Here is a 144179-nt window from a genome sequence, read left to right as displayed (position 1 = left end):
TGATGCTGACTTTGTTAAATGTCAAACAGGTCCTATAAACCAATACTGAATGCTGTAATTTTTAAAATAACCTCATACAATTATGTATTGTCAGTCCAGAAATGCCGGAATTAAGGCACTTCCAGGAACAGGTTTTACATAGCAGGCCACAAGTTTATTAAACTAATGCCAAAAGAGGGGTGGGGAGGGGGCCTCTTTAAATACGGGAAGTTCTGTGGGGCTGATGGAGTATGAGTATGAATATGACTATCCAATATAACCAAGAAGGAAAGGAGATGACACTCAGTTTTATCCTAAATAGCCCTCAGCCAAAGATTCAGTCCATGCTGGAATCCCTTATGCCCTTCCATTGTGCAGGGAATGACACTCACTCATTCTGCACAAAAAGTTACTCTCTTCATCCCACAAACATTCAGGATTGGTGCCAATGCTGTTCTGGGTCCTGTGCTTAGTTTTACCACAGGATCTGGTCACTCGTATTCCAACTATAGCACTGGACAGCAGCCGCAAGTTGTCAAAAAGTGTTTTTAAAAGGTTGTCCTCCCCACACCTCTTTTAACTCCCATAAGTAACTGATCAGACCTCCAGGCTGATGTGAAAATGGCAAAAAAAATAAACCCCAACCAAAACAACCCAATGTGGGTCCAGTCTTCTTGGAGGGGGAAATCCCTTCCAACCCACTGAAAAGGTGGTCTGCCTAGGTCCATAGCATACCCAGAGATCTAGCTAGGCAACTACATGTGGTAAGGGTGGGATGAGTGGGAGCAATTCTGTGGGCCTTTATTCCCAGAGAGGTCGATGCAGGAACTTCCAGGCTCTTCCACCCCACACACATTTTATCCATGTGCCCAGAGGAGGGCAGGAGAAGGGGTAGGCAGGAGCATTTGCTAGATGCTGTTAGGTTGTTATATCTGATTATATTGCTTCTTTACCTAGTTATTTGATGAAGTGTTTAAAAATACCCCATATTTCCAGTTTTCTGTTTTAAAGAAAAAATGTTAAATAATAAAAATATTTTTGCTCGACACAATTTTTCTTTGTTTTTACTGGCTGTGTTACATGATGGCTTATGGAGTTTTGGTTTGGAGATGTATACCCAATAGCACAGCTGCTAATTGGAATAACTTTGATCTGGTAATTTGGCTGCAAATGGTGAGAGATCCAGCTCTTTCAAGAGTTTTGATGAAAGTTTCAGTTGGACTGGTTCAAGAGTGTGCTTACTTTATTTAAAATGGTTTGTTCATTGCTAATAATTTCAAAACGACTTCCTTGCCACAGTTTCAAATGGAGATTCAAGGAAGCTGAATTTTTTGTTTAATCGTGTTTTTTTTTTTTTTTTTTTTAATGAGGAACATTAGAGTTTGGAGCAAGATAACTTTCTATTACTGGCATCCTTGGTAGAAACATTCAAACATCACACTTGAAAAAAGGAGCTGCAAAAGTAAATTGTGTAAAATGTGAGGGTTAGTTTCATTATACTATTTTAAACTTTAGTTACTTGTCTTGTATCTCAGCTCATTATAACAAATGATAGTTGTTGGCTTAGCAGAAGCCATTAGAGATGGATCCAGTGAACTATCTGCTTCATTTGTTATCCACCAACTAGCAAGACTTTCTGGGGAAAAATCTATATTTGCTCTCTGAATCACAGACAGAATATTTAGAAAACCGATGGATAGTGTGCCAAATCCTGCTTGCCATTTGTAATGCTTGTCTGAGTACAGTGAAGAGAAAGTGGCCTGTTACTTGGGAACTAGATGTGGACCATATTGTTTTATGACAACATTAATTTCACTGTTCCCCTTCTGTGAAGTGGGACTCCCGGATAGGGTTGCCAACTTTCTAATTGCACAAAACCAAATACCCTTGTCCTGACCTACACCCAGCCCCTTCCTCAAGGCCCCACCCCACCTCACTCCATTCCCTCTCCCACCATCACTCACTTTCACCAGGCTGGGGCAGGGGGTTGGGGTGTGGCAGGGGATGAGGGCTCCGGCTGGGGGTGCGGGCTCTGGGGTGGGGCCAGGGATGAGAGTTTGGGGTACAGGAGGGGGCTCAGGGCTGGGGATGAGGGGTTCGGGGTACTGAAGGGGGCTCAGGGCTGGGGCAGGGGGTTGGGGTGTGGGAGGGAGTGGGGTGTGGGTTCTGGGATGCAGTTTGGGTGTGGGAGGGGGTTCCAAGCTGGCTCAGGGGGTTGGTGTGTGGCAGGGGGTTCAGGGTGCAGGCTCCAGCTAGGCGGTGCTTACCTCAGGCTGCTCCTGGAAGTGACTGGCATGTCCGGTTCTTAGGTGAAGGGGCCAGGGGGCTTGGCACCACCACCGCAGTTCCCATTGGCCATGGTTCCCAGGCAATGGGAGCTGCGGAACCGGCACTCAGGGTGGGAGCAGCGCACGGAGCCTCCCTGGCTCCTGCGCCTCTAAGTCGGATATGTCGGCCGCTTCTGGGAGCTGCGCAGAGCCAGGGCAGGTAGGGAGCCTGCCTTAGCCCCACTGCACCACTGACTGGACTTTTAACTGGATGCCTGGCAACCCTACTAGACATTTTGGCTCGGGCTGCAGCCTGAGCTCTGGAACCCTCCCACTTTTCAGGGTCCTAGAGCCTGAGCTCCAGCCTGACTCTGTCTGACTGAGCTGCATTGCTATAAAGGCAGGGGAGAATCAGGAGACTTCTGAAAGCAGCATGCAGATGACCGTGTCTAGTGCCTTAAGATCTGTAGGGATCTGCTGATTTATGGAACTGAGTACACACTCAGAGTTTCTGGTCTTCTGTGCAAATACCTCATAAAAGGGACAACATAGTGCAGTGACTTTCTACTTGAGTTATGTAGTGCATGGATGTTCTGTATATAACGTAGCAGCATACAGAGTAGAGCTGAGTATGAAATGTAGCTTAAGCATTCAGCATCTAAAGGAAAGAATGTTGCCTTAGATCTGTTGCTCAAAATTCTTTGTGAGGAACAAATGTATTTTGCCTTTAAGGCTTTGAAAATTTTATTGATTTATTCCAAGACTTGCATAAAGTCATTTTATTTTCTCTTATACAAATACATACAAATGAAGTTAAAGCATTTTTACAATTTGTTGTGCATTTTCCTATGGAAGCAAAAACCGAATACTCTCGGACATGGGAGAAATAAATTACTTACTGCATTTTGCTGGAATGTATATGATAAATGCAAAGAAACAAAAGTGCTATCTCATGCATCCCTAATAGTTGGTAACTTGCTGTCTACAAACATTTAAAGAAATAGATGACTGATGCTCAGTCTAGACCAATCAATTTGTGTTTGTGTTAAAACTGCTGCAAGTATCTTGGGTGAAATCCTGGCCCCTGGGAAGTCAAAGGCAAATGTCCCATTGACTCTAAAGGGGCCAGGATTTCACCCCCTTGTGTTCATAAATCCAGGAAAATAATTATATTAAATATAAAGGCTGAGATTTTATTATGTTATATTGTATCTGAGAAATAATATGTGGTCACATAGTATGTGAGCCGATCGGTTTTGGCATTTAATTTCCTAGGTTCATCCTTTAAGAAAGTTGTCCTCTAACGGGTGGCACCAGTCAGAAAAGGCCAATTATTGCCTATTATCATTATCATGATTATTGACTATCTGTGAGTGCTTCTGCATTGTGTCAGGGTTGGGCATTTCCCCCCCACCCAACATTCAATTTTTGAGCCCCAAACAACTAATAGTGAAGTCAAAAAAGTAAAGAAGATATATACAAATGTATTTGGGGTTGATGGAACTGAGTGATACTGGAAAACAGCTGAGTTATATAGCAACAGAAATAAACTTCTGGTCTATTTTGCACAATTGTTCCTTTAATCTCTCCCACAGGATAACAAATTTTGACACAGACTGTACGGGGAGACTTTGGCAAACCAGTAAAGTGCCTAAAACCACTATGGCTTATTGTTAAAAAGCAACCTAGTCAGCAAGCTGTAAATTGGCCATTCAGCAATCTCAGCTTGACCAAGGCAGGAGGGGAGGGGGTTTTGGGTGCCACGGAAAGGGCAGCTTGACCCCACATCCTTCCTGATAAGAATTGTGTTGAAGTTGCTGATACATGAATTTTAAAAGAGCAGGAATGTCTATTGGGGTCTCAGAGCTGCAGATTCCGGAAAACCCACACCTGGTTAATCAATAATCAGAAGGAACCTCTTGCTGGAAACTGCTTACTTAACAAGGTTTCTTTAAGGGACATGTATAAATAAGGGGAAAAAGCTTGAGATAGTTGGACTCGTTTGGGGACTCTTTTGGACTCTCCCTCTGGATACATCTTGCGGTCCCCACCGGCAGATGGAAGATTTGGCCACCAGAAGCCTGCCACTGTGTCACTCGAAAGCCACACTCAGCTTTGGTAATTATCAAGGGTTGGGGGTGTTTTACTAATCTTGTTGTGGACGTGTGTAAGTGCTTGAGACTAGTAAAGTTTAGCTTTAAGTGAAAGCACTCTTGTGTTGTCCTGTTTGTGCCAGCCATCTATCGGTCGGACGGCCATGTCTCCCCTGATTTATTTCCTGACACCTCCTCGCACAAAGTAAAGTTACCAAGAGCTTTGGGTTGAAAGAACCCTGGGTAACAAGACAGCCAATGAAACACCAGGTTAGAATCATGATACGATCAGGTCAAACTCTCACTGGTTGGCTCTACCATGTGAGCATTACACTAGCAGCTTCTGAAAATGGCCTTTTCCAAATGAACCCATTTACGGGTGTCTAACATCACTGCGATTGCTTTTTCATATACAACACCGAGTTCTCCTATTGACTGCAAGAAGTGTACCTGCTTGAGATAGTAAAGTACCTTAGCATTTTTTTCATTTTTTATGCAGTTAAGGCAGGAATTTCATTTGATTACTTCTACACAAAATAAAGCTGCCTATAATAAGTTAACTGTACAAACTTGCCATTTCAACTTCCCACACATCCTTTCTGTGAGTCTGTTTGCTAGCTGGTTGAATCTCAACTCTCTTGATCAGTGTCGCAGGCTAATAGTTACAACCAAACTTGGTCAAAATGTGACAAACATAATAAAACAGAGGCAGTCATAAGAGAGTCTTTCACATCTGTGTAGGGTTTTATGTTGCATGACCAAAATTGAGTAGGAACTGCAATCTTCCCTCTCTGCTGTAGTTTTTTGTTGCTCTGGCTAGTGTCACTGCATTACTGATCATTGAAGAAAAACCTCTTAATGAACAGCATAATGTCAGCGCTGGCTGCCAAACTAAGGAAACAGTTGGTTGCAAACACCAGTGATGACACAGGCAGTCATAGTCTCCCTTCAAACTTCATCCATCTCTGAATAAACTGATGAAAGCTGCAATATATTGTGTGGCAGCAGTGCCACCAGCTGACTAGTGCTCCTGAATGTCCCCCAAATGATCCCAGACATTGCATTTAAGGGAGCACTAGAAAAGGTAAATTGGGGCCAGGTGGGCTGTGTAAAAATGGAGATTTAAAAGTAGAAGGAAAAACTAAGTAGTGGCTTGTCTCCCATATAGTCTGGTGTGCAACTTTTCCTCATCTTTTCACAGCACAGAAACAGGGTGAGGAAAGGATGCAGTGCCATTCATATGAGTTCCAGATCCTTTTCCTGATCACTGTCCTGAATTTTGAGATTCCTTGGGTATAATTCTTGTCATTGTTTGTTTGGTTCCCCTCATTATCTTTCAAAAGGATGGAATTCCTTACCACAGTCCCAAAGTTGCATGGTGGACAGGACTTATGTCATCCCCTCTTGAATCCCCATTCCTAGTTTCTAACCTAAGAGCTAAATTCTTTCCCCGCCTCTCCCTCCCAAACCATCCCTCTCCACAAAAACCCCCAACAACTACCAGGTTATGGCTTCGCAACAGCACAGAAGCTGAGGATTCATGCAGACATTAAGTCCCAGCCCTCAGGGCATATGCTAAGAGAGGTTTCCTCTCCCTGGTCTAACACCACCCTTGGCAGCATAGCTCCCTAAGGCCCCAGTCCAGCAACCAGCTAAGCATGGGTGTAATTTTATTCCCTGAGCACCCTTATTGAAGCCAATGGGATTACTCCCCTGAATAAGGGTAGGCATATGCTCAAGTGTTTGCAGAATCAGGGCTTCTATGGATATGTATACACTGCAAATTTAAGTATATGCCTATCCATGCTAGCTTTCTAGTGCAGGTAACCATAGTAGTGAAGACCTGGCAGCACGGGCTTCAGTGCAGGCTAGCTGCCCTAGTACAAGCTCGCCAAGGACCCTTGGTGGCCATTAAGTTCCTGGCATGTTTTGTGGTCTATGCCACCAAGTTTTCACTGCTATTTACCTGCTTTAACTTTAATCTAGCTAGCACAGGTATGTCTATCCATGCTACAACTACACCGTCATTTGTGGTGTAAATATACTGTGTAACTGGAAACCTCCCAAGAACAGCTTAGAGTCATGAGACTTCTGCTACTTTCTACTTCTGGTGGTATCCAAAGCATGAGCAACAACTCTTCTTGCAAGGGTCTGAGTGACAGGAAAATGAAGTGTTTCATTTTCCCCCTTTCAATCTGTATGCTTGAATTGTAAAAACACATCATAGGCAGTGCACTACAATTACTGTCTGAAGAACACTGTGTGTGAGTCTTCTTTGATCTTCCCCTCACTGCTCTCCAGCAGCACCTGCTTACTGAGTAAACAACTCCATTGTGGGCTAGCCAAGAGTTTGGTAAAACATGCTTGTCAGAAAATCCCCTCATCCAGAAGATCAGTATTCCTAACCTAACTGAAACAAGTCATTAGGTCAGCTATGGAGTTGCATTTAAAAAAAATACCTGAACAAAGAAAACTCACTATTATTAAATATGCAGTTGAAAATTGCACATGCATAATGGGTGTCTAGTTAGAAATGTAAAATGATACAACTAGGGGGAGGCAAACTGGACTTTAGTGATAGCTCAAATTGTAGCAATCTTCTTTAAATCTAAAATGATGCATTCATAGCAGAGTGACAGATCAGTTTTCATCTCTGGAACAACCTACTGTTTGTTGGTTTTGATCTCTAATACAAAGGAAGTAGAAATATTTTCTGTATATAGTCAAACTAGGTTGTAAATAATGTAATTACCACCATTCCTTCTCTCCCTCCAGCCCCAAGCCAGTGGGAAAAAGTTTCCTTGGCCTCCCTCTTAATTGAGAAGACTTAAATACTCAACAGTGCTGCCAAACATTCAGGTTTTGGACTCATGATTATTTTCCTTTTGTTTCGGGTGCCCCAGTAATCTAAGAGCAGCATTAGCACGGGGGAGGGAAAGGCTGGAATAAGTTAGTCATAGAGCACTGTGGCATAATCATGGACAGGGTTGCTGAGCCAGCAGCCAATGCAAGTTCTGAAAGATTTTACACTGCTAAAAGAGCAGAGGGCTATCAGCTGGTCAACTGTTTTCAGACTTGTATTTTCAGTCCTACAATAGTGAATATATCAGAACATCATAGGTCTCAGCCTGAGTCATTTGCAATGCTGGTCACTTGAAATCTATACACATGCTCAGCGTTCTCGCAGATGTCAAGAAATAATATGAGAGAGAACTGAATAGAATGTTGAGAAATCAAATATTTCTGTTGAATTAATGAAGGTGGTGTATGGTTGCACAGTATTTTTTGGTGTGTAGAAGCCTTGTCTCAGTATCACATTTCTGAACAGTGCTGTTACCACTAACTAACATTTTGAAGGTAAAATGATTTTGTGATAGGCCCTCTGTTTTATTTGTAAGTGTAAGATATGCTAGCAGAAAATATTCAAAGCAGAGAGAGGAGGAATAGCATTTTAGTGACAGTTCATACGCATAAGATTGCCATTCCACCGATATTGAATCTGCATCTAGATAATGCACTATTAGTTGGCAAACTAGAGCCCTGTGGCATAAAAGTATTTAGCGCTCCGTGATGTAGAACAGCAAGATACATTCTCTGAAGATCCAGTTTGTAAGAGCAACTTCTCTCTTTGTTGACAGCACTAATGTTTGTTCCACTGGTGTAAGACCAAAAATAATTTATTTTCTTAAATAACACAGACACACTGCCTAGAACTTTGTATTTGTGTCACAGAAATGATGTGACTTACAATTTGTCTTACATAGGCTAATGCTATTTTCCCTTATTACTTGCCTGAGTCTGTTGCTGTTTCACGTATTTGCACTGTGCTGGATTGCAAAGCATATTTTGTATTTGCTCATCATGCTAGTAAGGTAGTTCTAAAGGAAAAACTTTGACACAGGCCTCCACCTTGCTCCAAATTCATGTATCCAATTTTGTGGGTCCACTGACTTACAGTTGGGTACAAATATGACATCTGTGCACACAAATCAGAAAGCTTGATGGCTAATCTCCCTGCCTGTCAGTTTACACAGGAAAATATTTTTGTGCATACACTCTACAAAATATCTGGAGTACTTATATTGTTCCCTTGGTGAAAGTTTGCTGCTTCCAAAAGCCTTGGAAAGCAGGAAGCTAGTACTTTTTCAATTGCTAATATAATCTGGCAGAAGTGGTATTTCCACCACCTCATAGGATGTCCAAGAACAATGTTCCCATAGGATTAGTATGCTAAGTAATGGGACCCAAAGAGAAAATAACAAGTTGACTATTGCAGATATGGTCATTGGCTCATCTCAATTTAGGGCTTAGGTATTTTCAAACAATTCTGCTTTTACTTTCTACAATAAACTTCCTTCATTAGTTAAAAGTTGAACCATTATTATCTGATGGCAAACTACTTTCCAGTAGTATCTGGTCTACAGGGCTGAGACTCTTCAATGTTTGGGCATGGTAGAAAACCTTTCCAAGGTATATTAAACCCAGCCTCGCAGAAGGACTTCACCTGAAGATGATAGTAAATGACAGGAACTTGAGAAACGCTAATAGATTTGGAGAAAGAAAAGGTAGAGGACTCCAAACTCAGCAAGAGTGAGGCTTAAACTATCATGGGGAGAGAGAGCGAGAGCTTCAGGATCAAGTATCATCTATCATTAGTTTTATAATATAACTAAAGGCCAATATTAATCTGTACATAATGGTTATAGGCTGATTCTGCCAGGAGTTTCTGTGGGGTCACCACTTCACACCCCCTTTAGCAAAGACTTCAGAGGTACAGAATGCAGGGTGAGACAGTCACAGTGCAATTTACATTAAGGACTTGTTTGTGTATGCGCTGCAATCTCCCAATTTGCATTAAAGCCATCCCCTGTGCAGAGTAAAATTTCACCAGTCGAAAAGGTTTGTAATTAAGAGAATATTTCATACATGGACATATTTTGTTTACTTTATGCTGATAACACTAATCTCTGTCATAATTTCATTTTTTCTACAATGACCTCTTATTTTGATATTTATAGATATTCTTTAACACTCAGTGTATCACCCAAGCAGCTTGTACTATTTGGGTGGCATAAAGATAGCTAAGATTGTACAATGGCAACATCAAACTCTTTGAGACAATCCCACATGTTCATTAATTTCTTCAGCTTTCTGTCTATTTGGTTTATTGTCTGCAGAAATAGGCTGAAATCACGTGGACAGAAAATGTCCTGCTATGTGTAAACAATTGTTCAAACTAAGGGCCAAATTATGGTTGTCTCTGCACAGGTGCTCTAGTAAAGACAGGGGAAGAGAAAGATGAATACTTTGTTTAGGAAAAGCAAGACACGTCTTTCCCCAGTGTCCCAGCCATAATTCTCCCTTTCATCATTGCTTGGCTATACAGCTGTTGGTGATGCCAACCTCATTCCCACTGGTTCTCATGACTATTGATAAATACATGAATAAAAGTATGAAGGCAAGAAAACCACCACCACAAAAATCATTCAAGGTGTTCCGTTTCTTGTAGATAGTCTACCAAATGCTTTGGTAAATATGAACGAATTTTGCAATTTTCAAATATTATTGCATGGTGACATAGCTTTAACAAATATATTCTTGAAAAAGCTACTGTACCACATCATAATGTTCTCAGACTATAGAACTTTCTCTTCCATAGTTACTAACCTAAATACTTTGTACTTACAAAGCAAACTACTGTGTTTACTTATACTGGTGCTGAGTATAGTTTGCTGTATTTTTGGAAGTTGGTACTCCAAATAGAAGATTGCATTCCATTGTGTTACATAATATTATCTCATGTAATATGATATGATCAAAGTAAGCCAGTAAACCATGAAACTGAAGTATGTTAAATCACTGATTCAGAAAAGGAAACTGAAAATAATATATTGTTTTTTTGGCCTTTTTAGACTGCTTTAAAGAAATTACTGGTAGGAATTTGCTCATTTATGAAAAAAATGGACCAATTCCTTCACAAGTCAAATGATTAGAATGAAAAATGAAGTGGCCTTGATAGAAGATAAAACTCGAGAGACTACAGGAATTGGAAAAATAAAATATTAAATTAATATTTGGGCTACTTGGAGAATAAAAAAAATAGAAAATGTGGAGGATAGTATGATAGGTTGTAACTTAAGAATATGCCTTTTGCTAAAGGGGATGCAAAGGGATGGTTGCAACAGTAATATAATGCCATTGCTATGTAGAGTACTGGAAAGGGAATTTGAATCCCTGCTTTTCTATTTAGAAGGCTGGGGAGCTCAGGAACCCAAATCTGCTTTATGTGTAGAATCTGAACTTTTGATTAAATGTTTCATTTGTTTCTGACTGAGATAAAGTCCTGGATGTTGCCACATCTAAGGAAATGCTTCAGGACAAGTAAAGAATTTTATATTTTTCCAGCTTTAATTTGAGCTGTGTAGGTTAGACAATGAAATGTGATTTTTGAAACTTGAATGTATTAAAATTAAAGATCTGAAAATATTTTATGGATAAACAGAAAAAAGTGACAGATGAACCTAGTAAATTTGTCAATTTTGTGATAGATTTATGTTGCTAATTTGCCTGGGGCTTCAGGTGATTAGGCTGAGGCCGCAGGATTTTTAGGGGAGGAGATGAAGGAGCACACTAAGTAACTCGTTTTAAACCTTCATTAACCAAACAACAGCGGTGAGTGCTGGGTGCTTTCCACGTTCCTTCTAAGGGATAGACATTTTGGGTAGAAGATATGGGTAATCTCTTTATGAAAGAGCTGAGTTGAAAGGTCAAGGAATGCCATACTACGTGCTACCTTTTTTTTTTTTTTTTTTTTTTAAAACATTTCCTTTATTTGTTAGTGGTTTGTAAAGCACTATGTACTAGAGTTGGAAAATGTGGCCTCAATTTGTGTGCATGCACCTTTGTACATGCAAACACTTCTTCATGAATTTTGAGCACATGCATTTTTGAGTGCAATCTCTTGCTCATGCAGCTAATGGAATTCAATCACCTGCATCTATAAGGAAAGCCCTCAAAAATGTATGCAAATTCGTTTGGGTGATCAAATGCACACAAATGGAGACCAGACTGAGACCCTTTGAAAATGTGGCCTTTTAATGAGATTAGTATGGTCCAAATACAAGCGTACATCAAATCCAACTATCCAACTCAATCCTATTGATTCTGGGATATAATTGTCTCTCCTGCACTCTGGCAAGTTCTGACGTTCTTTTCCTAAAGACTAGAAACACTGACAAAGGTTTGATATTCTCTCCTACTTTTCAAAATCACTGGGGAAAAAAATCTAACAAAAGGTTTTCAATTTGATAGTTACTAGTAAATGTCCACTGGTCAATAAAAGGGTGGGGCAAACATACCAGTCAAAGGAAGTGGCTTTTGGAAGGTGGGCCTTTTTTAATTGATAATGGCCACTGTGATGACTTCAAGCAGAGATTACTAAAAGCAGTGATCACTGAAACCAAATTCTTCTGTACTACCATTCAACCATCAAAACTCTTTACAAAGGTTTTCACAGAGCAAAAGCAGCTTTTGAAGCATAAACTCCCATTAATTTTTTAGTCTGTGGCAAACTAAATGTTGTTTATAGACTATCTCCTATGGAAGTCAATGAAAGATTTGCCTACTGTAGGAGTGCAGAACATGGATCAGAATATAATATTTGCATGCAAATTTACAATTTAAACCAAATTTTGATAGGCCTTCAATGTAATGTACTGGTCCAACTCAAATCAGAATCTGACTTGGGTTTCTAGTCTAGCTTAGCACTAAGGAATACATTTATAATACACCAAGAGGTTACAGTAATGGGACCCAAAGTAAGTAGTTAAGGTAAAATTCTCTTCTCAGATGTGCATGGCAGATCTTACCTAGAATATTCTGCTCTCTGTTCATGCACAGAAACATCAATTAGATCTCAGCATATGTAGGAACAATTTTGTTATGCACGAGGGAATTCTGAGATTTAGTCCTTATTTGGTTCTCGTAAATTAGTTCTTGTATATTTATCTGAAGTTCTAGCCGTGTTTTTGGGGTATTCTTAAACCATGTCTACACTATAGGGACTATAGCAACATTGCTATGGAACAGTAGCTATGGCAGTTTAGCCCTGTAGTGTAGGTGAATCCTACAGAGATGGAAGGGGTTTTTCTGATACTGTAGGAACACTACCTCCCTGAGCAATGGTAGCTAGGTTGACAGAAACATTATTCTGCTAACTTGGCTGCATTTCCTCTGGGGGTTAGGTCAGCATAGCTATAGCATGCAGGGTGTACAGCTCTTTCAACCCCTGCGTGCTGTCAGCTATGTTGACCTACACTTTTTAAGTGTAGACCGAGCGTTAGAATAGAGCTCCCCAAGGAGAGGTAACATTTTTTCTTCTATTGGCTAGCTGTTTTTTCAGATGGGAAAGAAATGTTTCCATGTGTCTGCTCATTTTGTTATTGAGAGATTCAAAAAGAAACTAAAAAATTAAAATAAAAGTAGTGGGATTTTTTGGTGAAAATATAATTCACTCCTGTCAAACACATCAGAATCCGACAGCCTTCTTCAGTAACACTTATTGTACTTCAGAATTCAAAAGAATAATTTGATTGGACATCCAGCTAGCAATATTTTTGGGGGAATTACGTCAGATCAGTGATTCCTCTCTCTTCTTTCTTTCTGTGTCTGTTAATTGCTCCTTGAGGATGTTTTGTTCATGATATTTCATGTCATCATTAAACTCTTCTTAAAGGCACTAGATACATAAGGAATAACTTCTGTGGTGTGGCTAAAGTAAAACCTTTTGCATATACACAACATTGAAATAAATCTGGACAGTAAGATGAGTTTATATTTTCCTATAAACTGGCATTATAACAAACATTTTTATTCTAGACAATAACAATAAATTACACTCAGTTTTCTTTTGGCATGAAATCTGTCTTTAACCTTTCAGCGCAGCTGCAAGAGACCAAACAAAATCACTTTAATGTCCAGGTACAGCAGAGAAATTCAGTTTGGGGAACACTTAATTGAATTACTTAATTATCTTCCATGACCATGTCATTAAATATTCCTATTAACATTATCCTTGAATTATCCTATGAAATGCAAAAAAACAAAAAAGAAAGAAAGAAAAGGGGGGGGAAAGAAAAAAAAACTTTCAACAGTTCTGTCTCTAGTAAAATTTAACAACTAAGGGCTTGACTTTACAAGGTGCTCAGCACTATGACACTGATGCAGTGAAGTACTTTCAAGAATCTGAGTAATGTTGTGGTGGATTGAGGCTAGAATGCTTAGAACCTTGCAGAATCAAACCCTTAAATTGCCAAGAGTTTTGAAGTTTAGTGAAAAGCTAGCTGAAATGGATTCCATGGCAGTTTATAATCAAAGCATTCTACAGTATGTATTATAATAGACAAAGTTTTAATGCCATATCTAGTGGTTTGACGGCCGCTGGGGGCACATAAATAATCTGCGAATGTAAAAAAAAATGTACACAGTTTCTTTCTATGTGCACATCTGAAACTGCACTAAAGGAACAAAGCTCTTACTGTCATTTGCTCCTTCACATCTTTTTCTTTAAGATGAAATGCTATAACATTTCTAAGATGGACTAATGTTCTTCTTGCTAGGCTGAAATTTTGTTAGTTACATTAATAAGCAGGCAGAAGCACTTGCTGAAATAATTTAAAAAAACTGCTTCTACATTATTTTTTTAAATTATGGTTTAAACAACATTGCTCCTGATTTTGTTGTTGAAATGCAGAAATATAAAAACAGAACATCTGTTAGTTGAGTTGTTTTCACTAATGAAACAGTCTGCTGCAACCTATTCAGTTGATCAAGAACGGAATTACATCTATTGCATCACATGATTAGAAATATATATAATTAACTCAGAGTTTTTGAGTAGGTTTCAACAAACCCTGTTCCTCTGTTCATAAACTACAAACTATTTTCAGTGTTCTTAGTAATGTACAAAGAATAGGGCCTTATTTACTTCTCCTTACTCCAGCAAAACCCTCATGGAAATTATCACCATCACTCAGTCTTTTGGTAGTTTTGCCTGAGTATGGAGTTCATGATTGTGTCCTTAGATTGAAATGTCCAGAGCATTCATCATTATAGGCACTATGTCTAAACATATGGCTAATGAGCTCAGAAACTTTAGGTACATCAGATCCTGAGAGTCTATGGACTCATTGGTTGGGTAGATACTGTCAACCTAATGGAGAAGTTAGAAATATTTTGTACTGACAGTAAAGAATTGCAAATTATGGCTTTCATTGAATGAGCTTGTGTGAAGATAATTACGCTTCATCAATTGTACTGTAGTTTCGCAAGGTGCAGTGGTCAGTAATTTGTCAAAATATATTAAGGAAAGAGATCTTTTGACTTTGCATAATTCGTAAATTGATGGCAAATTACAAAGTATCATGAAATGGGGAGAACGTTGTACAGCAGAACTTTTGGCTGAAATGTTCAGTTTTTCGGAGAATTCGTAAATGAAAACCCAGGAGTTGTGTAATTTACTGGAGAATTTGAACAGTGCCAGTAACACCAATGGTACTGTGGTTGGTCCTCTATAGAGTCTAGAGGCAAGCTAGAGAAAGGAAAACATTGCTCTCAATATTTCAGGTTTTTTTTCTATTTTAAACTTTCTCCAGCTTTGGCTAACTAATGGGAGGCATATTTGAAACAAAGCAAGAGAAATAACAATAATGGCAATGATAGAAATAAGACACCATGCTTCATCTTCAGTAATGGGACACTGGCGTAGCAATGTGGTTGAGTCATTGCAGTGTCTAGAGGCAAACTACGAAAAGGAAAACATTGTACTTAATCTTTATCTAATCTTTTTCTTATTGTTGCAGAAGACAGAATATCTGAAAAAAGAATTGAGCTGTGCTTAAGAAGCTGTACCCAAATTTTAAAACATTGGGCAGTGAAATCAATTGAATTACTATATACATTTGTTTTTGTTGCTAGTTTGGCCCTTACAAATGGTCTTTTTTAGCAATAAGTACTAATTAAGGAGGATACAGGCATTGTTTGCTATTTTCTTTGTGACTGAAGTGCTCTTTCTATCTAAAACCTACATGACTCATCTAATGCTACGTTCCTTGTGCAACATAAACTCCCATTAAAGTTGATTGGAGTTTTGTATGTGCAAGGAATCCAGAACTGAGCCTAATTCTGCCTCCTTTAAATACATTGTGCCAGATTCTCAGCTGGTATCAATTGTCATAGCTCATTGACCTAAAAGTGGTTCCTCTGTACTCATGGGAATTAAGTGCTAGGGTGAGTCGGAACTATTCAGGGTAGCGGGTGCAGAGATCAGAAAAGAACAAGGATGTGATATGATAGTAACCCTCTTTATTACATCATCAATATTTTGAACCAATATATATTTTTTTAATTACCATCTGAAGCACCCTACTAATGCCACCATCTAGCTATATACTTTGTTTATTATTTCAAAGTTTTATTGTTTTCAGTTTAGCTTCTTTTGTGTTTGTTTCCAGTTTTTGCTAGTGGTAAGGTGAGCAAAACGCACATCTCTTCTTCCAGTCTTTGATGGAATAAATAAATATATTATTAAATCTGAATTCTATACATCTGTGCTACTTTATATTTTATTTTATATTGTTTCCAGTGAACTTGGAGAACGGAGAACTTCAGTCCCCATTTTCATCCTCCCTGCACTCAAAAGTGATTTTTACATTCATTGGTTTACAATAAGCACACACCCACACACCTGGTCTTTCATTTATTCTCTGATATCCTGTACTGCTTTCACTGATATGAATGTCTCTTTAGTGTTTAAATCTAAAGTCTTCACGAGGTTGTGCTATAGATTTGTGTCAGTACTTCCATTTAAAACCTTTATTTTCAGAGTTGCTGTCCAAATTGGCCCTTAAATTCACACATTTCCATATCTTAACAAGTTTGGATTTCTTTTCACATAAGCTTGTCTCTACACGTATAATGCTTGGCTCTGAGATAATTGCAACATTCCTGTAATATATTTACCTTAAGTTACTGATATGTACTCTCAACCTTAACGCCATCTTAACCTTGTTTTGGTCTGGCAATTTCCTTGGTCTGTTTTTTTGTTCTTTCATAAACATTTTTATACATAAACACTAGACAAAGTAAATGTTACTATATGATATTTCTATATGAAGATGTAAAATATCAAATGTCTATTTCTCTTTTTATTGTATGGCCAAATTTACCCAGTGCACTCTGATTGCCTATTGCAATTCTGGAGAAGTGCAATGCAGTCAGTCTACTGACCATTTAAACTGGGTTTACAGCAGCACAGTGATGCCTGAATATGTATCTGTTTCTCCTTCCTCCTGTCCTCCACCTCTCCCTGCACACTCACTCCCTAGTTTCCACCTCCCTATTCTCTAGTTTTCACTCCCTACCCTCTGAAGCTTGGTGCACAGGTCCCATTAGAAAAGAAATATTGAAGGGGTTTCTTTGACATTATGCTTCGGAACTGAACATTGATCCCTCCGCAGAGTTTAATAATCTCTTTCAGAGAAACTCACCAAGAATTTCCTTCTTTCCAAAACATCTATTGTTGAAGGCACTGAGGCCCTCAGTTAAGGTATCCTCTTTCAAAATGGTCACTACGTCCCAGACATTCCAGTGAGAGCAAAGCCAGAAGCCATCTTAGGGGGGAGCCTGTTGCCTCAGTCAGACTGGGAAGTAGAAACCCATCTCAATGGTAACTTAATTGGCAAACTAATTCCCATTGAGAAAAATGGGAAATGCCAGCCATTATGAAAGAGGAAGATTCTATGTGGAGTTGTTGTTTCTAAAAGTCTCACGATTTTAAGCCAATCATATGATTTCCACCCACCCCCCTCCTTCCTGGTAAATTCATGATTTTTGAAGATAAGAACGGCCATACTGGGTCAGTCCAATGGTCCATATAGCCCAGTATGCTGTTTTCCAACATTGGCCAATGCCAGGTGCTAGAGAGGGAATGAACAGAACAGGTAATCATCAGCAGTTGGCTTTAGCAAGCTTCAGACTTCCCATGTAGTTAAAACTCCAGCATTGGCAAGACCAAGCATTCGAAATTAATGAGATTTCCCTAAAAATAACCACGTACTAACCCTCCTCACCCCCACATACTTGTTCACATAAAAAAAGTTCTGTTCTTCTTTTTCTCACATGCTACCTATTAAATCTCTTCTTCATTGTTTTTAATTTCTCTTTTCTCTCTCTCTCCCTGACTTTCTCCTCCTCCATATGTCTTCATGGCCATGAGACTGTGCACTAGGCTCTCTGCTATCACTCCAGCGAAGAGCTGAGTCTCTTGTGGAAGGACAGGCCAGGCTTCATCTGCCATAGGTATTGCTGACTTCACAGTCCTGGATATGGTGACAGCACAGCATAGAGCTCAGTTGCTGTGTCCCTCCTTACTCCCAGAGTTGGGTGGTATTTTATTCTCTCGCTGTTCAGTGGGAAAGTCTTTTACTAACAGATAATACAAGAAAGTCGTTTCAATGATCCCTGCTGTCTTTAACAGGGAAGCAGAAAATGTCTCTCGGTTTTAATTTCTCCTCTGTCACTTTAGTTGCACAGTCCTTCCTCTCTGTGTTTCCATTGTGTTTTGTCTCCCCCATTTTCTTGTCCCAGATTGTGATCACCGAGTCTCTCTATTGTATTTTTGGCTCGACTTCCTTTTCCATATCTCACTGTGGAGAAAATCTATTTGTGGGTGGTTCTGGTTAGGAACTTGTGGTGATGCTGCTTCCTTCAGTTTTGATCTCTTCCCCAATGGTTAGTTTATGGTCCTGTTAGACCTGAGATGAGCATTTTAAACAATGTTTATTTCTGAGGCCAGTGATGTTATGACCTGGAAGTGCTGCAGAATCCATCCTATCCCAGCAGCCTTCTCTGTGTCTGTCACACCCTGTCCCAGCATCAGTCCCACCATGAGCAATGGGACAAGTCCTCACAGCCTCATCGATTTAGGGATTTCTTCAGTCTCTGAGACTCCTACATCAGTTTCACAGCACAGGAAAGGGCATTTCCTGTATCTCTTCCTGGGGACTCATCTGGGTACCTCTTCTTTTCTTTCCATGTGGCCTTGTAAATCTATTTTTAATTTTTTCCCCTCCTCTTCACTTTCCCATGTGCGCCTGCAGCCATGAGACTGTATTAGCTGCTCTTTTGCTAATGGGAACACTTAGTAGCTACTTCTGGAAAGATGGTAGGCATTGGCTCCTACTCAAGCCCAGTGCTCTTCTCAGCTCCAGCTGGTGTGTGTTGATAGGGTGACATGGCAGTGAAGAGCTGAGATGCTCCCTCTCCTGTCTCATTCCTTTCTCTCAGATGAAGCCAACAGTTTTGTGTATAGGAAACAACTAAGTGTTCTCAGAGTCTCCTTTTCCTGTCTGCTTTGTGCAGTTATTTCCTATACATGGAATTGGAATACTGCTACTAGCTTTTTGTATATGGGAATTTTTCTTGTTGTTTAAAAATGGTATACATGATCATTAAAGAAGGAATGCCAAAAGAATTCTACTATGCAATATTTTGAGTGACTTGAAGATACATGCTGTTAACTGTAAATCATTTTTAAAAATGTAACTTTCCAGTGCAGATTCAGCCAGAACTCATTGGCCAGTTAAGCCAGAGCAGTGCTGATCAGCCAAAGTGTATACCAGTAAATCTGGCCTTCAGTTTGCAATTAGCTTATTGGTTTAGAGGGCTGTGTTAGTGAGACCAGTGATATGTGAGTGGGGCTAGGGGGACCTGAATAATCTTGATGCCTATGGGTTTAAGAGTTCCCCCTGTTCTCTTGCCTCAGTTAATCTGACAGTGCTACCTTGTTGGGCAGAGGAGCCAGCTCAGAAGTGACATGGGGAACTGTAACCAGGTGCGGACTCACCCCTGCGGCGCCTCCTGCTGGTCGTCTCGGGAATTAGCTCACCAGTCGTCGGAGCGCCCTCTGCAGGCCAGGTGTCCCGCCTGTCATTGGCCCCATGTCCCTCCCGGACCCCGGTGCCCTTGGCTTGGGTGCTGCCCCCCTGGCAGTACCCCACTCTATCTCTGGGTCTCCCCACCCAGGGTAACCCCCACCCCCTATCCCCACGTCACTTTAGTCATGGCTACTGCCAGTCACCATCTAGCCCCCGTGCCCTGGGGCAGACTGCAGTCTATCAGCCAATCATCACAGGCAACAAAGGGTTTGGACTGGCTGCCTTTACCCACCCTCAGGCTGCCCCTCTGGAACCCCAATACCTATGTGGGCCTAGGACCAGGCCCTGCAGCCTGGGGAGTTGCTGGCCTAGGGCTTCCCTGCCCCCAAGGCCTTTCTCCAGCCCTGCCTCACTCTAGGCTCCCGCTGAGTTCCCCAGCAGCCAGGCCTGCCTGCCTGCCTGCCTGCCTGCCTGCCTGTCTGTCTGTCTGTCTGTCTGTCTGTCTGTCTGTCTGTCTCTCTCTCTCTCTCTCTCTCTCCAGTCAGAGTGAGAGACTCCTCAGCTTCTGGCTGCCCTGGCCTTCTTATAAGGCCTAGTTGCTCAGTTTGGGGTGTGGCTCCAGCTGCAGCCACTTCCCCCAATCAGCCGGGGTTTTGCTCCTTTCCCCAGCCCCAGCCCTCTGCAGTGCTTTTCCAAACCCTTCAGGGCTGGAGCGGGTGTTCACCCCGCTACAGGAACCTTTTCAAACTCTGATGCTTAAGCTGGTATGTAGTCCTGGACCCTTTAAAGAGCAGCGAGAGTTCGGCCAAGTAATCTATCACTGAGAACTCTTGACATATGGCCAGTCTCCCTCATACCACAGAGTTACTACAACGGAATAAGTTGCCCACAAATTAGCTGTCGAGTAAAACTGATTGATTGAGTTACAATATACAAAATACAAATCTGATGTTGCAATAGCTACACTTAAGTTACTTGAGCTGTTAACATGACCCTCTATGTAGCCAATATAATCATAATATACAATGGTCACTAATTATTTTGCTTAATTACAACCTAATTTTTTCAAATATAGTCTCTGCACAACTTTTCAATTAATTTTAATTATCTCAAACTTTGAAGAGTCTGAGATATTTTGTTAAGATAATTCAGACAGAGAAAACTAACACAGATCCTAAATTTCCTAAAGGACCCTGTTTTTTAATTAATTTTACTTCCTCTATATCTAGAAGAGAAACACTATTTTGGTATACCACTGACTGGTAACCATAGGTAAATGAAGACTTTTTAAGGGTGACCACTGATATGAATCTCTTGGCTATCTCACACATACTCTATAGATTACAAAGCTTATATTTGCTAGATCTGAAACGGGGGGAAAGAAGCATTCAGATCTCTTGATCAGATATATAATTTTAAAAAAATGTAAATACATATTTAACTGATCAACACAGCGCAGAATTTACAAGTTTTAAGCCTTATGTGAGAAATGAAAATGGCTTGTTTACTCATGCCACTGCACCTCTTTAACAGTTAAGTACAATGTGTCATCTGTAACTTTGTATATGCTGTAACTTTGTATATTTTCAGATTAATTTTCTGTTTTGACTGGCTAGTAATTCCAACCCTTGGTTAGTGTTATGTACAGATATAAATACAGGACTAGGATATATTTCCTTGGCAGGCCAATTTTGGTGAAATATTTTCAACTCTTGTACAAATGTACCAGACTGTAACATTTGGAGGGTGATTGTCATGATATAAGTGCATACGTGACAGGCCCTGAAAGTTTATAGTTCCTCTAAAAGAACATAGCTTTTTTTTTAAACTTAATTTTCAATAACCTGTTCTCTGGCTTTGCCCTGTCTTATATCATTAGTTGAATGTGGTTATTGTTATTATATTAATAAAAAGTGTCTCTCTCCCTATACCTATATCTCTATATGTGTATGTGTCTTTCATTACAACATTTCCCATACAGCTTCACAATCTTGCAGCAATATATAATAAAAACTAGTCTATTCAGGAATCACTGCATTCATCTCTGAAATGAAGCCAAATCCTAGGGAAAATATACCAACTGTTGAATGTATTCATTAGATAGAATATTTGAAGGCAGACAGCAAATAAGAATGTTGTATCCAACTGAAACTGCAGGGAATAATTAGGTAAAGAGATGCTAATTGAAGGGATACTAAGATATTGGAGATAACACCCCACTCTTGCAGAAAGTTCCATGTGATCTTTAAAGATCAGAAGTTAGGAAAACCTCACTTTCACACTGAAAGGCACCTACAACAGCACAATACCCCACAGCAACATGCTTAATTATCTTTGAATATTCACTCAGAGGGAAGGGCGCCTCCTACAGAATCATCAGTGCTACTTTCTGCAGCATTAGGTCAAGTATCGGGGGTAGCCGTGTTAGTCTGTATCTACAAAAACAACAAGGAGTCTGGTGGCACCTTAAAGACTAACAGATTAGGGTTTCCCTTAGAGGTTTCTCACTGAAGAACTGACTAAGCCCAACCCAGTATATGCTTTGGGCAGATATGTTCCCAAATTAGTATGTCAGATTCAAACAACTTGGAAATTGGGGAAGGAGGGTCAGATTCAAGATTCAAACACATCTCCATAGTTTTAATTTTGAGCCACATCCAAAATTGGATGTTGCCTATTTTCTCATTTTGGTTCAGATGCTTTCAGAAACTTGCATGAATAGTTCTCTCAACTTTTAGCCTAAGATGGCTGAAATCACACAAGCAGTTGTTTTCACTAGATCTTTATCTTCAATCTCTTGATAACAGCAAATTGGATTTTGTTGCTGTCAAATCTAACCCTGATCGAAAGCCCGGATTCTGCCTTACACCTGAGCTCTAGTTTAAACCTAATCCAGATCCAAACTCTCTTGTAAGCCCATCTTTACTCGTGAGTAGTGCAAGATTACATCCAGAAGAGCGAGGCTAGAAGGCTAGATAAGATGTTGTAGTCACACTGTATTCTCACTTAGACCCCTTTTTTAAAATTAGCGGATTTCTTTTCCTAAGGGTTTCTACCTACTTACTTCCAAACCTCTGAATTATCCTGGGTTCATGAGGCACATGGGGGGCGGGGGAGTAAGGATAGGGGTGGATTTTCTTCCAAATCACAATACCAAGCCAACCCCCTTGGAATAAAAACATTTTTTTACTACATAAATGGGTTAAAATATAGCAGTAGATATACTCTAATTTTCATTTCACAAAATGTTCCAGAAAACTAAAATGCTATTACACAATGAGTTTTAAAAGCACCGCTGCTGAGAATTCTGGTGAATTATTACTACTTAAGAAATTAATACTGACATATGATTTTCTAGCATGCAGGAGCCTGGCCAATCCACTATTGAAATGTCTTACCTGAAGCCATTAATAGCAAGAATTGTCAACTGAAATACTTCAGAGCCACAGAAGAAAATGAGATTGTTTTAAAACTTAGTGCATGTGGTTTGCTGTCATCCTAACTGCTGTGAGGATTTGGCTACCACTCAATCTACTCTACTCTCTTCTGCTTTAGTATTTCTAATTAATAGTGGGTAGATTTCATTCTTCCATCATAAGGAAGGTTGGTTCAAGGACTGCAGGGGAGGGGCAAGGTGGCTTTTATACCACCTCCCATGCTTCTTCCACCCTGTCCCGGGCCACGCAGTGCCAGAAGCTGGCCCCAGTGAAGGTTAGAGCAGCCTGAGGACTGCTTTAATTTGAACCCAGCTGCAAGTCAAGAGTAGCTGGAGTGCAGCAATGCTTCAGCCATGTCCCACCACACCTAGAAACAACTCTGGTATGTCCTTCCACCAGGGGCTCATATGGAGAGTACAATAAAGCCACTTATGCTGGCTCTGCATCAGTTGGAGAGCTCCCATCCATCCAAATATTCCCCCAGCCTTCTGCCAGCGTTACAGCCCTTTTATACCAATGGATCTGACATAAAGGCACTGTTGCATAGGGATGGATTGGATCCAGAATCACCATGGCGCTATACTATGTTTTATTTGTTTGTCTTTTGCCATCATTAAGGGCTCAGTTTTACTTCCACTGAAGCAAGTGGAAAAAACTTCTATTGACTTCGTTGGGAGGCAGAATTGGTCTCAGTGTAGGATGTTTCTGGAATTTTGGTTCATGTAAAGGAACAGAAACACCAGTTCTTAATAACTTACAGCATGTACTCTTCCTCCCCCCACCCCGGCACAGATTCACCTTAGTTTCTATCATCCAGGAACTATTTATAATGTACAGTAATTTCTGAGCTGCTAGTTGATTAAGTCTAAACACAGAATTTATAGAGCTGCATATATTAGGTCATAAAATTTAAAATAAATGACAGGTGAGTTGTTCAGAAACACAGTTTTAAACTAAGAAACTAAATTATGTTCTGAATTCTGAGAAAACCCAACACCGCCTTTTATACTAATTACTTTAGTGTAATTAATCAGGACTTGATGTTAAAGTTCTGTTTATTACATGCTTTTGAAAAATTAGGAAAATTAATGTTTTATCTTGTCTTTACTAAAATCGTCTGCACAGCTTCATGTTTTTATGGCCCCTTGGATTTTCCAAAACCTTCCCCTTTTGAATCTTATGCAGACCCTAGTTTGGATCAGTCAGCCAGGTCTCTAACACAGGTAGGCAGAATACACCTTCCTCTGGATCTCAGCAGTGCCAGTCCTAGGTGAGTTGCAGTGGATTGGTCAAACAACATGACCTACTTCCTCTTCCTTGGTGGCTGAGTGCAGAGCTCCAAGCACTTACTGCCAAGGGGGAGGAGCATAGGTGCTGGAACTAGGGCTGCCGCACCCCCTGGCTTGAAGTGGTTTCCATCATATAAAGGGTTTACAGTTTGGTTCAATGGCTCTCAGCACCCCCACTATACAAATTGTTCCAGCACTCCTGAGGAAAAAGGATGGTCTTGTGGTTAAAGCTGAAGACTGGGACATTGGAAACCTGAATTTAATTCCTGTTTCTCAGTTCCCCATCTGCAAAATGGGGATAGTGGTAATTCCCTCTGTCTCAGGGGTGTTGTGAGGATAAAATCCTTCAATGACTGTGAGAAGCTCCGATACTATGGTGATGAGCTATATAAGTACTTAAGATTGATGGGTAAATAGATAGAATGGAGCAAGGGTCAAGTCTGTGACCTAACCCCAGGGCCACATTATTTCACCAATTTTAACAGTAAAGAGAAGACCCACTGTTGGGATTTACCCCCATTCCCCACAGGTTGTGGGTTGCATTAATTTTTTCTGCAGTCTCACTCTTCACTAAGGAAACCCTGTTTTAAAGAGTGGGGTATGGGGCAGCAGCTGGGCTAGTCCTAATTTCTCCAGCTCTAATCCCCTTCAAGATTCTACATCATTGTTCCAAGTAGAAGGACTAGACAGGGTTGTCACCTCTGAGGTATTAAAAAGTGGGATGGATAGTCTGGATTTGTGGCGGGATGTGGAGTTTGGTGTCTCTCTCTCTCTCTCTCTCAATCTGCATCCTGCATGTTCCATCATTTAAAATGGTAATGTGCTGATGTGAGAGTCCACATACCTGGGCCTGGCCCCACTTTCCCCTGCTAAGCCATTGATTGGCTCTGAAATCTCCCTTGCCCAGGCCTCAGAAGAATGCTTGGGTCTGCTCGGCCCTGGCCTCCACCAAATCAAGACAGGCCATGCTGCTTCTTACCTCCTGGACACAGACTTAGCATTGTACCAAACCAAGAGCAGCCCCTTGTATGGAGGGGAAACCAGAGGCAAAGGCAGGCCCAAGGGGTGGGGAATGGGAGGTACCCACAACTGGGACTTTTAATATCTTAGAAAGAAGATACAGATTTCCTGGGGCAGCTACTCAAAAAAGGAATGATCCTGGGAAAACCTGACAGCGGCAACCCTAGGACCAGAGGGCCTCTCTCTTGGAGCAGTGTTGAGTGAGTCTCTCTTTCCAGAACTTCCAGTCATAGTAGCATCAGAGACACCAATGAAGTTGGGCATGATATTGGGATCTGGGGCCATTTTTGAGTGCTTCTTACTGTAAGCAGAGTCAGGATAAGCTCTACCCTGACATCTGGTGGTGAATTATGGTGAGGGTTGAAAAGAACTTCAGGGGCTGACCTTGTTTGCATAGGCACACCTACCCGCCTAGCCTGGGACAACAACAACTGAAAGTGGTTACTTTGGCTGGTGTGGGATCCCCAGTTTCTCTGTTGTTGGGGCAGGAAGAATAAAGTGTTGTTACCCTGATTCGGTGAAGCAAGGCCAGTGGAACTGTTGTATGACAGAGAGACTCAGCAGTAATTAAGTAGCACTTGATAGACAAGGGGATGGGTTACAAAACCCAGTGAATGGAGAGAGGATGGGGACAGGTATTTGTACCTGATGGTATGGGCCCCTCTTTGAGGGCTTGAAACACCAATTGCACCATCTCCTCTCTCCACTGTTGAATGTCAGAGCTAACTTTGATTCCATTAGGAGTCTAGTTACAGGCTGCTGAGCTGAATTCACTTTGGGCCAATGGTGCACCAGCACTGGGGCTTCCCTACTACGAGCTGAAATTGCTAAGAGCTGAAATCCCAAAAGTGCTAAAGTTATTAAGAGCTGAGATCACTGAGTGCTGTGTTAAGTAGTGGGGGAGCCTGAAGCTATATTGCTAAGCGGCTGGCGGAGCAGTGAGCGGTGCGGAGCCTGCCGGGGACGGTTGGAGCGGCCCAAGGAATGGTGAGCGGAGCTGTTTGCGGGGACGGCTGGAGTGGCTCACAGGTTGGTGAGCGGAGCGGAGCAGCTCGTGGGACGGCAGAAAGTGGACTGGCTCGTGGTGAAGGCTGCGGCGGAACCCCATGGAGAGACGGCCGGCCGGCCTCGGATCACGTAAGGTGCCCCTTAACACCCTGCGTGCCCCCCTTTTACTCTGGGGCTGCACTGACCAGGGACAGAGCCTTTGGGGGTTGTTGGACTTTTGGGACTTTGGGGGGTTGCTGGACCCAAGAGACTTTGAGGGTCTTGGACTTTGGGGACTCTGGGTGATTTTTGGGTTGCTGGATTCAAGAACCAAAGGGAAAGGACACAGCCCAATTTGCTGGGGTGGGTTTTTTTGCTCCTGGTTTGTGTTATGAATCCTGTTTGTGGTGTTTTTCCAATTTAATGCTGATGTCGTTTACCTCATGTTATTAAACATTTTCTGCTACACTCAGACTCCGTGCTTGCGAGAGGGGAAGTATTGCCTCTTAGAGGCACCCAGGGGGTGGTATGTAATTGTCCCAGGTCACTGGGTGGGGGCTCAAGCCGGTTTTGCATTGCGTTATTGAAACGGAACCCCTAGATACAGAACCCGGCCCTTGTTGCTGCCAACTTAGATGGGCAGAAGGGTTACATTACCATTACGTGGGACACTGGATGCATATCAGGAATTTGTCTGCAGTTATGCCACTGTCCCCTAGAGACTACTGTTGTGCTGGCAGCATCCTGTAGTTCCTGTGTGTCCCACTCTGTAGAGAGCGGGGGCCTTGCACAGGAGGAGAAAGCACCAGGGAACTGGCTCAGCTCAGCCCAGCCCACTCAGCACTCCTGTCCCATGATGCTGCACTAAGAATCTGGACCCCCCAACCTCTGGTAGGAGCATAGGAGAGGAGGGGGAGCTGAGGAAAGGGAGAACTGCAGGATTTCATCCTTTGTCACAGACACACTAGCAGAGCAGACAGCAAACAAAAAACAGTCTCCTATGCAAGTGTCTGGGGCAGAAAATCTAAGAGGCAGTGTTGGAGCCTGCCACGGAGAAGAAGCAGGAGGTGGGGGAAGGGGGTAAGAAGGCAGAAGAGTTGGGGGCCTGAGGTTTGAATAGTTCTTTGGTGGAGAGGCCAGAGGAACAGAGGGATAAAATATCCCACTAAGAGTTAAACAGGGAAAGGAGAGGGATGTGTCCCACTTACGTGTGCATGTTTTGTTTTCTTTGTTGATCAAAAACACACTCAGAAACAGGGCATTCTCTACTATGGCCCTGGTTCTCTGCTTCACTGAGTAGAAGCACAGCACATCACAAGTGGGCATGGAGTCTGGCTTCCTGATTCTCTGGGTGAATCTGTGCTGCCATAAGCTCTAGCATAACTTAGAGCAGCGTGGAGGCTGCTCTTATTTAAACTATCTAGCTGTGGTCCCTAAGGGACTATTTGCCACTTGAGTATAGCTGGAGTGCAGCATGGTTGGACCCTGCCCCAAATCTGTTATGTTCCCTGTGCTGGGGCTGTTTGGGAAGGTAGCACAGGAGCCAGAGCTCCCATATGTGCTGCATGAGGGGGCTTAGACACAACAGAAAATCTGGCACTATGTGTTTACAAATGGAAGTTAGATTCAAAATGCATGTTGTTGGGTTTTCTTTGTTTTTTATTGAAGACATTCTCAATACTTTGTTGGGAAGATGTATATCCCATAATTTTTGAACTCTTGGGATTGGTGAGGCTGTCTGAGGATGTTTTATGGCAGTGTCGATTGCTTCTGAAAGGATACTTTATATGAAGGCTTTTATATCTAGTAATTCTAGTTGCTTGTAAAATTACTGTCACAGATATATGCAAGAAAGTTAAAAATCGCCACCTCAGCAAAACTGGTGAAAAGACATGTTTCTATCAGATTTGCTATAGCAAAAAATGGCTTTTGAAGAAAAAAAAATTGACTTAGTGCTTTCTTCCTTTCCTGACTGACAAACTAACCAAAATGAAAATGGAAATGATTGTGTTGTTACAAAGAGAGGATTATAACTTTGGTGTGGTTAAATGACCCATCCAACTCAGAGCTTTAAATCCCGCAACATCTAATAATTGTTGCTGCATTAGAACAACCTCTGCTAATGCTATATTCAGAACAAAAGAGAAGACACGAGAGCATAGCAATGAATCTCACAACTGGTTTTTCCTTGGATTATTTCATGGGGGGTTTTTTAGGTGATTTTTTTTCTGAAGTTCAGAGTTACAAGAGTTATAACAAATGTTTTTATAAATTAACATGTGGATGACTTTGTAATGAGATGACTTGGGAAATGCCATCCCAGCCAAAATTAAAACAAAACAAAAATCAAAACTCCTTTCTAGAGCTGTGTGGGGTTTTTCCCTCTCCATCCCCTTCACAAAATGCTTGTGGTTCATTTTTCTTCTACTGCTCACCCAACAATAAATGACAGAACCCACCAGACTATAGAAGAGTGATTGCCTAACACTTCCAGCGGTGTTCAGAATTTAACAGAAAATACAAGGAAAGTGAATACAGTGCAGCAGGAAACCTGAATACTTGCTGAAAAAGCAGCAACAGAGCTGGTCAATTTCCAGGATGAGGTGGGGACTCTGTAACAAACTTTTCAACCACTTTGGATTGATTTTTTTCACTCTCTTTTTGTGTTGACTTTCCACAGATATTCAAGTGAAGGTGTATATTAGCATGAATGCCCACAGAAACAGCAATTTTTAATTGAATATTGCAGAATACAAATTTGAAATTTGTAACCAGAAATATTCACAATGAAAATCTGTAACAGCTACTCACTCAGTCAGGGAATAGAAATATACCATGTGTGTCCAATCAAATCAACTCTGACTTTAGATATTGTATATCCACAAATAAGATACAGGAAAAAATATGTAGAAATGATCAAGTGAATAGTTTTCAATAATGAATACATTTGAGAAGATGGTGACAATTTGCAAACAGAAAAATGGGTGGAATTCATCAAATAAATCATAGAGTTATGATTTGTTGTAAATAATTATCCCAGCTTTAAGAATCAGTCCTGTGCCAATACCAAAACCATATGAAAATCACCAGGTTTGCTGTAGTCATTTTCATGGTAGTTATGGTAGTGTTTGCAATCTGCCTAATGTGGCATATATCAGCAAATAGCACCTAGCAACAAAGGTAGGGTTTGACTTTTCTACATTTTCAAATTAACTGAAAAGCTTGGGTGAAATTTCTTGAACAGCGCAAGAGGAAAGTTGTAGATTAAAATGTCATGATTTTAGATTGGCCAAGAATTGTTGGATTGTATTTCTGTGGTGGGAGATAAATGAGAAGATGGACATGGGGTGAAATATAGGCCCCATTGAAGTCAATAGCAAAACTCCCATTGACTTTTGTGGGGCCATGATTTCACTCAGAGTTTCTAGCTACGAAAACAATTCTCTGAGTTCCCTTGGCTGTTGGAGCCATACAATGCTATTTATGTTACATTTTTGTTCTTGTAACTTGTGTTGGTGTGCCTAGAGCTTTAGCTAAGCACTCTTTTTATTTGTATAAACATAAAGAAATAATGAAGTATCTTGGCCACTGTTGCCACAAGATGTTACTCAGTGTAGACAAACCAAAACTACGTCTAAATAGAATAGTTAGACGATATCATGAGGTATCAGCTGCGCTTTCAGGTTAAATGGATATCTTTTGCTTCCTCCTCTCAAGACTTCAAGAGGTGAATAAGCTTAACTTCCTAGTAGTTCATTGCCTATATTGTACTTGTCTCATATTATTTTTGTAGTATCTTTGGGTAAAAGCCAGGTGATGTTCCTGTGCTTTTGTTTTCCCCTTTGCCCTGCAGCCAGGGATCTTCCTTCAAGGAAAGACATGAATTTGTGAACTGTAGGCCAGATTCTCTCACAATGTCTTACACAAATATAAATCCTCTGATTTTAGTGGAGTAAACTCTGGTTTACACTGGTGTGAGAGCAAAATTGTTGCCTCTCAGTATACAAACATAGGGGGTTACATGCCTTCAGCTGCTCAGGCCAAGGACATACATTATTTGTTAGCCTATCAACTTGACTAACTTGTAATATTTGTCCCGCTGTCCTTGGTATCCTGAAGAAAAGTTATGAAATTTTCTGAAGAGATGACACGTGCAAAGTTATGGAGGCTAGAGACACAATCCCTCTGTCACTTGGCATCTGTGGCCTGGCTAAACTGGCTGAAAACTTGAGAGCAATTGTAGGTTAACAGTTTGGTATGAATGTAGGCAGCTAATGGCTATCCTATCATCTGACCTCTATCTGGGAATGTCAAAGTTTTCACTTACCAATTAATGTTTCTGCTGAACAGGCTGAAAGGATATGGAATCCTGCTCTGTTCTGAGATTCCCTGCAAGCTTACAAGAACTTAAGTGCATAAGCCTTATTAACATTTCTGTTAAAATATGGACTGCTTTGATGTATTAGTGTTGAAAACACATCCTCAGAAATACTCACTTTATGCACGTGCAGAAGAGTTTGCAAGATCAGGGCTGTGGACTGTCAGTTCTCTGGGATGGGGACTGTCTTTTATTATATGTTTGTACAGTGCTTGGCAACAGGAGGCTCTGATCCTGAATGGGGCATCTGGGAAGTACTGTAGTCTGAACAATAATAAAAATAAGAGGAGAATTTGTCTATGGCTTTTTGAATGAGTACATGAAGAGACAAAAAAGGAGGAAGCAGGGATGGAATGGGAGAAAAAAGGAGGCCCAGAACATAGCAAGAATTGCTTTAATTAAGTTCTGCAATGAGCCTTGCTTTCTGTGATATTTTAAATTGCATTGGGCTGAAATGTAATTTAATTGTGAATGCATTTAAGCAGACCAATCCTTTGTGTTGACTGATTATCTTTTGCTTATTCAAAATTTTTTTTTATAAAGAACAATTTATTTTGTAGTTGGAAAAGGCGAATAGTTGCTTTTCAACCGTTTTAATTAATAATCAAGCCAACGTCAATTACTTGGTATGAATAGAATGAAACTCTAATAGCTGAAGCAGTGGACGTTGTCAAACCTTGCACTGCAACAGTAACGAGTGTACATGAGCTGTTGCAACACATCAGTGAAAATGTTCTGTAACGTCTAATTCAGAATGAACTCTGAATTTTCTTGTTCTTTTGAATTTAAGTTAGACCTTTGGGGACAAACTGTGCCCTCTGATATATATGTACAATGCTCCTTGAAATCCAGTGGAGCTATTGATATGTATCTGAGGGCAAAATTTGGCTCTTGGTGCCTTACTCCTACTTCATACATGCAGACATGTACCACTGTACATTTTCTCAAAAAATTCACAACCATCCATAACTGTTCCCGTTGATATTAGGAAAAACTTTTTCACTTGGAGGGTGGTGAAGCACTGGAATGGGTTACCTGGGGAGGTGGTGGAATCTCCTTCCTTAGAGGTTTTTAAGGTCAGGCTTGACGAAGCCGTGGCTGGGATGATTTAGTTGGGGATTGGTCCTGCTTTGAGCAGGGGGTTGGACTAGATGACCTCCTGAGGTCCCTTCCAACCCTGATATTCTATCATTCTATGATTCTACTGATGAAGAAGGAGAGTGAGTAGATTGTTAAATGCTGGAGCCAAGTTGCAGACATTTTTGAGATGTGGTAAAAGTTAGATTGAACATTTGAACTTTTGGGTGCTTATCTGCTCCATAACAAACTTCTGAACCTCTCAAGTTTCATCTGTTACCATTCATCAACAACTTGGGCCTTGATTCTGCAATACACAACATAGATACAGTGGGGAGATATGGGTGGAGCCCAGCAAGTGCTCATGCTCAGCTGGTTCACAATGCAGTTAAACAGGCTGGCACCAGTCCTTGTATCCTTTTTCAAATGGGACTATGTCATCATGCACTAGGGCATTTTTAGTGCATGTCAGCAGAGTCCACATGGACAGTTAGTGTGTGACAAGCTGGTGAGTACTGCATACTAATGCACTTGTGTAGGCCTTATCCAAATCCTCCATCCATTCTTTGTTCTCACCAGTTTATGTCACATCTTAATTCTACATTGTAATCTTCTTGGGGCCTTGCCTATATGTTCTGAGGGTGGGAACCAATCAATATAGAGTAATACTAATAAACACAAATTCAGGATAGGAAAAGGATGAGAGATGAAAAAAAGAAACATATCAAAGCAATTTCCTGACATTCTGTCCCAGTTGTAACTCTTCATTTACAATATTTTGGAAAGCCTGGAAAATTAAATAGATGGAGATGGTTTGCCTAATTCCCTTTGCTTATTCTTTCATCTCAGTGTTGTTCTTTGTTACAGATTTAAGCTTCTGAAAATTCTTTGTAGGCAGGATTAACATCAGTTGGAGGCTTTCAAGATGTGCTATTGGCATCTGCTCTGTGTGTCACAGAAAGAAAATCAGAAATACCAGTCAATGTGCATTACGCCATCTGGAGAGTCAAGAGCCAGTCTTCAGACAGATCCATCCAGGAAAGTTGAAGTATTTCAGTTCTGTTTTATGCAGAACTACTGAGAATCTAGAGATGGTGTTTATGGTGTGAGTGCCAGGATTGTAATCAGAAGGTGGGCACAGAAAGCACTGGTAATACACATAGACAGTAGAATCAAAAGGCCAAGATGGGTACATGTAGTATTGGAGCCGGGAAGGGGGTAGTGATGGCTCGTTGGTGGTGCCACCTTTGGCTATATCTATTGGCTTGAAAACAAACCACACATGCACCTTAGAGCCTTGTGGGGCAGTTGGGGGGGGAGGAGTCAGTGGGAACCCCTATCTCCCTATTAGCTCTGTCACTGGGTTCATATGTATGATATTCCATGCCATTAAACCATGATATTAGCATGATAATAATGATGTTGAGAAATACCTCAAACTTCAGGTGGTTGTTTGTTGCATTGCTCCAGAAAACAACACAAAACTTTCTCGCTCATTTCTGTTCCTATTCTAAACTTGTGTTTGTATTGAGTAAGTTTGCTATTTGTATAATTTAATTTTTTATTTCTGAGACCAACATTTTTGTGTAAGAAAAAAATGACAGACCTATATTCCCTCACTTCCAATATTTATCCATCAACATGAATAACTGCCCTGGGAAATTTTCCATTTCAGGCAAAAAAAGAAAAATATTAAAGTGAGAGTTTTCAGGCAGTCAATACCTCGGAGTCCCATCTGTACTCTCATAACAGTTACCTAGTTTCATTATTTGTGTATCAGCTGTCTTCTTTCCCTGCTGGATTGACAGGAACTGTACCTGCTAAGATTTCAAAATTAAATCATGACTTGCTTGCTTTGTAACTCTTTTTAAGAAAAAAACTTTTTACACGCACACAGACAAACCCATTGGATGGGCTAGGCAGATTGTAATTTTCATTTATATTAAGATTTCAGATTATTTATTTGAAATGTTAATCATTATATTAAGGCTGCTTCACTTTTGCAATGTAGTTTTAAGTTATGTACTGTAGTTACTGTATTCTAGTTGAATTATTTTGCAATTAAAATCACTGCTTCATGCAGTTTTTTATGGAAGATTGCTTTCAAATATTAATTGTATCAGCAAACTAACTTCTCAGACAACTTTAATTCTTGCACAACATTATCTTGTGGCATTTACTATTTTTAAGCTAATTAGCTCCTACGCATTCGCTGTTAGTATGACTTTTGGCATGGTTAGACTATTTTGTATACTGTGGAAATGAAAATGCAAGTAAGCCACTTAATAATTTAAAGAGATTCATTTTAATGGATGTCTTTCAAAATATTAATACAATTTCCTCTGACTTTTTTAAAGTGTAAAAGCATACCTCATGCTAGATGTTCAAGTCATTTCAGAAGCCATTGCACATTGATCATTTTGGCATGCCGAACAGCTTGAACGGATGCAAAATAAATCCCAGTTACATGGAGACATGTTGTTTGCTAAACATGAGCAATTTTTTGTCCCAGTTGGAGGAAAGCTATATCTCACATAATTTTTTCCCTGAGTTATAATGTTTTACAGGACTAAGTGGCAAAATCTTTCAGAATCTGTTATGGAGGAATTTTATATAGGAACCATACTCATTATGGTTTTCATTTAGTTTTCCTTTTGATTGATATATTTTGAAAGGAAAACTCTTTTGACTACGTTGAACATCTCAGTAGTTTGACCTTTGTTAGAAGAGATGGGCCTCAGAATGAAATGCTCACATGGAAAAGGACCTGAAAAGATCCTTGAATCTATTCCTGGCCTTCAAGTTAATTCCTTAGTATGAAAAATTAAATAAAATAAAATAAACAGCAATATACTGCCTTGGGTTTGTGGCTTATCTAACAGCAGCTACACCTGTGGTTTCTCAAAAGAAAAGATAAGGGAACTACCTTTAGGGAAGGAGATGGACAAAGGCAACAGCAATTACTGACCTTTTTTTTAAAAAGGTGATCAGATATAATGTAACAGAGGGGCTATATAAAGGGAAGCAGTTTACATAAATATGGAGTAATTTAAATGTCTACAATTAATTAGTATGTACTTTTTAATCTGCATTATAGTGAAGTGAGTTATGAAAACAATTCCACAGATATTTTGTTGGAATACAATAGCCTGAAAAGGTGCTTTATTTTGGACACATTGTGGCATGAGGGTGAACTGGGGAGAGAGGCGTTATGGAGAGGCCTTTTACTCTAATCCCTTGTACTCTAGTGCAGGAAACAGCCATAATGCAGCAGTGTGCATTACTTGAGCCAAAGTGGGATGCCAGCATTGGCAGTGCTGACCAGCCCTGTATAGCACAAAGAGAACATTTCTGGGCAGGCTGGGACCTAGCTATCCCAATGCATGAGATAGCATATAGCATAGTGCATATCTCATATTTCACGTGGTATAGCAAGTGTCACTCCTGAGAACATTCCCAACAGCGATGTCTTAGGCAATGCTGTATCCAGGTTCCAGACATATAGTGATGTTCTCCTTCTTTGCACATTCTGTAGGTTTTAACTTCAAAACTGGAAATAATATTTGCTCAGATAATACACAACTGTACTCCTCCTCCCCCAAGTCAGTTTTTTAATCACCTCATAATCATTAATCTGCCATCTTGCTTCTTTCAACTCCTAGATGAATCATAACTTCCTGATACTTGCTGCTTCACAGATTGATTCTTTTTATCCAGAAGAAAGACTTCAATCCTTTCTCTCACATTTATAATCCTGCCATCATTTACTTTCAGTAATTCCTTTGCAGCATGTTGCTGCTATTTACAGAAAGCTTAGATAGTCAAGAATGTCTCAGTTTTTCTTCCTACATTTCCCTTGTGTAGAAATCTGCCTGTCTCCATTTTCAGAACATTGTTTGGATTTGTTCCTAAATTTGTCTCTGCTAACATCTTCCTTCAACCCCTCATAATTCCTTGTGTTAAATGTTTGAATTTCTTCTTTCATGGTCTTCTTAAATGACTGCTTGTTAAACTTCAGAGGTCTATAATCATGCTTTTTAATTAAACATTTCCCCGCCAGGAAGCAGGACCTTATCACTTCAATCCTCTCCCATATTCCTTGGCTTATTAGTCCTCTAGCCATAACTCTTCATGGGTTCTCTGCATGAACTTAGATCTGTCTACTCCCCTATCTCCACGCTCAATTCCTCAATTCTTGGCCTTCTTGCTGTACCACACCCACTGCCACGGGGCCTCATAGTTAGGGGGTCACTCTTTTACCTTAATTGTTCTGTGTATCTGGAACTATTACTTCTGTGCATGTTCCCTAAAAGCCTCTGAGTCACTTCATGTCTTCAAATCTCCCATAAAGGTTTCTTCTTACTTTATTCTGTAATTTTCACAAAATTACAATTTGTTTTCCATTCTCCCTTTATTTTAATGAGGAATTGGCAAACTGGCTTAAATAAAATAAAAACAGACCTGATCCATCACCTGTTTCAATAAAACCTAAATTAAACCTTCTTTGAGTTTCAGTAAAATTTAGATGCCTTTTTTATGACCACATTTTTTTAGTTTTGCCCAGAAAGAGGAGTGAAAGTGTAGAAATACCATGAAAGAGGCTGTTCTTGTGGTACATGAAGAAGTACCTGAAATCTCCTGAGATTTCCAGGCCAGTTTCTAGTACAGAAAGATTTTAATAAACATTGGAACTTCTGGATGTTCAAACAAGCCTTTAAACCTTTTGTGGTTTGCTTTCCCTGATTTTAACTAGTCTGCAAGAACATATGCTTGATTTTTTTGCTGCTTTTAAATTCAGTTGTTTTCTTTTATCTGAGCTGCTCTAGCTTCCCCCCCCCCTTCTGCTTTTATGAGTCACAGTACCCAATTCTGCAAAGCAATGTCTTGCTCTTTTATCTCTCTGTGAAGTGCTATGTGATACTTTATATGCAGGATGTTTTATAAAATTGAATTAACTTATTTTGTATTATACCATAGAGCCTTTAGTCTCTGAAATCTTATGCTAAGCAGGTCCTTAGCTTTCTCTCACCTAGCACTATCATCTTTTTAATCCAAATGTCCCTGGGCTGAGAGGCATTGCTCCAGCACCTACAGACTGAGATCAGCCATCCCTGACTTCAGGATATTTCCCCTGTGAGCATGGTTATATCTTTTGTAGCTTTCATCAGAGATTCCCTGCAGAGTGGAAAATCCTTCAGCTCAGGTTAAAGATTATGGCAGCAGCTCAAACCAGAAACAAATAGATGAAAAGAAATGAAATCTCGCTGAGAGGAAAGTGGAGAGGCTAAGAGGGCTCTCTGGTTTTAAAGTTCTACTCCAGAAATTGACTCTGTAAAAATGGCATTGTGGGGCCTAATGTTTGTGTGACACAGATTCCATAAGCAATTTGCTCTGTTTACAAGTAAAATATGTCAACTTCTGTCTGCCCGGGAAACTGACTCTGGGATCTGAAAGTTAAGCTCGGTTTTTTTCCTTCTCACTCTTTATCACCAGACAAGTTTATGTCCTTTCTTGCACATGTATATCCTCATTAGCCTTCAGTGAGGTTACATGGGTATAACTGAGGGAATAATATGTCAGGTAACATCTTTACTATTTTATATGCTACATGAGAATGAAAGAAAGCAGTTTGACTCTCAGACCCCAGTCTGAGTTTGTAGGGTGGACTGCTATCATTTTATGTGAAAACTAAGCAAATGAAGTATGGTATCAGTGAGGCACAATTAAACATGGAACATTTTTACGGAAATAGTTTTCAGAACAGAATCACTCTTTAAACTAAAACCTTGGTGAAAGCAGGAACATCTACCATTGCAGTTAAGGGACCTAAGTAAACTGTTGGTTGAATGTGAACTGATGGGAGGAAGCAAGGAAGATTCAGGATAAATTGCAAGGTTTTATTTTTTCATAATTTGTGGAAACTCTGCATAGAAACCAGTCTGAAACTTTCCTAAAAAGGTTTGGGTTCCGCAAACAAATAGAAAAGATCAAGGGACTGGTGAACCTTTTGCACAGCCTCAGTGAGAACTCATGGAGGCAACATAAAGCAGTGATTATGGAACTGGACTGGGAGTCAGGAGAGCTGGATTCTAATTCCAGCTCTGCCCCTAATCTGCTATGTGACCTCTGGCAAGTCACTTCACTTTTGTGTTCCTTGGTTTCCTCTTGCACCTGTTGTTGGTCTTGTCTACTTAGATTGTAAATTCGTTGGGGCAGGGATTGTTTCTCAATTTGTGTTTGTACAGCACCTACCACAATGGGACTCCAGTTGTAATTGGGGCCTCCAGTTACTTCTGTAATACAAATAAATACTTCCTTTGTGCTATGCCCACCTCTGCCACTGACTTGCTGTGTGACGCTGGGAACTGTCCCTGAGTTTACCCATCTGTATAAGGGGTAATACTTCACATGGGTATTGTGATACTTAATTAACGTTTGTAAAACACAGCTTTTTGTCTGAGAATTTCTTTATATGTAAAAAGTAAATTATAAAGGAGATTGGTTTACTTCAGTGGAGTAAGGAATAACAATAATAAGAAAATAATAATGTATTAATTATCATCTATTATAATATAGGTAGCTTTATAAGAAAATGTTGTAGTAATAATAATCCCTAACTCTTATACAGTGCTTTTCATCTGTAGATCATAGAATCATAGGACTGGAAGAGACCTTGAGAGGTCATCTTGTCCAGTCCCCTGCACTCATGGCAGGACTAAGTCTTATCTAGATCTGAAAGTGCTTTACAAATTGTGGTCGGTATCCTCATCCCCATTTTACAGATGGAGAAAGTAAGTAAGAAATTAGTAAAGTGACTTGCTCATTGTCACCCAGGAGGCCAATGGCTGAGTCCCAGTCATGTGCTTTATCCACTAGGCCACAATCAATATGAATCACTAAAACAACCTTGCTCTTTTGATAATTTATTCAGAAAAAAATATTTCTCATAAAATTGCTAGTAAGTATCAAAGCCTGATGAGACCCTCCCTCCCCCAATCATCTTAAGGTATTTTGGAGAAAGTACATATAAAAGGATACTGTCAAAATTAGAGAGACAAGGTAGGTGAGGTAATATCTTTTATTGGACCAATTTTTGTTGGTGAGAGAGAGAAGCATTTGAGCTACTAATATACTGGGACCAACATGGCTACAACACTTCATACAGTCAAAATTGGCAGGCCAAAAACTTGACCTAGCCTTGCTTAAGTACTGCTTTAATTTATTCCAGTTTCCTGCTAAAAATACTGATGGTGGTTAAATTAGTATGAATGTTGCTTTAATTGTGATTGTTCAATGACAAATACTGTAACCACACTTTTTCCCTGGGGGTGATGGGGTTCTATGACACAGTTTAAAATGCAAGATTCTTCTAAATATCCATATACTCTCTATTCCTGAATCAGATAGACAAAAACACAAGAAAGATATTTTCATTCACACAATGTGTCTTTATCATCAGATAGAGCTGGGTCAGTCAAATGTTTGGCTTTCCCACCTTAAGTATCCCTTTAAGAAAAAAAACAAGCACCTCCCATCCCCATGCTCTATATTTTACTTAAGTTTTGAAAGCTTTTTTCAAATGGAAAACAATCCCTAACTTAATTTAAATCTAAAACTGCTTGGATAGCCAGAACACTTTGGGCTCCTGAAGGCATTTTTTTTATGAAATACCAGTTAGGGATATCATTTAACTTCTAAAATGTATATAAATCTGTCATTTATGTATTTCAGAAGTTAAATTGCCTGTCACCGGGCACTGGAGTCCTGATGATCTGATTCCCTTTCCATTGGGCTGTGAAGTATATAAAATGAGAAATTAAAACTAGGTAACATATAAACATCACTATTAAGAGAGGAGAAAAAAAATCCATCAGACATTTTGGAACCTGCCTCCATTGCCAAGATCTACATCAACTTAACTGAGTGATAACATGGGCCTAAATATTCAAAAGTGATCACTGATTTTTAGATGCCACTATTTTTGGGTGCCTTACTTCATATGACTGAATGAGGCCCACTTTTCAGCAGAGCAAGGCATCCACTATCTGAAAATCAGGTCCCTTTCATGTGCATCAAGTTGGATACCAAAATATTAAGATATCCAAAATCACTAGTCACTTCTGAAAAAATAGGCCATGATCTTTTATAGTCACTTCTGTCCTCCGTCCTTGATTTCCCTCTTTTTATTTAGTAAACTCAACCTGTTTAGTTGGTAAGACCTTTTATTCTGTTGCTAACACATAGGGTTGAAGTGGGGTCTCCAAAGCTATCTTCACGAGTTGCTATAGCTTGAGCTAAAAAGCCAAGGCTCGATGGCTGTTGCAGACTCGTATCCTCTGCAGATCAGGCGCAGAGCAGGATCTGTAACACATACCAGTGCATTGTACGTCACCTAGCACTACTAATACAAATAAGATGTTAATCAATCTATATAATTTCATATAATGTACCTTATATTACTCAGTTTCTACCCTCTAATTTTATCTTACATTTAAAAACATAAGAAGACTTAATTATAACAATTTTACTCTCAAGATTAAATATATACTTGCCCAGAGAACAAAAGAGAATAGAATAAAAATTCAATTAAATGAAATCTAAATTAAATTACATTCAAATAATTATTACAAAGTAGCTAGGGTACGTGGTTTGCTGATTGTATTTGTTTTCTCCCCCAATCCAATCAGATATATCCCTTCTGAAACAGTTAAACAGTTTAAGTACATACAGTAAAATTTTGGCTAGATCAACATTTTAGTTTTGATCAATAATTATTTTTAAGAGGGATATTATCGGATTATCTGGTATGCTAAAAGCAAAATCAAATCTCATTCAAAACTCCAGGAAAATAATTGTGCAGCTCCATTTCCACTAATGGACTAGAGGAATATGGAGAGAGGTCTGGCCCTGATTCAGCAAAGCACTTAAGCACACGCTGAACTTTAAGCATGTTCTCAAGTTTTTCCCTTTTCAGCAATGCATTTAATCATGTGCTTAAAGTTAAGCATGAGTGTAGGGACTTTGCTGAGCCTGGGCCTTTATTCTGGAAGGTTCTGAATGGCCACAACTCCCCATGGCAGTTGACTGCGCTCAGTACGTCACAGAGTTGCACCCATAACCAATAAAATGGTGAAGGCAACAGTTTCGCGGAAAGCAAGATTTTACAGCGGGAAAATCCCCAGTTGCAAATGTCAGGGAAGCCAAGTTGGTGGTCAAGCCTCTGGCCCACAGTTAGAGGACCACTGAATTATTATAATTTTATGATCTAATATGATCACTAGTTTGAAAAAAATTTATGATTCATCAAAGATTTAAACATTATCTATGTATCTTTTCTTATTTGAACAGTCACCGTTCTACAGAAGTAAAGAATACACATCTACATAACCTATTTCGAGAGTAACTATTTTCCAGTTGCAGTTCCAGAAATGCAGCATAGAGAAAGTATAAGAGTCAGATTCTCCATCACTCCAGCAGTGCAAAGGGGACTAAACTTGCCTTAAGGCAGCATCGGGCATTCTGTACGCATAGGGGAATCCATAACTAACCCTGTGTCTGCTGCTTCTGCCCCCTTCTCCCCTAGTATAGGCTTACTCCTAGGGGAAATCAGAGCCAAAAAATTTAAAAATTCTGCACACAAATATTAAAGATTCTGTAAAATTCTGCATATTTTATATGTCAATATAATCACATCAGTTTCAATTATTTTGGTAATTTATTTCAAAATATCTGTCAACAAGTATGTCTGTAACAATACAGACAACAAAAAAGATTCAGGAAATATTTTTTGACAACTAGATTCCTTACTAGGCATATTAATACAGAACACTGAGTAATAATTCATTTAAATTACAATACAGAACCATATTTCCCAAACCGCTCAGAAGCAGTGCAAAGGCTTGGGGGAGTTAAGGATAATGGAGGAGCTAAGGACGAGGGAAGTACTTTCTGGGAAGAAGCCTGGCTATGAACTTGAAGGGTTGTTGGGTGTGTATGGGGAAAGTATAGAACAGGTTTTCTTGGGGGGAGGGAAGGGATTGTTAGGAAGCATGCGGACCCTGGCTGACACCTAGCCTCTCCCATTCAGTCAGGCACATCTGCTTCTGTCCCATGTGTCCCTGCACCCCCATGTTTCCTTGCATCCGCTGTCCACATGTGTCCCTCCACCCTCACTCAGACACCCATTCCCCCCATCCCCATGTGGCCCTGAATCCCTCACCATCCCCATGTGTCTCTCTGCCCCCAATCAGCCATCCCTCTTCCCCCTGTAGCTCTTCACCCCTCCCCCTCTGCCCATGTGGCCCTGCACCTCCCTCCCCCCTGTGACCTTTTGTCTCCACTCCCAGTCAGCCCCTGCCCTAGTCTGTCTTCCCCCACTAGCCCTTCTGAGCCCCTGTCTGACCCCCCCCCAGCCCTACGCTGTCTGTCTCCCAATAGCTCCTGTCTCCTGACCTGGAGTGATAGGTGCTGTGAAGAAGGCAGGCTCTTTCTCTTCCCTATCATAGCTGGGGCTGGCCAGGAGTGGCTGCTCTGTTCTAGCACCACAACACTCTCTGGTGGGCAAAAGGCAGAACTGCAGCAAATTTTCAGCAGAAGCCATTTTCTGCAAAATAAAATAAAATAAATAAATATGCCTGGCACATAAAATATGTGCATGCGCAGTGGCGCAGAATTCCACCAGGAGTATATAAGGATACTCAGTGGCATGGTGGGGAACTGTTTCAGGGGTGTGACCCAAGTTCAATTCCAGTCTTCAGAACTGCTCCTTGGGAGCTGTTATCCACCAGCACAATGTACAGCAGCCTTGTAGCAGAGACTGGTTTTATGTTGGGCAGACAGACTTGGAAAGCGACTAATTCCCTCCCATCCACAGGTAAGGTCTTCTTTTGCGCCCCTAGAGCTCTGGTTCTACAAGTATGAAGGCTGTTTGTCAGGCTGTTACTCTTATAAAATCTGAGGAACTCTAATTATTTAAGTCAAACCCTTTGAATTAGTTTTATATAATTTATAAAATGCAATTTTCTTTTTTATTTTATTGGCATTATATTTTGCACTGTCTGCATTTCTTCCTCCCTGGTTTGTGATCTTGTCAAACTCTATAAAATGAGGTCTGACTACTAATTGGATTGGAAGCATCCAAGGAAAACCAGGTGCTGCAGGGAGTGGTGTTGGTGACTCAGGGGACTCTTTCTTTTGCTTCAGTACTGACCCAATACTGTAGGACATGATGTTTCGAGATGCTGCTTTGCTGGAGCTACTGCTTCCCACATACAATGTATTACCAAGGTCCAGACGGTTTGCAGTCATTAAAGATTGGATGGCATTGTTTGCAAGATTTATGGATGTTGTCAGCCTTTGTCATTGTCAGCCCCAAAACATTTCAGGTATTGTAGACCTAGCATAGCAGTCTGGTGTTTGCAGCTTGTAAAGCGGGGTGAGGGGAAACAGAAGTTCTGACTTCACCCTCGACAGAAAATGGACTTCACAATGTGTAGCAGTCTCCAAGTAAGTGTACATGTTGTGTTTGAGTCTCATTATGTACAATTTAAACCAAGTCACCAATGGAGTCAGGGAGTAAAAAATGTCAAAAGGATTCTTGTCACTTCTGTCTTATTTTTGGCTTGAGGAGAAGAGTAAAAAAAGAACATGACCCAATGAAGGATCTTATCTGAAATATAAGGTACAGCTAGTCATTGAATGGTCCAGACAAAGGCACAAAACTCCATAGTTTCAGCCTGAGTCCCTCTCCATCTATATTTCTTGCAATAGCCTTTAGGTTTCACTTACTCTTAAATCTGCACAGTAGTATTCCGAAGTATTATCAAGGACTGGTTAGGGTGACTTTTACTTTGCCTTAACTCAGTGCATGATTTTAGGGATGAAACATTAGAGAGCTGTGGAATTTTTATAACAGAATTGGACCAGGTGAGGCACACTTGCCTTTATTATAAACCCCAAATTTGCTGGAATTCACCCATCTTGTGGAAATTCAGGGAACTGTAGGTAATTTTAGGCTGGGTCTGAAACCTCAAACCAGGACAGACACAATGCCCAGCACAGGGATTCCCTGATAGCCTGGTACTCTCTGGGGAGCTAACATCCCAGACCTCATAGGCATCAGTGGGAACAGAGGAACTTCCCAGTCCCACAGCTGCAAATTGGAGATGGACAGAAGCAGAAGTTTTCCAGCTACCAGAAGATATTTAACAAGTGCAGTGGGGCTTAGAGAGAAGCTGATCTCTGCTGGAAAGCTAGTGAGCTCATCATGCTTGAAGGCACCAAAGTGTAGGGAGGAACCAGACTACTGGACCTCCCTAAAATGGAGTTGTCCTCAACTACTGATAGAGGGTGCCCTTTTCTATAGCTTTGTTCTCACAAATGTCCCTAGTTTATGGGTAATCTGTGACAGAGGAAGTGAGAGGAAAGAGAGCCAGAGTCTAAGACCATCAGGGCTGTAGTCTGTGAGAACCAGGGAATTGAGTGATTCTGTTTCATAATGGAACCTACCAAATTTCCCATGTTTCCCCATTTTCATACAAACCTTTGTCTGATGATGAACCTTATTCTCAACCAAACTTCACAAATTGCAAAACTATAGCCAAATCCACCAATAAAATCCACCAAAATGTGTACAAACCACAACTGGCAGTTTTACATGGCTTTAACAACACAGAGCTGACTGAGATGTAAATATCAGTCCCCAAGCTGAGACCACAACCTACGTAATTTCATATTTACCACTAAGCAGATATCAATGGTAACAAGTTCCTGTCACCTCAAGGTGAAAGGGTTACCTGTGCATTTCCAATCCTGGGGGCCATCAAAGCCCTTATTTAACAATAGTAGTGATGCACTGCTGTAAAATCCATGTAGTAATGAATAGGCCTTTTTCAATACATTTCCTTATAATAAATTTATAACTTCTTATATCAAAAGGATACAAATAACCACAAATTTTATTTACAACTGCCATATTTAAAATAGATCAATTTCTAAATATTTTATATTTAATAAACAAGTTAAACAAATCAGAGTTCATGTCTTCAAAAATCAAGAGACTTAAATAGCTTTTAGAGTACACACTATTTAGATATTTTTCACTCCTGTCACTAATGCCACTATTTGCAATAAAAATGAATGGAAAAAAAAAAACCCAAGCATTCTATCTTGCAAGCTGTTTGTTTGTTTATTTTTCTTTCTTTTTTTTTTTGCTCTTAAGGCATTAAAAATCTGGTAGTATGTGATTCCATTTAGACTCCTATTTATTAATTGATTAAGAAAGGTCTGTTGAATTGAGCAGCCTGCATACAGTACACTGTATTTTGTTGTTTGTATGAAAAAAAAATTAGATATACTGTCAGCTTCATTCTTCGAAACTAGTTGATTAAAATAAATCCAGTTTCTGATCACTCTTTACATAGTATGTCCTATGATTTAAAAGACAAAGAAACTGCTTTAAAAACATGTTGTAAGGGTTTATCCCCCCCCTCCCTGAGCTGCTGTTTATAAGGGTCTTTTCAGCAAGAATGAAACTGACTCAAGGCTAGATCATGCTTGTTGTGCACGCTTGTTGGATTCCCATATGAGCACACTGACTGCAACACCCTTTATGGTATGCAGCATAGTTCCTTCCTCCTCTCTGTGATGGTCCCATTCTGTGAGACAATGCAGGGTGGTGGGGCCGTAGTCTTGGCTCCTTCATGCATGTGTGGGGAAATAGGGAAGGAGTGCCCTGTGTTCCCATGAGACCTGGGACTGCAGTTCTGCCTGCCCCTGCTGTGAGCCACATTGGGCGGGGAGAAAGGTCCTTGCATGTTCTCCTCTCCGTGCACCGATGTAAGGGCCAAATAGAATCTAGCCTTAAGTGACCATTAATGGGAAACAGTGAAATTAACTATGCGCTGTGTCAAATGCACATAAAAAACAAGCTAGGGAAAATAAATAAGCAAACTTTTCCTTTTTTCCAATAACTTTCTTATTACTTGTAAGTGCACTAGATTTTTAAAGTTAACATACAATAAATTTTTAAGTACAATGAAAATAAATATAGGAAAAAATATACAGCGTCTTTATGGCAAATTCCTGACACTTACCTCTGACCTTCAGTACTGTTCCTGGCCTTTGCGTCTGCTCTGACCTCTAGGCCTGACAGACCACATCCTTGTTTGTGACACTTCTCTTTGGGAGTGGTGACCATTGGTGAACACAGTGACCCAAAAATAGCCTTTTCAAAACACGGTATTTCATCACTACAGTGTGAACAAATCATAACGAGAAAAGGGTTTTTAACACAATCAAAGGGCTGCACACATATCTATCTTATCTATAGCCTCAGGTAGGCCTAGTTTATCCTAGACACCCTAGCCTCAGGGGACTGAAGTTCAGTGTGCTCTTCAGCAGTTTCTGTTAATGCCTCTTGCTTGTCCTTCAAGGACTGTCTTTATCCACCCCAAAGTTCTTTGTTTCAGTTTTTCTCACTTGGGATTTCCCCTCCTGTGTTCACAAGCCAGGCCTTAGAACTCACCATGGTCAGAGGTAAAACCTCAAAAGCTAATGACACCTGCATTGTCCTTTAAATACTGGTAAGTAGGGCTATCAGAAGCTATTGTCCCCTTTCCTGAGTGTGAGCAAGTAAATCCTCTTAAATTATCCTCTTGTAATCACATAGCAAACAATACAATAACAATTAGACAAACAGAATGTATAATACAAAAACAACAAGGGGTCTGGTGGCACCTTAAAGACTAACAGATTTATTTGGGCATAAGCTTTCGTGGGTAATAACCTCACTTCTTCAGATGCATAGAGTGAAAGTTACAGATGCAGGCATTATATACTGACATATAATAGTCATAAATTATTACAGGCAACGCCCAGGCCCTTCATTTCAGAAAAATCAGGGGATTTATTATTAATATAATTGTATCTGTTTTATTATGGTAGCACCTAGAGGCCTTAAACAGGTCAGGGCCCCCTTTCTCATTGCAACTTTAACTTTCCCTCTGATAGATGGAACTCCCTGTGTCAGGTATTAGGTGGGAGAGTATTGGTACCTAATTCAGGTCTAATCCATCGTGTATAGTGATTACTCAGGGCAGACTCAAACCAAACTGGCAATGTTTACAAGCCTAGATCATTTTCCTTCAGAATAGAAGGCACAGCTATTCCAGTGCTAATGGAATAGTCCCAATTTGCAGTAGGGGTTCTGATGACAAAACTAATATTACTGAACTGACCTTGGAGCTACAGAACTTGAGGTTATAAAACAATGGGCCTTAATTTTGTTTTCTTGATAGTCTAAAAGGGTCTGAGCTTCAGGATAATGGTGGCATGGGTGTAAAACAAAGATTCTGATTATCACCAAATCCATTTCCTTAAAATAAAATAAAAATCCATTAATTTTAAAAACTGAAAACTAAGAGACATAACAAATAAAAATGTGACTTGTTTCATTAAAAAAAAATAATCCATTCCTAAGTTTCAAGGGGTCACAAAATGGACTTTCACCATTAGCTATAAAAAGTAATGTATAGCATCGTAGCACCAACAACGTTCCATATTTATTTGCACTGCAGAGTTACACATATCCAGTGATTCAAATAAAAAAAACCCTGATATGCATAGGAAGACCAAGGTTTGCCATCTGGTCCTCCATCTGGGTTACCATTCTCAATGAGATTTAACAGTCCTTCCACTTCCTATTTGGTAATCATGATAACCAACAGCATGTAAAGGAAATCAGTTATAGCAAAGGAAAGAGCATGAGGGGAAAAAAGGTCAGTAGAGTTTAATTTAGTAATTTTTTCAAGCTTTTCCATCAAAAGACTATTGCAGGCACTGAGATATTATAGTGATGAGCACTAAAGAAAGCCCAATAAATAAACAGTAGAAAAAGCCTCATCAGGTTTCATCTGATTGGAAACCTTTTCCTAACAGAATGCCACGGGGGTCATGAGCCAAAGAGAACATTGTGCTAGAAGTGGGGGCGGGGAACAGATGTGGGGCAGTCTTCCCCAACAAATTTCTGTCCAGCAAGATGGGGGTTAATGGTGGCTGTTGTGGTCACTGCAATGGCTATTTCTTACTCCAAGCCCCACCTTTGCAGCCCTTCCAAAAATTGCTGCCCTAAAAGATCCACCACTCTTGTCCACACTTGAATCCCCCCACCAAAATCTAACTCAGCCTTTTTCTGGGGAAAGGAGGTTTACTTAGCTCTCTTACGCCCTGCATCTACCCCATAATTACATGGCATGCTGATTATGCTTGAAATTTTCATGAATCCATGTCTAATAAAGTTTTGCACACAGAATTAGAGCAGATGCATTAATTACTTCTGTCTAGTACACCCAATAACCCCCTACAATCTTCTTTTTCTTTAAATTTTGGGCTTTGGTTCTCTTTGCTAAGGAGTGACTATTTCCAGTAATTATATCACTGATCATTAATATGTTTTGTTTGTAAAAGGGCCGGCCCAAATTCTACAAAAAACACTATTTTGTGGCAAAGATTCATTAATTTGTCTTAGCCGTAGAAAATAAAGATATACCAACAGCGTATTTAGTCTGTCATGTAAAGAAAGGATTGATTGATTGCATTTAATCATTAAAGGAAATGTCAGTGCTGTAAGAGCAAAAAACAAACAAACAAAAAAACGCTCAATTAAGGTTGTAAAGAGTGCAGGTGCAGGTAAATTTGACTGGTACACATTGTTATTCTCACTGCAAGACTCCATCAATATGATTAAATTAAAAGTGAAGAGTTGGACTGAAATTGTCTCATCACTCCTTTGAAACATGAGGGGAAGAGTGTGTGCAGTGTGTGCGCGTTGGGGGGGGGGGGGGGGCGTATTTGACAATTAAGCAGGAGTTGTCTGTAACAAAAACTGAGGGAGAATTGAAACAAATGGAATATGAATGAGCTGGTACTCATCCCTTTTATCTTAATTTTCTTATTAATTCACCATTGCAGAAAATATTTGGATGTATGTGGAAATGCTATACTTCATAACAGAACAAGTTTAATTTTTCTCTCATTACCAAAACCAGCACATTTTCTGTATCATCTGGTTTCTAGTTTCGTTAGAACAAGAACCTCAGTCCAAGTTTGCTGAAAGATTTGCTGAGGTATCGTTCAGGGAACAGTGCCTCCTGGAGCACCACGTCCGCTAAGCTTTCCAAGCATGCAGTGTTCACCACACCTGTGCATGGGGGCTTCTCTGCTGGCTTCTTATGGTGGTAGTCGGGGAACAGGGTCATTGCCCCACCCCTTCTTCTTCCACTTTGGTGAGGTTAAAACCTCCTTAGATGCTTGCACTCTGTGAGCAAAATGACTCCATGCCCAGCTCCATGTGCCCTTTTCTGCCTTGCACAACCATGCAGGAATGGGCATAACTGACCCCTTAACACAGGAGTCGGCAACGTTCAGCACGCGGCTCGCCAGGGTAAGCACCCTGGCGGGCCGGGCCAGTTTTATTTACCTGCTGACGCGGCAGGTTCGGCCGATCGCGGCCCCCACTGGCCGCGGTTCGCCGTCCCGGGCCAATGGGGGTGTCGGGAAGCCGCGCGGGCGAGCGATGTGCTGGCCGCGGCTTCTTGCCGCCCCTATTGGCCCGGGACAGCGAACCGCGGCCAGTGGGGGCCGCGATCGGCCGAACCTGCCGCGTCAGCAGGTAAATAAAACTGGCCCGGCCCGCCAGGGTGCTTACCCTGGCGAGCTGCGTGCCGAACGTTGCCGACCCCTGCCTTAACATATTATCTAGCTCTATTATGTGTATATTTTGCCTTTAGCTGACAAAACTAATGTAAGAGCAGTTACTCCAGCACTTAGAAAGTTGCAGTGAAAGAGCTCAATTTCCAATTCAGAAGCTACGCACATAGGGTTTTCTCAGTATTCCCAGTTCACCATTAGACTGTGGCTGTTCTGTGCAATCTGTTTTGATCTGCTCCCATCTGCTTTAATCTGATGCTTTTTTTCTGAAAAAATGCAGCGGGTGGTGTGAAATTGTCATGAAGGCAATCAATTACCTAAACTCTAAAATTCTTCTGCCTGGTAAAGACAGGCAGAGATAATTGTTACCAGAGTGATGCATTTCTTCTGTTCCTTAAAATATTGCAGGTGAACTTACTGTTTATCAACACACAGAACTAATAGCACTGACCTGAGCTGGCAATAATGCAGGCCACTACTATACAAGCTTTCCCCCACTGGACAATGGAACAGCCAAAGAGCTGACAAGCGACTCATCCTATTAGTTCATACTTGAACAGAGTCTGCGTTCGTCACTCCAGATTGTGTGAGGGCAATAAGATTTGGACAAATGGCAAGAGTGATGTGGGATGAGTCCATGCACTTAATTAGTCATTGTGACCTAATGCAGGATTTGAGCAGAGATGGTAAGAGGCTAATGTCAACCTTAATTACAGTGGAGTTGGCTATAATTTTCAGTGAAAAGTGGGTAGGTTCTGGAGCCCTTGTCTCCTGTCAGAAGGGGGGAGTGGGGATGAAAGCTCAGAGTCATGACAATGGTGTTAGAAGAAGGAGCAGCAGTGTTTATCTGGATAAGTGTTTATCCAGAGTTTGAGAGATGTGGAGAAATCAGACTCAGGCCTTGTCTACACTACGAGAGTACTTCGATTTTAGTTAATTCGACTATGTGGAATCGATATTACTAAGTCGAACGTGTGTGTCCACACTAAGGACAGTAATTCGACTTTGTGAGACTTTGTGAGTCCACACTAACGGGGCAAGCGTCGACATTGGAAGCGGTGCACTGTGGGCAGCTATCCCACAGTTCCCGCAGTCCCCCCTGCCCTTTGGAATTCTGGGTCGAGCCCCAAATGCCTTCTGGGTAAAAAAATGTGTCGAGGGTGCTTTTGGGCGCCTGTCGTCATCCGTCCGTCACTCAAGCCCTCCCTCCCTCCCTCCCTCCCTGAAAGCGCCGGCGGGAAATAATTTCGCGCGCTTTTCTGATTACTGACAGCGCGGACGCCACAGCAGTGCGAGCATGGATCCCGCTGCGACCATCGCTGCAGTTGTGGCAGTTCTCAACGCCTCGCAGCTTCTCCTCCACCTGTACCAGAGGCAGCTGCAGATCAATCATGAGAGGAGGCTACGGCACTACCGTGACGGCATGAAGTCGGACACTAGCTCCGACCTCTCTGAGAACATGAGACCCAGCGCCCAGGACATCTCGCTGTCACTGGGTCTTGTTGATACTGTTGAACGGCGATTCTGGGCCCGTGAAACCAGCACGGAATGGTGGGACCGCATAGTGCTGCAGGTCTGGGATGAATCCCAGTGGCTGCGCAACTTTCGCATGCGGAAGGGGACTTTCCTCGAACTGTGTGAGTTTCTGTCCCCTGCCCTGAAGCGAAAGGACACCCGGATGCGGGCAGCCCTGACTGTCCAGAAGCGAGTGGCCATAGCCCTCTGGAAGCTCGCAACGCCAGACAGCTACCGGTCCGTCGCTAACCAGTTTGGCGTGGGCAAGTCTACCGTGGGGGTTGCTGTTATGCAAGTAGCCAGGGCAATCGTCAAGCTACTGCTATCTAAGGTAGTGACCCTGGGAAACGTTGAGCTCATCAGAGATGGCTTTGCCGAGATGGGATTCCCAAACTGCGGTGGGGCTATAGATGGGACTCACATCCCTATCCTGGGACTGGACCACCAGGCCAGCCAGTACATAAACAGAAAGGGATACTTTTCCATGGTGCTGCAAGCACTGGTGGACCATCGGGGACGTTTTACCAATATCTACGTTGGATGGCCTGGCAAGGTTCATGACGCTAGGGTGTTCAGGAACTCTGGTCTGTGTAGACGGCTGCAGGAAGGTATTTACTTCCCGGACCACAAAGTAACTGTTGGGGATGTGGAGATGCCTACAGTCATCCTCGGGGACCCTGCATACCCGCTAATGCCCTGGCTCATGAAGCCCTACACTGGCGCACTGGACTCAGGGAAAGAACTATTCAACTACCGGCTCAGCAAGTGCAGAATGGTGGTGGAGTGTGCTTTTGGCCGTCTCAAGGGCAGATGGAGAAGCCTACTCACTCGCTGTGATCTCAGCGAGACCAATATCCCCATTGTGATAGCTGCTTGCTGTGTGCTCCACAATTTGTGTGAGAGCAAGGGGGAGACCTATATGTCGGGGTGGGAGGTTGAGGCAAATAGCCTGGCTTCTGATTACGTCCAGCCAGACAGCAGGGCGATTAGAAGATCACAGCGGGACGCACTGTGCATCAGGGAGGCTTTGAAAGCCAGGTTCCTGACTGAACAGGGTCTCCAGTGACTTTTTACTTTGTGGACACAGATGCTGAACCTGCCCCCGTTTCTTTACCCAGTTACTGTTGACTATCCTTCCAAGTTACATACCCCCTTCCCCACCTTCCCAACAAATAAAATCTGTTCTGTTCTGTTAATGAACAAGGTTCTCTTTTTTACTGTTTTCGCGGGAATGTTTTAAACCGGGGACGCAGACTGTGGCGGGGGGCGGGCTTACTGTTTTGATGCAAATGATGCTTCTAAAGTCCGGGAATGACAGGCTCCGCAGTGCTGCATTGGTTGTTTCAACGCAGCCTGCCAGCAGTCCTGGGCGGGACTGGATGTATGTGTCGGCCAAGTGACTTTCTGGCAGGGGGCGGAGGGTAACAGATCCCCTGCTGCGTGGCTCTGTGATCCAGGATAAGGACCGCGGCATAGGATCTCTAACTGCCCTCCCCCGACACAAAGTCACAGATCAACCCCCTCGCACCCCAGAACAAGAAAACCGCCTCCCAGACTGACCAGGGTAACTGGTGACTGTGCTGTGTATGTGTCCTGATGCTGGACCTGCCCCCGCCTCTGTAGCCTGCTACAGGTGACTGTCCTGTCCAAGTAACAAACCCCTTCCCCCCCTTCAGACAGAATCCCCTCCAAAAGACACTCTCGGAAACAGTACTTAACAGAAACCGATGTTTTATTACGAACCGCACATGAAAAGGGGGGGGGGGGAGGAAACTTGGACATGGGCTAGTGTGAGATGGGTAGGAAAGGACTTTTCAAACTTTGGAACGAGAGCCTTCCATTGCTGCAGCAGTGTGCAGTGGCCGACTGACAGTTTTAACGGCCCTTGCCGCCCCTCCTTCTTTGTACTTTTGGTGAGGGGGGTGTGGGACTTGGTGGCGGGGGAGGGCGGTTAGAGATAGACAGCAGCAGTGCTCTGTCCTCCTGCCTCCGGTCTTGCAGAACATCCACTAGGCGCCGGAGCGTCTCCGTTTGCTCCCTCATTAGTCCAAGCAGGGTTTGAGTAGCCTGCTGGTCCTCCTGGCGCCACCTCTCCTCCCGTTCCATGACTGCTCTGTGCATTTGTGACAAGTTCTCCCTCCACTGTGTCGTCTGGGCTGCCTGCTCTCGTGAGCACTCCATAAGTTCATAAAACATGTCTTCACGAGTTTTTCTCTTCCTTCTTCTAATCTGCGCTAGCCTCTGGGAGTGTGATGCCAGGCTGGGTTGGGAGACAGTCGCAGATGTGTCTGTTGGAATGGGAAAAAGGGAGTAAATTCCTGAGACAGATAAATGAAGTTGCTAACAAAGAGCATAGTCTTTCTCTGTGAACAACACCATGCACTGCACCTTTCACATGCGCACTCAGGACAAGGTCGAATTTTCGGCCCTCGCCTTATGTGTCTGGGGTCCTGCAGTTGCGATCAGAGAAGCGTTGCAGGACACCTCTACTTCTGCTGCGGGAAAACATGGTAAGCCGTAGACTTGTGGCAGCTTAAACATGTAATAGTAGCACTGGGCTCCTTTCGCACTGAATGCAAGGCCACTCTCTGCTGGCAGCAATCAGGGAAGCATGAGCTCTGCCCCTGTCCCACCACCTCGCGGCTGTCCCCGGGAAAGATCCCTGTATGCTGCCCCTCTGCCGCCTCCACCGCGTGGCTGTAAAGCAGTCCAAATACTAACATTCCCCTCCCTAATTTAAAGCAGGGCGTCATGTGTGACATAACCCTCATGAGGATCTCGGAGACCGAGAGGGGAAGGATGCTGCGTGAATGCATGCAGAGGCCTGGGCCATATGCCGCCATGCTGTGCCGCGCACTGATCCCCGACTACCTCATGGACTCATGGCGTGGGAACGTGTGCTACCACGGGGGACCAAACAAGATTGCCCTGCCGTTGAACCTCGTGCGCATGCTGGAGCGGTACCTCCAGGAGAGCTATGCGGAGCTATCCCAGGAGGACTGTCTGTCCATTCCCGGGCACATTGACCGCCTTTTCCTTTAAGTTGAGCATAACGGACTACAGAGTGGAGGGGCCGTGTTGTGGACTAATCATGAATATCCGGACAGTACTTGATTTTCTATACATAGTTAGTAGAAAAAAGTTTACTAAGCCAACTAAATCATGAACAACAAATTACTGATATAGTTATTATTCCTGTTTTGTTATAAATAAAAGTTTCTATGTTTAACTGAGTGACTGAAAAGCCCATTCTTAACAATATAAATATTCCACTTCTGTTAAAATGAAATGTTTAGATGTTTAAAGCACTCACTGCTTGATCCTTCCCCTGATTCGGTGTCCGGGGTAAGGGCTGTGGACGGTTGGTAGGGGATCTCGGTAAGGGTGATGAAGAGCTCCTGGCTGTCGTTGAAATCAGCGGTGCAAGCGCTGTCGACTGCCTCGTCCTCCTCATCTCCTTCCTCATCTTCCCCGTCACCTAACATTTCCGAGGAGGAACCGGCCGTGGACAATATCCCATCCTCGGAGTCCACGGTCACTGGTGGGGTAGTGGTGGCGGCCGCACCTAGGATGGAATGCAGTGCCTCGTAGAAACGTGATGTGTGGGGCTGGGATCCGGAGCGTCGGTTTGCCTCTTTGGTTTTTTGGTAGCCTTGTCTCAGCTCCTTGATTTTCACGCGGCACTGCGTTGCATCCCGGCTGTATCCTCTCTCTGCCATGGCTTTAGAGATCTTCTCATAGATCTTTGCATTCCTTCTTTTGGAGCGCAGCTCTGAAAGCACGGACTCATCGCCCCACACAGCGATGAGATCCAAGACCTCCCGATCAGTCCATGCTGGGGCCCTCTTTCTATTAGATTGCACGGCCAACTCTGCTGGAGAGCTCTGCTTCGTTGCCAGTGCTGCTGAGCTCTCCACGCTGTCCAAACAGAAAATGAGATTCAAACTGCCCAGACAGGAAAAGGAATTCAAATTTTCCCGGGGCTTTTCCTGTGTGGCTGGTCAGAGCATCCGAGCTCAGACTGCTGTCCAGAGCGTCAACAGAGTGGTGCACTGTGGGATAGCTCCCGGAGCTATTACCGTCGATTTCCATCCACACCTAGCCTAATTCGATATTGCCATTTCGAATTTAGCGCTACTCCTCTCGTTTTCGAGGATTACAGAAGTCGAATTTAAAAGAGCTCTATTTCGAACTAAGTAGCTTCCTGGTGTGGACGGGTGCAGGGTTAATTCGATGTAACGGCGCTAAATTCGATATAAGCTCCTAGTGTAGACCAGGCCTCAGACTCAATCCAGACATGATCAAAGGAAAGTTGACAAGTAGGGAGAAACATCTGGAGAAATGGAGGTGTGGAATGAGGCTTCCATTGAAAGTCCAACCTTTGCCAGTGTGGTGTGTGTGCAGTCATACATAATAAGTGGCTACTCTTGGATTCTCAGATAGCAGGTGTGACATGCAGACTACAACGGATCCTTACCCACAATGACCAATGCCTTTGTAACCTCCAGGAAGGATTACTGCAATGCACTATGCGTGGGATTACCAATGAAAAGCATCAGGAAACTTCAGCTACGGTCTCTCTTCTGTGTGATGAAGGGCTATGAGTACATTGGACCAGTGCTCTGCCTGTTTGTTTCCAAGTGTAATTCAGTATGTTTGTTGCACTATATAAATGGCCTGGGACCCTGTCATCTGAGAGATTTGTCTCATTTCTTGGGTCTCATTTCTCAGGTTTTGGAAGTATGTTACATTAAGAATTTAATAGAGGATGGGAAGCAGTGCATGTTCATGCAGACCCCTAGATGATTTATTCTAAAAAAAATACTGTATAAAAGGCAAGAACCAGAAAGTTCGACCCCTTTCATGAATGTGTAGTTTAATAAAACTGTAACAACAAACTGATAGCTGGCACTTAAAATGCTGCTGCTCAGAGACCATAAGGCAAATAATCCCACTTTGCCCCATCTGTCTCTAGGGTGACCAAACAGCAAGGGTGAAAAATCAGGATAGGGGATGGGGGGGTAATAGGAGCCTATTTAAGAAAAAGACCCCAAAATCGGGACTGTCCCTATAAAATTGGGACATCTGGCCACCCTATCTGTCTCTTATATCTAGGATATTTTCTTAAGGGACAGTCCTGATCCCTTCTGTACACCTGAATTACATGGGTTATGTGCTGGGGAGTGGACAGATAGATGACCAACCAAACTGATGTGATAAGAGTATGGATTTGCTGTAGTGGTTTTTAGTTACATATTTTTAAAAGTTAGTTCTGATTTTTCTCTCTAATTGTGTAATCTCTTGGAGGCTGGTACCTGAACTTTTTGCCAGTGAACAAAAGGCTACAAGCATAGATCCTGCTACAGATAATGTCATTTTCAAATGGTAATACTTATATAAATGTAATAGTCACCTGCGAAATTTATATATACGGACAGTATTTGGCCATAATTATAAGATCATTAATGAAAGGCTAAACTGGCAAATCATGCTTAGACACAGTACCTTTATTGCTTCAAAATCAGAATCTTTTAGCCCAGACCCAAATTGTGATTGTGGAGAATAGAGACTGAATTACAAAACATCCAACTCCAAGGAGGTTCTGTGGATTAATAACATTATAAACCAATAGTTAGTAATCTGATGGTGGGTGTATCTGTTAAGGCTAGAGGCATTTGTATACAGGAATAGCCGTATGTCATGCTGAAGGCTGCAGTTTGAGTGATTGTTTATCTGATCAAGGGGAGATGGAAAAGTGAATGAATCAGTGCTTTGAATTTTAAAGTTCCTACAGTTGGATTTAAATCTATTTTACATGTTGTTTGATTACAAATGGGATTCTTTGCAGACCTGGCTGCCCAACATACTACAACAACATTTATTAATACACACTCTCATAATTTCCATTTTACCACTTTTTAAAAATTAGGATGCATTACTGTAGTTATGTTAATCAAGAAAACTGGTTACTTTATGTCTTAGAGCTGTCCGGTGACCTTAGTCCTCGATAGTAAAAAGCTGATTGAAGCCACCAAAGATGGGATAGAATGGACATGCAAGAAAGAGTAGAAATGGGGGAGCTGTCTAATGAGGAGCAAGGGTACCCTCTCCGCATAATTTCAAAAACATGTCTGAGATTTTTGATATTGGTTTCTGTTACCGTTTAACCTAGTTTATATTGCCTCAATTAATGCTGGCATATTGTTACATCAGTGTGATACGAAAACATAATTCTTTATCATGTAATTTAGTTCGTTTATATCTACTGTCAGTGTGGGGCAGGATGTCAAGATATGGGTGGGAAAGGAGAAAGGATCATGGCCCTGTCCCATCTTCCTGCATTAGCCTGAAGAGCAGGGCCAGTGCATTGGGGGAGCAAGGAGTGTCCCAATCAGAGATTGTGCCTATCTCAGGCATGATCCACTGCTGTGTTTAGGGTGATACAGCTGAATATCACCCTCTATTGAATGCTTATAAGTCTCATTCTCGCTCTTTGTGAATAACAGATGATCTGTAACTCTGGCTCCTTGAGAGACAAACTTATAAATACATGTGCAAGTAAAAGGCCAAAAATCTAGGCGTCCCTAGAGAATACATCTACATAGTCCAGACACCTATTTATTTGGTAAATGGCCTCTCCTTCAATATGTCCTTCAGAGGATTCTTCTCATTCCCCCCTACAACTTTCTCTGGGTTCCCTACTGCTCTGTCCATGGTCCTTTCTCTTCTCTTTCTACATCTCATCTCTGGGGTAATCTCACCCGCAAAAACAAATGCAATTACTATCTCTGTGGTGATGTAACACAGTTCTACCTCTCTACTCCAGACCTGTCTCCTTCTGTCCAAATTAAAATCTTGTCCTGTTTCTCTGACATCTCATGGCTGAAAGAACTCTTAATCTTTCTCCACAAGCTCTCCCTGCTACCTCCTGTCTCAATCTCTGTGGACAACATCACCATCCTGCTTGTCCCTCAGGCTCATAACCTGGGTGTTATCTTCAGCTCTGACTTCTCTCTAGGTCATCACATCCAGGCTATAGCTAAATCTTCAAGATTCAACATTCTCTCTGCATAACATCTCTAAGGTATGGCTTTTCCTATCCAGCCATGAAGCTAAAACTCATCATCTTGCATCTTGCTTACTGCAACATCTCATTCATCATCCTGTATCATACTGCAACATCCTTTTCTCTGGCCTTGACAAATGCTGTCCTGCCCCACTCAGACCCATTCAGAATCTTGTTGCAAAGATAATTTTCCTAGCTGTCATTCTGACCCTGGATCCCTTTCTTTGTTTCCCCCTTCTCTATGGCATAAAACATAAACTTGTTTGTCTTTACTTTCAAGACCCTTCATGGCCTATCCCCACTCAGCTTCTGCTTCTGACTGGCCCATGATGCCAGCCTTCATTGCCCATTTGTTACTTTTTCAACCAAGTACCTTCATGCGTTCTTGCTACCTCAGACATTTGGGAAGACCTCCCCATAAGCCTCTGCAAAACTGCCTTATTATCTTCCTTCAAATCCCTCCTCTATGCCATGTGCTTAGCACAGTGTGATCTTGGTCCATGACTAGGGCTCTTATTATTTATTTGTATTTGGTAATACAAATAAATAATAATACAATGATCACCAATAAGAACACAGTTATGATGATGTTCCAAAGTCAAGAACCCATTGTGGGAACTGTGGCATCAATTTACATTGCCAGCATCTTCCACATGCCTGATAACAGTGATATAGCTATTCTTATCCCCAAATGTCCATCCCTAAATAAAATTATAAAATGCATAGACACACATCATCCATCTATAAATTAAAAAACTAATTTGGATTTTAGGTAGGCTTACCATATTTCAGGTTCCCAAAATAGGGTGACCAGACAGCAAGTGTGAAAAATCGGGACGGGGGGTGGGGGGTAATAGGAGCCTATATAACAAAAAGACCCAAAAATCGGGACTGTCCCTATAAAATCAGGACATCTGATCACCCTATCCCAAAAAGAGGACACTGGGGGAGGAAGTGGAGAAGGGGGGAGTAAAGAGGTGCACAGTTGGGGGTGCTGGAGGGGGTACCTGTGGTGAGGGTACTCACTGGAGGTGGGGGAGTGTCGCTCCCTGTCATGGTGACAGGGTGGCTGGCATAAGCCCAGGACACAGAGACAACTGTCAGTCAGCATCTCCCTGTGGGACCCCCTCCTCAAGGCTGGGAACCAGGGCCTGGGTGGGTGGGATCGGGCAGCTGTGGCTTGCAAGGGACTGGACCAATCAGCTATGGATGCAGGAGAGGGACCAATCAGGACTCTCTTTGAGCTATAGCTTGTCTGCTCTGCAAAAACCCTGGATATTTCCTAATATTTGAAAAATCTGGGCGGACAGAGAAAGGAAGCTCAAAAAAAGAGACTGTGTCCGGGAAAACCCGGATGTACGGTAACCATGCTTTTAGGGAGTTCCTACATAGGGTCCTATTTCTGCTATGTAATTTTGAATGATTTGGCTTTTAATTATTCTAAAGCAATAAAACTGAACAAACATATAAAATATTTCTAGTGGTGATTCCTTAAAGTTATATACGGTGCTTATCATAAACAGTAAATAACTTGTTTAGATAATTTGCAAGGTCTCTGTACCATAGTGAAAGTTAGTTTTTAAAAATGAATAATCACCCAAGAAAACTACGTTGACATGTGTCTGAATTACTGTCTATATTTTTGCAAGAATTATTTTTTCTTCCCTCTGACAAGACCTCACTTGCTAATTTTACTCCTTTAATCCCTCTCAGCTTCCAATATCTGTGTTTTGTTATCCTGTTTTTACATATTGCGTTCACTTTATAATTGCTGTATTGAAGTTTTTTTAAGCTTTCTGCATTGATTTTCAGATCTACTTATCTTTCTCCCTCTCTTGCTCCTCTACTGAATTAGACAAATTAGGAATTCTTTAAGACAGGAAAGGAAGTTCCAAGACTTATAACACCAGACGGTGGCACTGGTCTTTCACTTCTAGAAAGTCTAGGTCATGCAGTGAAGCATTAAATGTTGTATGCAAGTTGCACTGAACACCTACCATTTTTTCAAGCAGCATAGCTGGAATGAGCAAGGAGACATATTTGCACTCTTATCTTTAGAGAGTGCCTGTAGGTTAGGGTTAGGATGTTTTGCTAAAGGAGTATAAGGGATAAGCATTGGAAATATATAAGCATTGCGGATAGCTTTAGTTTCTGGCACTATTGTGCCAGTGCAATTCGGAAATACTTTCTGACATAATTTGAAAAATAAGGAAAGCAAATTTGTAGGGGCAAATCCTCGTCTGGTATAAATTGTTGTAGCTCCATTGAAAGCAATTGGGCTATGCCAATTTACACCAACTAAGGATCTAGCCTGCAATTTTTAAAAGCGTAAGTGAGCTATATCTGTTTCTGTCTTGACTGAATCTGCAATTTCTCACCTGTATAAGAAGCATCTAAAAAAGAATCCTTATATTTTTACTGGATGTGTTGGGTATTATGTCTGCAGTGATATCCGGTGGTTATTTACTTTTTATTTTTTGAACCAAATAAAAGATATTATTTGTATTGTACTTCTCATATAAACCCCTTCAGCGTGGATGTTCATAATGTCATCAGCGGGTTGCACACATTGTACATTCTGTAGGCTGAGCTCAGTGCACACAGCATGGGCTCCTTGCCTTCCCCTATTCACTCCCACAAACTCCCTGCATGGCACCCTCCTACTCCCTTGCAACTCCCCCCAGTCTCCCCTCCCTGCCAAGGGTTCTACGTATCCCCCTTTCTCTCCTACCAGGGTTCCCTATTTCCCCCCCATGCCCGCGGGTACATGTCCACCTCCATTCCCCTCTTCCTTCCCATGCTATTGGCTCTGAGTGGCCCCTCCCACCACAGCTCCCCCACCAGGGATTGTGTGCTCCTCACTCTCCCCTACTCCATTCAAGGAACCCCCATTCTCCACTCATGGCAGGGGCTCTGTTTGCACACCCAGTCTCTGTTTCCCCCATACCAGGGTCCTCCTTCCCCTTATACTGGGGCTCTGTGTGCACACCCATTCCTCCCTCCCTCTGTACCAGGGTCCCTTATTGCTCCTTCTCCCTCCTCCCCCCGTCCTGCCATGCCAGGATCTCTGAGTACTCCTGTCCTGCCATTCTGTGCTCCCCCAACTCCCACTCATCAGGATTCTGTATGCCTCCCTATTCCCCCTTCCCCCATAGCAGGCCCCCTCATTCCTCCCACCCTCTTCAAGTTCCCCAATCCCCTTCCTCCACACCATTATTATTTGTCTGAGAGAAAAGTCATTCAGGGTGTCAACTCTGCTGGGAGGAGAACCCTAGATGAAATAGAGTTATTGTTATGCTGGAAGGTGTTAATGGATGCCATCAACTAATGTGATCTATAGACAATTGCAGAGGTGCTTGAAGCTGTGACTGTACTAAACAGGTGGCAGGGGCTCCTGTCCCTCATTTTCTCCCTTTCGTTTTTTCTGGATTTTCCATACAATCAGTAGTGTTCTGGCCATTGATGTGTAGGACATTCTGTGAAATTTTGGAATTGGTTGGATGCAGAGTTAAAAAGTCTTACAGATAGACAGAGAAATGTCATCAAGTTGAGTCTATGGCCTCACAAACTCAGCCAATCAAATCTTGCATTCCATATGAAATGCTACATTAATAGAACATTAAAGACAGAATGGTTTAGTGGGCTTAATGCATAAGCCTTTTACTTTAAACAATCCATACTGCAGTTCTTGTGGCTATTGGAAGAACTGTGCCAGGGAAAAAGGCATCTGAAGCTCAGGTAACATACTTATGGTACCATATTTACAAGAAACTCGGTAGGAGGATAAGCTAGCTAGAAGCTAATACAGGGGACCAAGGCACAGTTAGTGTTTGTTGATGCTTCACAGAAAGTTTTGGAAGTGTACCACTGCATGGTTGTGAGTTGAAAAAACAATCAGTATGATGCATCAGTATTTTAAGCTTCATATAACCGATGTGACACAAACTGTATGGACACAGCAGGCTCTATTAGTAAAGATAAGATTGCACAAAGCCTACTTACCACCCCAGTGTGGAAAAACCTTCATCACAAACACTGCCGTTGTGATGAGATGCCTCAGTATCTCAGAAAAAATAGATTGTGAAGTCTCAAACTAGAATCCCATCCACTGAACCTACATGACCTCTAGGTTATAAATAGCCAACATACATGAGATCAGTTCTCAATGCAGGCAACATAGGTTAGTGTTAGTATATAGGCCTGTTTGTTAGCCTGAGACAGAATTCTGGGTTTGACTTTGATACTTTTATATTCTTACTAATATGTGTGAACAAAGACACTGTTTGTTGCTTCTGCCCAGCCAGATGGGTTTGTTAGTATAATGAGAAAAGAGATAAGGGATGGAGCTGAAGTGTTCTAGGGTATGGTGGGAGTTCGAGCATACACTGGAAGGCTGCCTGGTTCCTCTCTCAAGCCAAGGTCAAGCAACCAATTAGAGGGGCAAAAGAGGATGCGGGTGGGAGGGGGGCATAAGAAACGCTAAATGCCAAAGAAAGGCCTGGCCTTGGCCAGAACATATCCTCACTCCTTATCCCTCCCATGGGATACAAAAGAGGTGGCACCAAGACCCCAGACTCACAACCCTCAGAAATGGAACATGAACATAAGTTGTAAGGGACAGGACCAGGGGCATGCTCTGCAGGTATATTTGGGCCTGTTAAGAAGAAGAAGGTGGGAATAGGAAACGGGGACATGGGTAAAGGCTCTGCGTCATCAGAGCTGGGAACGGAACAGTGGGAAACAGACTCTGCTGGCATGTAGAGCTATGGATGTGCTTGCTTGAAACTAACCCCAATAAACATTGCATTACCTGCACTTCCGTCTGCGTGACAAGAACCAGGGGAGGGGGTGAAGGGAACCCCCCACCCTTAACAGTTAGAGCAGCTCAGTTATAGAATATAGGGGGTGCAAAGTCTCTGCCCCCTCCACCCCACTCTCCAGTCTTGCTCTAAGTACTCATTAGCTGGACTAGAGGATCTGGCCCACAGTACTTGTGTCCTTGTCTGATTAATGTAAAAAACTTATGATGATGAATTTTTATTTAAAGAATACGTGTGGATCCACATGTGACCCAGTGTGCCTGGGGCAACCCTCACTGGAAATGCCAAGGTCAGGGCAGGCTGCAAAATACTCCCAAGACTGGTGGGAAACACTGAAGTTAACCAGTGTTAACCAGTCCCTAACCAGTCACAAACTGTGCTTCTGATCCCCAACACTGGTTGTCAAGAAGCAAAAGAGGAAATCACACAGCCCCCTTTATTGCATTCCAGTTTTCTGGCTCCCAATCAGCACCGAGGTCCAGTACAGTGAAACGTTATTTTAAACTCTGCTCACATATACAAAAATGTTCTTCTGACCCCGAAAGGTCAGCCATGTCACCAGGTCAGTATAGGTTTGGATCTAACTCAAAGTACCACACTGCCAGCCAATCCTTTAGTATCTAAAACGAAAGGTTTATTATAAAGAAAAAAGAACAAGAAGAGAGATGTTAAATGGTAAAGCAGTCACATACATACAAAGACTTCAAAGTCCATATATCGGGTTCCTAGCAGTATTGGTAAGTTTGCTGGCTTGAAAGTCCCTCTGGAACACATCCACAGCTTGGATGGGTCATTCAGTCCTTTTTTCAGAGCTTCAGTTTGTAGCAAAGTTCCTCCAGAGGTAAGAAGCAGGATTGAAGACCAAACGGAGAAGATGCAGCTGCCTTTTATAGTCTTTTGCCATGCGGCTTGTGTTTCCTTTGGGCTTGTCTACACTGGATAGTTTCTGTGCAGTAAAGCAGCTTTTTCCACTCAAACTGCAGACGTGTACACACTACCAAGCCACTTTGTGTGCAGAAACTCCTCAGTTGCAGTGCTGCAAAAAACCACCTCAACGAGAGTTGTAAGGCTATTTGTGCAGAGGCTCCAGTGCACTATTGCCAGTGTAGACACTTGATTGCTTTCTGCGCTGTACTTGGCCTCCGGAGCTGTCCCACTGTAGTAAGATGAGGCCCTGAAATATAAATTCTTGTGTCAGAGGCCTAGTCTGAGGCCTGAAGCCTGAACCAAAGTACTACCAGGCACTGCTAAGCAAAAGCTGGGCTGTGAGCCAGAGGCAGGCCCCGCGCACAGAAGTTGGCGAGAAGAAGGTTGTTAGAAGCAGGTGCTTAACATATAAGTGCTAATAAGAGGAACTTGTGCCAAGATGGCACCTGGACAGCCCGATACAAGGACATTCCATAGACATAACAAGGAACAGGCCGGTGCATCTTAAAGACAGGACAGCATGATGGATAGATCTGTATGTCTGGAATAACATGATCAAAGGGGAGACAGCACCCTAATGAGCCAAGAGGCTGTACCTCAATACGTCAGGAGGGATGAGTAATTTGTCCTGTAACTGTATAAATGTAGGTCCCGGAGTGCGTATCTTTGGCCAGCCCAGGGGGCAGTGGAAAGTCCCGCCACTGACTGAGCTGTGTCCATTGCCAGGGGGCACATATTCGTAGTATGTCCTGTAGAGTCTATAGGAAACTATTACTGTACTTCGTTTGACAATAAACCTGGCTCGGGTTCCTTCATACCTTACTAGAGTCTGTGGTCATTGGGGGTTCTCTCGGGGTCTGCTGTGTCAGCTATCTGCGCAGAGCTGGGGCAGCACACAGAGAGAACACGCACGCAGCCGACTGTTATCATCATCAAACAAGAGCAGAGCACCACACCGGTAGCTAATGACAACACCCATAATGCGTCAAGTGACTGTTCTGCTCATTGTTTTGAATTTGGCTTCCCTAGAGACTTGCGCCCCTCTCCTTTCAAAGCACCGTTTCTGACAGCTGTTGCATGCTGTGCTGATCTGCTCCAGGACACAAAGCAAACCATTAATGTACACAGAGGCAGGGTGTGTGTGTGTGTGTGTGTGTGTGTGTGTGTGTGTGTGTGTGTGTGTGTGTGTGTGTGTGTGTGTGTGTGTGTGAGAGAGAGAGAGATTGCTGTGCAGAGATCCCAGGGAGGGAGGCGGGGGCTGATGTCGGGGTTTCCCCCTTCCCCTGCCTCAGGACTGGTTCTTCCTGCCGCTGTCTGAACTTACAAGACAACATGCTGACACACTCTCTGTCCCTCAAAACACACAGTCTCTCTCCCCCTACATACACACACACACACACTCCTGTCACACACACTCTGTCCCCCCCCACTTCAGTTGAAAAGCAGCTGGCAATGTAGTAGGATGTCCATGGAACAATGGGATTGGGAAACCTCCATCATGTGACGCTGTGCCTGCCCCATGAAGCATTGCAAACCCTTCCCAAAGCACCCTGCGGCCAGTTGCACAGTGGGATAGCTACCACGATGCACTGCTGTCTTTGCCATTGCAAGAGCTGCTAATGTGGATGTTCTCCAGCATCACAAGGAGCACAGTGTGGACACGCAACAGCGGTTTAATCCCAGAGTTTTAATAAAAGTGGTATAATTTATGGTGCAGAAACTTGCCAGTGTAGACATACCCTTTGTTTCAAACACAAGGTGCCCAGCGTATGGCTTGGAAGCCTTTTCTGTCCATAGGCATGCCCCTGCATGCCTTGCTGAGTCATAAGGTGTATCCCTTGCCTTCTCTCAATGGGTCAGTTGTATAGCTGATGGTCCTTAATGGGCCATCACGCAGGCAAGGCAGTGCTGATGCCAAACTCTCTGGGGGTGTCACCCAGAAGCATAGCACAAGTTTAAAATACAGACAGACATACATATCTATAACTCATAATACAAAGGTGATACAAACATATAAATGAGATTATCATATCTGGCCAATTGTAACATTTTTGCAGATATCTTACATGGCATATCTGGCATAACTCATTGCAATTTTACAATATTGGTATTCATGATATCCTAAAGTGTCCCTCAGATTCCATACAGTGTCACACCACACTTCATTATCACAACCAGATTCTTTATCAAAGTTTCCATTTCATTATTAAACATTACCCTACTATTTAAGCAAATCAGCTTCTTTCATTTTGATTTAAAGTGCTTTGTTCTCTGCCTGAGTTATTGAAATTTTCCATAATCTAAAGACCACACAGAGAAATATTTATCATTGCAGAGGGACTAGTGAGGGTTAAGATATCTTGAGAGAAGCATTACATTAATAAATGAACTCCCACAAAACAAAAATACATTCTGATTCTTAATCACTGCCTTTGTACTGCTCAAGAGACACCTGGTTTTTCTTCCTAGAAGAAAGTCCCAACACAGCAAGCAAAATGTTATTAATTATTCGCTAAAACTGTGGTGTCTGCTCTAACAGCAATACTGCATTCTGTGTTAGACTCCCACAAGGATTTGTTTTAGTAGCTATCAAACACAACAATTTGTTTTACAAAGTTGAATGCTGTCAACATATCCAGTCCTCAGACACACAAAATCCCGACAAAGTGAAAGCAAGTTGAATTGGAGAAATTCAGCAACTATGGGTCTCATCCAAAACCCATTGAAATCAGTGGAAAGGCTTCCACTGACTTCCACAGGTTTTGTTTCAAGCCTTTATACCACCTACTAACATATCAGGCAAGGAATAAAGCAATTGTGAATGCAGAGTTGTGATGCTTACCTACTTTCTTACATAATCTATGCCCTATAATGCATTCTTTGCATGATTAAACTGCCATTGACCAAGTGTTAGGTGAAAGAAAACAATGTACCGTCAATAACATAATAACAAGAATGAGGGAGAAATAATGAGGTTATTTCTAATGGTGGAAGATACGAAGAAGAAATATAGCCTGAACTCGTTTCATGTGTCTCAGTTAGAGCTGTGCAAATAACTGATTTTTCAGTTTGTTGACAATTTCTTTTTGGAACTGCCTTGGTCAACATGAAACTGAAATTTTTCAGAATTTTCAGTGGATCAAAAAGTTGGAAAAATTTAGTTTTGGATTGAACAAAATGCTTCATTTGACCTGAAAACGTTTCATTTTGACTTGGGGTATCTTTAACTGTTTGCTTTTATTAATAAATAAATAGGATATGTGGGGAAAAAAGGGCTAGTTTCACAATGGGACCTAAGAGACCAGGAGGAGGTGGTGGTTCCACTGCTGCCATCCCCCCTTATGCCTAATAGCCTTGTAATTAAGGCACTCACCTGGGATGTGAGAAACACAGGTTCATATTCCCACTTTGGAGCAGGGACTTGAACCCAAGTCACCCCTATCCCAGCTGCATGCCCTAACCATTGGGAAGTGGCTGTAAAAGCTCCTCCTCCTTGGTTTTGTGACTGGCATCTAAGTCCCCTTGTAAATCTAGCCCCCCTAAACATAAATATTTTGTTAATGTCGAAAGGACACGTATACATTTCCAAATTGTTTTCAACAGAAACAGTTCACCAGAAGAAGTTGCAAAATGCTTTGGTTGACCTGAATTTGCATTTTTTGGTGAAAAAGTTTTAGATGGATTTTTTTTTTCCAGCTGTAGTCTCAGTGCATGCAAACATTAAGTGCGAAATCCTGGCCAATTAAGTTAAAATTCCCAGTGACTACAGTGAGGCTTGGATTTCACTCTACTGATTTACTTCAGAAAACCCAACAGTAGCATTGAACTACTGTTGATTAGTGTGGCGTGATCCATCCACCTGTGGAACTCTACAGTGGCTCAGAAGTCCGTGGTAGTAGGTCTCAATGTAGGATAAGGTGGGGCAGCATTTGCATTTTTTCCCCAAAGACAAATGTTTTTAAAATCCTCCTGGGTATTAAAAATTATGAAAATCCAACAAAAACTTTAGACCTGACAAATATTCTTCCCTTAAAATGGAACGTTGGCTACATCTGCCAAGTGCATGCCAGGAACTGGTTGGATATTTTAGTATTTTTTCAAATATGTCTTCTAGATATTAGTTTCAAGAAATAAGTTTCAATCTGAATAACATATAGGCCAGTGGCCAAAGTAGAGAAGGATGCTCTGTACATTATAGTATGTCCATATACCTATTGTGTATTTTTCAACGGTCAGAATTGAATAGCAGCTATTACACAGATTTATTGTTTTCCTGCAACAAATGCCATTTTCTATAGTTATGCTTTTTGAGAGTTTAGAAAATAGTTTTTTTTCATGGATGCCCTGTTTCTGCCCCCCTTCCCTCAATTGTTTTGTCCTCCTGTTGACTTTTGTAATATACTAGACTATAAACTCTTTGGGGGAATGGACTGTCATTTTATCACATATGTAGGCAACTGTCTCAGTTCCAGAGTTAAATGCACCTCTTGCCCCTTCAGATCTGCTTAGGGGAACTCAGGTTTCAAGCCTCTAGCTGTTACCTTTCTTGGCGAGGGAGCTCACAATCTCCTCCCTCCACACTGTGGATTTATGCCACAGTCTTGTGCAATTCACTGTGATAAGCTCAGCAAGTCTGACTGTAGTTCAGCACCTGAAGTTCTCTCAGGGGCAATAACAGGATTAACCAGAGACCAGACATGTTCATAAAACAAAGTACTGTTTTTTCAGAACACAAGCATTACAGAGAAAGGATATTAAAAACAATAAACATACATTTAGCCTCTCTTTTCAATTGAATTGATAGTCCTGTGTTAAACTGTAGTGCCTCTGGGGAGTGAGCTCTGTTCCTGTGGTGCTGCAGTTTTTAGACTGATAGGATGAAAGTTATCCTCTACGATTCTTTTAGATTGGGAGACTCTTAGGAGTGCACAAAGAATGAATGCAGTGACCACATACACAGTTACAAGTAAAAAAATCCTTTGTATTATAAGTTACACTCACAAACACATCTACCCAACCTGACAGAGTCCAAGTCATAGCCAATGCCGTATTCATACTCACATACCCAAAGATATTATAGAGTCTGGTAGATCTCTCAACAGGTGGTCATCGATAGAGGGGTGGTTCCTGCTGGGGTCTTCTCAATGAGGTCCTCACTCGCAGTCTTCCCACATTAGCCCAACCAAGGAACCTCTTTTATCTTGTTGTTCTGACCAGGCCTAACCCCTTAGGCATATGCATGGGGGTTCCAAACCTCCTTTTCCTTATCTGTACTTCTACATCTCATAAATATTTCATAGGTTGTTTTCTTAGTTTCCTTTTTTTTATTAGCATCTTATTAACATTAACTTCAACCTGTTTCCTTAGTAACCTGTGGTTAGAACAGAAATTTCTGTGATGTTACAATCAGATGTCTTGCAATCTGGACAGGTACATTGATGGGGTGCAGCAGAGCTACATCCCCTATTTCACAGCTGCCTCAGCTAGTGAATGCTCTGTTATTCACACCTCTATCCATTTCCCTTCCATTTTGCCTCCTGCCCCCCTACCATGGTAATCTGCTGCAGATACCCCCCCCCCACACACACACACACACACACTGCATCCAATCATCTGTATTGGAGGATGTGGCCCTTTAGTCATGCAATAAGAACAGGGGGTCCAGAATTGAAAACTTTTCAGATTATCTCCTAAATATTTTATGGTTATTTACAGTGAACTTCTGTATCAGAAAAACTATGGCACAGCAGTGAAAACTCATCAGAAAATGTAGCACAATACACACATAAGGTATTATATTTTAAAATGTTAGGAATAAAAAAACCCTGACACACTATTTCTCAGTGCCCAATTTAATTTAATTTAATGGAATTATAATCAATAAATGAGACCAGCTATCCAAAAATGGTGTAGTTAACTTTGATCCCTGACTCGTGAGGCACAAGTCCTAATGTTTTTCACTATTGGAACTTTGTTAACAATAGTTAACCCCTGGGTGCAAGTATCCAGATCTCTTATTGCTGTTGCATTAGTGTTTAGCATCTGGAAATCCTATTTGCCTTTGCAGTCAGAATGTGCTGGTGTATCTGACCTTAAAAATTAACATTAAACAAAAAGGAAAAAAAGGATTTAAGTTTATCCTAGATAGCTTCCAATCATTTAAAATATCACATGGTAATTCTCTCTTTGGATTCTTCTTTACTGTTACATGTATGAAATTCTGAATAATTTTTTGAAAGCAGGGACATTCTAGAAAAAAGCTACATATAGATGGAGTTAAATTTGAGCATATGTATGAGTAATTTGGGTTACTTGTCCTATCACTAGCTCAGAAGGATGCTGTAATTATCCCAAATGCACAGGTTATACAGTCTGAAAATTCAGGTAAGGTTAAACTTAAAAGAAACCTAGACATGTTTAATGTATGGAAATGCACACTTAGGGCACCTAAACTACCTTAGCTCTGCCCTGTAGTGACACCATGAGAGGAAAAAAATTGAACAAAAAAAGTGTCTTAAAAATCAGTTTAATATAATCCATGACAGCATATGATATTAATGCATAATTATTGTACTCTCATTATAAGGCAAATTTAAGGCTGTTTGGGTGCTTTAACTATGCATTTGTGTGCCTTAACATGTTTGGATTTATCAGAGAATAAATATAAATCTATTAACCATATTACTACAACACAAATTACATAAGCAACACTATTTAAGGTAAGTCTTTTGTCTGCTTTCATTTGTGTCTGTTATACATTCCCCAGAGAGGTAACAGTTACTAAAACACTTAGGACAAAGTCCTTTTTTAGATTATCCTATGGTTATCCTATTCCTATTTGTAACACAAAACCCAAGTAAAATGATTTTGGCAATTTTGAGCCTATTTACTGATTGATTATGTTGTTTCAGTGTTGTCTGAATTAAGAGTCTTTATCACCAAAGATTTTCCATGAATCACAGCAAGACCATGACAAAATTATTGCTATTTCTTGTCTAGAGATTTAAGAAAAATTAAAAGTATTCGAAAGAAAAAGCATGAGAGAGAAAATGAGTTATTAGGTCAGAATCAAAGTTGTTGAGCAGTAGAGCCATACAAAAAACCCAATCCAACCCAACCCAAACCAACCTACTGTCTACCAAAACTAAAACAACCCCCTCCCCCCCCCCACACACATACACAACCAAAGCAAACCCAGCAAAGTTTGGGTTCTTTTACAGCTAAGAATTAATATGATGGTGTGTGGCATTTTGCAAAAACAAAATACAGAGCAAACCAATGTGTTTTTTAAGGAGCAAAGCAGTTTTTATTATCACGGAAAAGAATTAATCAGTGGAAAAAACGACTCAAGCCACAACCGTATAGGATTTTTAGAGATTGATCCCAGCATTAAGAAAACAAAACAAAAAAACCCCACGCCTCCTGTGGGAGTCCTGGAGTCTGCTAGAGTAGAATATTGCTGGTACTTTTCTGTTTTTTAGGTTGATAATCCCCAATTGATTTTATGGAGTCTCATGAAATCACCTTCCATATGGTGATCTTCAAAGGATGGAGTAGTGTAATGCAAATTGAATTTCCTTTGCCATCAGCTACTAATGCTGCAGTATTAGGGGGGAAAAATTATGAAGTTGTCCCCAGAAAACCTTTTCTGGGACAGGAGTACTGGAGGCTGATAGAACTTTCAGTACATTGACCTGTGCAAAGAAATTCACACTACTGGCAAAGGGGCTGAAAAATCAGCTATTCTGAGGTTCACAAGATATGAAAAAAATGGGTGCTTTGATATCAAATTTACTATGGTGGAAGTCAGATTAACAGGGGAAACATTTAAAGGTTTAGCTGTGGAAAAGCTGTGGCTGATAAAGGATAGGATTTTTTTTTTAAAAGGAACATTTAAAAAATGTTAATCAGGCAGAAAAGTGGTGCTTTGTGCCTGCTAGGCTGATATTCCACAACTCCCCAGTTGTCCTGTTGCTTCCCTTTGCACGTCCCAAATTTCACCTAAGTCATTTGAATGCACACCATTCTTCTGGCTGGTGTACTACTTGGCTCAGAAGAGAAACATAAGTGCTCTTTTCATACAGTTAGGAAGCTTAGTACTATTGTCACTGTGGGAGTCATGTGCAACCTCCCTCCTGGTTACAAATCACCTTATTTCAGTTAACCAGTTGTGGTCTGATGCATGCTAATTTATGCCTTGTGAACTCATACTGACCATCCCTGGAACCAGCAAGGTTCCATGAGGTATAAGTCAGCACCACTTTGGTCAGTTTTACTTTCTCCTTGCATGGAAAAGATATATATGGAGAAGCTGAAGGGGAAGCATAAAAATCATGTTAAATATGAGTGGTTCATCTGCCTAGGATTAGTATGGAGGTAACAGGGCCTGCTGGACCCTTTCTGGGTGTTTTCTTAAAGGTAGTGCTTTTTGAGAGGGGATGAGATATGAAAAGACTGTTGAGAGCTGTGAAAATCAGTGGGGGAGGCGGATGGAGTAGGAGAAGGGATTGTTGGGCTTGTCAACAGAGGAGAAGGGGTTGAGGGCTGTTGGTCTAGCTGGTGGAATGATGGAGATGGATGGAAATACAAAGTTTTGAAAGCTGATTATGTGACTGGCTGAAATCTGAATAGGATGAATTTTGTGGTATTTGGTTGCTCACATCTCTACGACAAACTTTAGAGTCCCAATGCCCACACCTCCCAAAGGTGATGTCATAACCCTAGATTTTCAGATCTAGGTTCCCCTAGCTCCTGTTCGCAATATCATCTTCCCCTACTGCTTGTTAGTACACACAGAAACAATAGAGGGCAGATCATCTGCTGGTGTAAACTGATTCCATTGACTTCATTGGAGTTATGACCATTTGCACCAACTAATATATATCCCAAGATCCTGTGGATATTTACCCAGGTTGTTGTACTTACGACAGATGATGTACTTGCATCCACAATGACATCACAGAGCTGGAAGGTGATGCCCAAGATGCTTGAATTCCTCCTCCCACTTCTGAGATTTCTCTGGGTTAGATTGAGCCTGCTAAAATATTGAGCAATAGCTATGATTTAGCTTCTGACCTTTAGCTTACCCCATCCACTGTGACACACACTTGCACTTTTGCTAAATACAAAGCAGTTTCACTGGTGAAAAAGTTTATGGTAAAAATTAAAATAAAAATATTTTCACAGAATTGTCAAAGTCCCAGGGTTTGTTTTCCTGTGTGAAAACATTTCATATAATTGCAGTGATGTATCGCATCCAGGTCTCTACAATGTTTTGATGTCACAGCCTTTCAGTGAATGTAGTGGTGGAGGTGAACTGCCTTACCTGGGACTAATTTGGTCTGATTCTCCACTGTTTCATAATGTAATCAACTGTGTAATTTACAGCTCTGCCAGGTATAGTGAACAGCTACCATTTTTATACGGTAATATTTTATGCTCTGCACAGGTATAAATGAAAACAGAAGGTTTCAGGCACTGGATGATCAGTCCCAGTGTACATGAAGCAATGCCTCCCAGAGTTCAGGGAGCACATCTGGTGTACCACTCTGTTGCAACATGTACTCCACCTGCACCAGCCAACTGTGCTGGTTGATATGGAGGCCACTATGGGTGCTAATGTAACATAGACCAAGAATTATGATTGTGTTCTCTCTCTCCACTTGCTCACAGTTACACAAAATTTAGATTAAAATAATGTAAATATTAAACAATATATTCTAATAAGAATAGGAAAAGGGAGTCAAGACAGTCTTTCTCAGTTCAATATAAACAAATAGGATTTTAAAAGCTATTACTTACAAACCTGCACTCCTTAAAAAAAAATCCTTTAAAACTGGCTCTTGTTAAATAAGATATAATCACCACAAAATGATTCTGGTAGAAGGTTTTACTATCACTACTTACAGGTTTTTTGGGGTTCTTTGTTTTTTGTTGTTTTTTAAAACAAGGACAAAGCAATTTTTAGATAAAAGGATTCTTCAAATATTTAAATGTTTTCCAACTTTTCATTCCTGGAAATGGGGTATCAGTTACATTTTCAGTGAGACAGACATAATTCTGTTTACTAAATTGAAAGAAGACTCCCTTTTTATAGCTAAGATTCCTAATATCATCTAGCACCCTAGAATTTAGTCTGAGGGAAGGTGTGTAATATAAACTAAGTTTATCACAGACTTCTTCTCCTAGAAACTCTCGTCTGTAAAATAATGTATATGTGCAAGTGGTTATGGAATCAGACTGCAAATAAATAACAAGGCCAATTTTTTTTCAAAATTACCTCTGATTTTGGTTTCTCCATTGTTTGCGTGCCCAACTTTTTACCTTACTGGTGCACTCAAAAATTGAGGTATCCCAAATCAATGGCCAGTTTTGAAGATATTGGCCTTAATGTACACTGTAATTATATTTACTACTCAGTGTTTACTTATGCAGTCTGAGTATTGTTCTGTTACTTTGAGAGTGAGTTAAAAATGCAAACCATGGCAATCTGCCATTCTGAACATATGCGTAAGACCAGAGAGAGAAATTACCGAAAGTCTGTTGAGTGCAGATAATAGCCCTGCATCTATTGCTAATAATAATTTTATTACTTGTACTACTATACTCATGTATTGCCAAAAGTTACCACATTAAATATATTTGCCTAAGAATATTTAATTCAGTTTTAAGATGCTAAGAAAACCAATTCTTAAGACGTATCATACAAAAATCAGTAGTTCTTTTTCATCTTGTTTGAGATAGAAGCATAAGAGGGTTCACTAGAACAAAGACAAGATCAATACCTTTGCAAATTTTAATTGGGCCTTTTTTTACAATTGGCAGAACGTCATGAGTGCTTTTAGTTCTGGAATAGTAACATTCAAACTGTTGGGCCGCTAGTGATCCTCAGATTTCCAGATCCAATCCCAGTAGCCATAGTCACAGGATTACTTTGAATAGTGTATAAAAAAAGGAAATTCAGTTCGAATTGCCATAATATTTTCCATGAAGCTTAATCTTTTCTTCCACTTTTGTTTTTAATTCAGTGGACTTATTCACCTTGTTGGTCACAGATTGCCCCTCTTCATACTCCTGACCAACATAGCTATGCCAGAATAAGTCTGTAGTATACATGTGGCCTTCAAATTCTCCCCCACTGTTAGGTTGATGGTGCTGATTATAGGTGTATTACTGACCACCACCACATGTGTTGCTGCCTGGCTAATACCTTTCACAGTAAGCTTTTATTTTACCCTGACACACACAGTTCATTTTTTGGAAACAGTGAGCGACCACTGGTAATTCTGGGAAACACATTGGTAGAAAAGTGTTTTGTTTGTATGTTTGTTTTATCAGCATTTCCTTTTGCAAGTTCATATCTAATCTGCCATCCACTATCACTCCAAGGCCTCCTTTTGCATTAATGTTTCTCAGTTCAAGGCATCTCACTGAATAGCTGCATTTCAGGTTATTTTTCCCTAGATTCATTTGACAAGTTTCAGGTTATTGGCTCTCATAGAGTTATAAACCTCTTAAAATAGGGAAAGTGCTGACACAGCCTTAAATATACTGTGGCAAATGTTACACTATAATTACCTTTATCTACCATCCAACTTCCTTTCAGAGATCTGGCTGAGTGCCTTGGGCCTAGTGATGGAATGCTCAATCACACAGATTTTTTTCATGGAAAAATACTAAACCTGAACATGATAAAGTACTTTTATAACAGTCATTTCATGGCAGTGACAGACTATTAAAGAGTGGGGAGCAGAAAAGATACCAGACCAACTACTGTTGAGTCTCATTAGGAGGAATGATGGTGGGAATTATTGGTGAGTCTGTAGGAGGAGGAGAGAGAGGATGGATCTGATTAGTTTTGAACCATTTTGTCTCTGATGAAGTCAAGAAGTAATCTGCAGTGGGGATTTTTTAGGTCCTTAGATTCAAATTCCAGATTTTATGCACAATATTGGGCACATAGTTTCTAGGCTAATTCAGGCTATGTGAGCCTGGCTTTGTCAATACCTCATATTTCAGCAAAAGTAAAGGAGACAAGATGTTTTATTGGGAAAGATTTGAGAATGATAAGACTACCAGTGAGAAGGAATGCATGGATAGATGTTTCCATGAGGTGGGATCAGAGCAGGAAGAGGCTCTTCCCCTAATGACAGAGATGTGGATGTGGAGAACCTAGACTATCGTGGAGCTGAACAAAGTGGGAGAGCATAGTGGAGCAGTGTGCTTGTGATGCAAAACAGACAGTATCATTTTGGGCTAGCTGGAATATAGGCCTTGCCTTCACTGCATGCTGACCTCATGCTCAACCATGGTTTCCCCCCTTAATACAGTACACATTCACACGCTGCTATCAGAACTATATGGCAAGGTAGCCATCATGCTGTGAACTATAGGGCAGAACACAAGGTTGCTATATGATGAAGAGTTTAACAGAGTGAATACTTGCCACCACGGGTACCCATAACTGAGTGATCAAGTTCCTTCAATTCCTTCCCATAAACTCATTGGTTACCCATACCCTTGTACTTACTGCCTTACCATCTGCCCATGCTAACTGTATTATGACCCCTGACTGGAATAGTCTACCTTCTTATCCCTTGCTCAATGTCCACAGTCCCACCCTAGTTACAGTTTCTCCAGTCTTCTGCATCTCCAGTATTGGAAACAGCAGAACAATGGGCCCTGATAAGCTTGTCTACCTGTGCACCCATCTGGCCATATGAATATACCGGAATCTTGGTGCTGGTTTGAATCATAGAATATCAGGGTTGGAAGGGACCTCAGGAGGTCATCTAGTCCAACCCCCTGCTCAAAGCAGGACCAATCCCCAACTAAATCATCCCAGCCAGGGCTTTGTCAAGCCTGATCTTAAAAACCTCTAAGGAAGGAGATTCCACCACCTCCCTAGGTAACCCATTCCAGTGCTTCACCACCCTCCTAGTGAAAAAGTTTTTCCTAATATCCAACCTAAACCTCCCCCACTGCAACTTGAGACCATTGCTCCTTGTTCTGTCATCTGGTACCCAGTGGCGTAGCCAGGTGGAGGGAACAGGGGGAGCAATAAAAAAAAAAGGCGCCACCCGCAGCGGCGCTTTTACTCACCCAGCAGCGCTCCGGGTCTTCGGCGGTGGGCCCTTCACTCGCTCCGGGTGTCTTTGGCGGCACTGAAGTTCCCGCCGCCAAAATGCCGCCGAAGACCTGGAGCGAGTGAAGGGCCCACCGCCGAAGTGCCGCCGAAGACCCGGAGCGCCGCCGGGTGAGTAAAGTAAAAGCGCTGCAGCGGGTGGCGCCTTTTTTTTTTATCGCTCCCCAGGGTGAGTACAAAGGCGCCAGGAAATTGACAAGGTGCCACTTGTGCTCAGTGGGGGAGCGGCCACTCCCCCTGCTCCTCCCTAGCTATGCTACTGCTGGTACCACTGAGAACAGTCTAGATCCATCCTCTTTGGAACCCCCTTTCAGGTAGTTGAAAGCAGCTAGCAAATCCCCCCCTCATTCTTCTCTTCTGCAGACTAAACAATTCCAGTTCCCTCAGCCTCTCCTCATAAGTCATGTGCTCCAGCCCCCTAATCATTTTTGTTGCCGTCCGCTGGACTCGTTCCAATTTTTCCACATCCTTCTTGTAGTGTGGGTCCCAAAACTGGACACAGTACTCCAGATGAGGCCTCACCAATGTCGAATAGAGGGGAAAGATCACATCCCTCGATCTGCTGGCAATGCCCCTACTTATACAGCCCAAAATGCCGTTAGCCTTCTTGGCAACAAGGGCACACTGTCGACTCATATCCAGCTTCTCGTCCACTGTAACCCCTAGGTCCTTTTCTGCAGAACTGCTGCCTAGCCATTCGGTCCCTAGTTTGTAGCAGTGCATGGGATTCTTCCGTCCTAAGTGCAGGACTCTGCACTTGTCTTTGTTGAACCTCATCAGATTTCTTTTGGCCCAATCCTCTAATTTGTCTAGGTCCCTCTGTATCCAATCCCTACTCTCCAGGGTATCTACCTCTCCTCCCAGTTTAGTGTCATCTGCAAACTTGCTGAGGGTGCAGTCCATGCCATCCTCCAAATCATTTGGGCTGAAGTGAACAAGACGCATGACTTTAACAGTACGAAGAAGATATATTGAAGAAGCCAAGGGAAGAACAAGGGATTGAACTGCCTGGATAGCAATGGAGGGAGAAGATAGAGGGGCTGAACATGAGCTACTGGAAGGCCAGGTCTAAGAATAAGTGACTCGGTGCCCCAACAACCTGTTGATTTTATGATTAATTGGACTGCATCCTGAGCACCCACCTGAGCACAAAGCCCCATTTCAGCATGGACTCATCTGTGGAGCTGGAACAGGTGTGGGTTTGGAACCTGGATGACTGTGAAGATGCAACACAGACTGTACTGGGCACCCAGTAGAGACAGGTGAAAGAGACGGGGGGGGGGGGGGGTAGCCCTAGCCTCAAATAGAAGCTTATCTCTGAGTCACAGGAACTGTTCCTCTCTCTCTTTCTCTGATCCAGGAAGAGCATAGCATGGTGGACATTTCCCAAACAAAAAATAGGGGAGGACTCAGGATCTTAGGCTGGTAAAGTGGAGACTGCAGTCTTTGTTGTTGTTATGAAATATTTGGGCATTAATCTGTAATCCTATTTTCAGTTGAGGGCGGATGCATCACCATTGTATTTGTCCATCCTCTGCTGCCCTACCCCCCTCCTGATCTCAAGCACTGAGTTCAAAATTGTGGACAAGCAGAGAAAAGTTTTTAAAGCAGCAGTTTATGGCAGTATCACTTTTGCTTTATTTAGCCTATAAACTTAGCTTGTGCTTCAATTGAGGGCAGATACAGTACCATTATGCTTGCCTCCTGCCCCAATCCCTCTCCCCCAGTCCCAAATAATCAATTGAAATAGTGGAGGGAAAATGCAAAGCTTCACTTTACAGCAGTTGAATGCAGTTTCTTTTTTAAATTAAAGAGCATTAATATAAATGCAGCCAGGTCCCAGCCAAAATTTAAATGGGCATAAAACTATGCCTAAAACACTTGCTACCATCCTAAATTACCTACATATTAAATCACCCTGCCAATGGTGTCATAGCCAGTTTATTATTGATCTGATTTTGATCCATTACTGGAGAGTAATAAAACAGATTTTTTCACTCAGAAAAAATTCTAGGTGGTCTCTCAGATTCCTTGTTAGGACAAGCCTCCCTCCACCACAACTGTTACTTGCAATCCTTGTCCAGTCACTTATCAGTTCATCTGTCAACAAGACCAGAAAGATTTCCTTGGCGTAAATGGATGGTCTCATCCCTGATGCTTGGAATAACTGGTCTTTCTTCCAGGCTAGTCTCTGAAGCTGCATGAAATCTTGGACGGTTGCACCACCTGCAAAAAGATGCAACATAATCCTCCATTGCTGCTGTCCCTTCAAGTAACTGGTCCCTTCCCTCTCTCCAAAAGACCATTTCTTCTCTTGGGATAAACTTGAGAAAAGTTTTCAACAGACAGGATTTTAGTGGCAGAATGAAAAAGCCAAGAGAAAAGCATTCTTTTGAGATTAAAAAAAATTACTTTTCAGTTACTGCTATGTAGAAAGAGAATAAAATTATACGAACTCAAGAGCCACCATCTTTTTTAAATCTATCAGGAACAAGTGCAGCAGTATTTGACTTATTAAGAAGTGGCCTGACATCTAGAAGACCACTCTGTGTCAGGGATAAGATTCTGAATTTGGGGACACAGTGGAGGAGGACCAGGTATGACTTGATAATGGAGGTGAATAAGGCATGCTCTAGGAGGTAGGGAGAGCACATGGAGTCGGAGAAGTGAAGAAAGAAGGAGGAGGAGAAATATAGGATGGAGGACAAGGAGGCTGAGGAGGAGCAATGGAAGGAGGAGAAGGAGCTGCATTCAGGTATCTCCACCATGATCGTGAGATGATAGAATGAGAGATGGAGTTTCAAAACAGGACCATGTTTGAGAGACTATTAAGGGTCATGAGCCATGAGGGCCAATCCAGAACCCATGGACTCTCCTCCATGTTACCATGTACTACAAAATATGGTAAACAGTTCCTGAGAGAGCCAGCCAATACCCACGAACCACCCTGCCATCAGCAGACAGAGTTTTGCTGTAGACATGCTTCAGGGCACCAAAAAGAGAACAGATGTAAGGACTGTAAAAATCATTAATATAAGGGACAATGTTTTGTGTGATGTTTCACATACTTTTACCAGCTTACGGCAACTCCTATGGCCATGTTTTTAGCATCAATGAATTTCAGTAAAGTTGAATTGAAAGGAATCTTTATTTCCATATTTTTTGCATAAACACTACATCTGAATACAAGGCAATAGCCTCAGTACTCTATACAACAGTCCAATTATGTCATGTAAGCCTATTATGTAGCCCCAATGTACTCACCATGTAGCTCAACTAAGCGAGCACAAAGGCATCCCATACAGTCTTTGCTGTAGCAGACTCTAAAGCACTAACAGGTTCATATGGTCTTTAATAGCGTCTTTTAGTGTCTTTAATAATGTCCAAATCATAATTGTTGACAACCCAGTCCACCCCAAAGTACTCTCCCTTAAGCTCACAAACATTGTGAAGCACACACTATGTCTCAATCACATGTATGGCATTAAAAACATTACAGTCCAAATGATTCCATAAGCAGTGCCATTAGCGTGACAATGTTAGCAACAGGCTAACATTGACAGTGTGGTCACGCAGTAGCATTGACAAACACATGATTACTTACCCCATGGTTAACATGCAGTGAAGATAAGGCCATAGTGAGAAAACAGTTGGATAGATCAGCAAAAAGGATATAATGTTAATCAAGATGAGAAATGATTTGAGCAGGTAAAGCATTGAAATAAAAGGAGGATTTATGGGCAATACTGCACAGCTATTTAGGGTTTTTAACACCAGTGTCTTACTGAATTACAATATACCTATTTGCAGTCTGTCCACTATGAGCTCCCCCTTATCCACATGAATCTACAGGAACTCTTCACTTTCTATTATCTGCTATTAGATGAAACGTTCCAGGCCAGGCCTGCATTCCAATAGTGGATAGAGTTAATACTCTCTTAAGTGCTTGGGAACCTTCCATATTAAAAGTGCTATGTAAATAAGTCTAATGCGTTTTAGATATGATGGAGAATGAATAGTTTGGGTAAAGGAAGATATTAAAATTTGTGGTGCATGTGGCTGGTGAGAAAAATTAGAATCACAATGATGGATAAAGAAAATGGTTTCATTTGCCTCGTTAATTACATTTACATTAACTGGTGGGATTCTCCATTTCTTACTTGTTGAAGTGTTCATGTGCTGTTGCCCTAACCCCTCCTTTTCTGCTGACTATTGAAATTCACTCACTTTAATACCCTTCCTTGTTCCCTTTAGCATATAGTGTAGATATGCTTTAAAAAAATACAAAATGTTTCTCAAACACATTGGTCCTGAATCTTGAGCAGTTACTTACACTAGTGCAAAGTGAGTGTAAAATGTTGTGATTTGGCAGTGTTTTACATCCCCTTTGACTCATTTTTCAGTAGTATAAATGACTAAATTTCAGTGTAAGAGGGAATCAGGCCCACTGTCTTCCACCATCATGTTGTGGCAAAATGGTGTATATGTTAAACAAACACTTTTATTTCAATAATTCTGAGATGTGATTGTACAGTAATAGTTAGCAGATATATCTTCCTTTAGTTCCCCGCTTCTTGAAGTATTTACGCAGGACTAATAGGTGCTATCAAACTGCATGCATTAAGATCAGGCACGTAACTCCTTGTTTAAGAGGGATATCCAACTCCAATTCAGTGACTTTCTTTTGTGTTGCAAAGCAGCTATGGACAGAAGAGTCAATGCACATATCCAGTTCCAGAACCATATGGCCAAAATATGCTCAGCATTTAGAACATAAGAAAGCCAAAAGAGTATTGAAAGCTTTTGAGACTGTGAGCCAACTGGAACAGTTTTTGACAGACTCAAAAGGAACACAAACTGATTGGCGTCTGAGATGGAGCTTCTGGTTGGCGTTCTGAATCTGGCGTGTTACCTTTGGGAGTTCTAATCTATATGTTTGTGTTTTCAATTGGTGATCACTGACTGTGTGTCTAGATGGGGGGACAATATCCTGTCATTCCTCTTTTGGGGCCACATCCTTGCCCCTTTCTGTCCCTTTGTTTTGCCCTAACAAGGCATCTGAGGATTCATTTTTACATGCACTGTAGAGCAAAGGGCAATCCCTGAGGGCAATGGACAAAAATTCCAAAGTATCAGGAAAAAGACCATTCAGTGACAGTATTTCCTACCTGACAGGGAGCAGGTGTACTGGAAATCTTGCTAGCCCCACTCCTTTTACTTACACTCACACTCTTACACAGTCTCCTCTCCTCTGCTCTCCTCTCCTGTCCAGTTTTGGAGACCCAGAAGTCTGGATTGTTAAAATTAGTAATGATGATGCATCTGAACACCCTGTGTAAATTTGAACCAAAAACCTCCACTGCATCTTTTGAAGTTTACCCATGCTTAGTGCACACTGCATTAAGAATGTGGGAAATTGGAATTCTTTTCTGATGACACCAATTGCATGCTGATGCCAATTACTCCAGCTGAAGTCTAAAATGGTGGACACATCTTGAACTGCCACCATCCATATTGAATTTAGGTAGTCTGGCTCTTCTCCAGGAAGAATTGCAATTGCTGTCACCAATTACTGCAACTGAAGGACAAGTGTCTGTGATTCACACATACTTTGGTGTAGTTGGTTTTAAAAATAAAAGCTTTATCAGCTTTCTGTATCAATCAGGTGGAAGTTATATGCTAAACTATTAATTATAATTTGATATTAGCCAGGATGGGCAGGGATGCAAAACGATGTTCTGAAGTATCCCTAGTCTCTGATTGCCAGAAGCTGGGAATAGACGACTGGGGATGGATCACTTGATGATTACCTGTTCTATTAATTCCTTATGAAGCTCCTGGCATTAGCCACTGTTGGAAGACAGGATACTGTGCTAGATGGACCATTGGACTGACCCAGTATGGCTGTTCTTATGATATATTTAACCTTCAACATCTATAAGAATTCTAGAAGAACTGCCCAACCATTTTTCAAACAAATTAAAAGCCAAGTACTGAAGTCATTTTGCTACAGAACGGCAATCTTGTGAATTGTGAATATATCTCTTGTGAATTCTGTCCTAGTTTAAAATATATATAGGTAGTATTAGGATGGTGATTTATCTGAGTTATAAAGCCATATTTAAAAAATGTGACTATCTCAATGATCAGACCTGTTACTCCAAAGGAGACCATGTTTTCAGAGGGAAGAATAAATTGGTAAGGGTGTTCTCAAATGGTCACTTGTAATTTTAAAAGCCCCTTTTTATTTTGTGCAGAAAAAGGATATGGGAGCTTTTTTTCAACTGTTGTCAGTTTGTTACTGCCACTGTCAGTGTAACTGAAGACGCAAAAGCTTCTTTTTCCAGTTTCCAAATACTTTCATCCTCTTATATTTTTGGTTGTATCACTGATAGACATTTGAACCCCCTGGCATTGAAGGAGACAGTGTGCTATTCAGAAATCTTCGATTTTATTCTGAACTCAACTGGATTTGTTGTTCCTATGAAGTACCCAGTTTTTCAGTAGCAGATCTAAGGTTTTGCAATGGGAGAATTGGAACTGGTGCATGAATAAGCAACTTTATGGGAAGGGTAGTTATGCAAATTTGAGGCATCTCTATGAAAGGCAACGACTTGCAAGATATCTAAAACTACACAAACAATAATCTTTGAGATCCTTCCCCACTGATTGTAGTCACAGGCAGTATCTTTAGTAGTATGTGCCCCTTGCAAATGATTGAGTTCATTGAACCAGACTCTGTAAAATATATTGCGGCAGATTCTTAGCTGGTAAAAATTGTCATAGCTTCATTTGGAGTTATGATAAATAACAACACCTGAGGATTTGCCCCATTAGTGATAGACTTTTCTTTTCTAGTATCTCCTCCATTGCAGGTACTCCATAGAGACAGTGAATTGATTTTCAGAGTCAAGTTTCTATTTACTTCAGTATGATCATGCCCTTCATGAAAACTGACATCAGTGGGCACTGAAGGCTGAACACCCTGGAAAATCAGGCTTCTTTTAATAGGTGCACAAGCTTGAATTTCGGTGTTTAATCCTTTGCAAACAAGTTTTTTAATGTTGGTTTTGATATTTATCATCAGGTAAGTATGGTGAGTAGTAGCTAACGGATTGTTCTAGTTCACTGTCCTTGTACTTGCAGAAATAAATAGGCAGCAAAGCAGTAAAATTGGAACCAATTTTACAGTCAGCTCAAAATCTGTCACAGCTGCCTGAGTAAGGCATTTCTAAATGGAAGAAATAGAGAACCTCTATAATATTACTCTATAGTGTCTGATTGTACATTCTGGCTGGGGTGTTGTCACTTAATGATATGAAGCACTAAAAACTCAACCATCTTCACTTCCAATTTGTTCGGTTTTGCAGTTAGTTTTTGGAATTTGTTCTAATTTTGATCCTACCAAAACATAAATATTTACTGCTACTACTGATTGTAAGCCGGTACTGGAAACTTCATTTATAATTTCAACATAGTTGTTGGTCATAAGAAGGAACAATTACTTGGTGGACATCCTCTGGCAGGGAGCTTCAGAACCAAGTCCCCGTAAGTGAGAAGGCCCTCCTCTTCTTTGATCTGGGCAGAAGCTAGGGACTGAAAGAAGACACTGGGGGAGAGGGATAGCTCAGTGGTTTGAGCATTGGCCTGTTAAACCCAGGATTGTGAGTTCAATCCTTGAGGGGGCCACTTAGGGATCTGGGGCAAAATCAGTACTTGGTCCTGCTAGTGAAGGCAGGGGGCTGGACTTGATGACCTTTCAAGGTCCCTTCCAGTTCTAGGAGATAGGATATCTCCATTAATTTATTTATTTATTTTACACACACAGATCAACCATAATTGTTAAGAAAGGACATAGTATATATATCAGATCATTGATTGCTCACGGTCTGGGACGTACAATGTGTAATGCTTTATTTTGTTGTGGTGGGAGACACTAGATGGTGGTGCTATACATAGGTTTACAAGTTCTTTTTCCAAGCATGCGAGCAGTGTACAGACTTTGAAAAAGTGCTGTATTATTGCTATTTTTTTGTTGTGGAGATGCTTTGGGGGAGCTGTGGCAAATGTTGAGCTTTTTCTCTCTGCCTTAATACCTCTGACTAAAGTAAATTCTTGATGCAGCATTGCTTCTTGGGAACTGGACATTGGTATTGGCCTTAGATTCCTGAGAAAGTAATGACTGCATGTTGTTTGTGATCACCTCTGTTCAAGGACTGGTGATGGTAGTGTAAATAAACAAATCAACTAAGAGTGATGCAGAGTCACCATATTTGATTTCTTCTATAGCAGGAAACAGACCCGTAAGGACCTGAAATCTGTTCCCTGTTGGCAGAAGTGTGACAACATAATAATGTTAGCAGATACAAAACAATGACTCATAATATCTTTTTATTTTCTATATTGTAGCTGTATTATTGATAAAGGAGACAATATGATCCAATATATTGGGCACTAGCCTCAGATTCATGAATCTTGGTTCAGTTACTGGCTCTGCCATGCACCTGCAGTTGTGGGACTTTGTGCAAATCTCATTTCACTTTGTACCTCCCTTTTCCTATCTGTAAAATGAACTATCCTCCTTTTTAAAGTGTTGCCAGAGCCCCAGGGGAAAAGCACTATATTTAGGCTAAGTATATTAATAATAAATTTCTGACATGTGGACATATTTTTGTTTATTAAGACTTAAGCTTGAAAACTAGCAAGAAATATGTGCTTCTCTGCTTAAACATGTTTTGTCATTGTTTAAATGTAGTATAATTGTAAATATAAGTGAATTTGTTAATAATACCAACCATGCTCTATTCACATAAACTGAGAGAGTGTTACCTGGTTTGTATTTATCTAACAGAGAACATAGAGAAAACCAGTGAATTGGTCTGTGCATCCCTCATCTTGAAGAATAAAAGAACCCCGGGAAGTTATATTTTCAAGTACAATCTCTGAGGGTCTCTAGAAGTCTGAATGTGCTAGAGCAACATGTGGAGGTGAAAGCATTGAGAGACAGTGGGCTAATCTCAGTAGTGTTTGAATATGGAGGTGTAAATTACACCATCCTGCATCAGATAGGACTTCTATGCTCCAGGGTGTGATTCAGTCTGAAGGAGAGTAGAGGTTTCTACACTAGGTGAGGGGGAGAGCTTTAGTTTCAAGTTTGAACAGTTAAATCATTGGTCGAAATATCCAATAGGAGTCTCAATGGCTCCCCACTCTGAGAACAACAACGAGGATGTTCGGATCCAATGTTAGTGAGACTTCAGACTTTTTCTCGCACATTTTCAAATGCCACGTATTTCACACTGTTTCTTTTCAAGGAAAAACTGATATGGTACAGTGAGCATTTTGATTTTTCTTTTATCTTGTAGAAAATGAAACAAGTATGTTGGTATGTGCAACCTCCAGCCTTATACATTGTCCTACTCTTTCTCTGCACACAGATATATTTTGTACTGCAGAGCCATGGGAGTTTGGATGGAGAATGAAGCTTGCTAGAAGTTCAGCAAATTTTATGTTGGTTGAGAGAATAAGGTTGTTTTTCCTCTGCTCTTGATGCCCAAATCCATTCATAATAAAGCAGGGTATATATTTAGCTTTGTTTACATGGATTTAGCTATTCTACTCCCAGTAGCATTTACAGAAATACAAAAGGCAAAAACCTCTCTCATCCTATTAAAAACAACCCCCGTGTTTTGTAGCAGAGCAAGCAGAAAACAGATGACATTTTCATTTGGGGTAAGTTGTGGGAATCCAAAAAAACCTGTACATTTTTAGTTAAATAGCATAATGTTTGGGGAAAGGACAGAAAAGCTTAAGGAGAGCTGATGTGAACTAAAACAAAACTGTTTAAATAGATAATCATTGCTAAAGTATCAGAGGGGTAGCCGTGTTAGTCTGAATCTGTAAAAAGCAACAGAGGGTCCTGTGGCACCTTTAAGACTAACAGAAGTATTGGGAGCATAAGCTTTCGTGGGTAAGAACCTCACTTCTTCAGATGCAAGTAATGGAAATCTCCAGAGGCAGGTATAAATCAGTATGGAGATAACGAGGTTAGTTCAATCAGGGAGGGTGGGGTGCTCTGCTAGCAGTTGAGGTGTGAACACCAAGGGAGGAGAAACTGCTTCTGTAGTTGGATAGCCATTCACAGTCTTTGTTTAATCCTGATCTGATGGTGTCAAATTTGCAAATGAACTGGAGCTCAGCAGTTTCTCTTTGGAGTCTGGTCCTGAAGTTTTTTTGCTGTAAGATGGCTACCTTTACATCTGCTATTGTGTGGCCAGGGAGGTTGAAGTGTTCTCCTACAGGTTTTTGTATATTGCCATTCCTGATATCTGACTTGTGTCCATTTATCCTCTTGCGTAGTGACTGTCCAGTTTGGCCAATGTACATAGCAGAGGGCCATCTTACAGCAAAAAAACTTCAGGACCAGACTCCAAAGAGAAACTGCTGAGCTCCAGTTCATTTGCAAATTTGACACCATCAGATCAGGATTAAACAAAGATTGTGAATGGCTATTCAACTACAGAAGCAGTTTCTCCTCCCTTGGTGTTCACACCTCAACTGCTAGCAGAGCACCTCACCCTCCCTGATTGAACTAACCTCGTTATCTCCATACTGATTTATACCTGCCTCTGGAGATTTCCATTACTTGCATCTGAAGAAGTGAGGTTCTTACCCACGAAAGCTTATGCTCCCAATACTTCTGTTAGTCTTAAAGGTGCCACAGGACCCTCCATTGCTAAAGTGTTACTGCTGTTACTGTATGTTAATGGCAATATTTGGTGCTTTTAAAAATATACCCCACAAGCAACTCTGGATGTCTGTTTCTAAATTCCATTTATTTGCTGCTTTTGAGAGTAAATCTATTGACATTAAAAAATAGCTGAAAATCATTTGCAGTCAGCAGTTTTTAAATGAATAAGCCAAGGACTTCTCATTAGGTGACCAGCCAATAATAGTTTGTATGTTCTTTCTTTCTTTTTCAAACGTTGTTTAACATCCCATTGAAACCAAATGGAAACTGTGCAAAGTAACATCTCCCGAAGATTTTTTTTTTAAATCAAATGACTTTGAAATAAATATGGGACCTGATCCTGCTCTTCCCTGTTAGGGCTTGTCTACATGAACACTTAGTCCATGGCAAGCTTGGGTGCTAAACTATCCCACCCTAGTCTGCCGTACAATAATGGTTCCGTAGTGTACTTTAAAGCACAATAGAGCCAAGTGTACTTGGGAACTATTTGTGCATGGCAGCAGGGTCAACATGGGCACTTAGGGTATGTCTACCCTGCAATGTAAGCCCAGGGTTAGTAACACTTAAGTTAACATCCCTTGGGTTTGTTAACTTAGGGCTTGAGCATCTATACTCATTTGTAACCCCAAGTTCAGAACTGTTGAACCCTGGGTCCCAACCTGGGGCTCCATCATCTACACTGTATTATGTGGGTCTGAGTCCAACCGCCCATATCCCAGACTTCCTAGTGCCCTCTCCAATTTTGGCTGCTGTAGCCCTTTGTTCATGGTGCAGTGTGGGAAAACTTGACTGTCCACCAAATTTGACTGTCTAGAGGACAAAGAAAGTTGGCCTGGGGGATTGCTGCATCTACATTGAAAAGCAATAGGGCTTGAACCATGAATCTAGTCTTGACTTAAGCTCAGCTCATACACCCTTGTGGGATCCTTTGACACTGGGTCCAATCCCTGGGTCAGCAAAATTTGTGTATAGACGGGAGGGGCAGGGGGAGGTTTGAGCCTGAGTTTGAACCAAATAAATTTACACCCCAGTTTGCCAGCAATTAAGTGTTCATTTAGACAAACCCCGAGTTGCAAAATTCCCATTGATTTTGAATATATTTACACAGCTTGGGCTCTGGGGAAAATTTGCTGTGTGGACCCTCAGGCTGGAACCCTAGCTCTGGAACCCTGCAAGGTTGGAGGGTCCCAGAGCTCGGGCTCCAGTCCAAGCCCGAATGTCCACACAGTGATTTTTAGCCACGTATTTAAAAATACAGCTTGGGGGTGACTATTGTACTCTTTTTAGCAATTCTGTATCAAATGCATCAAAAGAGCTACATAACTATTTTATAGGTACACTACTCATTAGAGAGCGGTCGACTAGGGCGACTTCGGCTTTGATGAAATGATGTTCATCAGTAGATCTCAAAGTGTTTTACAAAGGAGGTCAGTAGCATTCAATATCCCCATTTTACAGATGGAGAAACAGAGGCACAGACAGGGGAAGTGACTTGCCCAAAGTCACCTAGCAGGTCAGAGGGAGAACTGGGAGTAGAACCCAGGTTTTCTGAATACCACTTCAGTGGTCTGCTTAAATTTACCAAACAAGGCCCCAATTCTGCATTTACATGTGTGCATTTGCCCCCATAGAAGTTATGGGGTCTGTCTGTGTGCATTTATTTGCAGCACTGGGGCTGAATTCATAAAAAAAAACTGTATACAGACCTCTTTCTCTCTCTCTCTGTGTATGTGTGTGTATGTATATGTGTGTGTGTAAATATATACACCTCTACCTCAATATAACGCTGTCCTCGGGAGTCAAAAATTCTTACAGCGTTATAAGGTGAAACTGCATTATATCGAACTTGCTTTGATCCACCGGAGTGCGCAGCCCCGCCCCCTCGGAGCACTGCTTTACCGTGTTATATCCGAATTTGTGTTATATTGGGTCGCGTTATATCGAGGTAGAGGTGTGTGTGTGTATATATATATATGTGTGTGTGTGTGTGTGTATATATACACACACACACACACATATATATATATATATACACATACAGCACTAAATCAGATTGACAAATTCTCTTGTATTAAAATTCATTCTCATTATAAGATTGTCTTCTCCTCCCCACAAATTAAATAAAATCACATTAATGCATTTTATATTACTATTCCTTAGAGCAACAGCTGCTTTACATCTATCAGGTGCTGTATCTGTGTATTTTTTGCAATGTGTATGTAGAAACATTGCTCCACATTTCATGCAATTTGCAGCACAGACCATCCTGTGCTTTTAGTCAAATTCTATCCTGTCTTGAGTAAAGTAAATCACATATTCATTCAATGTGGTTAAGATCAGAACTCGGGGGTGGGAAGGAGAGAGGTATGCCATCCTAATTAGCTCTCCAGACAGCTCTTTTTTATTTAAATAACCTCTCAAATCATGTTTTAGTGAATTATCCTCTTGATAAATGAAGTCAAGTGATTTTCTGGAACAAATATTCCATGGGATGCACTGTACCTTCTGATCTTTGATTCCTTCACTGTTCTTAATTTTTTAAACATCATGGCCAGAAATGCAATCCCAAATCATACATGAATTTCCTTTATGCTTCCTCATTGGTGCTGTACATCTCCTTTTTACTACAGGCAAAAAGTCCCTTGTGCCTGTTCTTGTCTGGTTTGTTTTCCTTATCTCTGAGAGGAGAGGGGGCTTACAACATCCAACCACCTTTTACTCTATAGAAAAAAAACTAGTCTCTGATCCTTCAATGCACTGAGTTGAATCTGGTTGCAGTTTGTCTCATTCTTTCCTATGCCTCCCATTTTACTATCATCTGCAAACTTCGAGAGTTGCGGAGAGGGATCCTGCCCCTTCCTCCAAAGGGGTGGGTCAGCTGTCTCTGTGGCACCATTGCTCCCCCCTAGTACCCTCATTCCGGGAAAGCTGTCCAAGGACCCAGGTGCAGCTCATTGGGCAGTGGTACAAGGGCTGGGAGGATGTATGTTCCCTCCCATCCATACCACATGAGGAGTTCATCAGAAAGAATGTAAGCTGAGACTACTTTAACATTAGAGCAATTCCCCTCCAAGCTGTGAAACCTCTCAAATGGACTTTCAGAGGCAGCCACAGACAGGGAGTCTGTCATATTTTGGGGGTGCAATCCAGAGCACTGAGGGGTTCTCACTAACTGCCCTGCAATCTGGGTTGCCTCAAAATGTTCTGCTGTTGTAGCTCCCAACCTGAGACTCTCTCAAACAGCCAAACAGCATGCAGGTCACAACCTAGGTGTCTGTGTATAGCTGCATCCATGATCCAGCCACTCTGACCCCAGCAGCCTGTCAGTAACACATTAGCCACACTCTGGCTTCTAGCAGCCTTGGTTACTGCTTGCAGGGTGACCCCAACAGACTCCCAGTCCTGCATTTTCCCCGGAATGTGGGTTCTGCACTGTCCAGCCCTCTACATTGGGCAGTTCAGATATTAGAGGTCCATTGCCCCTCAATATGAAACAGTTTGCTACTTTAACTGGAGTAACCCAAACAGGTCAGTTTAAACACAACACTGGATTAGATTAAAAAATAACACAACTTTATTTAACTACAAAGAGACAGATTTTAAGTGTGTACAACTATGTATTAAAGTCAGAAATGGTTACATGAGAAAGAAAGATAAAACACTTTCTAGTAGCTAAAAATTAACCAGCTAGAGTAGGTTCAAGGTAAAATCCTTATCACATGTTTCCAGCAACATTGCTGACCAAATTCTCAGATCAGGACCCATCTCAAAGTCAAAGGGTTGGTTCCTTTGTTGTCTTAGGTGAAAGAGAGAGAGAGAGAGATAGGGAAAGAAAGATAACTTGGGGTGTTTTTGCCCCTCGCTTCTATAGTCCAGTCACCCTTTGAGAAGGAACGAAGGTTCCTGAGGGTTACCCCTAGATAAAGTTCCTTCCAGCAGTGAGAATAGAGACATGGAGTATCGTGCTGAAAGAGGTTCCATGTTGTTGTTTGCTAAAATGCAGATAGATCTGTTCCTGCCCTCCTTCGTTGCCAAAGAATGGCCATTTGACCAGTAATTGCTTTGATGACACCTGGCTAGAGGCGTCAGCTTGTTCTTTGTCTTTGAGGAACACGTTTACCACCTCTTGCTGTCGCAATGACCTTGTTTACTCCTTATATGTAACTTGAGGTAAACATACATGTATTTAGTTCGGATAGACCTGTTTAACAACTTCTGCCTAGGGCTATGTTGGTTTGAATATGTGCTAACAACATTGTACGTGGCAATTCGGAACTTACCATATAATGTTGCTACATACATTTCACCATGATGTTATTGACCATTGAGTTATTAGTTTTCAAATGATACCTCAAAGGCATATTTTGTACAAAGATTATTACAATAGAGTGTCGGGTGTGGATAGTTGCACAACTGGAGGAAAACTGTCGGGGACCTCGATTTATGGCCCCAGAGCCAAAGGACCTCTGTACATATAAGTCAGTGCCTCTAGTGGATCTCCGGAGATTGCAGGTCCTGGAAGTGGAACAAAACAATTTGGGTAAGACTTTACAATCAGAACCTTCCAGAGTTTTCCTGTCTTCCTCAGGGATATACTGTACTAGGGCTTTGGGGATTGGATCCTTCAACCTTGTTTTTAATACTTTGTCCCCTATAATATGGACAGAAGAGATACTAAAAGCTGAGCCCTGGAATACTATTTATTCTCCTACCCTGTCTAGCAAGAGAAGTTTCCACTTCTGGTAACACTTCATAGAATATGCTAAGCCAGTTCTCTACACAGCATCATATTTTATCTCCTTTTCTATAACCCTCTCCTTTAGCTATTAATCTCTGACATGAAACCTTGTCAAATGCAGTTTTGAATATCTAAGTTCACTGTATCCATTGAATTTCCTCTCATCTATTATTGCAGTAATATTTTCAAAGAACTGCAGCAGGTTAGTTAAGCATGTCTTCCCCTGCCGGAATCAATGCTGCTTATCCTTAATCAAGCTGTGCTTTCCCTCATCTGCTCTCCCATTTATAGCCATGAAGATGGTTTCCAATATTTATCCCACAAACAACGTGAAATAAACTGATTCAGTATCTGAATTGAATATTTGGGAGGGTGACAAGGATAAAGCCTTTCTGGAAGGTCTCAGAATGTATCCTGCTATTTAATGCAGTCTAGTTCATTCCAAAGGCCAAGAAAAAAAATTGGTCACCAAAAGCATTTTTATGGCCAAAGGTAAATCATCCCTGACAGGTAGGGTGACCAGACAGGAAGTGTGAAAAATTGGGACTGGGGATGGGGGGTTAATAGGCGGCTATATAAGACACAGCCCCAAATATCGGGACTGTCCCTATAAAATCGGGCTATCTGGTCACCCTACTGACAAGAATTGTTTAGATGTATCCAGCATGGAGAAGAATCTTCACTGGAGGTGCCTTCATTTGTGGTATACATGTAGCATACATCTCTAATTCATTCTATCAATAGCTGGTCAGGTAAATCACAGCCAAACATTTGGCTGTGATGGACTGTATTGGACAGAGTTTTAGGCTTTTCCAAATAAATTTTCAATGTTCACCGACACGTAAGTTTAACTGTAATAGTTTGTTTAATGTCCTTGTACTTCCCATCAGTCTGCATCCATCTGCTATCTCCTGCACTGTAAAGTCTTTGGGGGCAGGGACTGTCTTTTTGCTCTGTGTATGTGCAGCACCTAACACAGCAGGGTCAGGTCCATGACTAGGACTCCCAGGCATTACTGTAATAGAAATAATACATATTAATAATTACTGGATAAGCAAAGCAAAAGATGGGCTTATGCTTATCCTTCCAACATAAACCAGTTCATATTGGCACTATGCAGTGCATTAATGCAGTAGCTAGAAAGTTGATGACCTTTGAGTCACTTGCAGTTGGATTTATTAGATCACCACACCTTTAACTTTCTATTGTCCTTAAGGGCCAGGGAACAGTAAAAGATACTATATTGTTGAACCCAGGGCTGGCTCCAGGCACCAGCCAAGCAAGCTGGTGCTTGGGGCGGCAGCTTGTAGGAGGCGGCATTCCGCCCAATCCTAGGGCGGCACGGCCGCATTTTTTTTTTTTTTGTGGTATTCCGCTCCGGCCGCCCTGTAGGGGGTGGCAGCATGGAGGACGGGAGCGCCCTGCAGCAAGCCCGGCAGGGCAGCCCGCGTCCTTCCCTCCCAGCCGACCGGAGCAGCGTAGAGCCCTCCCTGCAGGCGGCGAGGCCGCGTGGCAGCGCCCCGCTGAAGCCCTGGCCGCCCCCCTTCTCTCTCTCTCTCTCCCCCCCGCTCCCTCCGCTAGCTGGGGCACATCTGCAGCGCAGGGAGTCCCCCTGCACCCTGGCTCCGGCCGTGCCGCAGGTGGTTTTTTTTGCTTTGCCATTCTGGCTGCCCCGTTTTTTGTTTTTGTTTTTTGCTTGGGGCGGCCAAAAAGCCAGAGCCGGCCCTGGTTGGACCTAACCTGGGGACAATTTAGCATGAGAGCTGTTTTGAGTGCTCCTTTCTGTGCAGGTTAGGTGGCTGTTCAGGGATCTCTTTTTTGTGTGTTTATGTAACAAGAAGTATAAGTAAAATTTTAAGTATTTTGCAGGGTGAATTGATTTAAATCAGGGCAATTTAAACAATGATTTAAATGACCAAGTGGAAGTCCTCAATTTACAGCATCTATTTTAATTAACTTTTCCGTTTGTACTTCAGTTATTTTGTAAAGAAAGGTGAACTCTCATTGGTTGATATAACCATTAAAACACATTGATTTACAGCTAAACTGATCATTTACACTACATTCAATACATCTTTTCGCTACCAAAGAGGATGTTCTATAACTATATACATTTATTTAAGCAATTATATAGCTTCATATTTTCAGATTCTTATAAATTATCATTCACCATTTTCTAACACTAAAATAACAGACTTAAAAGTGGCAATTCTTCAACAAAAACACTTCAAAAACAGACTGCAACAAGAAACTGTAGAACTGGAATTAATTAGCAAACTTGACACCATCAAATTAGGCCTGAATAAAGGCTGGGAGTGGCTGGGTCACTATGAAAAATAATTTTGCCTCTGTTGATACTCACACCTTCTTGTCAACTGTTGAGAATGGGCCACATCCACCCTGATTGAATTGGCCTCCTTAGTACCGACCCCCACTCGGTAAGGCAACTCCCATCTTTTCATGTTCTCTGTATTTATACCTGCCTACTGTATTTTCTACTGCATGCATCTGATGAAGTGGGTTTTAGCCCACGAAAGCTTATGCTCAAATAAATTTCTTAGTCTCTAAGGTGCCACAAGGACTCCTCGTTGTTTTTGCTGATACAGACTAACACGGCTACCACTCTGAAAAGTAACACTAAAATGTATATTTTGCTTATTTACTAGATCAGTGGTCTCCAAACTTTTTTGATCGCGCACCCCTATCAGTAAAATTTTTTTGAGCATGCACCCCCAATATATGTATATTTATTTATGTATAAATTATATGCATCTACTACTATACTAATATATTATGTACATTATAAAACATACACAAAAAACAGAAATTAAAAAAGGATGAGATAAAGATGAAATAAACAATATTTTTAAAATTTTTATTTTATTTTATTTATTAACGGTACAGTTATTATTAATAATATTTTTAGTGAGAGCAATGTGATTGAATATGCTTCATTATTTCTGAAAATCTTGGTTTAACACTTTGTGATACAGCGATTCAAAGGTCTGGATTAGGGTTAGGTTGCGGGAAGGCGCTCAGGGCGGGGTGCGGGGTCTGGGAGGGAGTCAGGGTGCAGGCGGGTGCTCAGGGTGGGGTGCGGGGTCTGGGAGGGAGTTAGGGTGCGGGAGGGCACTCAGGGCGGGGGTGCAGGGTCTGGGAGGGAGTTAGGTTGTGGGAAGGCGCTCAGGGTGGGATGCGGGGTCTGGGAGGGAGTTAGGGTGCGGGAGGGCGCTCAGGGTGGGGTGTGGGGTCTGGGAGGGAGTTAGGGTGCAGGAGGGCATTCAGGGTGGGGGTGCGGGGTCTGGGAGGGAGTTAGGGTGCGGAAGGGCACTCAGGGTGGGGATGTGGGGTCTGGGAGGGAGTTAGGATGCGGGAGGGCACTCAGGGTGGGGTGCGGGGTCTGGGAGGGAGTTAGGGTGCGGGAGGGCACTCAGGGCGGGGGTGCAGGGTCTGGGAGGGAATTAGGTTGTGGGAAGGCGCTCAGGGTGGGATGCGGGGTCTGGGAGGGAGTTAGGGTGCGGGAGGGCGCTCAGGGTGGGGTGTGGGGTCTGGGAGGGAGTTAGGGTGCAGGAGGGCACTCAGGGTGGGGGTGCGGGGTCTGGGAGGGAGTTAGGGTGCGGAAGGGCACTCAGGGTGGGGATGTGGGGTCTGGGAGGGAGTTAGGATGCGGGAGGGCACTCAGGGTGGGGTGCGGGGTCTGGGAGGGAGTTAGGGTGCGGGAGGGCACTCAGGGTGGGGATGTGGGGTCTGGGAGGGAGTTAGGGTGAAGGAGGGCGCTCAGGGTGGGGGTGCGGGAGGAGGCTCAGGGCTGGGGCAGGCAGGAGGTGCAGAGCACTTACCTGGGGCAGCTCCTGTTTGGTGCAGGGGGTGTGCAGGTGGCTCTGCACACGCAGCTCCGCTCCCATGGCCACGATTCTGGGAGCTGTCCCCCCGCCCGGCAGGCAGGGCCACCCGGAATGCAGGGGCTGAAGGGCCCTGGGCTAAGGGGGCCCCGGGACCCTGGCCAGCAGCTCTAAAGCCCCTTTTGGAATGCGGCCCTGCGAGCACGGGCCGGAGGATTCAGGAGGAGATGGGACAGCCGCGCAGCCAGCGGCTGGAGAGAAGGAGCGTTTTCCCCTTCAAAGCGCCGCTTCTCTCCAGTCGGCTTTGAAGGGGAAAGCGCCGCTTCTTTCCGGCCGCTGGCTGCGCGGCTGCCCCTGCTCCTCCACGGGTCAGAGGACTCAGGGCCGCATTCCGAAAGGGGCTTTAGCGCTGCAGGCTGGGGCCCCCTTGGCCCAGGGCCCTGCAGCCCCTAAAGCCCCTGCGTTCCGGTTGGCCCTGCCTGCGGGGAGGGTGGGGGGCAGCTTCCCCGCTTGCTTGCTCCCTCCCTTCTCTGGCCGCCCTTTTCTTCTCCGGTGGCGCTCCTCCTGCCGCGCCCCCCAATGGATCATCTTTCACACCCCACTTTGGAGACCACTGTACTAGATAATTAACTTTTTGCTCGTGATTTGTGTCAAGTTGCATTAGGATGGTAACTGGAATGTAATTAAACATAGAAAATATCATATAACATATTTTTATTAAAAACAAGTGCTTACTATGGTACATTACCTATTTTGACATATTTATAAAGCTTGACCTCAAAAGTTAGATGTTTCCCCCAAATTCTTTCTTTATATAGAAAAACAGCCTTTAACTCAAAATTTTTGATAAAGGCTAATGGATTCAGCCTATTTATTTTCTATTTAAATGTTTTAAGAGATTATAATAAATTTAGGCCTTAACATATTTTGTTAAGTTCAGATTTCATTTTAAACAGGTTTATTTTAAAAAGTATTAGAATTGATTTAATTTAAAAAACAAACTAACAGTTTTTATCCACCCTTGTTCTTCAAATGGGTGCTTTCAGTACAAACAGGCATGATTATATTGTTGATGTATGGAAATCATAGGGGGGGAAGGTGATATTTTCTGTCACTTCCAGATTCTTATCCATTGATTGTTAGTTCCTTTTTCTCTTGGGAATTTTTAACTTACTGTAATTGTAGGTTTGGTACCATTGATGTTGGTGTTCCAGATGTCTGTTTTTATTTCTAGATCTTCATTATTTTTTTTCGTTTGTATCCTGGTAATGTTTTAGTGAGAATTTCTATGGGATGCATTTTGATAGGAAGTAAGGCAATGTGATATGTTTCACTGAAGTATTGCAAAAGAACAGGGAAGCTAGAGAGATGGTAGGATAAATGTTGTAAATTATGCATAAATCAACAATAACAAAGGGGATAGCAGAGATTTAATATTTCAGTTGACTGTTAACAATTAAACATAAATCCAAGACAAGCAGAGGTGATTCCACCCAACCACCGGGAATCTCATTCACAGCAAATACATATGCTCATGGTCTTACCCCCTCTGTTGAATCCAATAATTTATGTTTGACTATAGCATATTTTCCAGAAAGGCATCTGGTCTTTAAGTCTCTTTAAGACTTCAAGAGATGAAGAAGCCACCACTTCCCTTAGTAGTTTGATTTAATGGTTAACCACCCTCCTTATTTAAAAATGTGCTCCTTATTTCTAATCTGGCTTTACCTTCTACCTTAGTAAAGATGATCATACTGTTCCAAACATCTCTTTACTAAACTTATCTATTCCTTTCTTGCACATTCTCCAAAAGGCTACTTATTATATAGTTCTTTGAATTTTGTTGTTGATATCTTTAAATTGTTGAAAATGTGTTATCTGCAAATTGTTCATACAGCTAGTCTCCTTAACCATATGTTCCTATTGTTGTAAGATAAATTTGGGGAGAGGGACCACCAGTCAATGTTCACTTCTCGGTTGTGGAAAGAACCTTTCAGTAAATTTCTTGAACAAGATGAATTTTTAGCCCTCATTCATGACAATCATTGGGCTTCTCTGCATTACATTGTCTGCAGCAAAATGTCATCATTTTCATAGCTGCATAAAAGTGATCATTGACAGAAATGTTGACACTTTGCCCTTTCAAAGTTGTCATGAAAATGCAGGTAAACTAGTGGGGTGTGGGAATAATTTTTAAATGATGAAAGAGTTGGGTGGGGGAAAGACTTGGAGGGCAGGTTAAATAAAACTGAAAACCAAAAAAATGCGGGTACCCATCCCATTCTCTCTTTTTGGGGAGGTGGGGCGAGAAAGATGGAAAGAATAAAAAGCTAAAACTGAAAACATTTTGGTTTTCTATATCCATAAACATTTTCATTTTGTAAAAATGAAAATTTCTATGAAAATGGCATTTTTGTTTTGTTTTGTGTTTTTTTTTTCCAGAAAACACATGGTATTTTTTTTTATCAACTCTACTATAAAACAGTTTTAAGAGGAGAATGTGATAGAGATAACATGTTTCCATGCTGAAAGCTGTGTTGGTTTAACAGTGGGTCGCCCAAAAGATCCATACTAGGCCTGATGTTGCATAGTATATTAATGATCTGGAAAAGGGGTAAACAATAAGATGGCATAATTTTCAACTAATACGAAATTGTTTACAGTTGTCAAGACTAGAAGATTGTGAGGAACTTCGGAAATATTTAACAAGGGTGGGTTTCAGTCAGGATGATGTCAACGTGAACAAATGCAAGATAATGCATGCTGGAGGGAACAATCTGAAATATTTATGCACATTGATAGGTTTAAGGAGCATTACTGAAAATATGTAAATGGCATTTAATTATGTCCTATGCTTAAACTCTTTGGAGCAGGGACCGTCTCTTGTTCTGTGTTTGTCCAGAACCTAGTACAATGGGGGTCCTGGGCGCTACCACAGTACAAATAATAATACTGTATTCAATTTTGTTCAACTCATCTCCGAAGGATACTACAGAAATAGAAAATGTCTAGGGAAAGGGCAGTGAAAATGATTAGAGGCATAAAAAGACTTGAATGTGAGGAGAAAACAAAAGTATAAGACAATTAAATTTAGGGAGGAAACTAATAGATGACTTGATAGGTATAAAAACATAATGAATGGAATAGTGGAGGCCAATTGTGTGCTCCTATTTACCATTTCTTGTAATACAAAAACAAAAGGATATCAATGGAAACTGAAAGGCAGGCAACTTTTTTTTAATAACAAGAATTAACTGTCACAAGATACTGTTGAGGCAAAGAATATAGCAAAGTAACAAAAAATTGAACATGATCAATGTCAATATTAAGCATAATTTAGCTAGTGTAACTGCAGATGATAAACATGTATATCAGATGTCTGTCCTAATACTTCAAGACAAAGTCAACTACTAACTGACTAGGGTTAGAAAGAAATTTCCCCAGAGGCATGTTACTGTAAAGTATATTCCATACTTCTGAAAGGGAGGTGTCTGCTCTGAAACAATTTATACATTTTTTGCTGCTTTTGGTGGAATTTTTTTGTATGGACATCTCCAGGATTAGTATGAAAGTTTGACACTCTGATACTGTGACTTATGAAAGCTATCCTTATCTCTTCTCGACATACAATAGATGAAGTATATTTTGGGCTTCTAGTTTATTCAGTATGAATTAATTTAGCAGGCTAAATAGAACAAGAAAGAGCAAACTGCTTTTTTTTTTTAGCTCTGTGTATATGAAACCTATTATTCTTTTATCAGGAAGCTAAGAGCTGTGACCGCAAAATATCCTTCTAAACAATTTTTGGAAGCTGCCATAAACAAATAAGGAATGGCAAAAGCAAAGTAACGGGTCATTTTAATAGAATACAAGTAGAATTTAGTATTGTTATGGCTTTTACATAACTAAAAGATAAAATCCATTTTCTGAAATGTGGTTCATTATCATTTTTATTGTTTGCCATCTTTTTAAATAACATTGCTATGTACCATTGAATAAAATTAACAGCTTATTAAAAAATGTTCTAAACTTAAATCACGGGCAGTTTGCTGTAACTGGAATTATCAAATCGCTAAATTTCTAATGACTTTTTTTTTCATACTGTGGGGGAAAATGCTTCTCTTTTAAAATGATGGAACTGGGCAAAAGGAAATTTATGATCTGAACTTGCTGCAAATCATTTGTATTGATCTGTTTTGTTTCCATTCTGCTGAAGCTAATGGAAATCATTTGTTACCTGACTTGCCCCGGTTGATTTGAAAAACCACCGTATCATTTATCAGACCAGTTGAAGGTCTGGTACAAGTGTGCTTATGTCTGCAATCACAAAGATATATTTGACTCTGAGCAAAGTAAAGGCCATCAAGTGAGAGCATTCTTTTCTTTTCTTTTCTTTTTTTTTTTGCAACAGATTTAATACACTCTGTGCTTATTCATGTCAGTATCTTAATGAAACTGAATAAGTATAAGCTTGATATTGTGATCATGATTGGACTCATCTTACTTGTTCATTTCTATTAAACATTTAGGGCCAGGTCATCAGCTGCTCTAAATCATCATAGCTCCACTGATGTCAATAAGGATCTAGCCCTTGAGAGACAGAATTGACATTAAGGACTACATTTAATGCTTAGGTACAAGTCTATGTAAAGAGCAGTTTCTAACTTATTGCACTGCTTGCTTGAGGGGGGAGGCAAAGGGGGGGAATAATAATTTGCTCCAGACCCTTAACAGGTGTAGCGTATTACACTTCTCAGGCTGGCTCAGCTTTTCTGATTGTGGAACACTAGTGTGGCAGAGTGAAGGCTCTACCCATTGATTACCACTCTTCCTCATGTGGGAGTGCAGTGGCCATTTGGAGCCTGCTTTTACCTCCGACGTTGGGAACAGTTTGTGGGGTGGCTTTACCTATTCCAGTACTTACCTATCCTTATAATCAGAATGTTTTTCCTTATATCTAACCTAAATCTTCCTTAATACACATTAAGCCCATTATTTCTTGTCCTATTTTCAGTAATGTAGTAAGAAGAGAGCCTAAGACATAAGCCCTTGTATTTGGCAAGAACAAGGCTAATGGACATAGAGAACAATTGATCACCCTCCTCTTTCCAAGTCCCATAGCATATCTGAAGTCTTATCAGGTCCCTCCTCAGTCTTATTTTTTGAAGATTCAACATGTCCAAATTTTTTAACCATTCCTCATAGATCAGGTTTTCTGAACCTTTTATCATTTTTGTTGCTCTTCTCTGGACACTTTCCAGGTTTTCCACATATTTTTTTAAAGTGCGGTGCCCAAAACTGGATGCACTTGTCCAGCTAAGGCCTCACCAGTGCTTAGCAGAGTGGAGCAGTTACCTCCCATTTCTTACACACAATGCTCAGAGATTGAATGTGGGACTCCCACATCCCAGATTCAATCTCTGATTTGGAGTAAGCGATTGAACCTGGGTCTTCCACGTGCCAGTGTTCTAACCACCAGACTACCAGCTATTCTGTTTAATTAGCGTGGCGTTAGTGTGGATGAAAGTGAGTGGCTAATAGCAGTGGCTGTGGGCAAATATTATGTAAACTTCCCAAAGAAGCATTTAGTAGTGCCAATTCCAGGCATTTAAAAATTGTAAGTCAATTAAAAAATCATGAGATTTTAAATAAGGCACTTGGGGTTTTGTTTATTTGCCTTCTTGTATTGGAGCCTTTACAAGTCATGTTTCCAAGCCTTTTCTCTGCAACCACAAGGGCTAGAAAGCCTACTTCTTTAAAAAAAATGAAAGCAGACATCCTCAGATTATAAACTAATTCTAGCAGCTCAGGCTTTAAGTATTCTGGGACTCGTAATAAAATGTTGAGAGTTGTCAACCGTGAACTCTACAAATGTAATTGGATTGTAATTTGCTATTCTAGTCCTGGGCCTCTATTAAAATGAGATTACCCGAAGTGCTCAGTTGTTCGGGGTTTGGGTCATGTAGCCCACACAAATTGAAGCCTGCTTGGTTTGCAGTCCCTGCAGATTTGCTCAGAAGTTCAGGTTTTTCAGAAATGAAATCTCCATGGAAGGCTACCTCCTTCCACTAAATTGCCCTTCGAGTCAGAGCATCTGCTATCTACTCCTAAAACTCTGTAAACTCAGATTGTGCTTCCAGTCTGAAAAGGGTATGGAAAATAGTGTCTTACTCATCCAGAGTCACAGATACTCAGGTCCATGTATTGCATTCGGATCCATGTGGGCAGACCCTTGCAGTCGTGTAGACCCCAGTTTACTTCAGTAGTGTTCCATGTGGCCTCTCGGTTCCATTCTTGTGGATTAGACTTCGGCTGCTCAGCCTAAAAGTACTACTTTTTGCGCCCATAAATATTGCAGAGTCAACATATCAGGAGTGTGAGCTGGGTTCTGTTCTGGCTTTCATATAAACAATAGAATTGTTAAAATATTTCCAGTTGTGGAACAGCTAGAAGGAATCTGGTTTGTTTTACATATTTCAAGTTTATTTTGCAGGGTTGGTGATTAGAACAATTTGAACAGATTAGGAATGAGAGACAAATTTGGAACCCTATACATTCATTGGTATGACATGTGTCAAAGTGGAATTGTGGTTTAAGATGCATTAGTGCCAAGCCTGAGCAGCTTGGCTTCTGCTTTTTCAGGTGCAGTTTTCCACCCACAATTCACTACTTACACAAACCTTAGTAGATGTCTGACTATCTGATTTGTGAGCACAAACTTGTATCTGTTAATATGTGTGCCTATAGTTTACTGTGCATGCAAAAATATCCCTATTTTTTAAAAAAAGCCACTTTTGAAACTCTGGATCTTAAACCCTAAACTCTTAAGCCTCTTTTAAGTTTTAAAATGTCATAAGCTCTTAAATCTCTTTCAATCCCTAAAGTGGTTTAAGGTGTTAAGATGTTTTAATAGAGCAATGCAAACTGTCTCATCTTAGGTCTGTTGAATGTTTGTAGATGTGGTATATTTTCAGCGTGGTAACGAGCAATAAAAATGAAGTTCTAATTGTTCTTCCTTCTTTACACAATACAAACTCCATTTTCTTATAATAATAAGACACACCAGACAATGTATTTGAGACTATTTACTTAAGTAAAGTCACTCTGCCTGCCTTGACCCCACTGCTCATTTCACCATAAATTATTTTTTATTGTTTAGCTAAGGATACTTTAGTTTATGGGATCATAGGTTGTATTTTTCTACTATAAAAAATGAACCAATTTTCATTATTTAATGGAAAAACTAAGAGTAGAAAAATGATTAAAAACAACAAAACAAACAAAAAGAAAAAACACCACTCTTAAAAACCCACAGCATTTATCAAGCTCCATGAAATTTTATAGCTGATACCAATTCAATGTGATAAAGCTAAATCTTCTGCTGCTTTTAAATGTGTGAGAATGTGTGCCTACCAGCATAAGAATTTTGTTTGTCAAACATTTCAAAGTACAATAAAAGCTGTGTTATCCGGCACTTTACCAACCTGAAAGCTGTAGAAACCAGCATTTCGGGAGGGGGTGCAGGGCACAGGCTCTGGGAGGAAGTTTGGGTGCAGGAGGGGGCTCGGGGCAGGAGGTTGAGGCACGGGAGGGGTTTTGGGGTCCCGGATCCAGGCGGCACTCACCTCAGGCGGTGACATGTCCCCGCTGCTCCTAGGCAGAGGAATGGCCACAGGGGTCTGTGCACTGGGGAGCTGCGGGGGCGCCGCCTAGGAGCCAAAAGACATGTCGCCGCTTGCGGGGAACTGCCCGAGGTGAGCGCCGCCCAGATCCAGCACCCCGAAACCCCTCCCACGCTCCTACCCCTCCCACACCCAAACTCCCTCCCTCTTAGTTAACTGGAATTTTTGACTTACTGGCAGACGGAGGGGGGACCAGGAGAGGGAAGAGGCCCGAGCGGTGTGTGTGTGTGGGGGGGGTAAGTGAGGGGTCGAAGAGGCATGCGTGAGCAGCAGGGGGGCCTTCAGGGAGGGGGCCGAGTGGGGCCAGGGGTGGAGCATGGGCGGAACTTCAGGGGGAGGAGACTGAGCAAGGACGAGCCTTGGAACGGGACCATGGTCTGGGTGTGCACAACCTCCCAAAATGGAGGAGTAGCGCACTGCCCACGGCCTTAATGCTGTGCTGTTATGGCTCAGATCCCTGACGCCAGTAGCCTGTTAACAAGGCACAAGGTCTCACCTGCCTTCTCCCAGCCTAGTTACTCCTTGCATAGTGATGCCATCAGCCTTTTCAATTCCAAATCTTCCTAAATCCATCCTCCCTGAATTTTTAACTAGCAGACACTCAGGGTATGTCTTCACTAGCAATGTTAAAGTGTCTTTCCATTAACTTTAATGGTCCATCATTCTCTTTTCCTGGACTGAACAATGGATGGATATTTGAAGCTGGTTTCATTTGTACAACTGGCCTGGGAGGTGCCCCCTTTTTTTTGATCAGTCACTATCCTGTGGGGAGGTGATGCTAAAGTTGTACCACAGTTACAATTTTCTATATGGTTATGAATGTATGTTTGTGTATATCATCTATATACATATTTCATAATGACTACCAAATTCAGAACATCACAAGCTGTCATAAAAGACCTTAACATATTTTTATAGTACAGTGACCTAATATGCAATCAGTAGGTTCAACTGCTTATTCTTTGGAGTTCAAACCCCCTGTTCTTCCCTTGGGGTGTTCTTACCCTGATTGTCACAGGTATCCACATTATTTGAGCCCTTTGGGTCAGCAAAACTGTTCTGAAAATATAACAAGAATCTTCTCTTATTACATGTCCAATACTTTGCCACAGACAAACACAACATACAGTTTGTCAGTTTTGTAAGGAAATTGCAAAAAGGGAGAAAGGCAATTTAGGCCCAATGTTTGATTGTGTGGTGAGGAGCTATATAAATTGGAGTACCCTTCGTTTAATCATAGCCGTGTCAAATTCTAGTTCAATTTAAAAATGAATCAATGTTTACGAAATGGAAAAGGACAAAGCAGGAGTTGAAAGTTAAATGTCAAGCTTCCACGAAGATATTACAAACAATGGTCTGTACAGGAGAAACACACACAAAATTAAAATGAATTTAAAATGAACTTTTAATTTGATTTGAAAGCTTCTGGACACTCATGGAACTCTCCACATTCTCTGTTGTTGCTGTGTATTGAGACTGGCAAACAAATGTGAAGCAGATTTATGTGTTTTTTTTCCTTCACTGTCATGAAATATTTAGGATCCCTAAAATTGTAGTATTTAGATTGCTCTCTGATCTCCTTTAGCAGAAGATATGCAGTGCAACATATTGGCTACCATTATGAAGGTCACACAGTTCAGATGCCTTTGCTCTGCCAAGCTATTTAGCAAAAAAACTTGGCAAAAATTGCACTTGGCAGAAGCAGAACTATTTGAGTATAAAAGAAAATGGTATCACTGAAAATCGGATTATCGGGGGGGGGGGGGGGTATTCCAAAGCTTTCTGGATCTATCTTTCTTCCACTGAATATATTTATGTGGCGGCAGCTTAGAGATCTGGAAACAGTAAGGGCTGTAAGGGAAAGAAAACACAAAACAGCTAAAGAAGTAAAAGACTCTTGTCTCATGAATTAGGAATGAGCTTTATAGGAGCTGAGACATCTTATGGTTGCTGACACTGCTAGATTATTCTGGCCTATTTTCCTTAACATACACAAAAGTACAACATAGGAATGTGTGTGTGAATAGCTAGCCTTTTCCCCCACTAAAATGCATTTTGTCAGTCAGTGATATGAGCATCAATTAAAGTACAGTTGCAACAAACATTAAAATACAGGGCATTAAAGTCAAATTTGTCTCTGTCAAATGATAGAGCACACTTTGGAATTGTACTGAGTACAATTCCCTTTCTCTCACACACTCTATTTCCTATTCATAATTATGCACTCCATTAAGCTGCACATCTAAAGGAACTGTAATCCTTATTTGTATTTAACCCTTTGTTTTACCCATGGAACATTACTATTGCAACAGCCAGTCATTCCTGCATTGCTATAGACTGGCATTTTTTTAACTGTGTTTTTACAACGTGTATGTGCTTTCAGTTATTATGAGAAGTGACAGATTTACAACCCAGGAAAGAAAAGCTATCAGCAAATCCATAGAGCAGGTACGATGCTGTCAGTGGCAGCACAAATTTCTCTCTATTTCCCTGTCTACAGGCCTCAGCTGTGAAGGCCCTCTCTAGGAATGAGAGGGTAGTTTAATCTGTGCATCCACTGAACCCTTTGTCTCCCATCAGCAGCCAACAAGGAAGTCAAATAAGACCAACTGTGGTGGTGGATATTGTGAGGTGATTTTCTCTGTTAATTCAAGTTTGGCCAAGGCTTATCACTAGGACATCTCCATTTCCTATGTAAATATATATATATAAAAAAAATTGTTGTGAAAGAATTAAGCTGGTTACGCACACAACAAAGCAAAGCCAACACTAAAACACAAAGAAAAGGAAATAAAGAGTTATGCCACCCAGAGGGGGACATGCTTACTGCTAATACAGCTTCACAACAGCACAGGCCATATTCTATAACGGGGTGGCCAAACTGCAGCTCATGAGCTACATGTGGCTCTTTTACAGTTAAAGTGCAGCTCTCAGAGCCGCTCACATTCTTTGCCTACCGGACTGGGGAGGGGGAGGCTTGCCCTGCGGTGGGGTGGTGGGAATAAGGGCTTCTGCCCAGTCGGGAGTGGGGTCTAGGGGCTTCAGCACGGCGGGAGGTGCCTGCCAGGGCTCGGGGCTTCAGCAAGAGTGGGGCTGAAGCCCCTAGCCCCACCATCCTGCTGCAGGGCTGAAGCCCTGAGCTCTGGCAGGTGCACCCAGCTCTTGAACTTCTGAAAATTATTGTGTGAGGCTTGGAGGGTCAGTAAGTTTGGCCAACCCTGTTCTATAACCTTAACTCTGCCCCTGGAGATGCCAGCTTTCCGGGACCCCCTTTATCAAACCTACCTCTCCTCCACCAATGCTTGAATTTGTGGATGTTCAATGTGGTGTGCTGCAGAGGACAGTTTGGTGATTTTTTTAATACAAACTCCCAATGGTACCAAATTGGATTAAGAGGCACTTGTTTTTCCCAGTTTCATGTTTCTATACTGGAAAATATTGGAAAACACTTTCCCACATAGCTGAAATTTTCCACAGGAAAACCAGAATTTCCCAATGGGAGCATTTTGAAAGGTGGTTTTTCACACAAATGCTGATGTACATAGCAATCAGTACATTACACTGAGAAAGGAGAATTAGATTTGAAGAGCACCAGTTCTTGAGTTGTCGTGTGTGTGTGTGTAGGTTAATCATCTTTATCTAAATTCCTAGAGAGCATTCTTATTAATTGTGCCTGCAAAGAGAAAACATAGCTACATTTACAAAAAATACAAATGAACAATGATAATACTTATTGAATAGACAAGTATCTAAATCTGGTAGAAACAGTTGCCTACTTCTCCAGTTATTTAAATGCTGAATTATTTCCTTTCTATCCTATTCAATGTCATTTCATATTGATTTGCAGCAAAAAACAAGCTTCATGTATGAGTTTCAGTTTATTTAATGTCAAATTCAAATACCAATTCTATTGTTTTTTAAATAAAAGATCATAATCTGATGAGAATTCAAGAAAATACAACACTTTTCCATTAAGAAGATAGACCTGCAGTTGTGCCTTCAATTACTGCCATAAATGAAAAGAAATAAGATACTGCACTGCTGATGTAGATTTTCTTGTTACTTTTTTAACAGGTAGCCCTAACAGATGATTGAGCAGGTTGACATTGTGTGAATATGTCAGTTTTACTACCCATTTAAATATCCCAATCTTTCTCTATAACTCTCAGCCTAGGTGGTATATCACAGCCAGAAAGGTGCATGACATGCTTGTATTTTCACTGATATGTGTGCTACAAATGCTGTAACTCCCTTCCACAATTAGAATTAATAAATGATTGGGCTCAATACAGGAGTAACTGTGAAATTTAATGGTGTGAGATGTACAGGAGGTCAGATTAGATTATCTAATTGTTCCTTATTGGCCTTAAAACTATGAACCTTGCAGTAATGAGACCATAGTTAAGGTTGCGTCAGAATTTTCTGCTTCACAGGGTTTGTACCTCCATGTTTCACCTGTTTTTCAGAACTTGATGTTGTAAACATCCGATGGAGAATTTTAATCAAATTTCAACCACTCTTTAAAGCGTGTGGAATGATTTCCAGTGTGTGTTTTGTGTTTGTAGGTTGATTCTTTTGGTGAAATATGGAGCTTCACAAAGATAAAGGGGGCAACAAAATATACATTGGGGACAACAAATGTGAAAGTGCTGTATTATTTAAAAACATATATAAAATATTTTCTTTTTATTACAAATAAGGAAATACACACACCCCACTAATGTTCCTTAAGGTTGTTTTTCTCAATAAACCAAACCATAAAAATAGGAAATAAAAAGCTGAGGACTACAATGTTGCGGTGTCAAGCACTCAAGTTAGAAAATGCCAGAATGAACATCACATATGCATAGGGTGACCAGATGTCCTGATTTTATAGGGACAGTCCCGATTTTTGGGTCTTTTTCTTATATAGGATCCTATTACTCCCCACCCCCATCCCAATTTTTCACACTTGCTGTCTGGTCACCCTACGTATGCAACCTTATTATACAATCTTTAAATACATGACCAAAGTCCCCATCCCCCCCGCCCAGTCCCCTGCCTCGTTCAGTGTACAGGATGGATTTGTTATGGGGATAAATTGGGGTTGTGTGGTGAAGGAGTCTATTATCTGTAGGATCCCTTCCTCCTTTGTTGCAGAAGTTGGAAGGTTTGTAGCCAATGAGGTAGGGGATTGCACGAAGAGAAAGGATGGCCTGCCTCATGGTTAGAGCAATTGAATGCCACCCTGGACACTTGGATTCTATCCCTGTCTCTGCCACTGATTTCCTATGTGAAGCTGGGCAAATCATATACACCAAACTTTTCATAGCTATTCACTTTTGCTTGTAATTAAAGGCTGTACATGTATATGCACAAGGAGGCAAAATTAAGATTGCATGGACAATGTTCATTTTTGGCATTTCCTAACCTGAGAATGCATGACTTTGCAAAATTTTTGTCCTTGACTTTGTATTCTATTTTTTTATGGTTTAGTTTATTGATGAGAGCGACCTTAACTAACGTTAAACAAAGTTTTTGTTTGCAAATATATAAAAAAACAATGGATAAAAGGAGCTTCAATAGTTCTAGATAACCATAATTTTAATCTTTTGGGAGGACTGTGCTCTGTGTGTTTAGAATGAGTTATTTACAATATTCCTCCTGTCAATTGCACCATCAGCTTCTTGCACCATCAGACCATACAAGGAAGAGGTGGTATTATGACACAAAGTGGGAGAAGGTTCTCTGGGCTGTTAATAGAGGCCTACTAAACATGCTCAGAATGGATTTTTCAATTACCTAATAGAACTGGTTGAAAAATGAAATTTTTCATGGGGGAGAAGTGATTTTCAGTAAAAATTCAAACACTGAAACATTTTGGACAAAACCCAGAAAACTTTGATTAGGAGCTGCTGCCACAGTGCCTCCTGGGTGTTGCAGTTCGGGTGCATCTCCCATTAGATGAAAAATTTAAATTTACTGCAGAAAGGAGACAATTTTCATGATTTTCCCCCCACTTAGTTAAAAATTCAATTTTCCTTCAACAAACAGTTTTGACAGAAAATTTTTGACCAACTCTATCACTTAATACTTTTGGGGATTATTTTCCCCTCCCAAAGATCGTGGATTAACTTATTAAATAGAATTAATTACATGTAGAGTTTGGAGAGTTTTTGAGTTATCAATGAGCAAAGAAAACAAGTTTAAAAAACCCCCAGCTGAGGTGATTTTTTCCTCCTGCAAATTTACTTATTGGCTGAAACAAAATGTTGACTGTTTCAGCATCAAAATGACCATAAGTGACGACAATGTGGAAAATGGTGCTAAGAAAAGTCATGACATATCATTAACATAATGATCACTCCCAGGTGATCCCTATACCAGTTCTGAACTGTGCATTCTGTCACGCTATCCCTGTGCTCTGATTGGCTATTGCTTTCAGATCTGCTATCCATAAACTCAAAATAAGTGTGATAGCCTGAGCTTTAGATTCCTTCCTCACTACTCACCTCACTAATCTTAGTCTTCTCAAAATCTCTCCCATGCCCCTCTTTCCTGGCTCAGAAAGGTTTACTCTCCCTTTCTCAACCCAATGAGTAGTTCATTTAAAATAACATTTTATGTAATATCTGGGATTAAGTGGATAATGGAAGTTAAGGTGTTTCTTTTGCTATAAGTTTCTTTTGGTAGGTCTGAAGGCAGTAGCTAATCAGAGTACAAGCATTTTCATAATTTCCTTAGTTTTGCAGAAATAAAAGAATACAGCCAGATACACTCAATTGAAGTCAAGGAAGCTGTGGGGATTTAAACCATCTGAGGATCTGCCCTATAGTAATTAAGTAGATCCTATGTTCTGACTAATAATGGCCCTCAGAGCTCAGGGATTTGCATACCGTAGTGTTGCAAAATAACCATAAAATCATTATGCAAATCAGAATTTCTAGGGATAGTCGAGCTATTGGTCAGTAACTGAATAGCAATCCTGCATTCTGATTGGGTACGGCATCTCCACTGCAAAATAATATGCCTTTCCGTGTTAAAGCATATCCACCTGCTTGAGTTTTAGCCTGAAAGTGGAAGTGTCAATGGTTACATCAACCAGAAAGCTGGATTTGAGCTAGATACAGATTATGATGCAAAGTACAGTGTACTATGAATATAGGATCGTTATTCATTGTTTTCTAATTTTGAATTCAAAGGGGAATGTTGAACATCTCAAATATAAACATGGAAGGGTTCCAGAACATCTGCTACTAATTTCTGCCAGATGAACGTGATAATGATGATGAATATTTTTGTTCATTATGCAGGTACATTGGCCTAACTAAATTCTCTTGCAGGCTGTGGATATTTGATTGAAAATACATGATTTGTAACACCAGCTTGTTGACTCAGTTCTCTCATACATTTTAAATTGTTTTAATTTGCCTAAGAGTTTTTAGTTTACAAGTTTAAAGAAAAAGTGAAATAGCAAAATGAAATTAGGCATCTTTAATGGGCTAAATAAGGGTACAGTTATATCAACCTATTTAGTGTGTACTTGCTTTTTGAAAGCATGATATGCTGTCTGAGTGTTGTTAGGTAGTAGATCAACCATTAATAGAGTGGTGTTAAGTGGTTTAGTACATAAAGATTACAAGTCAGACAGAAAGGTGGGTAAGCACAAGGTGTGAAATCCTGTCTCCATTTAAGTCAATGGCAAAACTCTCACTTTAGTGGGGCCATGATTTCACCCACTGTTAGCACAGAATTACCAGTCTAGTAGTCTCAATGCTCTTCTCCCTTCTCTCCAGCCATTCATGTATTGACATAGAACAATGATTCCTGTCTAGAACAATGAGGATGACTTGAAAGACATAATTTTGAGGTACCGAGAGACAAGATGTCAATTGTTGTATTCAGACCACGCTGGGGTTCACGGTAAAGAAATGAAAGCATCCTCATACTGCTCTGGCTTTGTCAAAGATGGAAATGTAGCTAGAAAATATCTTCTTCCTGAGGATGCTACTGATTATTACTCTAGCAATCTTTATGAGAGCCTGGATGGTGAAGCTTATATTGACACAGACAGGGCTGGCTGTTTTTCACAATTTGGAACTTCCAGACCAGAAGCTGAGACACTGGGATGCCTTTGAGTTTGCCAGGGCACAGTACTGGTAGCTGACATTGGGAGCTACCTATTACACTGGTCTACAATTTTTGAGAAGTCGTCTGCTTCAGAGATAAAATGTGCTATTTATTATGTATTTTGATGTGCTGAATTCAAATATGACAATTAAAACAACTGATTGGCTACTGTTTCTAAGATATTTAAGTTTTTACATTTTATGTCTATGTATATTGTGTAGATTGTAGAGTTTTAATCATAAATTGTAAACCTAGGTCTTTTCATGTGTTTATGGTTGCTTTACATGATAATATTTCACCTGTCCTGTTTATGTAACACTTTAAAAATCAGCAAAAGGGTTATATAAATAAAATTTATTATGAAACAAAAGGCAAAAAACTATTCTGGACATAGTTTAGTCCTATTCAGTGTCTATTCGGCGCTTCTTGGTTTGTCTCTTGTATTCATTAAATGGAGCATCTCTTGTCACTGTCCAGCAATAGTCTGCAAGCATTGATGGGCTCCATTTGCCCTGATAGCGTTTCTCCATTGTTGCAATGTCCTGGTGAAATCGCTCGCCGCGCTCGTCGCTCACTGCTCCGCAGTTCGGTGGAAAAAAATCTAGATGAGAGTGCAAAAAATGTATCTTTAGTGACATGTTGCAACCAAGGCTTTTGTATGCCTTGAGGAGGTTTTCCACCAATAACCTGTAGTTGTCTGCCTTGTTGTTTCCGAGAAAATTTATTGCCACTAACTGGAAGGCTTTCCATGCCGTCTTTTCCTTGCCACGCAGTGCATGGTCAAATGCATCATCTCGAAGAAGTTCACGAATCTGAGGACCAACAAAGACACCTTCCTTTATCTTAACTTCACTTAATCTTGGAAATTTTCCATGGAGGTACTTGAAAGCTGCTTGTGTTTTGTCAATGGCCTTGACAAAGTTCTTCATCAGACCCAGCTTGATGTGTAAGGGTGGTAACAAAATCTTCCTTGATTCAACAAGTGGTGGATGCTGAACACTTTTCCTCCCAGGCTCCAATGACTGTCGGAGTGGCCAATCTTTCTTGATGTAGTGGGAATCTCTTGCACGACTATCCCATTCGCAGAGAAAACAGCAGTACTTTTGCTTGGTCTGCAGACTGGATACACAGAGAGCAACAACCTTCAAATCACCACAAAGCTGCCACTGATGTTGGTCATAGTTTATGCACCTCAAAAGTTGTTTCATGTTGTCATAGGTTTCCTTCATATGGACTGCATGACCAACTGGAATTGATGGCAAAACATTGCCATTATGCAGTAAAACAGCTTTAAGACTCGTCTTCGATGAATCAATGAACAGTCTCCACTTATCTGGATCGTGAACGATGTTGAGGGCTGCCATCACACCATCGATGTTGTTGCAGGCTACAAGATCACCTTCCATGAAGAAGAATGGGACAAGATCCTTTTGACAGTCACAGAACATGGAAACCCTAACATCACCTGCCAGGAGATTCCACTGCTGTAGTCTGGAGCCCAACAGCTCTGCCTTACTCTTGGGTAGTTCCAAATCCCTGACAAGGTCATTCAGTTCACCTTGAGTTATGAGGTGTGGTTCAGAGGAGGAGGATGGGAGAAAATGTGGGTCCTGTGACATTGATGGTTCAGGACCAGAAGTTTCATCCTCTTCCTCGTCTGACTCAAGTGAGAATGATTCTGGTGCATCAGGAACCGGCAGTCCTTCTCCGTGGGGTACTGGGCGTATAGCTGATGGAATGTTTGGATAATGCACAGTCCACTTTTTCTTCTTTGACACACCTTTCCCAACTGGAGGCACCATGCAGAAGTAACAATTGCTGGTATGATCTGTTGGCTCTCTCCAAATCATTGGCACTGCAAAAGGCATAGATTTCCTTTTCCTGTTCAACCACTGGCGAAGATTTGTTGCACAAGTGTTGCAGAATATGTGTGGGGCCCACCTCTTGTCCTGATCTCCAATTTTGCAGCCAAAATAAAGGTGATAGGCTTTCTTAACCATAGTGGTTATACTGTGCTTTTGTGATGCAAAAGTCACTTCACCACATACATAGCAGAAGTTATCTGCACTATTCACACAAGTACGAGGCATCTCTGCTCACTTTGGCTAAACAGAAATGTGTCCCTTTGCAAAATCAAACACTGACAAATAAGAGAGCATGACACTGTATGATTTCTAGAGCTGATATAGGGCAATTTGTTCAGCAGAGTGATGTAAGCTTCGTTATGATTGCATCATCCATGACTTCTAGGAATAACATGATGCAATTCATATCATGTATGACACAATACCAGCTTCAGATTGCATCATTCATTGTTTTGCCTAAAAAGCAAGTACTGTCCAAACTCAGTCATAGATTTATTCATAGATCCAGTCAAAGATGTATTTTAGTCATTTCTGGTTTAAATTGAGATCCCTTCCCTTTATAACTCACTTATCCTCCACCATTCCCAAGTCAAGGGTCGTATATACTGACCCAATAGCATATCTTGAAAACTAGAGCCAATCAACAATTTTAAGCATCATTTTCGTTCTCAGTGACCCAGAATTAGTAAAGTTTGACTACATTTATTTCAGAAGCATTTTGGCTGTAGAGCAGTGTTATTTGTGTGCTATGGAAGAAGGCTCACACATTAATTGACTCTCACCCAAAGAACAGAGGTTTGGTGTCTTTGTGAGGATGTGGAAATGCCCAGACATTGGATGTGGGCATCCTTTGGAGTTAGTGATGTGGCAGAGAAAGCATATTGCAAGGCTAATTCAGCCAAACATATTTGCATTAATCAAGCCTTCTTATGCAGACATTGCAAAGCTTGAGGATCTCCAGTAAAGCAAAAGGTAGCTTGTTAGTTTAATGTTAGTCTCATGAAAATTAAGAAGGTAAAATCTACCTTTTGTTCTCTTGTGTGTTGTCCAGTTGTGAATGGCTCCCATTCTTATCATTAGGCGTCATCATTGTCTCAACATAAACTATTTCAGTGCTAATAATTTCAGCAGAAGCAGTATGATGATATGCTCAACCATCTTTTTTGATGGCAGATATCGTGGTGACTTTAGGGAAGATAAGGGTTGTCTATATAACAAAATGTTACAATGTTCAAACTCTATTAAGAAGATGCAAGTTATCTGAAGAAGAATGGTCATGAGTTCAGGGCACAGGATTGGATCAGAAGATCTGGGTTCATTTCCTGGAGGAAGGGAATAGGCAAGAGCAGAGATCTATCCTAATACCTGTCTTCAGGAAAGAAGTTGCAAATAAGCAATTTCCTCTTTTTCTTAACTAACCTATTTTTTCCCCAATAAAAGCTGAATTTAAGATATCTAATAGATCAAATGTGAGTGTAATGGATATATATTACGTTTTTATATTTTTATAAATAAATTGATTGAGATAATTCCTATACTGCCCCATTTCTTTTCTCCCCTTCCTTCCTCTTTCCCATAAAATAGGAATTTAGGTTATGATCCAAAGCCCACTAAAGTCAATTGATTGGCATGACTCCAGTGGTCTTAGTATCAGGCCCTTACAGAGGGAACATTCTTAATGTGGCATTATAATTATTTACAGTGATTGATCCCCATTTAAAAATAAGATGCCACAATCCACTGTACCATTGCAGGGAGACCTACTCTTTTAAATAATTATTATTCATGCTAGCACATCTTTCACATTAAAATATTCTGTATCTATGTGCCCAGTGATGTACAACTAGCAAACACAGATGTATTCTGTTTCACCTGTCTGATTTGTTATTAGTGTAATTATCAGGGAAGTGACTCTGTAAGTACTGAATATGTTAGTGGTTTTATTAAAAATCTAATGTTAGAGGTCATTACTGCAGTAAAATACCCTATGATAATTCTCCTGTTTTTCTGCCCCGATTCATCAGTTTTATCCTTTAAATATTCATTTTATTAATATTGACAACTATATTTAAGTACTTGATGTAAAATTATACATAAAGGGAATATCAAAAAATATAATGTATTTTTTCAGATTAAATAAGTAGGTGATGAGATGGCCTTGTACTATATGACAGATGCTAGATAGTGATGTAAATTTGTGTCACATTATTTTAAAATAAAGTTTGGGAATCAGGTAAGGATTGGTCAGAATAAAAGGATTTCCCACTCTCATCTACGCATGATGTTTTCACATACTCGTGGAAATATCAATCATTATTATGTGATCATTAAGGTAATTCTATAAATAATTAAGGTGTTAACTTCAGAAATTATGTCAAAACAGCAGCCAATCAAACCCCCCATATTATAATGCCTTCCAGAAAGTAAAGCTTTGGTTGGCATAACACCACCACCACTATCTCAACCTCTCTTTGTAAAAGAGACTCAAAATAAGCTGCTCTATCTTCTATTTTATGAGCACTTTCAGATTTGGGTGATAGTGGTATGTGTTAGGGAGTCCCAATATTATTCTCAGTTTGTTCACAACCTTACTATAAAGAGAAAAGGAATGGCTGCCATGTTACATCAATGTCAGTGTTACATGCAGAGAAATTCCAAATGAGCTGCAGCTTCAGTGTATGCTCACGACAAATCAAAATTATGCTAGGGTTTTGTTTTACTTCTTAAAATAGACTTCTTGAAGTTGATGTCCGACCTCCTGAGTTTCAAAGAAAAAACATGTTCCTCCTCTTTCCACTTGCCACTCACGTCCACCCCAAAGACCATTTTTTTTTAAAAGGGACAAAGTATTGCTCCCTACATAGATTTGGTAGAAGCTTTCTGTATTAGGAGGGGAGTCACTGACGCAACATGCTAAAGGGTGATGGGTGAGAAACTGTTAAGGTGAAGTTCGAATAGACCAGAACCTTTGTAACAGCTTTTGCAGTAGCTCTTGCATTACATTTTAAGGTATGCAGTAACTGTAATATAAAACTTAGAGATTTTTCTATAACATTCTCCTAAAAGAGCCTTTGGTGGAGAGAGAGCTGATTTTGAAGTTTGTTTCAAGTCTAAACTGAAGCTTTGCACTTGTTCCTATTTCCCAAGTAACTTAGTTTGAGATGTTTTTGATGGAGTTTTGAATATACACTCAATACATTTGTACTTGTGTTTGAAATTCTCACTTCCTTTACTTTCATATTTTTCCTTCCGTAGTTGAAATTCTATCCCCCACGCTTCACAAAGGCCCGCTGTGGCCCCATGAAGGGATTCCCAGCCATTGGATCTGTGTAAGTCCTCCTCTAGACCAGTGTTTCTCAATGACCTTTCCGTGGATCAGTGCCAGTCCCTGAGATCTCCCTGACACAGTTTAGAAAGGCAGCAAGCCGGTCCCTGGTATCAAAAAGGTTGAGAAACACTGTTCTAGACCAATGTTTCCCAGAGTGTGCTGTGGAAAGGATCTAAGACTCTAGGTGGCTCATGTGCCACAGAGGTGCTCCTCTCTCTGCACTCTCACTTCCTCCAGGCATCTGCATGGAGAGTGAGATCCGGGCAGTAGAAGCAGCAGAGTGGAGGAAGTGCCTTTGGGGCACGTGCAGGGCAGAGACGGGCTACTGACTGTCTGATTGCTGGATCCATCTGCTTCCTCCCTGCTGCTGCTCAGATCCCACTCTTGCTTCCCCTGGGCAGCAGGCAGTAGCACAGAGGAAGTGACCAGAGCCATGGAGCAGACAGTCAGAAGCCTGACAGTGATTGCAGCAGCCTGACAGGTGTGGGGGGAGAGGGGCTGGCGAGGGTTGCAGAGCTGGGGGGAGAGCGAGAGCAAAGGGGCAGGGGGGAGGTGAGGGGGGGCATGGGACTGGAGGGTTGGGAAGGGGTGAGCAGTGGTCTCAGAAGGAGGGAGGGGAGCAGGATTAATGCCGGTCCCCCAAAAAGATACAAGGCAGTTGGTGGGTTGCCTTAGTAAAAAGTTTGGGAACTGGCTGCCCCCTGCTTCACACCTTTACAGGCATTTGATGGCATGGAGTGCCTTGTGGGGATCCTCTCCAAAGGATTCCTTTCCACCCAGCCCTCGTCTCCTGAAACTTGGCCTCAGGCTTGTGAAGTTAAATAGACTAACGTGGGACAATAAGCTTTATGTAAAGTGGTAAGAAAATGGGACAAAACTGAATAGCTCTTCTAATTATTCTGACAACAACAAAATTTACAGCATCATAGATATAAAGAATAGGGAGAAAGAGACTAATGGGTTATTGAGTGCATCCCTTTGGTAGCTCAGAGTACTGTATGGGCCCCCAATAAAGGTTGCCATCTGGTATATGAAGGGAAAAGTAAAATGAATCAGGGACAACCCCGTCTCTCTGCATCTGGAGCCCACTGCTGCTATAGCAGGTAGTACAGGCTCACTAGAGCATGGAAGACCTGAAGAATTAAATGCAAACTGCAGAGTAGCCATCTTCATTGTCAAAATATTTTAATACTATTATCAGAATAGATCAACAGCACAACAGAGCTGATAGCTTCTTCATTTCATGAAATTCCAGCCACCACCACTGATTTCAGTCTAAACAGCTGCACGTAATGATGCTCTAGCACCATCTAATTAACCACCCAACATAGTGCAGAACAGAAACATCTTAAAATAGTGCATCTCAGCAGTACTTCCATATATGATACTGGGGCCTGCAGTTTAGTTCCTCTGTAGTTGTTAATCCCTTATCTGAGCTGGTGTAGGAGACATATTTTTTGCATATAGGTGGCTCTATGCTGGGCCAATCCTATGAACCAGTAAAGGCACAGAAGCCCCTTACTGCTGTGGACACTTGCTGGCTATGCCTTGGGCTGGCCAATCTTGAAGATGGTGAGATTCAGGGCAAATACAAGAAGTCTATACCCATTTAGTAGTAGGTTGATGCAGGTCCATTGTCACCACCTCCCAGAACAGTCCTTTGCAAATGATATCACCTCCTGTTTTTCAGTGTGGTGCCATGGGGGTTACTGCAGTCCTGGAGCTTAATAGACCCTTCAGGCGCTCCCACATTATGGGAGAAAGGGACCAAAATCAGACCAGGTTGCAAAACCCTCAATATTCACATATTTACCCTTTTTTTGGAGTCACTTGAAGAGCTAATTTCCCCTCCCTGTCTAATTACTGTGGAAGTAGGTCTTCATCAGGATGGGGCCATTTCTGTGGCCTGCATGCAGATTGAAAATAAATTAGAAAAGCACTCACAGTGGAGGAATTATAATAACCGGAGTAGAGAGTTTTGTATACTCACTGTTCTATTTTTGAGAAATAGCAACTCTGAAACAATGGGAATCCCTGCATTCTGATTGGCTGACTGTTAGCCAGTAAAAGTATAGGAATTTTTATGCTAACAAAAATCACTGAAAAATTACCTTACAGTGATCATTCAAATCAGACATCCACAATCAGATATCAGGGACTCAGAGAAAAACTGTAGAGTTGAGAATCAGTCATTATAGTAGAGTATTCCTGAACTGTGACAAACATTCAGTTTCAGTATTGTCATTGGTGTACTCTGATAACGTCTTATTGTAGCTTTCTAGAAACATACATTTGCTTTCAAAAGTTTGAACTCTATATATTGGAGTCTATGATTTCAATTAACCTTTTTTCTTTCCTTTTTTTTTTTTTAATTATTCCTCTGTGTCAGTTTTGCAATCTCATATCCAAGGTCTAGAAAAATTGGATTTTGAATAATCATTGGGTCCATAAAAACAAATGTAGCATTATGCCTTGGTATCAGGTTAGTAGACTGATATAATGCACTTTGAGGTACCAGTGCAGTGGCTACATTGCTTATTCTGGGGGGAAAATGAGTTTGAGAGTGCAATCAATTTATGTGCAACTGCTACAGGAAATAACTTTTTTCTTTCTGGGAGTAATTAATTTGAATAATTAGGCTTTTTGCAGGTAAAGAAGAGGGTGGAGGGCTGTTGGGGGAGTGAAATCCACCCCCAACTCAGGGCCAAATCTGGAGTCTACAGTGTAGTCCCCTATAAGTGATACTCTAGTCTACAGTGAGAGAAAGGTACAGAAGACCTTTGTGTGGTGCTAGGACCACTACTTCAAAGGCTGAACATTTGGGCTCTCTGCCCAGTCACCTTCCACATCACTGTTTGTGGCCAGTTTGGAAATCTTTACCCTTTTACACAAAGGTGAGGGATGTCCTTCCATGTAGCCCTGACATGGAGCTTAAAGTGAGGATATAGTCTAAAAAGTGACAGTTAAAAGTGGCATTGTAGGAGTTCCATGTTTGTTGCCTCACAATGATTCCCTTATCAGATGTGCTCAGTTTAGAAGTAGAACAATGTTTTTTTTTTCTAACTGCCAGTGCTACATATTTACCCTGGCATCTAAAAGTCAAACTGTGCTCTTCTTCGGTCATGTCAACACCAGGAGTAACAATTCTGCAGGCCAAATTCTGTCCTCAATAACTACTGTGTAGTCACATGGCCCTGCAGTTAGAAATTAGTTAACAGTTGTATTAATGATAGATTAGAATCAAATCCTGGTAATTCTAACTTATTCTGGCATAGCTTTGTTGACTCTGCAGAGCTAATAGAAGTCAAAAGCATTAAAAACTTATTTTTATCACTATAACAAGTACATCAGACACTTTATACATACAAGGAACAGATCTGCTGTGTAAGAACATGCCAAGTTTATATAGTCACTTTTCAGAGGAGAATCACACTTTAAGTAGTATGGAGGTCCTTATTCTCTTCCTTTCTTCCCTCATGATAGACTTTACCTAATATGCACTAAACTCAGGAAATTCAAACGTTGAAGTTCCTATAGCAAAGTCGTTTTGACCAGTGTAAATGTATTATTTCTGTTAAGGTATGCATTTGCCAGCATGTACAACCACATGAAATGCACACAGCTCTGAAGATAACTGTGCCATGGGAATCTTAATTTTTGGATTTCCTGGTTTTATAAGTATTTAATATCTCATCTATAACATTAAATTAATGTAAGTTTATTGCACTTAAAAAAAATGTCTGGTGAACCATGTTTTCAGTTGCTTTGACCTACTTGGATAAATAGAATATTTTCAGTAGTGCTCACTATCAGAATTCGATGGCTCATAGTCAGCTGCTACACTGACGTTTAATGAGTGAGTGGAAACATTATTAGACAACTTGTTGCAATTCACTTTGATGGAAAAAACCAGTACAAAGTTCTCCACACTATGTGAGCCCCCTATTAGGGCTGTAGAAAGGAACTTGGTTGTGGTAGCTACACAAGCGACAACCCTTATGTGCCATATGTAGCATGCATGGGGAGGGGCATGGGATTAGAGGATCCACATTTTTGTGCAGCCAACTGCCATGCACCATCTCCACTCACTGACCCTGGGTTGAGGTGGTGTAGATTTCATAGATTTCATGGCTTTCTCCCTCATAGAGCCTGCTGACTTGGTTTCTGTGTGGGTGGAGTGGAAGTCATCTCTTCTGAATAAGCCTTTTCCATGTGGTATATTGAAACTGTTCAGGTGTAATTTCTTGTTCCTGTTTTTTTTTCTTTGCACCAGATTTCTTGCTCCCCATATGATCCAGATAATACTTCATACAGAAAGGAAATAGTTGAAGTAGCTCTAATGAGAATTACTGAAGCCAACAAACAACTTCCCATTTACTCCAATGAGCTTTGGATCATAACCAAGCACAAATTGAGGTTTCTATAGTAGTAAAGAAAAGAGCTACCTCCCTCCCCTTTATGTAACTCATAGACTCTTAGACTTTAAGGTCAGAAGGAACCATCATGATCATCTATTCTCACCTCCTGTACATTTCGGGACAAAGAACCTCACCCACACACTCCTGTAATAGACCCATAACCTCTAACTGAGTTATTCAAGTCCTCAAATCATAGTTTAAAGACTTTAAGTTACGGAGAATCCACCATTTACATTATTTTAAACCTGGAACTGACCCTTGCCCTATGCTGCAGAGGAAGGCAAAAAAACCCCCACAGTCTCTGCTAATCTGACCTGGGAGACAATTCCTTCCCAACCCCAAATATGGAGATCAGTTAGACCCTGAGCATGTGGGCAAAACCCACCAGCCAGACACCTGAGAGAGAATTCTCTGCAGTAACTCAGAGCCCTCCCCCTCTAGTGTCCCATCACTGTCCATTAGAGATATTTGCTGCTAGCAGTCACTGATTGGCTACATGCCATTGTAGGCAGTCTCATCATACCATCCTCTCTATAAACTTAAACTCAGTATTGAAGCCAGTTGGATTTTTTTTTCCCCCACTGCTCCCCTTGGGAGGCTGTTCCAGAACTTCACTCCTCTGATGGTTAGAAACCTTTGTCTAATTTCAAGCCTAAACTTGTTTGTAGCCAGTTTATATCCATATGTTCTTATGTCCACATTGGTACTTAAATTACTCTTCTCCCTTCCTGGTATTTATCTCTCTGATGTATGTATTGCCTTGCACAGAATTATGATAAATATTGCATTATTTATAGAATATAGTTGAGCTTGACAATACATACAACTTTTAAATATTGAATTCTAGTCTCAAGTTATTTTGTGCAAGTATCTGCGCTTGATAATTCTAATGAGTTTGGAAGTTAATAGCTGATCTTCCTAGCGGGTTGACATAAAATTGGTGGAAAAAGCTATTTTGATTTGATAAGATGTATTGTAATGGAAAATAAATTGTACCATATTTTTTGTTCTTTGTTTTGACATTTAACAGCTGTCCTTATGGAAAGAATAATTGATGGGATAAGCCTCTCTCTCTGATGCACCCACCCACCCACCCACCAAAAAAGACGACGGTTAATTTGTTAAAAGTCTGAAAACAACCAATTGCATTTTTCAAACATGTCATAATATTATGTCTATAGAGAGACAATGTGGGTGAGGTAACATCTATTTAGTTTGTTTGCAGGGTAGGGGCTAGAGCATTGAGGCAAATAGTCAAATTTTATATAAATTATGCCCTGTAAAATGTTCCTCTTTCCTTTGATGCAGATGGGAATATGCTAGGCTTGTATTAATTTGCAAAAACAAATTAAACTAGAATTGTAAACCCATCTGTCGGGTATGCAAAACATGTAGCTGAGAATATATTTAACTATCTTTTGGTAGAAAACTGCACTATATTTTTTGAAGTGGGACAAGCTAGTATCAGCATTGCAAAATTATTGCTCTCTTTTCCTATCTGTCAAAATTATATGGAGAAATGCAATCTCTTCTTAAATGAGGCCAAAGATCCAGCCAGAGTATTATTTTATATTAATATACCTCATCAGCACAGCAGAGTGTTTTGGGGGAAATATATCTTATCAAACTGAATGTCTGAATAAAGGACACCACTGACAAGTCTTTAGATTTTACATGAACGGTAGATTTTCGAAAACATAGGAAATTTAACTGCCACCTTTCACCACTAACTAAATAAAAACAAATTTACATACAGAGAGAATACGCAATTATGTGATATCACAAGAAGTTGCATTAGCATGAGTTCAGGATGGTTGCATTACTTACAAGAATCATTCAATGTCTGGAACTGTCAGTCTTATAGCTGCTTGGTGTCTGTGGAGGGCACAAAGTAGCTGCAGTGTGGTGGTGAATCAGGCCTTAAATCTCGAATATTGATCAACACTCAGCTCTACAAACTGAGTTTAAAGGGCTACAAACTGTGGCTGAAAGTGCAGCTTAGCACTTTGTGGGCAGGGGCTAGTTTTAAAACAGTCACTTCCTCCATCTGCCTTTCACCTTTTGTCTCCACTATGCTTCTCTTCATCCCTACCTCATGTCCTTCTCACATTATTGTTCCCTTATTTAACATAATGGATTCAGGGATGTGTTGTGTGTAATTAGTGAAAAGATCCCAACTACACTATTGAGAAATGGTGCATGTCTGAGACATCAAAATTACCCAGTCAACAACACTGTGGCTTTAAAGACTCATTTTCTGTACTCTATTGGATTGTTTGGATCATTTGAACAAAGCAGTTACCAAATTTACATGTTATTTAAAAAACTGTTATGTGGTACACAGATGTTATGGGGATGCCTCGGGCAAATTTGGAAATAAAAAGATATCCTAGAAAGTTTACTTTGGCTTCACTTTGCTATGTCATCTGTAGTAGTTGGTTTTCATACTGTTAATCATATTTCAGATTTTCTGATAATTTTGCTTATTAAATTATTGTCTCATATTACAGAGGAGTAAGAGGGTTTAATAACCATTATTCATTTTCTCGTTAAATCTGTAGTCTTAACATAAAAAGAACAGGAGTACTTGTGGCACCTTAGAGACTAACAAATTTATTTGAGCATAAGCTTTCGTGGGCTACAGTCCACTTCATCAGATGCATAGAATGGAACATATAGTAAAGAAGATATATATACATACAGAGAACATGAAAAAGTGGAAGTAGCCATACCAACTGTAAGAGGCTAATTAATTAAGATGAGCTATTATCAGCAGGAGAAAAAAAACCTTTTGTAGTGAAAATCAAGATGGCCCATTTTAGACAGTTGACAAGAAAGTGTGAGGATACTTAACATGGGGAAATAGATCCAATAGGCTGCTACTCTGAAACCAGTCTTAACATAGGCACCATTGACAGACACATAAACAGTTTATTTTCCTTTTAGCCAAGGTCTACAAATGTTTGTGTTCATAATTCATATTGAGCTCTGTTAAATTTCAGAGTAATTTCAAAATTGATTAATCTCTTCATATAACAGTAATTCAAAGTTTAAAATTAGAACATGCTTTGACTGTTAGGCTTAAAAAGTATACAAATATACATTTCGGAATATGCAAATATATACTGTAAAAACTAGTAATGGTTGCTAAAGCCATTGCAGACTGTTTTTGTGGAATACAACAATACCTGCCAAACTAATCTGTAAAGGTAATTCAAGTGGTAAAAGAATATAGTTTCAACAAGATTAGCTATTTGATTGGAAGGCATGTGCAGCACAAAACTGAGATCTTATAACATTTTCAGTCGATTAATTACAAAATGCCTTACTGGTTCTGTCAGTAAGATAAGATTTATACCCTCTAGTTAATTGCTTTCCCTTATTATTTTAAAGGCCATGTAGTGTATTAATCAGATTGTTTGAAACTTAAACATATTCAGAACCTCCTGTTTAAGGTATAGGGAATTCTCCCCACCCCTCAAATTAGATGAGAGAGTTCAACCAAAGGGTTTAAGGGTGTGATGGATATTCCATGAAAAAATCCACACGGTTTGTATCAATTTCACCTTGAAGTGTAAGGACTGGAATCAAGTAACCATGAAGGTTGAATTTCTTTCAGATAGCATGGTTATGGTGAATGGCAAAGTACTGAAGATATGCTCACATTGTGACTGTCAGCATTAATCCAGAGTTGCTGTTTAGTAAGAAAACAACAGTTAAAAATAGTTTTGAAACATGTGCTGTATTTAACCCCAAATTACAAAGGAAGAACAAGGATACCCTAATTTTGCAATTGTGCATTAAATCAGTCAGTCAAATGGAGAACAGCCATATTTATTTACAAGTTCAGCAGCTGTTCTATAACTATGAAAACAAAAACCTGGTTGAGAAGAATAATGTAGTCAGATATCTCTTTACAGTAATGTGCTGCATGCCACAGATCTATACTTAACCAATTAAAATGTATATTCCAATGTGAAATATGATTAATAGGGAGGAGATTTTCAAAGACCATCAATGGGAGTTAGGTGCATAACTGCCATTTGTATCTTCGAAAATATCTCTTTAAATACAAAGTACAGAAAAGTGAAAATAATTAGCTAATACAAGATACCAAGAAAATTATGGAAAATTATTCTTTTCACCACAATGTAGAGGCATATGTTCCAGTTTCCTTCCTTGAAGTAGCTGTCAGGATTTATTTTTATTCTCATTTTTTTAAAACTTTCTCCTCTTTGTGGTGGTGGTGTGGCCATGGAATGGCTACGCTGAAGTAGTGTGTTTCCCACTTTGCTCTGAGAGTGGGGAAATCGGTGGTTGTTCAGATCTCCATCAGAACTGAGTTCCAAAGTCTTGGTTAAGCAACTGAGAAAGTTCTGCCTCTAACTTCCATTGGTTTCACCATACTGTTGATCATTTCATAGTTTAGGAGGATTGTAGTTGTTTTAAGGTTGTTATTGTAGCGAGAGAAGGCAGTTCCTTAGTTAGCATGGATCAGTTCTTTGGAGATACTTAAAAGTTAGTATCAAGTCGTGGAGTCTGACCCAATATTTTGTGCAAAGACAGTATAGAAAGGGAAGTGTTAGTGTAGCATGTTCACTTTTGGTGACCACTATTATTGAGAAGGTGCACTACTAAATTTTTGACCCACTGAAAACTTTTTTTAAAGTTTGAGTGCTCATTTCTAGATATAAGTTCCTGTGATCCAGCCCTCAGATCACATGATGATGACATAGATAAAACATAGGCACAACAGGATATATGAGAAATAAAGAGCATACAAAGAGAATGAAGTGCTTCTAGTCTGTGAGACTTTGATTTTCTCTAGTAAATTCATCTCTCAAACCATTCTAGGATTCTAAGTCAAGCTGCTGGTAGGTAATATGTTCTAGTGATGACTTACCAGTGGTACACACGTAATACAGCTGACCATGTCGGCACAAATGAAGTTGAGCTCTTACAATATATGCTACAGGCTACAGTACCTGGAGTGAGATCTGCAGAGTCGTCAGCAAAGGTCAAGACTAGCTCTGCAAAAGCAGGGTGCTTATGTTCACTGGCACCAATTATAATGATCTTCCTTGATACTGGGCTCAGTACATGAGACAGAAAACTCGCCCCTCTCTCTCCTTCAACCCTGAGGCTTAATGGCCCTGGGTTTGGTTTTGTTTTAAAACATCCACTCTTTTTTATTTGTGCAAAATGCAAATAACTGTTCCAAAAAAATTGTACCCATTATTACTTATGGGTGAAAATGCTATAATATAGATTTTAACCTAATTTGAGGGCATAAACACATACTTAGAAATCTGAATTAATTAAATTATAAAGTGTGTGTTCATATATATATAAACACACCATATATGTGAAGAAAATTTGTCAATAAAACTTTAAACTTCTGCTTTTTCTTTAATAAATCTCATTGAGACTTGAAAACCAAGCGCAGTCTGAAAATTATGGGTCTGATTCTCTACTGCAGCATACTGCTTTATGCTGGTGTTATATAAAACCTTGATTTAGGGTTGCCAGGTGTCTGGTTTGTGACAGGAACACTTGGTCAAAAAGGGAGCCTGGTGGCACCGGCCATTAAAAATCCAGTTGGCAGTGCAGTGGATCAGGCAGGCTCCCTATCCATTCTGTGTGGCTCCCAGGAAATGGTCAGCATGTCCCTCGGCTCCTAGGAGGAGGGGCGGCCATGGGGCTCCATTCACTGCCCCCGCCCCAAGCACTGGCTCCACATCTCCCTTTGGCCAGGAACCATGACCAATGGGAGATCTGGGGGCAGTGCCTGCCGTCAGAGGCAGCACACAAAGCCCCCTCCCCCAGCCACCACTCCGCCTAGGAGCTGGAGGGACGTGCCGGCCACTTCCTGGAAGCCGCCTGAGGTAAGTGCTGCCTAGAGCCTGCACCCTGAACCAACTCCTGCACCCCAACCCCCTGCACCAGCTCTGAGTCCCCTTCCGCATCAAAACTCCCCCCTGGAGCCTGCACCCCAAATCTCCTTCCATGCCCCAACCCTCTGCCCCAGCCTGGAGCCCTCTCCTGCACTTTGAACCCCTCATTTCTGGCCCCATTCCAGAGCTCACACCCTCAGCCCAGAGCTTGTACCCCTTGCCTCAGCCCAAAGCCCCCTCCCACACTCCAAACCCCTTGGCCCCACCCCCCAGCCCAGAGTCACCTCCTGCACCCCAAACCCCTCATCCCTGCACACCCAGCCAAAGTGCTAACCCCCTCCCACACTCCAAACCCCTTGGCCCCACTCCCCATCCCAGAGTCCCCTCTGACACCCCAAGCCCCTAATCCCTGGCTGCACCCCAGAGCCCACACCTCCAGCCAGAGTCCTCACCCCCTCCCGCACCCCAATCCCCTGCCCCATACCAGAGCCCCCTCCCGCACTCCGAACTCTTGGCCCCAGCCTGGAGCCCCCTCCTGCACCACAGATCCCTCATCCCCAGCTGACGCTCACCCCCTCTCATATCCCAACCCGCTGCCTCAGCCCAGTGAAAGTGAGCGAGGGTGGGGGAGAATGAGCAAGACAGAGAGGAGGTTTGGAGTTAGCAGGGGCGGGGCCTTGGAGAATGGGTGGTGCAGGGACGAGACAGGGGGCAGGGCAAATGTGTTAGGTTTTCTGAGATTAGAAAATTGGCAACCCCACCTTGATTACAATGGCATTGCATCAGCATGAGCAGTATGCTGCAATGAAGAATCAGGGCCATAATTTTCAGACTTGGCTTGATTCTTAAGTATCAATAAGCTCTAGTAAAAAAAAATGAAGAAAATCTGTCAATAAAATTCTTAAATTATTGTGGAGTGGGTATAGAGTTTCTTGTCTTCTATAATTACCTGAGAGGACCAGGGTGTGCTACAATGGAGAGCTTAATAAATTGTGACAGACCCAGACCAGTGGGGTACAGGAGTCTGGTAGAGGGCAAATATACTGGTCACTGGATGAGTAGTTTTCTGTTCCCTGAGTGACCAGAGCAGGGGCTGCACTAGAGTAATCAGGAACCTGCTAGAACCAGTTAAGGCAGGCAGGCTAATTAGGACACCTGGAGCCAATTAAGAAGAAGCTGCTAGAATCAATTAAGGCAGGCTAATCAGGGCACCTGGGTTTTAAAAGAAGCTCACTTCAGTTTGTGGTGTGAGTGTGAGGAGCTGGGAGCAAGAGGCGCAAGGAGCTGAGAGTGAGAGGGTGTGCTGCTGGAGGACTGAGGAGCACAAGCATTATCAGACACCAGGAGGAAGGTCCTGTGGTAAGAATAAGGAAGGTGTTTGGAGGAGGCCATGGGGAAGTAGCCCAGGGAGTTGTAGCTGTCATGCAGCTGTTACAGGAGGCACTATAGACAGCTGCAGTCCACAGGGCCCTGGGCTGGAACCCGGAGTAGAGGGTGGGCCCGGGTTCCCCCCAAACCTCCCAATTGACCTGGACTGTGGGTTCTTCCAGAGGGGAAGGTCTCTGGGCTGTTCCCCAACGCACATGGTGAATCTCTGAGGCAAGAAAATCCGCCAATAAGCGCAGGACCCAGCAAGATAGAGGAGGAACTTTGTCACACTGGTGTCAGCAGTGGGATCTTGGGGTGCACAGCGCGGCGGAAGAAGGGACAAAAAAGGGAGAGGGTTTATTTTTTTCACCACCATGGATGACGTAGTGCGGGCACTGATACAAGCTACGGCGGCCCAGCAGGAGGCTACCCGTGTCCAGGCAGCCGCCCAACAGGAGGCAGTGCGGCTGCAGCAAGAGACTAATCGCCTGCTGATGGACCAGGCTGCTCAAGACCGAGCTATGTTGCGGGAACTGGTAAACCAGGTAAAGTCCCTTACAGAGCTGAATCGCGGCCATGATGGGACGCGGCTCATACGGGCCAGCCATTGGCTGCAGAAAATTACACAGGAGGATGATGTAGAGGCTTACCTTCTGGCCTTTGAGAGGACAGCCCTACGGGAGGCCTGGCCTCGAGATCAGTGGTCTGGCATCCTTGCCCCATTCCTGTGTGGGGAGGCCCAGAAGGCCTACCATGATCTGCCTGAAGAGGCTGCGGCAGACTATCCCCAGCTGAAAGCAGAGATCCTGGCCAGATCTGGGGTAACGACAGCAGTGTGGGCCCAGCAGTATCACGGTTGGAGGTACCAGGAAGACAAAACCCCGCGGTCCCAATTGTATGACCTCATCCATCTCGCACGAAAGTGGTTGCAAACAGAGTCCCGGCGTCCGGAAGAGATACTAGTGGTTCTGGTCATCGACCGATACATGAGGGGACTACCACCAGACCTTCGTGCCTGGGTAAGCCAGAACGAACCCTCCACCTATGACGAGGTTGTCGCCCTGGTAGAGAGGCGAAGGACAGCGAGGGAGCTGACCCGACCAGTTAAGGAAGAGGCACCCCGGATTAAACTAGCAGCACCAAGCCCTAAAGTTCGGGTGATTGGGCCACCAGGAGGGCGCAGGTGGAAAAAGAGAGAGGCTGAAGGCCCATCAGAGGCCACAAAGAGTCGGAGCACTGAGGGAGAAGAGGATCGTGATGTTAGACTGCCCAAACCAAGAGACCGGGGAACGCCTAGGGCTCCATACAGATGTTATGCCTGGGGGAGTGGGGACACATAGCTGCACATTGTCCCAATGCTGAGGAGCCTATGCGGTGTAACCTGGGGAACTGGGCAGATCCATGCTCCCTAATCCACTTTGTGGGGGTCTCACTAACCCCACATATGTATACCAGACCAGTGAAACTAAATGGGGTAGGGACCACGGCACTGGTTGATTCAGGGAGTGCTATCACGCTTATCTCAGGGAAGCTCGTGAAGCGTAGTCAGCTGCTACAGGCTAAACCTACGGGGATAACATGTGTCCATGGGACAGTTAGCTACTACCCCACCATCCCAGTAAAAATCAAGATCCAAGGGAACACTACTGAGGTAGCAGCAGGTGTAGTCCCTAAACTCCCATACCCGGTGCTCATAGGGAGGGACTTCCCAGGGTTTGGAAACTTACTCCCAGACAGGGTAGAAAGACAAAAAGGGAAAGAAGGGCAGCTAAGGCCTTGGGAACCCGAATACTGACCAAAAGCTAGAGGGTCGCTCTTGTAGGTAGGCGGACCCGCGCAGCTGAAAAGGAGGCCACGCAGGAGGGAGAAGCACCTGAGTCTGACCCCCACCCTAATGCTTCTGAACCAGAAGAGGCAACAGAGACTGGGCCCCTAGATCTTGGGCAGATTAGCCCCGGGAGAGGAAATTTTGGACGGGACCAGGCAGAAGACCCAAGGTATGACAATGTTAGGAAGGAGGTGACTGAAATAGATGGGGTCCCCGTGGAAGGGAAAACCCAGGGACCAGGACCCTACTTCATAATGAAGAAGGATCTCTTATACCAGGTTGCACCAATACAGGGGCAGAAGGTACAGCAGATCCTAGTACCTCAAAAACACCAGAACGCTGTATTAAGTCTTGCTCATAGTCATCTTTTTGGGGGGCATTTGGAGGTAGAGAAGACCCTGACACGAGTCCTACGACGGTTCTTCTGACCCGCAGTACATGAAGAAGTGCGGAGGTACTGTGCCTCCTGCCCGGAGTGTCAGCTGCACAGTCCCCGTCCCCACTTGAGGGCACCTTTAGTACCCCTTGCCATCATAGAGGTCCCCTTCGAGCGAATAGCCATGGACCTAGTGGGACCCCTGGAGAAGACGGCTCGGGGCCACCAATATATACTTGTTGTTTTGAACTATGCTACTCGCTACCCAGAAGCCGTCCCCCTGCGGAACACGGCCTCTAAAACTATAGCCAAAGAGCTGGTGGGGATCTTTGTCCGAATGGGGCTACCGAAGGAGATATTAACCGACCAAGGAACCCCATTTATGTCAAACCTAATGAAGGACCTCTGTACGCTGCTCCATATACATACCCTGAGAACTTCGGTCTACCATCCGCAGACTGATGGGTTGGTAGAAAGGTTTAACCGAACCCTCAAGGCTATGATAAGGAAGGTGGTAAGTTGGGATGGGAAGGATTGGTACACCCTACTACCCTACCTTATGTTCGCTATCCGGGAGGTACCTCAGGCCTCAACTGGGTTTTCCCCCTTCGAGTTATTATACGGGCGTCACCCCCGTGGCATACTAGATATTGCCAAAGAGATCTGGGAAGAGGAACCCAATGAGGGGAGAAATATAATAGAGCATGTAATGCAGATGCGAGACCGGATAGCCCGGGTTACCCCTATTGTACAGGAACATTTGGAGAAGGCACAGGAGGCCCAGCGAATCCATTACAATCGCCAGGCAAAAGTGCGACAGTTCCAACCAGGGGATCGGGTTATGGTGTTGGTACCCACGGCAGAAAGCAAGCTTCTGGCCCAATGGCACGGGCCCTATGAGGTGGTTGAACCCGTGGGGGAAGTAACCTACAAGGTGCAGCAGCCAGGACGCAGAAAACAAGAACAGATTTATCACGTTAACCTTCTGAAACCCTGGCATGCACAAGAGGCATGCACATCGGTCCAAAAAGACCTAACCCAGGAAAACAAGCCTTCCAAAGAGGTGAGAGTGTCTCCTGATTTAACACCAGACCAGAAGAATGAGGTGTCTGAGATGATCTTCCGGAATCAAGATGTGTTCTCGACAAAACCAGGTTGAACAACCGAGACACATCACCACATCGTCATCAACCCTGGGGCCAGAGTAACAATGAGGCCCTATCAGGTGCCAGCGGCAAAAAGGGAGGAAATAAAAGCAGAAGTAAAAAAAATGCTGGCGTTGGGGATCATCGAAGAATCCCACAGTCAGTGGTCCAGCCCAATCGTGCTGGTGCCCAAACCTGATGGCACCACAAGATTTTGCAATGACTTCCGGCGACTAAACGAAGTATCCCAGCTCGACGCGTACCCCGTACCTCGCATAGATGAGCTGATGGACCGTCTGGGTAATGCCCGGTACTTGACTACCCTAGACTTGACAAAGGGGTACTGGCAGATTCCCCTTGCAGAACAAACAAAGGAAAAGACTGCGTTCTGTACACCAGAGGGTCTTTTTCAATATACTGTCCTCCCTTTTGGACTACATGGGGCCTCAGCTACCTTCCAGCGCCTCATGGACAAGCTATTATGCCCGCATAACAGTTATGCTGCTGCCTACTTGGACGATGTGGTCATTCATACCCCAGACTGGGAAACCCACCTGGAGAAGGTGGAGGCAGTCCTCGATACCTTCAGGCGAGCTGGCCTTACAGCAAACCCTGCCAAGTGCGCTGTAGGGTTTACAGAGGCCAAATATCTTGGCTACGTTGTGGGTAAAGGTTTGGTAAAACCCCAAGTAAACAAGTTAGAGGCCATCCAAAATTGGCCCCGAGCAAGTCGCAAGAAACAAGTCCGGGCGTTCCTAGGTGTGGTGGGGTATTACTGACGATTTATCCCCCACTTTGCCACAAGGGCAAGCCCCCTGACAGACATAGTGAAAGCCCGTGGACCTGATCTGGTGAGATGGTCTGACGCAGCAGAGGAAGCATTCACAGACGTACGGACTGCCCTCTGCAGTAACCCCGTACTGATAGCCCCTGATTTCACCAAGGAGTTTATCCTGCAGACGGATGCATCGGAAGTAGGGTTGGGGGCCGTTCTATCACAGATGGTCGGGGAGGAGGAACACCCAATTCTATACCTCAGTCGGAAACTCCTTCCAAGGGAACAAAAATATGCAATGGTGGAGAGAGAATGCCTCGCTGTAAAATGGGCCATGGAAACATTGCGCTACTACCTGCTCGGGCGCAGATTTGTCCTCGTGACCGACCATGCCCCTCTTCAATGGATGCAGCGGAACAAGGAGAAGAACACAAGGGTGACCAGATGGTTCTTATCCCTCCAACCTTTCCAGTTCCGTGTGCAACACAGAGCAGGGAGCCGTCATGGCAACGCCGATGGCTTGTCACGTGTGCACTGTCTGGCATCCCAAGCTGCCCAACCCCTTGATGTTGAGCAGGGGGGAGGGATATGTGACAGACCCAGACCAGTGGGGTACAGGAGTCTGGTAGAGGGCAAATATACTGGTCACTGGATGAGTAGTTTTCTGTTCCCTGAGTGACCAGAGCAGGGGCTGCACTAAAGTAATCAGGAACCTGCTAGAACCAGTTAAGGCAGGCAGGCTAATTAGGACACCTGGAGCCAATTAAGAAGAAGCTGCTAGAATCAATTAAGGCAGGCTAATCAGGGCACCTGGGTTTTAAAAGGAGCTCACTTCAGTTTGTGGTGTGAGTGTGAGGAGCTGGGAGCAAGAGGTGCAAGGAGCTGAGAGTGAGAGGGTGTGCTGCTGGAGGACTGAGGAGCACAAGCGTTATCAGACACCAGGAGGAAGGTCCTGTGGTGAGAATAAGGAAGGTGTTTGGAGGAGGCCATGGGGAAGTAGCCCAGGGAGTTGTAACTGTCATGCAGCTGTTACAGGAGGCACTATAGACAGCTGCAGTCCACAGGGTCCTGGGCTGGAACCCAGAGTAGAGGGCGGGCCTGGGTTCCCCCCAAACCTCCCAATTGACTTGGACTGTGGGTTCTTCCAGAGGGGAAGGTCTCTGGGCTGTTCCTCAACGCACATGGTGAATCTCTGAGGCAAGAAAATCCGCCAATAAGCGCAGGACCCACCAAGATAGAGGAGGAACTTTGTCACAAAATGTAGGAACTTCCTCGTCAGGAAGATCTCTAGTTGCCACTTAACGAATGGCTCTTTGTGTCTGTATCCTCACACTACAGTTATTAATCTTTAAATTCAGCAAAATAAAACTTTATTCAGCTGAATATATTTTGCTGAGAATTTTGACGTCATGTCTTGTCTGAGATTCAGCATGGAAGATATAGCCCAAAAGTATTATTTTGCCAAAGTTATGCACAACAAAAAAGAGCTTTCCAGTGGCTTCATTACAAGTATAATCATTAGCTTGGTGAAATGCTGACTCCAGCTCTGTTTCTGCTGAGTCCAATGTACACAAATGTTTCACAGAGTTTGGTTGAACCTTTTTAGCTCAGGGTCTCTTTGGGGGTTAGTTCTGTAGCTAGCCTCATTCCTTTCAGATGTCACAGCTTTTTCACTGAATTACTTTCAGAGTTGCATCTTTGCTCTATGTGGATTCTGACAGGATAACCCATAATTTATGAACAACTTCTCACACAAAATCTTTGCAACTATAGTTCCATGTTGATCCTCTGTGGGGTAATCTTGCACAGTCCTTGTGAAATGGTCAATGATGACGACAATGTTCCTAATGCTCTTAACTGTCTGTACAGATTAGATTTGATTGGTCCTTCACGGGTGATATTGATGAGGGAGCCAACTCTTAGGAAGGGTTTTCTTTTTCACATGTCTCCCACAGATTTTTACATAATGTTCTACGTCTGCTGCCAGAAGAATCTGGCTTTGATGAGATCAGTAGTTTTATCTAAACCACAGTGTCTTATGTCAGCATGCAAAGATTATAGCACATTACAGTGGTACTTCCTGGGGATGACCAACTAAAGGTTGGCATGTGAATCATCTGAATGTTTAGTGGCCCAATAAAACAGTTAGTTCCTGATTTCTAATTTGTCCTACATTCTAACAATAGCATGTCAGAGGGTGTGGACTTGGTTGCAGAGGCAGGATGTCTTTTCTCAACTATTACTATATTTTTCAATCTTGGATCTTCCCTCTGAGCAGCACAAAGGTTAGCTTTGTGGACTTGTGTGTATATTTTTGAAGCACAAGGAATAGCTTCAGATGGGGTCCCTACAGGCAGTTCATGTCTCAGGCATCTGAGTAGGTAAAAACTGGGGTGTTTGAGGGTTCTCCTCCTCTCTGGAACCTCCAAAATATCAAGGCACATACACACTCTTCTACAGGGTCTAGTTTTGTATCCTAGCATACTTCTCTTTTGTTCTATAAATGGCCTATCCATATTCCAAACTTAAGCAAATCAAGACACAGGTCCCACTGCAGTGAGGCATCTAGAAACAGGTACGTTTAAAACAAAAGAAAAGAGGAACAGGGAAGGAAAGAACATAAATAGGAGAGGATAAGATGGCAAATGATAGCATAGCATGCACCCTATACTTTCTCTTAATTTAGATAGGACCAAAGCAGGGGCGGCTCTAGACTAGCTGCCAGCAACTAGCATTCTAGGCGAACCATGCAATCGGCGCCCCCCAAACCCCAAGGGCAGATCTAGGCTGAGGTTTTTGGTAAACTGGGAAACATTTTGCCTCTTTTAATGTTTTAAAGCGTTTTTTTTAGACAGAGGCTTAATTATTTGGTTTGTCCGTCCATCCATCTGTCCTACCAATGTTTCTGAGATCAGATAAAATAGAGACACAAAATTTTCAGAATAGATTTGTACACGACAGCTAGATGATATTTCAGTCCGATTTCAAATAAAAATGCATTAAAATGTTAATTATAATTTTTATTATTACAAATCCAAAATCATCCATTACGCTATCCTCCTTTAACTGCCATTACCACCACATCCAATATAGAAAGAAATAAGAAAACTCTTCAATGAACTTTAACCTGTATTTACAAAACACTCAGAATAAAAAACACTCTGTACTCTTAAAACATGACTTTTCTTGGTTTAAGTTTTGAAAATTCAGTCTCTAGTTCTTTTAGATCCAGTTTTCCAGCTATTTTATGCTCTATTGACATTGTGGCTAGTCCAACAAGTATCTCTTGCACCATTGTTGAACGCGGATATGTTTTTATCAATTTTAACTTTGAGAAACTACATTCCCCACTAGCTACAGAAACTGGCAAAGTTAAAAGAATGCGTAGAGCTATAAAAATGTTTGGAAAACTGTCAGAGTTTATTTTCACAAACAAACTTCAATACTTCTTCAGGAGTGAAATGTTTCTTAAGTCATCTTGAAAAAGTCTGAAGCTCACTACACAAATCTGTAGCATCAATGTCTTTTGAATTTTTTTGAATAGACTCTATGAGTCTATGAGTGAAATGTTTCTTAAGTCATCTTGAAAAAGTCTGAAGCTCACTACACAAATCTGTAGCATCAATGTCTTTTGAATTTTCATGAGTCAATGCCAACTCCAGTTTTATACAAAATTCTCTTATCTGTTTTTGCTGTTTTTGCTGTTTTCTTTTGCAAGCTGTGGATATCATATAGAAAGCCAAATACTGACTTTAGCTGCTGCATCTGTTGAAATCTTTCGTCAACTGAGTGAATAGCAATATCAAGGACTGCAAAGTAGAAATTCACTTTGAACCTTTGTTTTGGGTTCTGAATGGGTGTGTCTTGTCCTTCATACAAAAACTGCTGTTTCTTTTGATGAATGCGAACTGCCTCTGGTTCAAATTCTTTTGGAAAGTCTATTTCTTCAGCAAGCTCGAGAGAATCTACCAGTGTTCTTTTGAACCCTTCATCACTTCTGAATTCCTCCAGAATATTTTTAGTTTGCTGCAGTTTTTGAATAGCAGAATGTATGTTCAAGTTCTTTTCCTGAAGCTGCTTACTAGTGAGGTTAATCTCGAAAAGGATATTATACCACAAAATAAGTGAAGTCACAATTTGAACTTGGAAAGGCAATTTGCAAGAGCTTCTGCATCTGAACGTGCCGTATTGCCAGATGATCCAGTAAAGGTAGTATCAGAAATTTCAGTTAGGGCATCAGAAATGTTTCCAAGTTCAAAGCGACGAGGCTTCAAAGCATCAATACGACTCTCCCAGCTTGTCTGACTAAGTGGTTTCACAGTTAGAGAATTCACATGGCGGATCAGAATCTCCCAATGGCGTGTTGAGCCTGAGAAAAACACATAAACACGGTGCACCAGGTCAAAGAAACTGCGTGCCTCCAAACAGCATCTAGCAGCATCATTGGCAGCCAAATTCAGAGAATGCGCACTGCAAGGAACGTAAAAGGCCCTAGGACTGATTTCCATCATTCTCCTTTGCACACCATTGTCTTTACCCTTCATATTACTCCCATTATCATGGCCTTGGCCACATTGTTTCAAGCTCTTGTAGAATAAATTTCAGTCATAAATGCTCCAGTCGTCTCCTTCAGTGGTACGAAACCCAAAAAATGTTCCTTTATGAGCATTTCAACATTATCTTCATCTGCAGATTTTCCATATCCACAAAAGGAATGATCATTGTCATTTGTTCAACATGACTCACATCTGGTGTACAGTCCAGTATTATTGAAAAGTATTTTGCAGAATGGGCAGCTTCTACAATTTTCTTTTTAATGGCATTTGCTAGGATATGAATCAGTTCATTCTGCATATTTTTCCTAAGTAATGAACCTGTGTTTCATGATCAGTTATTTTATGAAGATGCTCCTTCATGACTGGATCAAACAAAGCTAGGTATTCAACAAATTTTAAAATGTTTCCATTACCTGGAGTGTATAATTTTTCATTTCTACCACGGCTGCAGAATGCTACATTTTGCCCACCAAGAACTCTCATTAAAGCAATCAGATGCTCTAATATTTGTTGCCAATATTCTTCTTTTTTCTTGATCTCACACACATTTTCTTCATCGATAATTTTTCCTTTTTTCAATCGTAATTCAAGTTCTTTCCAATTTTGAAAACATTCCAAATGTTCTGTACTTCTTTCATGTGAAGAGAGAATTGAAGATATGTTTTTCCAGTCCTTCAAATCATTTTCAGCAAATGATGTACCAATTGCTTGATTTCTAAAAAAACTTGCAGCAAAAGCAAAACACAGAGTCCTTCGATACTGAATATTGTAACCAGTTTCGATGAATTTCTTCCCCATTTATGAGTTTCCTCTTGTAATGCTGAGCAGAGAATTTTCTTTTATTTCCATCCTTAGGGAAGGGAAATTCATGAACTTGTTCAGGTCCATGTTCCACGAGAATTTGCCGCACACTGTCATCACATCTGGGCTATGAAGCTGGGTCCCCATACTGTAACTTGTTTGTAACTTCCTCATCCTTTCTTCCTTCTACTTCATTTACTTCAATTTCTGCATGCGTCTCTGAAGGTGAATACATTTTCTCCACTTCCATATCAGTCTGATGCTGTGAGCTGCCTTCATCTAGAAGTAAGTTTCCATCATCTTGAGTTTCCAAACTGCGTTTTTGTGGATGTGAGCTACCCTCATCTCAAAGTAATATACCTTCATGTTGATGTTCCAAACTGCTTCCATGTGGATGTGAGCTAACCTCCTCTCCAAGTAAAATTCCTTCATCTGGATGCCGTGAACTGCTTCCATCTTTATTTGGATTAAAGAGAAGATATTTCAGGAAGAATCCCTGCTCTTTTGCTTGGTCCTTTTCCCTCTCAGCCTTTCGTTTATGATACTCAGCTCCTGAGAGTTTTCTTTTTCCTCTTTCTGCCATGGGGCATTTGAATATTATGTACTGTGCTCCCGACTGCAAGCATTATAGTGTTAAGGATGGCTGACACACCCACCACATGATTGGCGATTTAAACCACATTGCAGCCATCCCAACACATCTTTTCACTGCTTAAAGGTTCAATGATTAGTAACATACACTCACTTACCTATTAAAACAGTTAGTCACAGCATTTACATGGAAACAAAATTACTTTTTTCGATGTTATACCCCGACACCGGTTGTTTGGAAAGTAATCCCCTTCCTCATGGTTACCCACTTGGAGTGTGATGTCATCACTTTCATAGTCTATTAAGCGTTAACGCTGTTACTTTTCTTTTATGGACCTTATTTATTACATGTGAACCAGTTATAACAAAGAAAAGTTCATAATTATACAGCCCGATAATAACGCTAAGGTTTAATAACACTTAAAGATACTCACATTTTGGATTTATAATGTTGAAAGATGTTATTCTTTATTCTTTGGCACCAAGAAACACAATTTTCCACAATATGCGCTCGATTCTTAACCATCTACCTGCGATGTGTGTTAAAATGACCATTTGACATGTATCAACTCGCGATATCTCCACTCTACATGAATTTCCGACTATGCGACCTTGATGTATATTCGAGTTAGGTGTTACTAGCATTGCAGCTCTTGCCGCTGGTGGATGTGTTGCATTGTGGCTGAGTTATTGCTTATCAAAATTGCGGAGTGGGGCATCTTGACCCTACGTCGCAAATTGAAAAGAAAAATCGCTAAAATATTATTTATTTTTGCAGTAAATAAAAGATTTGACATATTAATAAATTCTCAGAAATCTTGAGAAAAGAATTATAATTCATATTCCCTCCATACGCACATGGGAATTGAAATAATGACATTTTTGTTATTTTATTTGTATTTTTTTTCATCTTTTTCATATTTTTTTTCATTTTTTTTTAATTTGATTTTCCCCCCTCGAATTTGGCACCCCATTTAACTTGGCACCCTACGCGACTGCCTATATGGTTTGCCTATATGGACGGGCCGCCCCTGGACCAAAGCCTTTTTTTCTTGGAGCTGTCTGGAAGGGGGGCATTTCAGGTCCCTCTTCACTAATCCCGTATTACATGCTTCAGGTTTGTAGTTCTTGATATTATTACAAGAGCTATTGGTTTTGCTCCTTTAGTAGTTTGCTCAATGTAAAATGAAGTGTAAGAATCTTGCATGCAGAGACACCATTGGAGGTGTTAGAACTACAGCATTTTCTCAGGTTTGGCAGCCTGCACTGATAATATGCTGTTCTGTAGGTGTTCTTTTGATGGATGATATCCCAGTGACTATACACAGAACAACATTAGCAAAAGTGGCAGCCTGCTATAGTTTTCCCCGTTGGCAGGGCCGGCTCCAGGGTTTTGGCCGCCCCAAGCAGCCCCCCCCCCCCAAAAAAAGCCGCGATCGCGATCTGCAGCAGCAATTCGGCGGGAGGTCCTTCGCTCCAAGCCGGAGTGAGGGACCGTCTGCCGAATTGCCGCCGAATAGCTGGACTTGCCGCCCCTTTCCGAAGTGGCCGCCCCAAGCACCTGCTTGACAAGCTGGTGCCTGGAGCCGGCCCTGCACGTTGGGTATATGTACCAGAAGAATGTGCAGAGCCTTTGAAATTGGGGTGCACAGGGCCTAATGTGTATTTTAGCCATCCATTTTTATATACACAAATACAGTTTATTACATTAAAACCCACCCAGAGAAAATATATATCAGCATTCAAACATATTAATATGTTAGGATTTTGAGATTTTTTTTTTTAGATTTCTGCCTGAGATTTGTGATTCATAGCTTTGTTACAGAGCATTGGCCTGTGTTCTGTTTTATATGGCATTTTCTTCTTAATTACATGAACACATTGGCTTGTTGCATGGATAACCTAGAGAGGCCTGGTCCAATGGTCAGAGCACAGAGCTGGTAACCAAACACAGCTGAGTTCTCATTTTGGCTCTGGCACTGTCTCCCTCTGAGGTGGTGGGCAAATCACTTAACTTCTCTGTTTTCCCCATCTGTGTTTAAAAAAGGGAGGGAGGGGGAATGATACCATTTCCCCCTCCTTTTTCTCTGCTCATCTATTTAAATATTGCATTCTGCTCACCACAAGGGAGACAGTGTGTTACAGGGGAGAGGGTGCAGGACTGGGACTTGGGAGACCTGGATTCTTATCCTAGCTCTGCCACACACTTGCTGGGTGACCTTGGGCCAGTCACTTCACCTCTCTGTGCCTCTATTGGGCAGGTGCGGCTTGGGGATGGAATACTCCAATTTCAAACCAAGAGCATCAGGCCTGGCCAGTCGGTTTGTAAAAAGTTGTGCCAATCACACATGCTCTATGAATCTGCACTGCTGACCCCAGCTAACAGGCAAGGGTAAAGGTGAAGTGATTGTACTCAGCATCATGTAACCACTTGTAGGAGTGCTATATGTGTTATTTAATTAATAAAGCCCTTTGAAAAATGCTATGTGAGTGCAAAGTATTACTAGCATACTCACTAAACCCACAGCCTTTTATAAGGTATGTAGTAGTAGGGTTGGTTGCAATTTTTTTTTCTGAAACTGTTTTTTCAGTGGGAAAAAATATATATATTTTGCCATAAAGTTGATTTTCTGTGGAATATATTGTTAAAAATGATTTCTTCTCCACATCCTCATCTAAATTTTCAGTGGGACAGCAGGCAGGAAGCCCATTCCTGATTAGCTCTAGTGAATAATGTGTTTTGCATAGCTGCACAAGGTGATTCTAAAGTGGGCAAGTTCTTTACTTACAAATGAGCTGCTATTAAAGACCAACAAAACCACTTCCTTTTCCAGTTGAAATTTGGGCATACAATATCAAAGCTTAGGAATTCACTTTTATTTTGCCAACACTTTGAGAAGTTCTCAATCACTTTTTAAGTCAAATGGCCCTTTTTGTATTAAAGAGCAAAGTAAAATCTTTGCAGGCAGGCTTGCTAACCTAGTGAGGTGGGCTTTAAACTAGATTCACTGGGGCATGGTGACCTAAGCCCAGAGGTAAGTGGGGGAGTGGGATACCGGGAGGAAATACAAGGAGAAGGGTTCAAGATGAGAAGCCTCCTGATTCATACTGAGGAAGTAGGGCAATCAGCAGATTGAGGGAAGTGATTATTCCCCTCTATTCAGCACCGGTGAGGCCACATCTGGGGTATTGTGTCCAATTTTGGTCCCCCCACTACAAAAGGTATGTGGACAAATTGGAGCGAGTCCAGCGGAGGGCAATGAAAATGATTAGGGGGCTGAGGCACATGACTTATGAGGAGAGGCTGAGGGAACTGGGGTTATTTAGTCTGCAGAAGAGAAGAGAGGGGGGGATTTGATCACAGCCTTCAACTACCTGAAGGGGGGTTCCAAAGGGGATGGAGCTAGGCTGTTCTCAGTGGTGGCAGATGACAGAACAAGAAGCAATGGTCTCAAGTTGCAGTGGGGGAGGTTTAGGTTGGATACTAGGAAACACTATTTGACTAGGAGGGTGGGGAAGCACCGGAATGGGTTACCTAGGGAGGTGGTGGATTCTCCATCCTTAGAAGTATTTAAGGCCTGGCTTGACAAAGCCCTGGCTGGGATGATTTAGTTGGTGTTGGTCCTGCTTTGAGCAGGGGATTGGACTAGATGACCTCCTAAGGTCTCATCCAGCCCTAATATTCTATAAAATGGTCTACTTGCTAATGTGTGAAAATGTATAGTATTTTTTTCATTATGTTTTATAACACATATCAGCAAAAGCACCTAGAGTTTTTATTAATTTTTGTGAAGTGTCATAGGGTACAAATATGGGTGGATTTGGTCTCCAATGGCTTCATAATATGGACCAGATTCTCAAATCTAATTGGACTCCTTTGAGGCAATCAGATTCTGACTAAAACTGGCCGGTTGAGAACTTACACTGTTGGAAGAATGCTCAGCTAGTTTAAAACTGGTGGAGCTGGGTCCAGCACCAACCTTTCTACCCATTACCAGCACAGGGGCCATGCTAGGGGAAAGGAAGGGGAAGGCATGCTAGGTGAAGGAAAAGGGAAGGCATGCTAGGGGAATTCTCCTATGCTGACCCTCTTCTGGTGTAATTGAAAACAGTCCCTATACTGATCTAACTCATGCCAGGGTTGGCATGGACTAGCTCCCAGAATCAGGGAGCCAGAACCACCTCCTTGATAGAGCCTCTCCCCCACCCACCAACACACACATGCTGAGTGGATCCCAGAACCAAGAGAGAATCAAGCCCCATGGATTTATGTACCTGTAAGTGTACTCAAAATGACATTGTTGGGCCCTGTTGTGGTCTCACTTGCAATGGTGCAAACCAATTACTGATCCAAGGGAGGAGAACTTTATCCAGGGACTTAACAGTATAAACATGTTCTAAAAACTTTTCATAACATGATGCGCTGCAGTGACATGAATTAAGTTATTGCATGTTCTTATGTTCATCTGGAAGAGAGCCGCTTTTCTCAGTACTGCTGCAAGAAACAAAAGAATTGTGAAAACATTACAAGATAGATTCTCAAATGGAGTTTTTGAATTGCAGCTGGTATCTAGATGAGGCAGCAGAGATAGTGTTTTGATATTGTGTAATCGATAAGATCTCTACAGTACCTCAACACAGTGGAGTGAACTAAAGTTGATATGCCGATGCACTGATCTAGTCCTACGTAAATTCCTTTGTGTCAGTGGTTTTAAATCAATGTGTTTATACAATTTAATGCTATTGTTGCTGCTTTGGCCTGCGCGGTTAGCCAAAATGTGGGGCCTTGCAGTGTGTTTCCATTTGGATGAGAAATTAGTGAGATGAATCAGGTATATTCTTGGTTTAATCTTGTTTATTCACAAAAAAAATTACACAAGGTACTGTTTCCTTGAACACAGAAGAAACAGTACCCAGTGTACTTTCTTAGAAATCTCCCAGCTGTGTGCTCAAGAAGCTCTGTCTCTGCTTCCTCCTACTGTTGGTTTGCTCTCTCCAGTGCATACAGACTCCAACCAAAATGCTAGCTCCTGCATTTACAGCCAGCTTATCTCTGTCCTGGTGGTGTGCATTGTATGCAGCTTTTTTTTACTACATAACGGGTCCTTCTGCTGAGCCTAAAGGAGGGTAATTGGTACAGTTATTGGCTTAAGGAGGTCTGTGATTGTCTTTGGATCCAAGACCCTCTGGCCCCAATGGAAGCAAGTAGGACCTTTCAGCAAATCATCCTCTTTAGACTCCTAATAATAATGGTGATCTCTTACAGAGAATAACAAGATCATGTCTTCCAGTAACACAGCCTGACATGAGATGCCATTAGAAATCTTACAAAAACTCAAAGAGATCAAACAATTTTTGCTGTCATTACTGTAATTTTCTGGTAGGTTATAGAAAGTATGGTGTATATATTCTAATCTCAGAACTTGCTCTAATGTTCATAGTACATGCATTACCTATTATGTCAAACAATCCAAT

Source organism: Emys orbicularis, chromosome 7 (genome assembly GCF_028017835.1).
Source record: "Emys orbicularis isolate rEmyOrb1 chromosome 7, rEmyOrb1.hap1, whole genome shotgun sequence".
In the NCBI taxonomy this organism is placed as follows: domain Eukaryota; kingdom Metazoa; phylum Chordata; order Testudines; family Emydidae; genus Emys; species Emys orbicularis.
This window is presented reverse-complemented; position numbering follows the sequence as displayed.